Raw genomic sequence first — 144,179 nt, 5'->3', positions numbered from 1 at the left:
ACATATACAGTTCTCTTCCCTACAATATTGTAAAATACTCTGGAGCAGGGCCCATTTTTTTTTTTCATTCTTTTTACACGTAGTGAGTGCTCAAAAATGATTGTTGATTATTGCACCGAGAGTACCATATTAACAGTATATAGAGAACTGAATGTATATTCTATAATGCATTTATCTTCAGTAACAACTGACAAACTTTTTGTATATAGAAATGAACCTGGGGAAAACCTCTTCAGATATTACAGTTTTTGAAATTGCTTTTTGAAGTACGACCCGGCATGATGGCTCATGCCTGCAATCCCAGCAACTTTGGGAGGCCAAGGTGGGTGGATTGCTTGAGCTCAGGAGCTTAAGACCAGCCTGGCAAACATGTCAAAACTGTGTGTGTGTGTGTGTGTGTGTGTGTGTGTGTGTGTGTGTAAATTTAAAAAAGGAAAAATTAATATCAGGCTAAATTCAAATAAGTCATAGTATTTCAGTATTTCAAAGCCACTTTATTTCATTTATCTGCCTTAACTCTAGAAAAATACGTATATTCTGAATATATTCATGATAACCTTGAATGAACAATTATGAGTTGGAGAGTGAAGAAGACAGCTAATGTAAATAATTCGGAAATTCCAACTTTATTATTTTGAACATGACTAGCCAGTATTTTCATTGGAGAAAGTTTCAGACTGAATTGATACTGGGGATTTCTGTGTGCCCATTCAAGCAGATGAGAACCCAAAGCAAAGCTGCAGTTCACATGCAGGCAGGTGATGGCATATAAATATATAAATAGCACCAAGAGAGTACATAGGAAAAGGTTAATTCTTATACCATTATTACTGCATCTTGCTCCAAAGAGAACATTTCAAGGCCTTCATCTGGTTTCTGGGTCTTGCCCTTATGTTTGTTAAGATTACAAGACCCTGAGCTAACCCTGGGTTAGTGCCAGATAGTTTGGACTATATGCACAAGAAACTTGGTGTTTATGTTAATCTCATTCTGTCATTGAAGTGATGGCAAGGATGAACACTGCTATCATGTTGTCCTGGTCTTTTGTATATTCCTGAATGTATTTCCCATTAGAACTGACATGGATCATCGATTTCCTTAGATCTGGTCAGGCACTTTTTTCCTTTTTTAAAGTTTGTTCATATTTTGCTTTTAAATTAGCTATCATGGCCTTCACCATTCTGCTCTTTTACGTGATTCTTTTTTTGGATAATTATGGTGATAATAGCCACATATTTTAGAGTACTTACTGTATTCCAAGTTCTCCGTAAGATTTTTATGTGTAAGATATTATTAAATCTTTGAAAGGCAGGCATGAATGCTGGTTAGGAACACAAGCTCTAGAGTCAAACTGCTTGGGTCAGCATCCTAGATCCATCACTTGCAAGCTTTGTGGACTCTGTGCCTCAGTTTCCAAACACTGTAGAGGCACTGGGATTAACAAGATGCATAAAACATAATCATTGACCTTATGGTGTTCACAGACTCGTAGAAGTGCTCAGTCTAGTACAGGGATTGGCAGACTATGGGCACAGAGGCCAAGTCTCACCTATCACCTGTTTTTGTAAGTAAGTTTTTATTGGCATATGGCCATATACATTCATTTATGTATTGTTCATGTTTATTTTCAAGCAACAGAGAGAGAGTTGAGTAATTGTCAGACAATTGTGTGGCCTGAAAGGCTCAAAACATTTATTATATGACCCTTTATTGAAAATGCCAACACCTGCTCTAGTGCAGTGGCTTCAGGTAATTAAAACCCAATGCATACTGGTGAAGAGCACGGTCTTTAGTGTCAGATATGGATTCAAACACTAGCTCAGCAACTTACTGACCTGTGTGATCTTGAACTAGTTAGTCCCTATACTTCAATTTCCTCATCTACAAAATGAAGAGGACAGCAATGCCTATCTCTTTGGTCAGTGTAAGTTTGTGAGGATTAAATGAGGTAGTCCTTATAAGGAGTTCAGTACAATGTCAGACACATAGTAAGTGCTCATTTACTTTATCTGTTATTTTGTTGTTGTTTCAGTGATGGTGGTGCTAAGCCCCTTATTGAAACCTCACTGGCTTTACTAGAGCAGAAACCTGTATAAGGGGTATAATAGAGGATAAGAATGAAAAAGAAGGGGTCGTGGAATCCTGAGTGTGGGACAGATAACAGAAACCACTGACAGACTAAAAGGTTGCTTTTAAACATACGGAGAATAGGGAGGCATTGAAGGCTGATAAATAGGGGAAAGGAGAAAATAGCATGATGAAAAATGTTACTGAGGAAAGATCGTATGCATTTTCCTCTTCTTTTTTTCTTTATAGCACTTATAACACAGTATGATTTATTATTTATTATGTATATCTTTATTATCTATCTCCTACTCTTAGTATATCAGTTCCATGGGGTCAGGAATCTTTGTTTTGATCCCAAGAACATAGGATGCATGCAAGTTGCTCGATATCTACTAAATGTTTTTGGCCACAAATATGCATGATAGACTACATGCAGGAAAACTACTTTGGAGATCACCGTACTCACCAAGATGTGTAAGGGTGTGGGCGCTGGTTTACGGTGAAGGCAATGCTTATGGAAAGATAAGGAAAATAATGTTGCTTTGGTTTGTTTCAAAATAATTTTCAGGATTTAGTAACTAGTGAACAAGAAGAGTCAAGGAAGAGATTGTCAAAGTAAGGTGTTTTCTTTTGGAAAAATTATACACGTAAGTATTACACTTGGTTGGATCGTTAGACCAATTAACGGGTGTAATTTGGCCGTGAGAAGATGCATTCATGAGAGGAAATATTTGCAGCAAGTAACTCCTGTTTTTGACAAAATGAACCACTTGGTGTGTTGTCCTACCAATATTAGAGATGAACTATTTCTAGCCTCTTACCTCCATAATAAATGCTGGGATTTATGTTACAACCTGGACAGTTTTAATATCTCAACGTAACTTCACATGTGTGTTGCAGTCTTGATGCCTTGCCTTGTTTTAATATGACTCTCATTCTCTTTTTTTGAAGTCTAGACACCTCAATATTCATAAATATACATTAAATTGCTAATATAGAAAACTGCTAAAGGTGCACTTAATTGCTTAAAATTTGCTGATGGAGATGTTCCTTTTGAAAGAGATTTTTATTTCAGATCCTAGGGCAAATGAATGTGCTGTCTCGAATGGCCAATTTCTACATCAGTAATTGCTTTATGTCTTCTGCAACTGTAGTTCAGTTGTAGATCAACAACCCTGTCTGCTTCTTGTTACAAATGTGAAGTAGACTGTCCCTTAAGCTCATATTTAGTGACCCCCTTTAATCTTATGTCCCTGAGGAAAACAGTTGCATTCAATTCAGCACGTCGCAGGTTCCTGAATGACATTCCTGTCATTTTGAAAATACCATGGTCATTTTAAGGCATCTCTCTGTTGCCTTTACCTTGCTAGAGGACAAAGAACAAAAGTGATTTTGGTGTAAAAAGTAATACCTTGTTTTCAGAACCTCAATTGAGAACCAAGGGGAAATTAGGAAAAAACAATACAAAGAGGCAGAATAGTCAGAAGTCCTATAGTCAGGAGAGAAAACACCACGAGACACATTATTAAAAAAAAAAATAAAAGGTATTTGTTGATCTTTAGACAGATTTTCAACTAGTAGCACCAGGTACTCACTAAACTTAGATTTACCCTGATTCTGAAGAATTAGTTCACTGACATTCTTTTCACCAATCTGGTACCTAATTCACCTAGCATTACTTTCGAAGTGATATGGAAGAGTGGTTAAGTGTTAGGCTCTAGAATCAGGCACTCTTGGGTTCAAATCTCAGCTCCGTTCTGAACTAGTAAAGTGACCCTGAGAAAGTCCCTACACTTCTCCAAACCTCAGTTTTGTTTTGTTTTTTTTTAATTTTACTTTGAGTTCTGGGATACATGTGCACAACATGTAGGTTTGTTACATAGGTATATATGTATCATGGTGCAACCCTCAGCTTTTGTAAGTTGAATATAATATAAATTTCTCAAAGTTGTTGTGAAGATCATAATAGATAACCCATGTAAATGACCTTGCATCTGATACATTTATACATTTTAGTTATCATTAATGTTACACAAATTTTCTGCTCCTCCCTAAATCAGAAAGCTAATTTTTTTTTTCTGTCCACATGTAAGTGGCTTTTAAGGAGGGTTTCTATTACTGGCCACATAGTTTCCTATGCTTGGTGGACTTCTGACCATTTTTACCATTGAAGACCTATATTTTAGATCCAGTTAAATCTACATCCAATGAATTCCTTGATCTTCTTAGTCTTTAAGAATTATGCCTTCATCTGTTACCAGAAATTAATTTTTGATTATAATATTTGTCCAGTCCTTAACTGACAGCATCTGGCACCATAAATGACTAACTTACAATGCTTTCCTAGAACACTAACTATTAATAAAATGAAGGCTCTTGAAGGTGGGGACCACATATTTCATTTTTGCAGCCCAGATTTCTAGCATGGCACAAATCTGTCTAGATGTTCTATAATTTTTTAGGTGGTAGTAATTATGATATTAAAATCGCAAAGTCTAAATTTAGTAGTCTCACAAATCTGGCATTAGCCTATACATTCACAGTATTTCAGGGTAACAAGCATGTTATTAGCAGACCTCAGTTGAATTCAGGATCCTCTGCTTCCTAGCTGTATAACCTCTGACAAGACGTTTCACCTTTCTACATTTCAGTAAGGCTACTTAGCAAAATACCCAAAACATAGAAAAGAAAAAGCAACTGATAAAAAGATAGCAATGCCTCACTATCAATAAGCTAAAAAATGCTACTTATTTTTCTTAACTTCCTCCTTCCCTTCTATTCCTACTGTTGTTATTAACTTTTCATTGGTATTTTTACAGCACCTACTCTGACAGCTTCTTGCTTCTTTCAGGTCCTCTGAGTCTGATCTTTGACTTCACCAAGGGGCACTGGTACTTAATTTTTTCTATGGTCTACCCCACATTTCTTATCACATTTTCCTCCCTACTGAGCCTGAACCCCAAAGTCAATCAATTAACCTACTTTTTCCTTATTTTGACATTCCTTCGTTCCTATCCTGCCTACCCTCAACCCTGGGCCAAGCTCATAATATGACTTCATTTATTTCCACAGCTCTCAAATAGGTCTGGAAACAATCACCAGTACACTAATTGTGATCAGCACAAAGACAGTGGCAGCTTCCCACTGTGGATACCATTTGATGTTGTCTCAGTTGAATTTTTAATACCTCTGGAGAAAGTTTTCCTTGATTATTCTCCTGTTCACAGAATCTGAATTTATCCAAAGCTTTCCCATTCTCTCAAAACTCTTTCTCATATCCTGTCCCATTTACTGGAAGCCAGTGGTTCTAAAACTTGTGTTTGTATCAGAATCATTTGTCTGGATTGTGAAACAGATTGCTGGGCCTCAGCCTTGTAGTTTTTGATTCAGCTCTTGATAATTTGCATTTCTAACAAATTTTCATGTGATGCTGTGCTGCTATATATATTTGACATTAAGTTCCTCCACAAAATAGCTTGTATCCACTGTCTGTACCTTCCTGCTACCATCAACTCCTTACCTACTATGCTGTTTCCAAATCCATTAGTTCACAGAAGTAGCTATCTACAAGGGCAGTGATAATGCCCATGTTATGACACATCCAATAAATATATTTGGATTTTTGTCTTATTTGATAATATTCAACATTTATTATTTCATTCTTAAAATTATCTGCCATGGTTTCAGTGACACCATATTTACTTAAATGCCCTCTTCCCAATTTAATTATTTAGTCTTAATCTCACTTGCTCATTTCTTCTACTTGCTTGTTTCTTCTGTCTACCCGTCAGCCTTAGTAATCAGCCAGGTATTCATTTTTGTCACTTTACTCTTCTCTATGTATTGTCTTGGGATGATTTTGTCTACTAATACCATTACTTATGCATTGATGATTCTCAAATTGATATTTCAGCCCAGCTGTTGATTCAGCTTCCTTCTGCTAGGTATCTCACCAACTGCAGAAATTCAACATGAAAACAAATCCCATTTAATGTTTAAACCTGTTATTTTTCTTTGTTGATAAAACATTGTAAAGTTGATTATGTCTAGATAACCTTGGAAAACTAATAGTCATCCCTCCCTAATATAATTACCAGTAAATGAGAACAAGGATTTGGTCTTAAACTGCAGTGTGTGTGTAATAGTCATGCCGCATAGACCATTAGTTTAATTTGTTCATTTGTCCATTCAGCAAATATTTATTGAATACTTTCCCTGTGGAAGACACTGGGCTAAGTTTTGGGGGTGTATTGCTTAGCAAAACAGAATGATACTTTCCTGTAGAATTTAAAGTTTAATGCAGGAAACAAATATAAAGATTTCTTTAATACACAATTATAATAAATACTATAAAGGATGTGGACAGGATTCAGTGTGAGAGAACAATCTAAATTAGATTCAGGGACTGGTTTTGGGAGGACCCCTTAGAGAAAGTAATGTTTAAACTGAATCTGGAAGAAGGAATGGAAGTTTTCCAGGTGAACAGTAAGATAAGAGTGTTCTAAACAAAGAGAACAACATCGACTAATGCTTTGAGAAGGAAAGAGTTTGCTGTGCAAAATAATGGAAAAGCCTCTATGTTTGGAACAGAGGATAAAGGTTACCTGAGACTGTGGATGTCGGGGTCCACATCATATACAACTGTGTAGGCCATGTACGAAGGTTATGTTTTATTCTAAATTCAGTAGAAAGCCATGTTAATGACATAATATAATTTATAGTTACAGAGATCACTCTAGCTATATGGTGGAGAGTAAATTTTAGGGGAAAAATTGCAAGAAGACCAGTTATGACGCTGTCGAAATCGTCCAGCTGAGGTGTGGTGTTATCTTAGACTAGGGTGGTGGCAGTGGAGACAGAAAATACAGGTGGATTTGGGATGTGCTTTAGAGGAAGAATCAACAGTCGTTTTGTGGATTGCATGAGTAGCTTTCTGGCTTGATCAGTTAGTTGGATGGTAATCTATCCTTGTTGAGATCAAGAACTTGGAACAGGAACATATTTCAGAGCAAACATTAGTGATCAGTTTGGGATACTTTGGCATGGTATTTAATAATCTGGTCTACCTCCTTTCCTTCTTCTCCCTTCTAACGTCTTATTTCCTCATATCTTATATATATTTTTACCTTTACTACTTAATCATTCAAAAGATCTTAGAGGTTTGCAAACGTATAGTTCTGTTGCACAATTATTTGGCTAACTTCTATAAATTTGGCTCTGTGACTTCTTTGTCTTTGTACCTTCAATGTATTGTGAATTTCACTTTGATTATAATAAAATAACCCAGTATCAATAATTCGAGAGAAGAACTATCTTTATCTTCATTATATGAGTGATAAAGGGGAGGTTGAGAAAATCACTCAATGCAACTAGGATACAAAAAACTCAGTTTGTTCTGTATGACTCCAAAACACATTCTTTTAACCACTAGGGTTACAACCTGCCACGTATTGTACTGGCTATGTTATTTGGCATTTATCATAAGTTGGTCTTCTATAATAACTATGTATTCCTTAAAGACAGGGCTTGCATCTTGCTTATCTCTGACAGTGACATACATAAAGCAGGTAATAAAAATTATTTGTTAATTAACATTAAAATAATACTAATTTTAGGGACTCTTAGATTTGAAAGTAATCTAAAGTTACCATGTACTGAAGGCACATTATAAAAGCCTACATGTGATAGTTATTTGTAATTGAGAACAAACCTACATTACTGTAATCCCCCTATGATATAGGTCCTGGAACTCATGCGGTGTCCCAGTGTGAGAAATGCCTAATCTTTTGGTACCTTAACCTCTTCGTGGGATTCTCGGGTTCCTGTAAAGAAGCCAGCAACTACTTATCAAATATTATTTTTAAGACATTTTTTCTCCTGTAGGTCTTCCCATTTGGCCTGAGAATGAGACAAAGTTCCAGTCTAAGATTGACTCCATTATCAAATATTTCAAAAAGACCTTACAAATCCAATTTCCCAAGTCTTCTCCTAATTGCAATGGCAGGTCATGTAACACAATTGTAGCAGGAAAAAGCAATTTGGCAATATTTCTGAAAATTAAAAATGTTTATTTTCTAAGACCTTGAAATTCTAGTTCTAGAAATCTATCATAAAGGAATCTGGTTGTTTTTCCCCCCAGTATGGTGGGTTAGAGGCTTTCAGTTTGCCTCAGCCACTTTGAAATAGAAATATAGTGTATAAAGATCAACTCTGTGAGCTTTAATTCAAGAAGGAAAATGGGAATCCACCAGAAGTATGCAGGACACTTCAGATCCCAGGGAGGGGAATGCTGACAAACAGCCTCTGTGACAGTATCTGGCTGATAAAAGTGAGTGAAGCTCAAGTATGTGAGAGAAACAGGGAGCTTCCCTTTGTGACTCACCTTTCCACTGAATATTTGAGCAACCCAGGCTTAGGGAGAACACTTTGTTCCTCCCAAGCCGTGGAGCTAATTCGAGGACAGGTTTGGAAACATTGTAAGGGAAAGACAACAAGAAAAGTTGCAGTCATTTTTTTTCCAGAGCCAAGACTTAGAGGAAGACAATATTTTAATCCAAGTGCAAATACAAAGTCAGCCATCCTTTGGTACCTGGAAACATGGCCATCCAGGCATTTTGGTCTCAGACCAGAAACTGGAACACCTGCTCTGGAGCAGGGAGGGAGTCTCCACAGCCAAAACTTTGGAAAGCTCCTCAGCAGTAGGCACCAGAATTGTGCTCTTCCCCATTGCAGCCCTAGAGCAGGAGGAAAGCTGCTACAGCTGTCATCACACCTGGGCAATCACACATGGAACCAGCATCAGCTTGGTGACCTAGAATTGGTCTGTGTGTATCATGACTGAGTGCTCCCCAGCCAGCTTTCCTGAGTTCATGGTGCAGTAGAGTCCTCTCCACTCCACACTCAGGCAGAAATCCAGGCATTCAGAGCACCTATTTGCATGGACCATCAGCCTGAGCCACCCCATTGTTCATGGACATAGTTTGTGGTACAGTTGGGCCCTTTCTGTTCTATAGTCAGGCGGATCCCTAAGTAGTTGGAGGAGCCCCTCACCTGGATCAGCAGCTTGAGCTGTCCTACCCTTCCTGTGCATAGATCATGGTGCAGCAGGGCCTTTTCCATTCCACATGTAGGCATATCTTCAGGCATTTGATACACATGCTTGCATGGACTAGCAGCCTGAGTTTCCCCATTCTTCCTATGCTAAGATACTGGTGCAGGGAATCCCTCTCCAACTCATATCCAGGCATTTGGAGCACCTGTTCACTTGGTTCAGCAGCCTGAGCCACCCCACCCTTCCTGTTCAATACAGGCAATGAGGGAAGAGATAAACATCTTATAAAGAGATCAATAATAGCTTCTGGAATTGAAAAACTCACTTAAGAAATTTCAAAATACAATGGAAAGCTTTATCAATAGACTAAACCAAGTCAAAGAAAGAATTTCACAGCTCATAGACCAGTCTTTGGAAATAACCCAGTCAGATTCAAAATTGAGAATAAAATATTTATAAAAATGAACAGTCTTCAAGAAATATAAGATTATATAAAGTGACCAAACCTAAGAATTATTGGCATTCCTGAGAGAGGAGAAAAAATAAACAATCTGAAACACATGTTTGATGAAATAATTCAAAATAATTTCCCAATCTTGCTAGAGAAGTAGACATCAAAATAAAAGAAATCTAAAGAACCTTATGAAATACTATGCAAAATGACCATCATCAAGGTATGCAGTCATCAGATTGTTGAAGGTCAATACTAAAGAAAAATCTTAAAGACAGTTAGAGAAAAGGGCCAGATCACATACAAAGTAACACCCATCGAGCTAAGAATGGATTTCCAGACAGAGACCTTACAAGCAGGAGAGATTGGGGGCCTATTTTTAACATTCATAAAGACAAGGAATTCCATTTAAGAATATTGTATCCCAACAAATTAACTTTCATAAGCAAAGAAGAAATAAAATACTATTCAGTCTAGGAAGTGCTAAGGGACTTTGTCACCACTAGATCAGCCTTACACGGATTCTTAAGGGAGTTCTAAACATGGAAACAAAAGAATGATATCTGCTATCATGAAAACATACTTAAATACACAGTCTGTAGTTCCTAAAAAGCAACCAAATGATAGAAACTACAAAGCAACCAGCTACCAACTTCATAATCATGATAGGATCAAAACCTCATGTACAAATATTATCCTTGAATGTGTATATGGTCTAAATGCCCCACTTAAAAGGCACAGAGTGAGTAGTTGTATAAAAAACAACACCCATCTGTCTGCTATCTTTAAGAGATCCATCTCACATGTAATGATACATATAGGCACAAAGTAAATGGCTGAATAAATTTTTGCCACTCAAACAGCACATACACAAAAAATAAAAGAGCACAGGTCATGATTCTTATAAGAGACTCTAAACCAAAAACAGAAAAAAAAGACAAGAGCATTGCATAATAATAAAGAGTTTAATTTAACAGGAAAACTTAGCCTAAATATACCCACATCCAATATTACAGCACCTAGATTCATAAAACAAGTACTTTTAGACTCAATAAAAGACTTGATAATAGTGGGTAATTTCAAAACTCTACTGAAAATATTAGATCACTGAGGCAAAAAAAACCTCTCAAATTCTTGCTATAAATTTGACATTTGACCAATTGGACCTATTAGACATCTACAGAATACTCCAACATCAACCACAGAATATACATTGTTTTAATCTGCTCACAGAATGTACTCCAAGATCAACCACATGCTCAGCCATAAAAATGTCTGGAATCAACCAAAATGCCCATCGATGATAGAATGGATTGGGAAAATGTGGCACATATACACCATGGAATATTATGCAGCAATCAGAAATGATGAGTTTGTGTCATTTGTAGGGACATGGATGAATCTGGAGAACATCGTTCTCAGCAAACTGACACAAGAACAGAAAATGAAACACCGCATATTCTCACTCATAGGCGGGTTATGAAAAATGAGAGCACATGGACACAGGGAGGGGAGTACTAAACACTGGGGTCTATTGGGGGGAAAAGGGAGGGCTGGTGGGAGGGGGTGGTGGGGAGGGACAGCCTGGGAGAAATGCCAAATGTAGGTGAAGGGGAGAAAGGAAGCAAAACACACTGCCATGTGTGTACCTATGCAACTGTCTTGCATGTTCTGCACATGTACCCCCAAACCTAAAATGCAATAGAAAATTTTAAAAAAATGAATAAATTTTAAAAAGTCAAAATTATACCAACCATAGTCTTGAACCACATCAAAATATCCGTAGAAATCAATACCTAGATGTTCTCTCCAAATCATACAATTACATGAAAATTAAACAACTTCCTCCTGAATGACCTCTGGGTAAGCAATGAAGTTAATGACAGTATCAAAAAAGTCTTTGCAATAAATGAAAACAGAAACAAAACATATCAAATTTGAGATAAAAATCACTATAAAGGTGAAAGTGTATACTGCTAAATGGTCTACCACAACATTTTAGAAAGAAGCTAAATGAGTGATCTAAAATCATACCTAGAGGAACTAGAAAAATAAGAAAAAAACTAACCCTAATACTAGTAGAAGAAAAGAAGCAACTATAATCTGAGCATAACAACATAATTGAGAGCCACAAAACCATACAAACAAATCACCAAAATGAAAGTTGTCTCTTTGAAAGGACCAAAAAAAAAAAAAAAAAAAAGATCAATAGACTACTAGCTGGAGTAAGAAGGAAAAAGAGAATCAATAAGCACAATGAGAAACATCAGCAGTGACATTACAATCATCCCCACAGAAATACACTAGATCCTCAGAGACTATTATGTACACATTTGCGCACATACACTAGAAAATCTAGAGATAATGGATGGATTCCTGCAAACATTCTATGAAACACAGAAAAGACCAATATCAAGTTCTGAAATTGTCAGTAGTAAAGAAGCTTCCAACCAAAAAGCCCTGGACCATATGGATTCACAGCTGAATTCCACCAGATAGTCATTCAAAGAAGTGCTGGTACCAGTCCTATTGAAAAGACTTCAAAAACTCAAGGAGGAGTGAATCCTCCTTAACTCATTCTACGAAGCTAGCTCATCCTGATACCCAAACCTGGCAATGATAAAACATAAAACAGGTCAATATCCATGTTGAACACAGATGCAAATGTCTAGCATACTGAATCTAGCAGCACATCCAAAATGATAAAGTAGGCTTCATTTATGGGATGCAAGGATGGTTCAACATCCATGCATTTACAGCCAACTGACTTTCAACTGAGGTGCCAAGGACATATACTGAGGAAAATAAAATCTCTTCAGTATATGGGGCTGGGCAAACTAAATGTCCACATTCAGAAGAACAGAACTAAATCTGTATCTCTTCCCACATATCAATATCAACTCAAACTATGTTAAAGACTGAGTTATAAGACTCAAAACTATGAAACTACTAAGAAAAAACATGGGAGAAACACTTCATGACATTGGTTTGAGCAAGTTATTGTGCCTTTAAAATCTAGAATACCCACAGATTCTTTTTTTATAGTTTTTTTCTTCTGTTGTGAGTCCTAATTGTTAACTTATAGTTAGGACTTTACTCTCTAGATATTTTTTCAACATGTTTTTCTTCAGTTCTTAAACATATTCATGATGACTGTTTCAAAGTTATTGCTAAATTAAATAGGTACAGTTAATTAACATTGACCTTTTTTTCTCCTGAAGGCGTTGCACTTTCCTTTTTGTTTGCATGTTTAGCAATTTTTGGTTGAAGACAGGTTATTTTACATAATATAGGCAGCTTTTCTGGTTTCTGTTGTATATTTTTCCATTTTTAAAACAATTTGTTTTTAATTATTGTCTTAGTAACTAACTTGTGTGAACTATTGTAGAGTCTCTTTTGTGGGTCTGTGCAGCTCCTATTGTCTCAAGTAACTTTTTTTATTTTTTGAAGATATTATATAAATTTTTTAGTCTTAATTCCTAGAGATTGCACCTGTGTCTGCAGAGTCAGTCTCTGAATTGGAAACAGTTCGTGGTCATACACCTTGAGGCAATTAGGCCTCCACCCTTTTGCAGATTGAGATGTGTCATTCAGGAACATTCAAAGTTCCATCCAGTTCTCATCTCTTTTTGCTTTTGTTTTTTATAATTGTGTATATTTAAAGTATAGGACAGAATGCTTTCATACACATATAGGTAATAAAATGGTTACTACAGTTAAGCCAGTTAAATTGATCATCCTATATAGTTACCTTTTTTTGTGGTAAGAGCACTTAAAATATATACTTTTAGAAAACTTCCAGTATACAGTACAATATTATTAACTGTAGTCTTCATGTTGTACTTTAGATCTCTAGATTTTTTTGATGGACACTTCTGTGGCTCTCCAGTGCACATATGGGTTAGCAGTCATCCAGGGTTGTAGGAGTTGGTCCCAGCCCTTCCATGGCTCTCTAATTTTCAGGATTGCCCTCTTAATTTGTGTCTTGTCTCCTATTTACCCTGAATCATTTCAACATGGCTGTATATATTTGATTACCAGGCTGTTGTGCAATTGTTTTCAAAACGGTGTTATAACTGCAGCTTTAAGTAAATTCGTCTACAATAGAGTTACTTTGCCTCTTCTTGCATCAACGGTTTTAATTACACTTGTTGTTTTTAAGGGTAATTAAAGCTAGTACATTTTCACTTTACCTTACAAATACAAGTTTCAAATGATGGTAAGTGAGGGAAGATACAGAGAAATGGAATGGATGTTTTCTTTATGAAATACTAGAGCTAATTTAGTATCCTAAATTTCTCCAGCAGGCAATAAAATCCGACACTTAGCTTTGCCCCAGAGCAAAAGTTGCATCATTAATCAGAAAATATTCCATCACTTATGGTTCTCAGGTGTGTATTTCCAATACTATTGTTTGCATTTCTGAAATTGTATCATAATAATAGTTTTTCTCTGTCAAGTAAGACCTTATTAAAAAAATAATGTAATTTTTTTATTGAGGAGAAATGTATATTTAGACCATGCTTCAAAAACAGTGATAATGCATTTAGGATGAGGAGAAAACAAACTGTTCCAGTGAGGATCTTCTAGACTTTAATTATATTATTTTATAATTATTTATTTCATGATAACTTATTTTGGTATATCGTGTGAGTCAGGTTCATAATCTTATTTTTCAATTTTATTTAATTAATTTTCCAAGAACTATTTTATTGAATAAACAGTCTTTCCCTATGGATATGGAATGCTTAATTCATCATACCATAAGTGTTTGTATTTATTTTAGTGTGACTCTAAAATACCATAAGTGTTTAGTATTTATTTAGTGTTTTATATTCTATTGAAGTATTCTTTTTGATATCAAACTGTTCAATTGAGTTTTGAGTTCTATAATGAGTTTCATTCAATGTTTTTGTTATAACCTACTTTTTAAAATTTTCATATTCATATTTATTTTATTTTCAACTTATACTCGAGCTTTTAGTTTGCTGGATTAAAAGAGGTGACTTACTTTTAAAATCTAATTTATATTTATCTTACTACTAAAATGTTGTATGTTTTCTCGTATTTTGTTGTGCACTTAGAATTTAGTGATTGTGAATAGCCTATATTCCTGCCTTAATGTTTTTCCTACTGGACTTATGTCCTTTTTTCTTTGTCTTTTTTTGGGTAGTTAATTTTATTGAGGTATACCTTATTGTATTAAGGTTCTCCAGGTGGACAGAACCAATATGATACATTTACATATGAAAGTGAGTTTATCGGGGAGAATTCGCAAACAGGATTACAAAGCAAAGTACCAGGTTAGGCCTCCTGCAAGCTGGGGAAGAGAGAAGCTGGTAGAAGTCTGAGTCTGAAAGTTAAAACCAGGGAAGCTGAGAGAGTGCAGACTTCAGTCTGTGGCTGAAGGCCCAAGAGCCCCAAGCAAGCCACTGGTACAAGTTTGAGTCCAAAGGCCAAAGATGTCCAAGGGCAGGAGAAGCAGAAGCATCCAGTATGGGAAAAAGAAGGAAGAACACCCAGCAAACAAGGTTATCCTGCCTTATTCCTTCTGCTTTGTCCTAGTAAGTTGGTAGCTGGTTGCATGGTGCTCACCCACATGGAGGGTGGGGCTTCCTCTCCCAGTCCACTGACTCACAGTCCACTGTGAGGGGGTTGATCTCCTCTGGCAACCCCCTCACAGACATACCCAGAAACAATACTTTACCAGCCATCTAACATACTTCAGTCAAGTTAACACCTAATATTAACCATCAGACATGTTCACTGAAAGTTGGCCTCTTTGTGAACAGTACTATTTGTTTTGACAAATGCATGCAATCATGAAACTACTATGAAAACCAAGATATAGAACCATTATGTCACTCTCCAAATTTCCTGTTGTACCCACTTTATAGCTTAATTTCCCCCACCCCCATCCCAGCCATTGTTAATCACTGAGCTGTTCTCTATATCTACATTTTTGTTGTTTTGAGATGTTCTAGTATGAAACGCCACAGTGGTCTTTTGAATATGTCTTCCTTATTGCAGCATAATTTGAGATTTATTTATGTTGTTCTATGTATTTCTAAGTCTTCAGCAATACTTGGTGTTAGCTTTCTTTGGGTTATACCAACACCAGTAGGATAACATCTCGTCTTGATTTGCATTTCCCTAATGTAATAATGTCGAGTATCTTTTCATAAGCTTTTTGGCCATTTGTATATCTTTTCTTAGAGAAATGTCTATTTAAAGCCTTTGCTTATTTTTAAAATTATTTTTCTTGGCCCAACCTAGCATCACAAATATTTATTTCTGTTTCTTCTAGGAGTTTTTCTAGATTGTGCTCTTTAATTTAGGTGCATGATCCATATTGAGTTAATTTCTGTGTAAGATGTATGTTTTGAGTTCAAATTTGTCATTTTGCATATGGATAGCCAATTCTCCCAGCACCACTTTTTTTGAAAAGACTACCTGTTTTCCATTTAATTGCATTGGTGCCTTTGCATTACCATATGAATTTTAGAATCAGCTTTTTTATAAATTTCAGCAAAAAAAAAATGGAGTCGACATTTTTAATAGGGATATCATTAAACATGTAGATTGGTTTGGGGAATATTATAGTAACAATATTAAGCCATTTTTCTTCAGCTTTGATGAAATAAATTTTTTTGTTGTTGTTAAAAGGTTTTTGTTGTACATTTTTTCTTGAAGGACATTTTTGAGCTGTCTTCTTTCAGCACTTCAAAGATGTTTTTCACTCTCTTGTGGCCTCCAGGGTTTCTGACTTGAAGGTAACTATTAACTGGATCACTTGTTCTGCTCTAAGGAATGTGTCATTTTTCTGATGCTGTTTTCAGAATTTCACCTTTTCTTTGACTTTTAATAGTTTGAACATGATATGACTAAGCATGGTTTTCTTGTGAAATTAATTTGCTTGGTGTGCATTGAACACCTTTTAGTACATAATTTTCTGCCTTTCGTTGTATAGTTTGGAAGTTTTTCGCCACTATTTCTTCATTTTGTTTCTGATTCATTCTGTTTCTCCTCTCTTCCAGGGATTCCGATTACAAGTGTGTTAGGCTGTTTTATATTATCTAACAGATCCTTTGTAATCTGTTCTATTAGTCTGTCTGTCTGTGTGTGTGTGTGTGTGTGGTTATTAATCAATGGTATGAGAAACAAAATTACTATTTAATTAATAATTTCAATGATTCACTTTCAAAACACATGTCTGTATGTGCAAGTTGCTAGTACTTAATAGAAATTGCCCATTTATAACTTCCTGGTGCAAAATGTTTTAATATCTAAATAATTATGGGTTAGACATCTAATAAATATAAAATTCTTAACTTAGTGTCTGAAAAATAGCAAATACTCCATAGATAATATTAGGGCCATGACCACAACAATGCTACCTCAGTTAAAATTTTCAACAAGCCTAAGGTAAATTTTAACCCTATTTTATAGAAATAAGTTTCAAAGCTCAGAGATGTTATGGAATTTTATGGAATTATTTGGTAGGTTGCAGTCCTGGATTTTGAAACTAGGTTGTTTTTACCATAATTCTGTCCTGTTGGTGTGGTACAGTTGGTTTTATTATACCTCATTATTATGACTCCCTGTGCCTTGGTATATGTGCTAGGTTCTATCATGGGAAACCAAGAAGGTGACAAATTTTCAGGCTTTGGATTTTATAGGCCACAGAGTAGATAAACACATTCACAAATTTCTAAACCACAAGTGAGAATACAGTAAGAACTGAGAGAGTCCTAGAGAAAGTGGTGTGGATTTCAGAGAAGCAACAGAGTGTACTTCTCATAGCCAGAATCAAGGAAGATCTCATAAAGGAGGAGTATTTGAGTCAGGACCTAAAGGTTACTTTGAATTTAGACATTGAAAGAAGGGATGCAGGTAAAATTTCATGCAAATAAACAAAATGAACAACAGAACAGTGGCAGAAAAGGAGCTTGTGTCAAGAACAGTGAGTTTTGTTCCTCTATTTTACCAGACGCACAAACTGAAATAAGAAAGGAGAAGGCTTGGAAGAGATATTTAAAAATAAAATGCTAAAATACCTTATGTAACAGATGAATGAGTTTTGGTTTTATTTAGTAGAAAATGTGGAGACAGTTGTAGGTTTGGATCACAAGAGTGACATGATGATGTCATTTATCTTTTTGTGTTGTGTTGGTATTATATTTTATATTGATTTATAAGATCTGCTTGATTACAAATGTGTTAATATTATTTAATTTGTATTGCAAACATTTCCACAAGTGTTCCTATGTTCATTTGACATTATTTGCTTTTTAATACTTATTAGATGACTTCTAGTTTAATATTGTATTACATAAAAACCAATACTGGCATACCTCAGGAATGTTGAGGATTCGGTTCCAGATCACTGCAATAGGAGTGAGTATCACAATAAAGAAAGACAAATTTATGTGATTCACAGTGCCTTGAAAAGTCATGTTTACACTATACTGTAGTCTAATAAGTGTACAAATAGGTAATGTATAAGAAAAATTCATTCCTTAATTTAAAAATACTCTATTGCAAAAAAAAAATGCTAATGATCATTTGAGCCCTCAGCAAGTTACAGCATTTTTGCTGGTGGAAAGTTTTCCCTCAGTGTTTATGGCTGCTGACTGATCAAAGTGGTGGCTGCTGAAGGTTGGGATGACTGTGGAAATTTCTTAAACTATGACAACAATGAAGATTGCCACATCAATTGACTGTTTTTTTAAACAAAGAATTTCTGTTGATGTTGATATTTTAACCTCTTCCCATGTATCCTGAATGTTCCTAATGTCATCTAAAATACTGAACTTTTTTGAGAAAATTTTTAATTGTTTTTGCTGAGATCCATCAGAGGAATCACTCTCTATGGCAGCTATATCCTTACAAAATATATTTCTTAAATAAGACAACTTGAAAGTTGAAATTACCCTTTGATCTATGGGCTACAGAATGAATGTTGAGGTAGGAGGCATAAAAGCAACATTCATCTCTGTCAGAGCTCTTGGGTGCATTGTCAGTGGGCAGTAATATTTTAAAAGAAGTGCTTTTTTAAATTCTGAAATTGAAATAAATATATACAAATTAGTAAAAGAAAGAAAATGGTGTTTGAAAATACTAACAAAATGGACTAAACTTTAGTCTGATTAAGAACAAAAGAGAGAAGACCAAAATAAAATCAAAAATGAAAAAGGAGACATTAGAACTGACACTATAGAAAGTCAAAAAATCATTAGAGATTACAATGAGCAACTCTATGCCAGTGCATTGGAAAACCTGGAAGAAACTGATAAATTCCTACACACATAAAACCTGCCAAGATTGAACCAGGAAGAAATTCAAAATCTGAATACAGCAATAACAAGTAGTGAGATTGAAGCTGTAATAAAAGTCTCTGAGCAAAGAAAAGCCTAAAACCTAGTGACGTCACTGCTGAATTCTAGCAAACAGTTAAAGAAAAAATAGTACCAATCCAGCTCAAACTATTCTGAAAAATAGAGGAGGAGGGAATAGTTCCAAATTCATTATATGAGGCTAGTATTATTCAGATACCAAACCAGACAAAGACACATTTAAAAAACAAACAAACAAAAAACTACAGGCTAGTATCCCTGGTAAATATTTATGCAAAAATTCTCAACAAAACACTAGCAAACCAAATTCAACAATACATTAGAAACATCATTCATCATTATCAAGTGGGACTTATCCCAGTAACACAAAGATAGTCAACATACACAAACCAATCAATGTAATACGTCTTTTCAACAGAATAAAGGACAAGAGCCAAATGATCATTTCAATTGATGCTGAAAAAGAATTTGATAAAGTTTAACATCTCTTAATGATAAAACATCCCCCCCACAAAAAAACAAGGTGTAGAAGGAACATACCTCAACATAGTAAAAGCTATATAAGACAGATCCACAGCTAGTATCATACTAAATTTAGAAAAACTGAAAGCCTTTCCTCTAATATCTGGAACATAACAAGAATGCCCACTTTAATGACTGTTATTCAACACTGTACTGAAGTCCTAGCTAGAGCAATCAGGAAAGTGAAAGAATTAATGTCATCGACATTGGAAAGGAAAAAGCCAAACTATCCTTGTTTATACATTTATGATCTTATATTAGGAAAAACCTAAAGACTCCATTGAAAAACTATTAGAAATGATAAATTCAGTAAAGTCCAAGGATATAAATTCAACATGCAAAGATCACCAGCATTTCTATATGCCAACAGCAAGCATTCTGCAAAAGAAATTAAGTAATGACATTTACAAAAGCTGTAATAAAGTAAGGTACCTAGGAATAAACTTAACCAAAAAAGTAAGAAGTGTCTACAATGAAAACTACAAAACATTGACACATACAAATTGAAGAGGATGCAACAAAATAAAACATTATTCTATGCTTGAATTGGAACAATCAGTATTGTTAAAATGTCCATGCTACCTAAAGCAGTCTACAAATTCAATACAATTTCTGTCAATCAAAACAACCATGATATTTCTCACAGCAATAGAAATCCTAAAATGTATATGGAACCACAAAAGACCCAGAATAGGCAAAGCCACCCTAAGCAAAAAGAACAAAACTAGGCTCATGCCTGTAATCCCAGCAATCTGGGAGGCCAAGGCAGGCAGATCAGGAGTTTGAGACCAGCCTGGCCAATGATGAAACCCCGCCTCTACTAAAAATACAAAAATTAGCTGGGTGTGGTGATATGCACCTGTAATCCCAGATACTTGGGAGGCTGAGACAGGAGAATCATTGGAACCTGGGAGGCAGAGTTTGCAGTGAACCGAGATCACACCACTGTACTCCAGCTTGGGCAACAGAGTGAGACTCTATCTCAAAAAAAAAAAAAAAAGTACAAAACTGGAGGAGTCACATTATCTGACTTCATATTATACTACAGAGCTACAGTAACCAAACAGCACTGCACTAGCATAAAAACAGTCACATAGCGACAGAAAAGAGAACCCAGAACCATATCCACACACATATATAGTGAACTCATTCTCAACAAAGATGCCAAGAGCGTACATTGGCAAAAAGACCCTCTCTTCAATAAATGATGCTGGGAAAACTGGATATCCATAATCCATAGAATGAAGCTTATACTTGTTTGGGGTAAGTCCATAGAGTAAAATGAAAGCAAGTTTATTAGAGAAGTAAAGAAACGAAAGAATGGCTACTCCTTAGGCAGAGCAGCAGTGTGGGCTGCTTGAGTGAGTGTACTTAGTTATTTCTTGGTCATACACTAAACAAGGAGTGGATTGTTCATGACTTTTCTTGGAAAGAGGTAGGCAATTCCCAAAACTGAGGGTTTGTCCCCCTTTTAGAACATACTGAATAAGTTCCTGATGTTTCCATGGCATTTGTAAACTCTCCTGGTGCTGATGTGAGTGTCCTTTAGCTTGGAAATGCATTATAATTAACATATAATGAGCAATGAGAATGACCAGAGGTCATTTTCATTACTGTCTGGGATTTGGTGGGTTTTAACTGGCTTCTTTACTACATCCTGTTTTATCAGCAGGGTCTTTTTGACATGTATCTTGTGATACCAGTCCTTCCGACCTCTGTCTCATCCTGTGTCTGAGAATGTCTAACCTCCTGGGGATGTGGCCCAGAAAGTCTGAGTCTTATTTTACCCAGTCCCTTTCAAGATGTAGTCATTATGCTTCAAATGTCTCTGGCACTGTGGGTGTCAAAATAAAATCTTTAGACAAATTAAATAACGATTGAATTGCACGAAGAATGGTTAGTGAATCAGGCAGCCCTTGGACAAGAATAGATTCAGAGAGACTCAAGAGCTGCCATGTGGCCAGAGATGATTTATGGAGAGGAAAAGAAAAGTGAAGTACAGAAAATGGAAGCTAAGTACAGAAACAGCTGGATTGGTTCCAGCGTGGTGTTTGCCTTATTTGAACAGGGTTTGAACAGTTGGCCACCTTTGCTTGTCTTCAACTCAGTGATTAGCACAGCAGTAGGTTACAGTCTATATAGCCAGTTAGGTTACAGTTCACTTTGTACAGAGAAACCTTTGGGCTGAACTTAAAATATGTAAAAAGGCAGCTTTTCTATACCATCCTGTCATTAGCCTAGGGCTACATGTAAGGAATGTAAATTCCCAGGTACTGCTTGCTCTTCTTGGGTGTGGTCAGGGATTCCAGCAGCCTGAGAGTTTTCCTCCTACAAAGAACACCGATAGTAGTGCTGGCTTTTGGAAGGAGCCTGTGTGCCTGAGAATGGTAAAGGGATCCAAAGGAAGATGGGCAGAAGACTGACAGAGTCTAGGATAGGACTCCAAATACTAAGTTTATTTCCTGAATTAATTTTTAGCTTGAGATGAGATAATCATAGGTGAAGTTGTTGCCGGTGAAATGTATCTGCATTACTCGTGAGGAGTCTGCAGCAACCTCAATTCTTGCCTCCTTATGCCCCTCATTCGAGGGGCATAAGGAGGAAAAAGAGACTGAAACAAGTTGCAGAGTAGGAGGGGAAGTTTATTTTAAAAGGTTTTAGAACTGGAAAGAAAGGAAAGAAGGCTTAGAAGAGACCGACGTAGGCACCTGAAGGTAAGTGCAGTGTTTAACCTTGATCCTAGGACTTTATGGACCCCTCTCCCATGATTCTTTCCTTAGGGTGGGCTGGCTGCACGTGCTGTAACCCTGTTACCCTTGTGAAGTGAGCACATGCAGTGTGTTTAGGAAGTGGTATCCATGCCCATCTGAATCTTTCTTCCCTTTTCTGGTAGTGTGTTCCTAGAAGGGCCTACTCCACCATATTGTCTCTTAATGCACATGTCCAGGAATTTGTATCTCCCTGGCACCTGTGTTCCATTTACACGTTAGTGCAACAGGTGTGATCATCCGGAAATGGCCTTTCGCTGGCGATGGCTGCCAGTTTATAACTTGTAGAGCTGCAATGTGATAATTGCGGAACATTACCCAACATTCCTTGTGAGTGGGGGAAGGGCCCTCTCCTGCCCTGCTCACGCCTGTGTAACTATCTATAACAAAGTTATTATCTCTGAATCAAAATATTTTATTATGTTAAATGCTTTGTTGGGATTCACTCAGGGTGGTTGGCAAAAAAGAGTGTTTTTTTTTTTTTTTGAATAAAATGGTTTTATGAATAAAAGCTTTGGTTCTGGGGACAGAACAAATACCACTAATGGGTAATCCCCCTTTGACCTAATAAGGGAAATATTAGGGAAAGCTGTGAAATACAGTCTCAAACCTTTTGGAAGGCTGAAAGCTTTTCATTAACGTGTAATAATGGAACCTCCTTTTCTCAAGAGTGATTAACCCTAGGTAATAGAAAAAGCGGGCAGTAGTCTCCCTGGCTTCTACACTAGCCTGTGGTAGCTCCCAGCTGTGAGTCAGCCTTAACTCCCAGTCACAGTTCTTGATAGTGGAGCACATGCGCACCACTGCACACTTCTCTCTCAGCAGTAATTCTCACCTATTTAAGGATGTCACTATTGCTGTTATATTCTTTTACTTCTCATGTTTCAATGTAACAATTTGTACTGGATCATTTCTATCATGCCCACTTGAGGGCTTTTGAATTTATTATTACTTCTGCTTGTTATACTATTCCCGTTTGTGTGTGTGTGTATATATATATATATATATATACACACACACACACACACACACACACACAATTGTGACCTGTATCTTGTCCAGACCTCCTATCTTGTTCAGTGACTAAGAATGCCTAACTTCCTGGGAATGCAGCCCAGTAGGTCTAAGGCTTATTTTACCTAACCCTTATTCAAAATGAAGTCACTCTGGTTCAAATGCCTCTGATGGTGGTAGAGCACACCAGATTGCAGAATAAAAATACCTGCATTTGAATCCTATCTCTACCTCCTAACTTTGTCAGGTTACTTAATTTCTTGGTGCCTCAATTTCCTCATATATAATATATGGATAATGATAACCCTTTGTAGGGATGTTATAAGATTAAGTTACTGCATGTGAAGTGCTTAAAAATATGCCTAACACTAGTAGGTACTCAAAACATGTTAGGTAAAATTAACTCAGATATCATCTGCATAACCCTAGTACTCTCCTTAAATTACCATCCAGTCATTCTAAATCACACGATCCTGCATATTTCTTTCTTGCTTTTTTTTTTTTTAATAGAGACAGGGTTTCTCCATGTTGGTCAGGCTGGTCTCAAACTCCTGACCTCAGGTGATCTGCCTGCCTCAGCATCCCAAAGTGCTGGGATTACAGGTGTGAGGCACCATGCCCGGCCTATCCTGAATATTTCAATCAAAGTATTATGTATCATAATTTATAACTGACTTGCTTGTCAGTCTCTTCACCATCACATACCCTCTAAAAACATATACACAAAAATGACCTGCAAGAGCACAAGTACCTTGTCTACTTTAATCAGTGCTGTATCTGCTGGGTTTAGAACAGCACCTGGCACATAGCAGGTGTTAAACATTTGCTCAGCCAGTAAATGTTGTTAAAGAAATCACTGGTATTTTTTAAAGATAGCTGGGGCTAGGCATGGTAGCTCATGCCTGTAGTCTGAACACTTTGGGAGGCCAAGGTGGGTGTATCACCCAAGGTCAGGAGTTCGAGACCAGCCTGACCAATATAATGAAACCCTGTATCTACTAAAAATACAAAAATTAGCTGGGTGTGGTGGCACATGCCTGTAACCCCAGTTACTCAGGAGGCTGAGACAGGAGAATTGCTTGCTTGAACCAAGGAGGCAGAAGTTGCTGTGAGCTGAAATCGCACCTCTGCACTCTAGCCTGGGTGACAGAGCAAGACGCCGTCTCAAAAAAAAAAAAAAAAAAAAAAAAAAAAGCTGAGCCCCTAGTGGTGGCAACAATGAGGATGAACAGACCTTCTGAAATATATAGCTTCTTCAGTAAACTTAGTTAATTTCAGTGGTTGAACCTGGGAGGTGGAGGTTGTAGTGAGTTGGTTGTGTTTACCTACTTTCCAAAAGAATTTGGCCTTACAGAGAAAAACTCAGCTACATTTAAAATGGGGGAAAAATAAAGAATCAAAACAAATACAAATCACATAAAATTGAGGGCTACATTTATCTGTTAATGCACAAAAGTGGTGGTGACAGGAAAGAAGGGCACCATATAGGTGCTTTGGAAATGTTACACCATGTCATTGCCATAGTAAACCTGTTAAATAGATTATTATCCCCACTTTATACCGAGGATATTGACAGCTAGACAAAAAGTATTTTATAACCGTAAGTGATTAAAATGGACCATGCCCATGCCAATTGGTTATGGAACGTGAATTTTCATTGGTTTCTGTAAGAGACATTGGAGAAAAGAATACTTGTATAGAAGGCAGTGAACAGCAGTTGGGTAGTGTTTTCCATCAGTTTTACAGGACATTCTGAGATGTTCTTCAAATGATTGTTTCTGATATACTGGTCCTTGATTTAAAAAAATTAGGGCAAAATGGTTAGAAATAATATAATGAATATGTTTCTAAAAGGAAGTAAAATACAATAATTAAGACATAGAGCTCTTGATTACATGATTTTATTTAAGAATAGAGCCTGCTGGACTTCATGACTAAAACACCAAAAGCACTGGCAACAAAAGCCAAAATAGACAAATGGGACCTAATTGAACCAGCAACCAACAGAATGGGAAAAAAATTTTGCAATCTACCCATCTGATAAAGGGCTAATATCCAGAATCTACAAAGTACTAAAACAGATTTACAAGAAAAAAAAAAAAACACCCAGAAGTGGGTGAAGGATATGAACAGACACTTTTCAAATGAAGACATATGAGGCTAAGAGACATATGAAAAAATGCTCATCACTGATTATTAGAGAAATGCAAATCTAAATCACATTGAGATACCACCTCACGCCAGTTAGACTGGCGATCATTAAAAAATCTGGGTATATACCCAAAGGATTATAAATCATTCTATTATAAAGACACATGCACAATTATGTTCATAGCAGTACTGTTTACAATAGCAAAGACCTGGAACCAACCCAAATGCCCATTGATGATAGACTGGACAAGGAAAATGTGGCACATATTTCCTTAGTATTCCACATCATGGAATACTATGCAGCCATAAAAGATGATGAGTTTGTGTCCTTTGTAGGGACATGGATGAATCTGGAAACCATAATTCTCAGCAAGCTGACACAAGAACAGAAAATAAAACACTGCATATTCTCACTTATAGGTGGGTGGTGAACAATGAGAACACATGGACACCGGGAGGGGAGCATCGCACAATGGGGTCTGTTGAGGGGGGCCAAGGGAGGGACATGGAGAGAAATGCCAGTTGAAGGTGATGGGGAGTTGGAAGCAGCAAACCACATTGCCATGTGTGTACCTATTACAACAGTCCTGCATGATCTGCACATGTACCCTAGAACCTGAAGTACAATTTAAAAAAACAACAAAAACAGAATAGAGCTTGCTGATTCTCAACTCATGGAAGATTAGCTTATTTCTTAGATTGATTTCCTCAAATATCAATCATCTCAGCTTTTTTTCTCTTATGCAAAAGTAATACAACTCACTGTAAAGCATTGGGATATATAGAGAAATTTTGATGAAAAAAACATGTCATGCATATTTCTGCTTCCTATCAATTGTGACTCTTAACATTTAATATTTCTTTCCAGACTTTCTTTTGTTGTTTTTTTTTCAGACCGAGTTTCGCTCTTGTTACCCAGGCTGGAGTGCAATGGTGCAATCTCGGCTCACCGCAACCTCTGCCTCCTGGGTTCAAGCCAGTCCCCTGTCTCAGTCTCCTGAGTAGCTAGGTCTACAGGCTCGCACCACCATGTCCAGCTAATTTTTGTATTTTCAGTAGAGATGGGATTTCACCATGTTGACCAAGATGGTCTCAATCTCTTGATCTGGTGATCCACCCGCCTCAGTCTCCCAAAGTGCTGGGATTATAGGTGTGAGCCACCATGCCTGGCCCTCTTTCCAGACTTTTTAAAATTGCATTTCTCTTTATGTGTATGTTTGCATGTTTATACACATTAAAAGATGGCAATAAGGATCTCTATTTATAGCAGAGTGGGAAACTAGTTACCCTGAGCTATCCTCCCATGTAAAACAACTAAAAATGCTTGATAAACTATTTTTAAAAACATTTTAATTACATCATTGAACTCACTAGAAAACTAAGGGACATGTTTAGAAGAAAAAAAGGGAGTGAAACTGGGAATCCGGAAACATAAATGAACACTAAAACTGATTTTTGCCTGAGGGCATGTTTCAGACTCTGATTTTGTGCTTCTCTTTGATAGCTTCTTGAGACAGGGGTGGGATGACCAATGCATCCCAGTTTGCCTGGCGTACCTGGTCTTTATTCATATTGTCACTGCATAATTATGAATAGTACTCTTTTTCATTCAAAAGTATCCTCATTTGGCCAGTAATTTATGTCATCACCCAAGGCATGAACAGCTTGATATCATTGAGATAAAAGCCTAAAGAACTATTTTAATTTAGTCATTCTAAGTGTGTTTGGAGTCATTTGAGTGTATGAATTCCATTTTGTTCCTGATTTTTTATTAGATAATGGATATATTTTGTCTTAAGTTATTGGGAGCATTTTTAAAATTAAATATATTGACATAATTACCGTTTGAGGAAGTTTGTTATGTTTTGTTTTTACCAGTTTGTTATTTCCTTAAAAATTTTTTGGCATACAAAAGTATTACATGTTTAGGTCATCAAATCTTTCTTTTCCTTTGCAAATTCTTTGACTACTTTTATGTTTTAAAATTTGTTTAAAACTTATACCAAGAGATTAATAATTCATCTATATATTCATTTCTATGCTTGGAGGGGGTTTGTTTATCTAGAATGTATTTGGGTATATAGTTTGAATATCTATCTTGAGTCTTTTGCCATGTGAACGATTATCTCAAAATTATTTGAATTGTTCCTCCATTTTTTTTCTCGCTACATTATGCTGTTTTCTTTACCACCCACTCAATTTTTATTTAGACTTAATTCTGTGTCTGTGAAATGTAATCAGTTCTATCAGTGTCTGTCAATTCTTCTGCCAGTACCACTTAGTTGGGATTTTAGCAAGAACTAGACAGCAGTCAAGTCAAGACTGGGTTCCTTGAGTTTAGATGTTCAATGTAAATCAGTGAAAAATTGGATGATATGTTCTAGTCATCAAATGTCAGCATGAAAAAGGTATTACTTGTTAAGAAAAGGCAGAGACCTGATTTATGTATTGTTACATAGGAGGCTCTGATTATACTTCTAAAGAGGGTCTGCTCATGGCATTCTGTACCTTAAATTAGGTATCCAGGATGCTTTACAGTAATCCCCAGTTCTTTCTCAGACTCACTCCAAATAGCCCATGGTCATGAGGGAAGGGGTGCTCTTTTCGGGTCCACAAGGGGGCATAGTTTTAAAGGCAAAAACTTCCCAGCGCCATGCCACCCTCCCATGTCTCTACATCCGGGAGATTTAACAGTTTCTGTTTTAATTTTCGCGGGCGCGGGAAACAGTCAAAAGTCAATCATTCCAGCGGAAGTTTAAGGGAACGCTTTTCATTAGCCAGGGAACTTGGAGGAGGTGGGAATTCCACCCAGGTTAAAAGTCCCTGTTTCCCTCATCCGGGCGAATTTCCCCTCTGGGATCCCCTTCTACACAGTCTCTCTGGTGGAAGCTTTCTCTCTTCCTCTCCTTTTTCTCTTTCTCTACCTAAATAAATCACTTTCTGCAAACACTGTTTGGGGTCCAATATTTTACAAGGGCACCTGCATTGTCCCTTCTCTCATTCTTAAGAAAGCAAGAAACCAAGAGCCTGGAGCCCACTGGGGAGAGGTCTAAGTGTTCCCCTGAACCCCAAAACCCCATTTGGTGAGCCAGCCAGGAGAAGACGACTTCAAATCGTAAGTAAAACTAGCCCCATTCTGTCCTCTTTTTTTTTTTTTTAAAGAGATAGGCGTGATCTGTCCTATCTCTTTAAGAGTACTGGAGTAGCCCATCTTAAGTGGCGTGGGCCAGCCAGAATTAAAAGTGCAGTTTTGGGCCAGGCGCTGTGGCTCACCCCTGTAATCCCAGCACTTTGGGAGGCCGAGGTGGGTGGATCACAAGGTCACGATATCTAGACCATCCTGGTCAACATGGTGAAACCCCGTCTCTACTAAAAATACAAAAAAAATTAGCTGGGCATGGTGGCGCGTGCCTGTAATCCCAGCTACTCAGGAGGCTGAGGCAGGAGAATTGCCTGAACCCAGGAGGCGGAGGTTGCGGTGAGCCGAGATTTCGCCATTGCACTCCAGCCTGGGTAATAGCGAAACTCCGTCTCAGAGAAAAAAAAAAAAAAGTGCAGTTTTGGCCAGGCGCAGTGGCTCACGCCTGTAATCCTAACACTTTGGGAGGCTGAGGTGGGTGGATCACGAGGTCAAGAAATCGAGACCATCCTGGTCAACATGGTGAAACCCCGTCTCTACTAAAAATACAAAAAAAATTAGCTGGGCATGGTGGCGCGTGCCTGTGATCCCAGCTACTCAGGAGGCTGAGGCAGGAGAATTGCCTGAACCCAGGAGGCAGAGGTTGCGGTGAGCCGAGATTTCGCCATTGCACTCCAGCCTGGGTAATAGCGAAACTCCGTCTCAGAGAAAAAAAAAAAAAAGTGCAGTTTTGGCCAGGCGCAGTGGCTCACGCCTGTAATCCTAACACTTTGGGAGGCTGAGGTGGGTGGATCACGAGGTCAAGAAATCGAGACCATCCTGGTCAACATGGTGAAACCCCGTCTCTACTAAAAATACAAAAAAAATTAGCTGGGCATGGTGGCGCGTGCCTGTGATCCCAGCTACTCAGGAGGCTGAGGCAGGAGAATTGCCTGAACCCAGGAGGCAGAGGTTGCGGTGAGCCGAGATTTCGCCATTGCACTCCAGCCTGGGTAATAGCGAAACTCCGTCTCAGAGAAAAAAAAAAAAAAAGTGCAGTTTTGGCCAGGCGCAGTGGCTCACGCCTGTAATCCTAACACTTTGGGAGGCTGAGGTGGGTGGATCACGAGGTCAAGAAATCGAGACCATCCTGGTCAACATGGTGAAACCCCGTCTCTACTAAAAATACAAAAAAAATTAGCTGGGCATGGTGGCGCGTGCCTGTGATCCCAGCTACTCAGGAGGCTGAGGCAGGAGAATTGCCTGAACCCAGGAGGCAGAGGTTGCGGTGAGCCGAGATTGCACCATTGCACTCCAGCCTGGGTAATAAGAGCAAAACTCCGTCTCAAAAAAAAAAAAAAAAAAAAAGGGTGCAGTTTTGGCCGGGCGCAGTGGCTCACGCCTGTAATCCAAGCACTTTGGGAGGCTGAGGCGGGTGGATCACGAGGTCAAGAGATCAAGACCATCCTGGCCAACATGGTGAAACCCCGTCTTTACTAAAAATACAAAAAAATTAGCTGGGCATGGTGGCATGCGCCTGTAGTCCCAACTACTCGGGAGGCTGAAGCAGGAGAATTGCTTGAACCCAGGAGGCAGAGGTTGCAGTGAGCCAAGGTCGCACCACTGCACTACAGCCTGGCGCCTGGTGACGGAATGAGACTTTCTCAAAAAAAAAAAAAAAAAATGCGGTTTTTTCCTCCAAGCTCTCTATCTGCTTTCCCTCTCTTTCTCTATCCTTCAGCTATTATCTCTGGGACAAAAACCTGTGGAAGCCTGTGGAGCAGATTGGGCAAGCACTCCCCCTGGGCTTTTCCGCCCCTTGCTGGCTGGGAACTGGGACTGCCCGCAGCCCAGCCCTGGAGGCTAGGCCCAGGCTTGTGCAGCAAGCCGCAATTGGGCTGGAGAAAAACAGCAGGGGAGGGGCGGGGTGTAGCCCGAGCCTGTGTAAAACTGCAGCCAGCATGGGACTGGGAAGCACGGCGGCATGGCGCAGGGTTCTGGCAGGCCTCTCTGGCATCTCCGGTCATAGGCAGGACTTTAAAAAGGCTCCCCAGGGTGTTTGCCTGCCGGCCCCAGTTCCCTGTGTGGGCAGCGCCTCAAAGAGTGGCCCAAGTGCGCACATGGTTCTGGCGGTATCTACGTGTGGGAACAAAAGCCACGGGGGCGGGGCACAGTTCCTGGAACTCACAGCCCGCCCAACGGCAGCTGCAAATGCGGCTTTTAAACTCACAGCAGCAAGTGGTTTTTTTCTCTCAGCTTGCGTAGGCTGGGAAAGGAAAGGCTGCTGCTGGCTGTCAGCCCCGCCCATCTTTCAGGTGGCCACACCACCTAGGTGCAGCATTCTCATTTAGATATGGATTAAGAAAGCTTTCTGCAGGCCGGGAGGTGGCTCACGCCTGTAATCCCAGCACTTTGGGAGGCCGAGGCGGGTGGATCACGAGGTCAAGATATCGAGATCATCCTGGTCAACGTGGTGAAACCCCGTCTCTCCTAAAGATACAAAAAATCGGCTGGGCATGGTGGCGTGTGCCTGTAATCCCAGCTACGTAGGAGGCTGAGGCAGGTGAATTGCCTGAACCCAGGAGGCAGAGGTTGCGGTGAGCCGAGATCGCACCATTGCACTCCAGCCTCGGTAACAAGAGCGAAACTCCGTCCCCCCCCCCCAAAAAAAAAAAAAAAAACCTTTGCCTGAACACGAGTGGCCTATTAGCACATTTGGTTATCCTGTAGGCCCTGCAACTGCAAGGTTGCTGGTTCAGACCCTATGAAAGCTTTCTGAATTTTCCTAACAAGTGGCCTGTTAGCACAGTTGGTTAAGGTGAAGGCAACTGCAAAGTTGCTGGTTCAAATCCCTAGTGGAGCCAGTCTTAAATTGGGGAGACCTTTTGGAAAATTCAGAAGCTAAAGGCGATGGGACTTTCTGTTTGATGTATAATTTGTCTTGCTTAGGATTGGCTCTTTCTCTATGGCAGAATTTTCCCATCTAGAAGATCATAGTTAAACCTGTTGCTGTTCCCAGATAGTCAATGGCAGGCCTCACATCCCTAAGGGCATTTTCCTACAATAGAAAATGGGTTGAAAAAGGAGGCTGGGTCCTAAGTGTATTGTTCCAGCGTCAGCCATGTGACCTGCCTTCTTTAAATGGTGTGCTCTAATGGTCCCTGACTAGAAGTTTACCCTTCTGGGGCAATTTTATAATCTGGCCATGTAAATTGGGCTTTTGCTAGGAAATACTGGTACCCATCTCCTAAGCCTCACTGGCCTTGTCAAGGACTCGTTGGTACAAACCACTTAACCCAGCAGCCCTTCATGCCTCCATAGTGGTCACTGAAGGCATGCAAACAGTAAGCGACAGTGTCCTGTGATGTTGGTAGGCGTAATTCAAATCCACTACATGGGAGGCCCCCCGAAAAAAATGATCACGCATCTTGGGCACCAAAATTTCAAGATACTAACTGGAAAATGCTCCATTACCAGTATCTTACCTGAGGAATGCCTCAGGTCGAGTGGCTGTAATTATTAACCAGGAATGCTGGCATTCCTTGTGTTCAATTTCAGATGGGTGCCAATCTTCCCAAAATCAAATAAATCCCCATTAAAGTGTATACTGGAAAATTGGGACCAATTTAACACAAACCTTTAAAAAAGAAGCAGCTTATCTTCTGCTGCCAAACAGTGTGGCCAAATTACCCTCTACCAAGTGGAAAACTCTGGTCTCCAAAAGGAAGTATAAATTATGCCACTATTCTACAATTAGACCTGTATTGTAAAAGTAAGGGTAAACGGTGTGAAATTTTATTTTCCCTAAGGAATAAGCCTCAGCTCTGTCAGGCTTGTACCCTATACCCTACTCAGACCTCCTCAGAACTACGTCCATATGTGGAACTCCCTGTGGCAACTACCTCCACCAGTGCCAACCAGGGCTCCTCAGCTCCGTACCCCAGCAGGAGCCAGAAAGGGCCAAAACGGCCAGGGCTTCTCAGGCTACCAAAATGCCCCAACTCTGCCCCCTACAGGTAGTAGAAGGAGAAGTGGGCCTGACCAAAGTAAATCTCAAACTCCGATGATCCTTTTCATAGTGGAAAGGGAACCCGTCTTTTTCTAGGAAAAATGCTGCTGTTTTGTAAACTAGTTAAGTGTTATTTTAATCAAAGTTAAAGAACTCAGGAATCAATCAGACACAGGGCTAAAGACCTTCAAGAAACAGTGTTGTGAAGCTTGTTTAACATCTAACTGTCCTGGCTCTGTTCTCTCCTAGGCTCCTTTATAACCATTCTATATTTGTTGACCTGTGGGCATCTCATCTCTAACCACCTTGTCACATTCGTTTCTTCTAAAACCATAAGGTCGCAAATAATCCTGCCACTGGATCCCCGGATGTCCTTGGCTTGTGGACTCTGTCATGGACCTCAGGATCAACCTGCACCCTGAAAGGCTCCCCTCTGGGGGAAACCTCAACTGCAGGACCCCTTGTACACCCCCTTTCAGTAGGAAGTAGTTAAAAAGCAATAAACGCCCGTGTTCCAACAGAAGTTAAACTTTCCCGTTCAGAGGGGAGAATGAGGGAAGGTGTTCTCTTTCCACGTCCACAAGGGGGCATAGTTTTAAGGGCAAAAACTTCCCAGTGCCATACCCTCCTCCCATACCTCTGGATCTGGGAGATTTAATAGTTTCTGTTTTAATTTTCGTGGGCACGGGAAATGGTCAAAAGTCAATCACTCCAGTGGAAGTTTAAGGGAACGCTTTTCTTTAGCCAGGGAACTTGGAGAAGATGGGAATTCCCCCCAGGCTAAAAGTCTGTTTCCCTCATCCGGGCGAATTTCCCCTCTGGGGTCCCCTTCTACCCAGTGTGGAAGCTGTGTTTCTCTCTCCTGAATTTCCCCTCTGGGGTCCCCTTCCACACACACACTCTCTGGTGGCAGCTTTCTCTCTTCCTCTCCTTTTTCTTTGTCTACCTAAATAAATCACTTTCTGCAAACACTGGGGTCTGGTATTTTACTTTATAAGGGCATCTGCCATGGTCCCCTCTCTCATTCTTAAGAGGGTGAGAATCCAAGAGCCTGGAGCCCACTGGGGAGCAAGCTAAGCATTCCCCTGAACCGTAAAACCCCAACAGTCATACATGCCAATTAGAACAGGATTGTGTTCAGTAATTCTTCTCAATAGATCTCTATCTTCATTACTGATCCAAATTTATACTTCCACAGTGTTGCAACGTTTGTACAGGAGTCTTTTAAGGAAGCCAGTGATGTGAATGGAGTACATTCGGGTCCAGAGAACACTCGGGTTCAAAGAATATTCAGGTCCGTTTCTATAAGAAATGAAATCTGTCTTAGGCTTCTAAAATTGCATTCTGGGAAGCAGTTATGATCTGTCACTAACCAGCAGTTGAAGGAATAACTCGCCCAAGGGCAGAAGAAAGGACTGTAGTTTATTCCGGTGGTGAAATAAGATTTCAGAGACTATCCCATGGATTTGCAAGTAGTTATGAAAACTCTATTAATTTATTTTAGAAGAAATAGTGGCTTCTTTTAGAAGAAACTATAGATGTGTCACTCAGGAAAGAAATACGTCTCTAAGTACCAGTTTCAATTTCATTTCACAATTACCAGTGTATAAATGAGAATGTTTTCAGTTGCATACGACTCCTCACCTGACTCAAAATTGTTAAATTACAATGGTAATTTATAGACTTATATAACTGAATAATCCAGAGATACTGTGATTTTTACATGCTCTGGTTCAGTGACCAAATAGGATCACTAAGGACCTAGTTTATTTTTGTCTTTCATATCTGTTTCCGATGGTGTTGACATCATCCTAGTGCCAGTGACTCCTGAGGTCACAGATGGCTATGAACAACTCCCTATGAATATGTCTCCTTGTTCAGGAGACAAGTGGATGTTTCTTACTGTTCCCAGTAATGATAACGTGTTTAGGTTTTTGGAAAGTGTTGCAAATCATCTAATAGAGAAAGTTTAGGATTCTGTTGCCCTAAAGGAGAAGAAAATGGATCCTAAGCAGCAAACCAAAGCTGTCTGCTATACTCATTATTCAGCACTTTAGAGACAGTTCCTAAAAGAGCCTCTGAAGGATGGTTTGTATTAAAACAGCTGGCTGTTCCAGTTGAGCCCTGTAGAGACCCTAAATACTCCTGAATTGCAATCAGCAACTACATATTTACTGACTCTCTACTATATGCTAAGCAATTTCCTGTCATTGAACATATCCTAGGAAGAGTAAAAGGGAGATGTTTCTCATCAGAGAATACTGGGTTCATTAGAAGTAAAATTTGCAAAACTTGTGAAAAAACTACTCTGTATATACAAAGCGTTTGTTGGCTAGCCTGGCATTTGACCAGCACAGAGGCAGCTGAGCCACCACTGTTTTCTCAGTGTAGCTGCTTCAGTGTTCCCTGTCCACAGTCTGAATCTGTACCATATTCAGATATACACTGGTCATAGTTGAGGTTTTGGATAAATAGGCAGTGTATCTAGAGGTAGAGTCACTTCATTTCAGCATATGTGTAGTTGCATAAGTTTTAGGACTGGAAACAGCTGATATCAGTGGCCATAATGCATGAGGGTGGGATGCGCTCATGCTTCATATGTCACCCCATTTGGCACACTAAGCCTATATGAGGAGGAGAGCATTGCTTTTGAACAAGGGAGACAGTTTCCTTGTGTTTTGTGTGATGATGGCAAGTCAAATAATACTGTCCATGTATTTCTGTTATTGCACTCACCTCATCGGTTTGCTATATTTATTTTCCTGATTGTCACCCCAGCTAGTCTGTAAACTTTCAAGGTCAGATATATTGACTGATTAGTTTTACTTTGAAGTTCCAAACACAAAACTTGCATATAACAGGTGCTTAATATATTTGCTCAGTGAATGAATGTGTAAATGAACAAATGTTTACTATTAGGTTGGTGCAAAAGTAATTGCAATTACAACATAATAGGTTGCCTAGGTGCATATGTATTGAGTATTTTTTTTCTTTTTTGTTATACATTAAGTTCTGGGTACATGTGCAGATCTTGCAGGACTGTTACATAGGTATACACATGCCATGGTGGTTTGCGGCCTCCATCCCCCCATCACCTACATTAGGTATTTCTCCCAATGTTAGCTCTCCCCAATCTCCCCACTACCACCCCGCTATCCCTCCCCTAGCCGCCGACCCCGCAACAGACCCCAGTGTGTGATGTTCCCCTCCCTGTGTCCATGTGATCTCATTGTTCAACACCAACCTATGAGTGAGAACATGCGGTGTTTGGTTTTCTGTTCTTGTGTCAGTTTGCCGAGAATGATGGTTTCCAGATTCATCCATGTCCCTGCAAAGGACATGAACTCATGATGAGTATTGTAAGTATGTATGAGGCCTTTGTAGGTACTACAAGGAATGCTTGGTTAGACACAGACATTGCATCATATCTGAAGTGTGATGTATACTGTTGATATTCAGTCTAATAAAATTTAATACTCCTAAATTGAAATATAGAAGTGTAGTATGCAAAAAGAGATAGAGTCTGGTGATACATTTTTCAAACCTGATCTGGGTGAATTGGGGCAAATTCATTTTCCCTCTGGGTTTCAACATTACTATCTTTAATAAGCCTTAAAAAACAATATATTTTCTGGAGCTCTCCTCAGGTAATCTGTGGGAACTCCAAACACCTCAAATTTATCCTATAATGTTTTATCCTAATGGAGGAAGGGGGCTTGTGTATACTTATTGATTACTTCATTTAAATTCTATGTGGCATTTGTTGTTTTCCTCCTGTCCTCTGATGTTGAAGAGATATTGGCAGCTGCACCAGTATCTGTGTGTGTTTTTGTTTTGTTTTGTTTTTTGTTTACTTTTTAGCAATAACCATTCTGGTAGATTTGAGATGGTATTGCATTGTGGTTTTGCTTTGCATTTCTCTAATGATTAGTGGTGTTGAGCAGAACACTGTGTGCCATGTTCCAAAGGGCTCCTGATATGGTTGGGATTTGTGTCCCCACCCAAGCATCCTGTCGAATTGTGATACTCCATGTTGGAGCAGGGTCCTAGTGGGAGGTAATTGGATCATGGGAGCAGATTATCCCCTTGTTGTTCTCGTGACAGTGCATGCATTCTCAAGCAATCTGGTTGTTTAAAAGTGTGTAGCCTGGCCAGGCACGGTGCCTCACACTTGTCATACCAGCACTTTGGGAGGCTGAGATGGGAGAATCACAAGGTCAGAAGTTTGAGACCAGCTTGACCAACATGGTGAAACCCCACCTCTACTAGAAATACAAAAATTAGCCGGATCTGGTAGTGCAGACCTGTAATCCCAGCTACTCAGGAGACTGAGGCAGGAGAATGGCTTGGACCCAGGAGGCAGAGGTTGCAGTAAACCAAAACTGCGGCACTGTACTCCAGCCTGGGTGATAGAATGAGACTCTTGCCTGAAAAAAAAAAGTGTGTTGCACCCCGCCCCTTCACTCTCTTCCTCCCGCTCCAGCCATGTAGGACGTGCCTGCTTCCCCTTCACTTTTATCATGATTGTAAGTTTCCTGAGGCCTTCCCAGCCATGCTTCCTGTACAGCCTATGGAACTGTAAGTCAGTGAAACCTCTTTTCTTTATAAATCTCCCAGTTTCAGATAGTTCTTTATAGCAATACAAGAATGGACTAATACAGCTCTTTGCCACCTGCACTATCTCTGTTACCTAAGCTAATAATGATAAAAGAAACATCTACCATTTATTGAGTTTATGCTAGTGTGGAAGTCTATACTAAGCTCTTTAAATGGATTATCTCATTTATTCATGATGATCTTATGAGAAAGATACTAATCATAGCCATGTTTTATAGATGAGGAAAGTGAAGCATAGAGAGATTATATATATATAACTTGCCCAAATTCACATGGCTTGGAAGTGACAGAGCAAGAATATGTATCCATATCTGTCTCTATCCAGAGCTCAAAATCAACCCATAATAGGTACTATTCTAAAATAGTACTAACTTATGTTCCTACTATCATATGGGACGTGAGGGACATAGTGCTTAGACTTGTTCCTTCAGTGACTGGACCACTGCCTTTCAGCTGGATGTACGTCTCTTGCCTCATCTTCCCCTATAGTGTATTCTTTTTTAAGAAGTATCCCTTTCCTCCATTTAAAAAAAGCTCATTCTCCAGACAGGTTTGATCCTAAGCTGGTTTTTGTATATTTTTATATTTTGTGGTTTTGTCAGATTTTTATGAACTATTTCATTTTACCAGTTACTCTCTTTAGTATATCATTTTTGCTAATGGTACATTTTACCTAACTGGCTTGTCATTTAATGTTCTAGGTTCTATTGATTTTTTGTATATTGTAGTGTTTGTAGAATGCTTTATCATTTTTATTCAAGTGTTTAATTATCTTGGTTAATTTCTCTCCTTTACTTTTTTGTGTTTTTTTTTCTTCTTTACATTAATATATTGGTAGACCCTATAAGAATATGGTAAGTTTAAAACCATTATTTCCACTTAGTGCTTCATGTTTGAGATTGGTTTTAGATCATTTTACTGCTTTTAGATTTTATCTTATTTCCTTTGCTGTTTCATTTTATAAAAGCCCATTTTGTCTCATTTATAGTACAGTCTCTCTTTTATGCTTCAGGGAATGGGGGAGAGACTGGAGATTGACGGGGTGAGAGTATGAAGGAGATCTATGTGTGTGTTGTGCCCAACACATTCTGTTCCCCAAGAAGGAGAGATAGAACCTCTCAGTCAATCTGCTTCGTATGCTGGCCTCGTCAGTGTTCTCCCTTCAGAAAAGGACTGTTGGGCTCAAGATTGGTGCTAATGGTCCAGTAGTAGTACTAATAGTAATAGTAGCAGCAACCGTTTGATAGATCAAGTGTGGAACTAGGTGTTTATAGCATATCTTTATTGTGTCTTCCCAATATCCTACAAGTAGGCATTGGTAGTTTCACTTTATTCATGAGGTTTCCAAGGAGGTTGGAACTCTGTGAGATTAAATCATTTGTTAAGTCTGGATTTGAATCCAGATCTGTCTCAGTTGTAAAACTCCTGTGTTTTTATATTTATGTTTTATGCATAGGACTCCTGAACACACATACCTATTGAAAAACATTATTCCCTTAAGGAGAGAGGAGAGATTTTCCAAGGATTCTCCACTTCAACCTGAATTCATCTAGTTCTTATTGTAAAGGGAACCCTCCCTACTGCAACCGGGCGTCTGGGTCCATTGACTGTGCAGAACCAAAGTTTTTTGTCAGCTTAGCTGATACAAAGATCCAGTGTTCCTGGGGGCGTAACAGCCTCAGTATGAAATTTTGTCACCTTGGCTGACTTTCCTACTTCCAGCTTGGCTCAAATAAGCTGCTTTCAGTATTCAGAAACCCCTATAAGCAGGCCTGCATCCCAGCGGTTTTCTCAAGGCAATGTATCACTTTTGCCTCTCTGTTAATGAGCAGTAGAAGTAGCTTTCCTCAGCAAAATCTGTGTCTTTTTGTGAACAGACCTGCCGATGCACTGAATGTTTTCCTCTTTCCTTCTATTTTTTTTTCACATGGTTATTTAAACAGTTAACAACCCACCCAAGAAGAACGTGATGGCAAACACCCAACAACACCTATTCACCAACTAATATAAAGTTTACTTTTGCAACCATAGTTATCTACTGCTACCTGCTATGTAACTTACTCTTGAAGTTCATTGTGTATTGAAAATAATTTACATGAAACCACTTAAGACTACCTGTTAAGTAGACAGCAAGCCTAATCTGCCATCGAGTTTCACTTAGCAGAAGTTTTATTTTTTTCTTTCTACAGTTTATGTGTTTATGTATTTATTTTGAAATGGAATCTGGCTCTGTCACCCAGGCTGGAGTGCAGTGGCATGATCTCAGTTCACTGCAATCTCCATCTCCCAGGCTCAAGTGATTCTTCTGCCTCAGCCTCCGGAATAGCTGGGATTACAGGTGCCCACCGCCACGCCTGGCTAATTTTTGCATTTTTAGTAGAGAAGGGTTTCACCATGTTGGCCAGGTTGATCTCTAATTTCTGACCTCAGATGATCCTCCTGCCTCAGCCTCCCAAAGTGCCAGGATTACAAGCGTAAGCCACGATACCCAGCCCCTTCTGAAGCTTAAAAGCACATTTGGATGTAACGTAATAATTTTTCCTTTTCCTATTGGAAAGTTTCCAGAAAGAGGTATAAGAGTGTTTTCTACCTCCTTGTTTGTAAAAGTTCAATTTATTGTCCTAAGAAGGTAACTGAAAGAACTACTAAATATTGATAAGGAGTGTAAACCTATTATGTGCTAGTTTTATAATATTTACTTGCTAGGGGATCTCTGGAAAGACCGCAGTGCTGAGGATCAGGAACGTATGCTGTACTAACAATCAACCATAACATACTGGACATGTCACTTTGCCTAAATCTCAGTCTTCCATATATTTAAATGTGTGCAGGAGGGAAAAAGAGTGAGATCAGATGGTCCTTGTATCTTTAATAGAATCTTTGGTTTATATGTCATCTGTTAGGGGACAACCCCATCTCCAGCTCTCAAATGAGAAAGAACAGTATAGAATTATGGATTTGGAGCTGAGAGAACGTAGCTTCGGGCAATAATTCTCAATTTATTTTCTCTTGTCTCTGACTCCACACTTTGCCCTCCTTTGTCGTACTGAATTGGGACTGTGAGATGTTTCTCCTTTGCCAGCTGGCTTCTTGTTAGGCTTTGTCAACAGAGGACACTGGGGGGACATTGCAAGGCAAGACAAGGAAGAAGCTTCCCTTATTTCTGTGTTTTGTCCTCCAGTGGGATCAGTGTCCTGAGTTACAGTCGCTTTTAGCTTAGTAGCTTTCCCTCTTCAGCTGTAGTCCACATCTTCTGGCGTGATTTTTTCCCACCACAGAAGTCATCTTCACAGTTCAGCTGTGGTCTATGCTCTCCAGCAAGTTTCTCAGCTCCCCAGTAATGGATTGCTTCTGAGGTTCAGCCGTAGCTTTAAACTTCTGACAAGCCCCCCCTGGCATGCTGTGTGTCCCTGGTAGTCCTATCACTGCACTCAGAGGACTGCGTCTCAGCCTCGGGGAGGGCTTCTTCAGAGTTTCTATGCATCTGCTTTGTTGCTTCTGCCTCAACCCCGGAATCTTCCTAGTTAACTATGTAACAATTATTATTCTTTTTATTATTCAAAGTACAAATGGGGTTTCTGTATGTCTCCTGAATAGCTCCAGACTGATAAATTTAATAATTGTATATATATATATGTGAATATGGATGTATGTATATATGTGTGTGCATATTTTTAATGACATGTGATAGAGGTCTGAATGAACTAACCACAAATAAGATTTTTGAAGGTAAGATTAGAAAAGAACATATAAATGTCTGAAAAATATATCAGCAACGTTTATCCTCACATGTAGAATCTGCCCCATTTATATTTGGGCCAGCTCTGTTAGCAAAGGGGGCCTGAGTGTGGAGAAAAGTTTAGGAAAATGAAAATAATAAAAACACTTAATTATTGAGTTCCAAAACACTAACTTCAGAACAATTAATAAAGTAGTTTTACTATTGTTTTTGAACTCAATTAAAGTCTTTAAAAATTAAATTGTTTTTAACTCATGATTTGTTACCTCAATAAGTGTGTTTGCAATTTAACTGGTTTTGGAGTTGCTGTTTTTGAATGTAATAAAAGTTTTTAATTTTTTTCCTTTTATTACCTTACTTGTTTTAAAGCCTTTCAATCAAGCTTTTCTCTCTACTTATAGAGCCCCAAGGACCAATTTACAGAGTATCAGTGCCCTGCAGGGAAGCAGGTAGACAATGCCTATAAGTTAGCTGACGCTGTGGTGAAATAGATGTGAGGACAGTAAATTCCTTATATAGATAAGTATTTCAGGCTTCCAGGCACTGTTCTTTACTCCTCAAATCTCACCTATAGGATGCCCCCCCATCCCCAAATCTTGGCTGATGCTTTTTTGTGAAACTGAATCATCAGAGGCATTGCTCATTTTCCTACCACCAACCCTACAAAAATATAATCTGTAGTCACTTCCTTTTTCCTCCACATCTAATTACTACAGAAAGAAATGAGTTTCCCTTATCAAAAGCCAACTCCTCTGTTTATACTCTGGATCCCATCATCTCCTGCTTTCACAAGGCTAATTAAGTCCGTTATCAACACTCCCTCTTAAAATTTATTATTTTCATTAACATAAAAATGAACTATAATATTTTCTTTTTTGTTTTACTTCTGAGATACATGTGCAGAACATGCAGGTTTGTTGTATAGGTATACGTGTGCCATGGTGGTTTGCTGCACCCATCCAACCTGTCATGTAAGTATTAAGCCCTGCATGCATTAGGTATTTGTCCTAATGCTCTTCCTCCCCTTGCATCCCTCCCACCCTGGCAGGCACCAGTGTGTGATGTTCTCCTCCCTGTGTATGTGTTCTCAATGTTCAACTCCTACTTATGAGCAAGAACATATGCTGTTTGTTTTTCTGTTCCTTTGTTAGTTTGCTGAGAATTACGGTTTCCATTTTCATCCATGTCCCTGAAAAGGACATGAACTCATTATTTTTATGGCTGCATAGTATTCTATGGTGTATATGTGCCACATTTTCTTTATCTAGTCTATCACTGATGGACATTTGGGTTGGTTCCTGGTCTTTGCTATTGTAAATACTGCTGCAATGAACATGTGTGCCTGTGTCAGGATATGAACAGACACTTATCAAAAGAAGACATTTATGCAGCCAACAAACATATGAAAAAAAGTTCATCATCACTGGTCATTAGAAAAATGCAAATCAAACCACAAGGAGACACCCTCTCAAGCCAGTTAGAATGGCAATTATAAAAGTCAGGAAACAGCAGATACTGGCGAGGCTGTGAAGAAATCGTGACACTTTTACACTGTTGGTGGGAGTATAAATTAGTTCAACCATTGTGGAAGATAGTGTGGCTACTCCTCGAGGATCTAGAACCAGAAATACCATTTACCTGAGCTATAATATTTTCAAACCTCTTGTCTCCATTTTCAGCTCACATTTTCTCTTGAACCCAAAGCAGTCATCCTCTTGCCCATACCGCTTCGTTAAAGCAGGTTTAGCCAAAATCACAAACTCCTTCCTTGTAATCACACCTAAAGCAAATGTCCCAATCCTCATTTTACTCAATCTTTCTGTGAGTGTTGACCAATCCCTACTTGAAACAGTTCCCTCTTTTAGCTTCTTTAACACTATAGTCCCTTGATTGTCTTACCGGATATTTAATTTTAGTTGCTTTGATGGCACATTGTCTTCTAAATATTGGGGTTCTTCAAGAATACATTCAGCTCTTTTTTTCTTCTTTGCATTCTTTCCTCAAGGGATTTTCTCATTTCCACTGGAGGTAACGACTGTTGGTATGGCCTGAATTGTGACCTCAATAACAAGGGTGCTACCAGTCTGAAGTTAGGCGGTTGCTGAGCAGGTGTTCTCACAGAAGTATTTGTATCTGTGTGTAAGGTTGTAATGGCCAGATTCTTTTCTTTCTGTCAGACATTTACATTATCTGTATTTACTTACAAAATCATTCCCCATCTAATTAATCTATACTTTTTGTTACATGATCTGCTTAGAGGTTAGCATGAGAATGAACAGGGTCAAAGAATGCTTGTTTTACCTTTTTGCCAATTTGCTATCTCAGAAATATTTACTGGTTCATTAATGATCTAAGTCTTTCTAATATAAATAACTAAGATTCAGTATCTAATTTGTCTATTACATAAATGTTTCTTGAATACCAATCATACATCAGATAATGGGGATATAACAGTGAACACTGATGAGAACAACACTATTCCTGCCCTCAAATAATCTAGAGACCTGAGAGGCTTAGGTAGGTACAACCACACAGTGGATAAGTTAACAAAAAATAAAAGTGACACTCGCAAATTCCCATAGTAGTGCTATAATTAATCAAGTATACACAATTTACCGGCAGTTTGGAAGTTATTGCAATTTTCCCAGTTTGCAAGTTAGTAATGTGGGATTTAAAGAGAATAGATAATTATAGATATACTTTAACCCAGGAATCCCATTTTTGGAACCATATATCAAGAAAGTGACTAAAAAGGAAAAGCTATGCCTCTTTTGTACAATGATATTTATATCTGCATCATCTATAATAACAGTTTGGAAATAACAAAAATTCATATGTTTGGGGAATTGTTAAAATATTGATAGTATAATGTCTTAGGTTCAGTTTTCATAGGAAATAGATCCAGAGGCTAGGATTCGAGTAAAATTAGTTTATTTGTGAGGGAAACAATCATCAGCAGGATAGTACAGACATGAAACAGGGAAGGCAAAAGATGCATTCTGGTGTGTGAATAGCCTAATTGCTAGGAGTCATAGGTTGAGATCTTTTCCATGAGGTTGCACCTTCTTCAGCACTTCCTCCTAGCCATGGGCATAGCAGGAATGGCTTTTTGGGGTTGAAGATAGGGTGGCGAATATCTCTTATGCACAGATACTAAAACTGACAGTTTTAAGTAGTCTGGAGCATATTTAAAGGTCAGCTAATGTAACAGTGCAATGATATATTTCCATTAAATGTAAAAAGTTAGTAAACGATGTAGATATTTGTAAACAAGTAGAAGAAAAATTTTCCAAACAAATGAAGAGCACAATACCATCCATAGAGTGTGTATAAGCATGGAAAAAGTAGTTATGTCATTAGAACACATAGAATCTTATTTAAAAAATTGTTGAACAGATACCTTTTTAATATTATAAAGGTATCTAATAAATGAAAATGTTCCAGCAATGTTAATTGAAAGACTCTTCAATTAGACATCAATAAACTGATACCTTTTAAATGCTAACAGTGATGATTTTACAGAGGTAGAATCAGTGAAAGTTAGTGAAATCTTGGGTTTGGTAGAGGAAGAAGTGAAAGGCATCAGGATGCACTGAATGTTGTGACTGCTCAACTGGATGGACGGCAGCAGTGCTAGAGAAGTCAGAAAGATGATCTGATATTAAGGCAGCAAATTATTAGGTAAAGATGAAGGACTTTGATGTTGTTAGGAGTGTTTTTAAATGTGACATTAAGGCCTTGAGATATTCACCTAGGATACCAATCTCTGAAATGTAGAGAAATGAATACTGGAGAAAGTTTAGAAATCAAGGTGAAAATAATGTCACACATGTAGGTTACCACCCCAAAGTGCTGAAAAGGTACTTAATAAGGAAAAGTCCTTCCTTTTTAAAGGCAATGGTTTTCTTCTTAATTATTCTAATACATTTTCTTAACTTTCATCTTTCCAATAGAGATTAGGAAGACAATCTTTGCTAATTAATTTCCACAATGCAAGTTTTAATGAAAGGAGATAAAACACTTGAGGAGGCAAAATAATTAGTAGATACTGTTAGTTTATACATTTTATTCTTATCAGAACATGGACATTTGTTGCCTGGCGCCTTCGCTGGCATTAATCTCATCTTGTATCACTGGACCATTGCCATTGTTTGGTTTCAACATTGTCAAGATATCTGCTTGTTTTACTCCTAGATTGTCTCTGATGAAAGGATGAAAGCAGTTAAAATTATACAAGAAACTACTTTGTCGCTACTTTCATGGTTTTACTTAAGATGCTCTAGACATTGACATAAGTAGGCCACAGTGTTTTATTAACATCAATTAACAAGAAAGCAACATTTCTTTTATTTGTGCCATTAATATGGGCAAGGGATAAAGAAGGTGCAGTAAATTTCTAATTTAAATTTGGAACTCGGTTAAGGGAGAAAGTTTGAGTTGTGCATGTTTGTAGTTCTGAGTCATGGCCAATTTTTTTTTTGCATAAGCCATCTGCCAGTATAATACTTTTAATGATACATTTACTTGAAATTCTTTTCACATGCTCCCCTGAGTTCCTGTACTCAAACAGATCAGAAAGAATATTTGGCTTAGGCATTTGGGGCTTCTGTGATCTACTGTCTCTATTGATTTTAGTTGACAATAACTTTCATCATTCAGTGTGTCTTCTCAGGGGCGAATATTCCATTTATCTTGTCTTTTTATTCCTGAAGATCTTTGATATGGTTTAACAGCAGTACACAAGTTTTATAAGCTGATGTGTTTGGATTTTGCTAAAAAGTTGTGTTTCACAGGAGCTAACATGTGGCCATCTGATGTTTTAAATCTTATCAACATTAATTTTGGGGGGGGCAGTCTAAATAGAGTCAAAACTTGATTTTCACAGAAGGATTTTCAGAGCTTCACCGATTAGGCTATTTAAAGGAGTGACCTAGTGATTTCCTTTTGTTCTTACTTTTATTGGTTTGTCTTTCTGAATGTATTACTCTTGATTACTTTTAGAATCAGAACATCTACAGTGTATTTCACTACTTAGTTTGTTATATTTTTACTACTTATTGATAAATCTCACTTTGTCTCCAATATTTGCAGAACTATTTTATCAATTTTATTTTTAATTTTCAGTGTATTCAATACTTAACATCAGACTTACTCATTACTTATTTCCAGAATCCTTTCAGAGTTTCAGAAGACTATTTCAGTACAGTGTATTTATTTGTTGAACACAGTTACTAAGGACTTACTCTTCACTAGGTTCAACAGGAGGCACTGGAGATATGGAGATGACTGAGGCCCACCTTATCCTCATGAGAGCAGCATAATATACTGGGAAAGGGCGGAGATTTCTGAGTCAAACCTGGATTTGAGTCCCAAGTGTGAAGGAGAACTTTATGTGTCAACTTGGCTAGGCTTTGGTGCTCTGTTGTTTGGTCAAATGCCAGCCTAGATTTTGCTGTGAAGGTATTTTTTTTAGATGGAATTAACATTTAAATCAGTTGACTTTAGACCCTAAGAGCAAAGACTGAAGTTTCCCAAAGAAGAATAAATTCAGTCTCAAGAATATAACATAGAAGTCCTGCCTGAGTTTCCAGTCGGATTCCCTGTGGAATTCAGACTCAAAACTGCAACATAAACGCTTACTTGGATTTCCAGCTTCTGGCTTGCCATTTGGAATTTGAACTTGCCAACATCTCCCTCTTTCTTTCTCTCTCTCTCTTTTTCTCTCTGTCATATATATACATTTATATGTAATTAGATATAGATATGTAGCTATAGGAATATATATAATGACAGAGCTATCTATATCTAATTACATATATATTGTATATATAGACATAGCTACATATCTACATGCATATATGTGTGTACACATAGAGATATCTATATAAATATATGTATATATGTGTATAAATATATATTTAAGCATATATACATAGAGATATCTGTAAAAATATCTATACCTATATCTACGTTATAGACTATTGATTATATTTCTCTAAAGAACCCTGACTAACCAGCTCTTTTACACACCAGTTAGACTGGTTAATTTGCCTGTCTGAGCCTCAATTTCTTCTTTGGTAAATGGATCTTACTGAGGATTAAATGAATCAATGTATGTGAAAGAACGAACACTATACCTGGCACACATATTAAGTACTCAATGAATAGTAACTCTATCTTCATAAGTTATTTAGTGACTAAAGGGTTAGATGATACAGGCAGTACTAGAGATAGAAATTGCTAGCATGGAACAGAAGAGAGGAATTATCTAAGTCTTGGGATGGGGCAATCAGGAAAGACTTTCTGGAGAAATGGATACTAAAACAAAGTCTTAAAAATTGAGTAGAAAGATTCATTCATATAACTGAATTTGCTCACAAAAGGTGTTGTGCACTTACTCTATGCTGGACCCTCTGATGTGCATTGGGACAATAAAAATAAATAATATATAGACAATTTATTAGATCTAGAATGATGAAAAAGAGGAAGCTCAGAGAAAATGGATATTTAAGTACCCAAGTAGAACCATGGCTTGTGGAGACGAATTCAGATGTTGAAGCTGCCTCTGGAGAGGACATATAGCTTTTCAGCTGCCATGTTTTAGTAGCAGCCCTGTCTCAGTTGTGCCTGAGTCACAGGACCCGACCGGAAAGGAATGATTTAATTTTAATCCCAGAAAAAGGCAGGGGTGATGGAGGCTTGGATTCAGTTTCTCCCCACACTCCTGCCCCACTATTAAGGCAATTCTAACTGAAGCAGAATAGTTGAGAGAAAACCTCGATTGAGAGGTTTTCACCCAGATATAATAGGTCTCTAGAATGAAGTAAAAGAAAAAATAATGGTTAAAAATATTTAAAGATGTAATAGCTAAAATAAATTCACAACTAAAAGATTTGAGTTTATTACTGAACCACAACAATACTGTGCAGAATAAATATATTAATGTGTATACATAAAATTATATATATGTGTATATATGTGTGTGTATACACAGAATAAATATATTAATGTGTATATATACTCATGTGTGTATATATGTGTGTGTGTGTGTGTGTCTACACACACAGACACACAATTGCATTAAGCAGGATCTACTTATGGGATGAAATAACAAAATAACTTGACTTTTTTTACCCCTTACCGATTTTTAAAATTTAATGGGTGAGTTATTTCTCTTCAACTGGGAAAGAACTCTAGATAGTGCCATTACTTTTCTGATTATACTTAAGTAAATGAAAACTGATTATCACATTCATCACCAAGCGCTATATAAATCCAGAAATTATAATGTTAATATTCATATAATAATTGACATTGCAATGTTCAAATTTAGAACTTTCTTGTCTTCTTTTCTAGGACTTTGTAGTGGGAAGCCTAAAGTCAATCATAGAGAGTGGGTATACTAGGCCTCATTTCTCATTCTTTTCCACATCCTCTTCAAACTTGGAATACAATGAGGAGAGCATTAAGAAGAGAAAACTTTTGTTACGTGACAGGCTGCTTAGATTATTGGCCTGGAAATGTTTCAGAGCTCACTGTGTGTTCCATAGCACACATGGTACTTCAGACCTTGCTCCAGCTCACCCCTATCATTAAGGATGTATCATCTGACATTCTCTTGGTACAACTAAACAAATTTCTATTTCTGTTGGTCACTTACTCCTAGGAATCCGAAGCTCTATCCCCAATGTTTTCCTACTGAGGTCAATGTCAATTATAGTAAAATATAATTTATTTTATTATACACTGTATTTTCAAATATTTTTAGTTTTCAAAAAATGTTTACCTAGAAAAAATATGTGGGCATGTGAACACTCTGGATTATTGTTTAATGATATGTTAACATTGTTGTATATAAATGGCTTTTGAGTCAATTAGGTTTGAGAAATCTTGGACAAAATAGAGCAGGCTTATTTTCTTTACAGCTTCCCAGAGCTTTTAATGCACTTGGCTAAACATTAGCTATGTGACTTTAGGAAAATCACTTAATCTCTCTGTGCTGTTTCATTATTTGAAATAGGGATGAGAAAATACTTACCTCATAGCATTGCACAAATTAGATTACATGATGTATATCAAGTACTCAGCATAATGCCTGGCCGATAGTAAGTCCTTACAATTGGTAGTTACTGATACTTGTTATGATCATGGTTCCTGCTGCTGCCGCTAAAATATTCCAGAGACTTGGTCATAGAAACCTTCCCTCAGAGAATGTCCCTGGACTCGTTCTGCAGAACATACTTTGGGAAATATTGCACTCTCTCTCTTTACTTTTTTTCAACTCTGCTGTCTGTGCTTTGCATCTTCAAAAACTGAAATAGCACACAGAAAACTTTTTTAACCTGAAAATTGGGTGTTTTCAGTTATTTCCATTTAGCTGTTATTTAATGAAATATAGGATTATTGAAAATTACTTTTACCTATCTACAATATTATATTGAGCCTCTCCATAATCTTCACACAGCAACTGGCTATACCCATTGTGAATTCTAGAGTAGTTTATGAAAAAGGGTACTTGCTCATGGCCACTTCGGAGCTTCTAAGGCAGTTCCACAAAGTGCAATTGGTTTGCAAAGCATAGCAGCTTGTGTATATTTCACTCACCCTGGGAATTGCAAGATATTTTTCATAAATTGTCTCTTCAGGTCAGGGAGTGTTTAAGAATTAACAATCCTTTTCAGGCAAAGGTAACCTAGTTTTGTACCCCCAGGAGTCACCCCAGCTTGCCTAGATCCTTTTATCTAGCTAAAGTTATAATTGGTGTAAGATGAGAATTGCTTTCCCAGCCTTTGACAATTTTGAAGCCTACTTGGAGAAAATCAATTAAAAATTAAGAAAGCTCTTCAAGAGTTTTGAAAGAAAGGAGCAACATTAGAAGCTGCTCTACCACTGAAAGCATCTTGCACCTAACTCTTCTCTTGATGGTGGCTGTGGTTATGTTGAGGAGGAGAAAGAAAAAAAATGGGGCTGCGTGCTTTGTATCTATTTACTGATTAAAAACTCTGGCATCTAGGAAGCCAAGATGTGATATAACAGACATGCAGAGATCAGGAGATCTGGGTTTGAGGCGTGGCTCAATTCTGTCATTGAATATCTTGTGACTTCCTCTACGTTTATAAAGGAAGATTATTATGACTTGAATTTCATGTATTTTAGCCACTGCATCATCAAGGTGAATTGCTTTTGAGACGTAAGCAATATTTTAAAGTTAGCTTTCTTCTGTAAAATTTACACACTAAAATTTTGTACAGGAGAAAAAGGCAAATTAAACTAAACAGTAAAAATATATATTTGGTGTCCTTGAAGTCATAAGTTTAATAGTGACAAAGTAGCCATAATTTAACCTGAAAATTCTGTTATTATTAGAGGATATTGGCCCTTTGTACGTGACGTTTATGCAAGTGCTTTTCTCTTCTGCCCAACAGATTCCTTATCTAGAAAATGTTAGAGATATACTAAGATACTTTCCAAATCTAATGTCTTTCAATCTTGACGTTTTCAAACCATTGTGTGAATACTATATCCAGGATTTTGTTCTGACCAATGAAAAACTGTATAAATACAAAAATTAAGTGATTATCTCTATCACACCCCAATTTAACTACCTTCGTATTACTTACCTCAATTAATAGCATTTCCTTCCCCCACATAAGCCATTAGCATATAGTTATTCATGCTCTTCCTTCTCTCTCTTGCCCTAAATTCCAGTAGTTATCAAGTTCGGTAAAATTAACCACAGTAATGTTTGTCTAAACTCTCATCTCCCTAATATTTTCTATATTTAATAAATTTTCAAAAAAATCTTTTTGATCATGCCTTTCCTTTGCTTAAAATTCATTACTAAGTCCTCCTTGTTACTCAAACTTTATATACAAGAATAAATTAGCAATGTGATCTCTAATGAAGACTGTTGAATAGATAATTTCAGCAGCATAGTTTTGTTCTTAAATCCTAGAGCTAGCTATGGAATTAAAAGTGTTTATCCGAAGATAGCTTGAGCCTCATAAATACACGTAATTATTTATTTTTTTAAAAAATCAATCCACACCTATGGCAAGTTGGATAACATTAAGGGAACTTTCATCATCTTGATTTTATCCTGAAGTGTTAAATGATCTGACATTTCATTCTTGGCTTTTAAAGGACTTGAAATAGGGTGACCAGCAGAGTCTACTGCAATTTACATTTTAACTTTGGATATGTGTTATTATACTTGAAAAGAATCAATAAAAGGATACTTTTTGAAAACTAAAAACTAAAATTCTAATCAATCAACATTTAAATTGTGACCTCCTGTAAAGCACATGTTTCACACCTCTTTGCACCTTCACCAAAGTGTGAAAATTCAGTAAATGTATGTTGTGTTCTGAATCTTTTCCATAAGTATAGCATTATGCTAGCTGCTCTCTATCCTACCTAGTCGGAACATCCAATGATACCTATTTTGAAGAAGCACACAACATAGTTGTGGATAAAATAGGCTTTAGGCTTTACTTTATCAAATACCTAATATGCCCTAGTCATACTCTCGTGATGATAAGCATGTGAAATATGGGGTGGATAGGAGGACAAGAATAGACTAGAACATATCCACAGATGTTTGAATTAACAAAAAGTGAACACAAATTTGTGTCACATAAAATTATTTTATGTCAAAAAAAAAATATATATAGCACATTGGTAGTTGGCCTTATAAGCATTAAGTATTTTTTATTTAACTATTCAAGTTAATTTTACTGTCAAGTATATTTTGATGTTTGGAATATGCCATTTTAATACATAAAAAAGTGATACATGATATATGGAATTCCATTTTTAGAATATTTGAATATCTGAAATACTAAATATTCCAGATATTCAAATAGTCAATTTCACATAGACACAGTCAGAAAATTTTCAAAATGTATTTCATTTAATTTTTATTCATTTATTCAATAAATATTTATTGATAGCCTTTCCATAACTTTCATTTTGTTTTAGTATATTAACTGTCAGCAACAGCGATTTTACTTTATTTTGTTTTACTTTAAGTTCCAGGGTACATATACCGAACATGCAGGTTTGTTAAATAGGAATACATGCTGCAGCTATCAACCCATCATCTAGGTTAAGCCCCACATACAGTAGGTATTTGTCCCAATGCTTACCCTCCCTTTGTCCCCCATCCCCTGACAGGCCCCAGTGTGTGTTGTTCCCCTTTCTGTGTCCATGTGTTCTCACTGTTTAACTCCCACTTATGAGTGAGAACATGTGGTGTTTGGCTTTCTGTTCCTGTGTTAGTTTGCTGAGGATGATGGCTTCCAACTTGATCCATGTCTCTGCAAAGGACATGATCTCATTCTTTTTTCTGGCTGCATAGTATTCCATGGTGTATATGTTCCACATTTTCTTTATCTAGTCATTGATGGGTATTTGGGTTGGTTCCATGTGCTGCAGTAAACATATGTGTGCATGTGTCTTTATAGTGGAATGATTCATTCCTTTGGGTATGTACCCAATAATGGGATTGCTGGATCAAATGGTATTTTTGATTCTAGATCCTTGATGAATTGCCACACTGTCTTCCACAGTGGTTGAACTATTTACATTCCCACCAATGTTCAAAAAGCATTCTTATTTCTCCACGGCCTCTCCAGCATCTATTGTTTCTGACTTTTTAATAATCATCCTTCTAACTGGCATGAGATGGCATCTCATTGTGGTTTTGATTTGCATTTTTCTAATGACCAGTGATGATGAGCTTTTTTTGTGTGTTTCTTGGCCACGTAAATGTTTCTTTTGAGAAGTGTCTGTTCATATCCTTTGCCCAGTTTTTGATGGGGTTGGTTTTTTCTTGTAAATTTGTTTAAGTTCCTTGTAGATTCTGGATAAATGACCTTTGTCAGATGGGGAGATTGCAAAAATTTTCTCCCATTCTGTAGGTATCCTGTTCACATGGAGGCTAGTTTCTTTTGCTATGCAGAGGCACTTTAATTAGATCCCATTTGTCAATTTTGGCTTTTGTTGCTATTGCTTTTCGTCATGAAGTCCTTGTCCGTGCCTATGTCCTGAATGGTATTGCCTAGGTTTCCTTCTAGGGTTTTTATGGTTTGGGGTTATACATTTAAGTCTTTAATCCATCTTGAGTTAATTTTTGTAAAAGGTGTAGGAAAGGGGTTCAGTTTCAGTTTTCTGCATATGGCTAGCCAGTTTTCCCAGCACCATATATTAAATAGAGAATCCTTTCCTTATTGCTTGTTTTTGGCAGGTTTGTCAAAGATCAAATGGTTATAGATGTGTGGCATTATTTCTGAGGTCTCTGTTCTGTTCCATTGGTCTGTATGGTCTGTTTTTGTACCAGTATCAGGCTGTTTTGGTTACTATAGCCTTGTAGTATAGTTTGAAGTCAGGTAGCATGATGCCTCCAACTTTGTTCTTTATGCTTAGGATTGTCTTGATTATATGGGCTCATATTTGGTTTCATATAAAATTTAAAGAAGTTTTTTTCTAATTCTGTGAAGACTGTCAATGTTAGTTTGATGGGAATAGCATTGAATCTATAAATTACTTTGGGCAGTATGGCCATTTTCACAATATTGATTCTTCCTGTCTATGAAGATAGAATGTTTCTCCATTTGTTTATGTCCTCTCTTCTTTCCTCAAGCAATGGTTTGTAGTTCTTGAAGAGATTGTAAGCTGTATTCCTAGATATTTTATTCTCTTTGTAGCAGTCGTGAATGGGAGTTCATTTATGATTTGGCTATCTGCTTGTTTATTGTTGGTGTGTAGGAATGCTTGTGATGTTTGCACATTGATTTTGTATCCTGAGACTTTGCTGAAGTTGCTTATCAGCTTAATGAGTTTGTGGGCTGAGACAATAGGGTTTTCTAAATACATAATCATGTCACCTGCAAACAAAGACAATTTGACTTCCTCTTTTGCTATTTGAATATCCTTTATTTCTTTCTCTTGCCTGATTGCCCTGGCCAGAACTCCCAATACTATGTTGAATAGTAGTGTGAGAGAGGGCATCCTTGTCTTGTTACAGTTTTCAAAAGGAATACTTCCAGCTTTTGCCCATTCAGTATGATATTGGCTATGGGTTTGTCATAAATATTATTTTAAGATCTGTTCCATCAGTACCTAGTTTATTGAGAGTTTTAGCTTGAAGGATGCTGAATTTTATCAAAGGTCTTTTATGCATCTGTTGAGATAATAATCATGTGGTTTTTGTCATTGGTTCTGTTTATATGATGGATTACATTTATCGATTTGTGTGTGTTGAACCAGCCTTGCATCCCAGGGATGGAGACAACTTGATTGTGGTGGATAAGCTTTTTGATGTGTTGCTGAATTTGGTTTGCTAGTATTTTATTGAAGATTTTTGCATTGATGTTCATCAGGGATATTGGCCTGAAGTTTTATTTATTTATTTTTGTTTCTCTGACAGGTTTTGGTACCAGGATGATGCTGGCCTCATAAAATGAGTCAGGGAGGAGTCCCTCCTTTTCAATTGTTTGGAATCGTTTTAGAAGCAGTGGTACCAGCTCCTCTTTGTAACTCTGGTAGAATTCAGCTGTGAATCCGTCTGGTCCTGGGCCTTTTTTGGTTGGTAGGCTATTAATTACTGCCTTAATTTCAGAACTTGTTAGTGGTCTATTCAGGGATTCAACTTCTTTCTGGTTTAGTCTTGGAAGGGTGTATGTGTCCAGGAATTTATCCACTTCTAGATTTTGTAGTTTACTTGTATAGAGGTGTTTATAGTATTCTCTGATGATAGTTTGCATTTCTGTGGGATCAGTGGTGATATTCCGTTTGTAACCTTTTCTTGTGTCTATTTGATTATTCTCTCTTTGCTTCTTTATTAGTCTAGCTACTGATCTATCTAATTTGTTAATGTTTTCAAATTACCGGTTCCTGGATTTAGGATGTTTAGAGGGTTTTGTGGGTCTCTATCTCCTTCTTTTCTGCTCTGATCTTAGTTATTTTTTGTCTTCAGTTAGCTTTTGGTTTGAATATGCTCCATTAGCTCAGCAAAATTTGTTATTACCCGCCTACTGAAGCCTACTTCTGTTAATTCATCCATCTCGTTCTCCATCCAGTTTTGTGCCCTTGCTGGAGATAGTGCAATCAGTTGAGGGAGAAGAGACATTCTCACGTTTGGAAACTTCAGCATTTTGTGCTGGTTTTTCCTCATCTTTGTGGATTAATCTACTTTTCATCTTTGAGGCTGATGATCTTTAGATGAGGTTTCTGTGGGGAGGGGTCTTTTTTGTTAATGTTGTTGTTGTTGCTATTTGTTAGTTTTTCTTCTAAGTCAGGCCCCCTTCTGCAGGTCTGCTGTAGTTTGCTAGAGGTTCACTCCTGACCCTGTTCACCTGGGTGTTGCCAGTGGAGGCTGCAGAATATCAAAGATTGCTGCCTGCTCCTTTCTCTGGAAGCTTCATTCCAGAGGGGTACTGGCCTGATGCCAGCCAGAACTCTCCTGTGTGAGGTGTCTGTTGACTCCTGTTGGGAGGTCTTTTCTAGTCAGGAGGCACAGGGGTCAGAGACCTGCTTGAGGTTACAGTCTGTCCTTTAGCAGAACTATTGCTCTGTGCTGAGATAACCCCTCTTGTCAGGATCAGTGCTCCTCTTCTGAGCCAGCAGGCAGGAAAGATTAAGTCCGCTCAGTCCTGGACCTTGTAGCACTCCCTAAGCCCAGGTGCTCTCTTCCAGGGAGATGAGAGTTTTGTCCGTAAGCCCCTGTTTGGAGCTTCTGGATTTCCTGCAGAGATGCCCTGCACAGTGAGGAGGAATCTGGAGAAGCAGTCTGGCCACAGACACTTTGGGGAGCTATGGTGAATTCCTTCCAGTCTACTTAGCTCTGTCAGGGGAAAACTGACTACTAAAGCCACAGTAATGGTGGTTACTCCTCCCCGGACCAAACTCGATTGGCCCAGGCTGACTCCAGACTGCAGTACTGGCAGTGTGAATTTCAAGCCAGTGGTTCTTAGCTTGCTGGGCTCCCTGGGAATGGGACTTGCTGAACGAGACTCTTAGCTCCCTGGCTTCAGCCTCCTTTACAGGGGAATACACAGTTCTCCTGTCTCAGTGGAGTCCAGGTGCCACTGGAGTATGAAAAAACTCCTGTAGCTTAGTGCCTGACCAAATGCCAGCCCAGTTTTGTACTTGAAACCCAGGGCCCTGATGGTGTCAGCTCATGAGGGAATCTCCTGATCCCCAGATTGCAAAAATATATGGGAAATGTGTAGTACCCTGGGTGGGTAGCGCAGTCACTCGCCACTTCCCTTGGCTGGGAGAGGTACCTCCCCTGGCTCTGTGCATTTCCCAGGTGAAGCCATGCCCTACCCTGCTTCTGCTCATAGGTCACATCCACTGCCTAACCAGTCCCAATGAGATGAACTGGGTACCTCTCAGGTGGAAATGCGAAAATCACCCCCTTCTGCATTGGTCTTACTGGGAGCTGCAGACCAGAGCTGTTTCTATTTGGCCACCTCGACCCCTCCTATCAGCAACAGCTATTTAATAGGTACATAATTAAATCTCATTACTTTAATGTAGAAAATATTAAAACATCAGTATATACAATACCAATGAACTGATTTGATTTACTGGTAGGAGAATAGAATGTGATGGCACAAAGTAACCTTAGAAACTATCTAGTCTAAACTTCTTCCATATTCCCGTTTTACAGATGAGGAACATGAGGGCCAGAGAGAAGTAATTTAGCCAAAATTATGCAAGAAAGTAGTGTCAGCGTCAGAGTTAGATCCCTGATTTCCTGACTTCCGAATCATGATGTTTTAAACTGTGTTGAGCTGCCTTCATATAGATATGTTTTTCCCCATTGCCTGAATTAACCTTTTTTTGTTTTGATATTTTATATACACACCCAAGAAAAGGAGCTAAAATGAAAGTGTGCTCTTTTGAGACTGAACATTTGAACTCTCTTTGGATACCATAGTGGATGGGTGGAAGAGAGTGTTTGGAAGAAATTACCTGTGAATATCTCACTTCTGCATAATTCAAGTCCTTTGAGTATTTGCAGTCACATTAAGAATGTTGGTATAAGGAGAAATTCTAGGATAGTAAAGCATAGAGACATCTCCCGCTCTGGAGGCAGTTGAAGGTAGTACAGATGAAGACCTCATCTTCTTCTCCACATAAATATTTGCTTACCCAGAGAAAAGATAAAGTTTCTCTCTTTCTAGAACCATGTAAGACCAGACTTGCCTAAGTTTGGAGTTTCTTTCCTATGATGTAACCTATTGCATGTGCAGGTAGCATTTGACTCTCAGTGTCACCCCATGAAGATTGGGAATCAAGAATTTAGTGCTAAGATACTGTTATGACTACTATTTCTGCTGTAAGTAAAAAGTGGTGTTTGTCTCTGATCCAGTGGTCTAGTATCAAATACATAGGCAACTTAATTAGTTTCACAGGTACAGTCTTAGCTCTTTTAGTTTCTAACTTAGGCAGATGAAGCTGAATTGTTGCCATAAGATTCAAATTAGCTCCTACTAGTAATGAAATACACTGTAAATACCCAGGAGAATGCAAATGTCTCTAAGTTACAGAACTGTTACTTCTTTCCCAATCAGTCACTTACAGAAATATTTTCAATTACATTACATAGTTGTCTGTATCTAATTGTACAGCTCAGATGGCCGAAGTGTTCTTTGGGGATAAATGAAACAAAGTGGTATTCTTTGAATTTATGCCCCTGACATTAAATAACTGCAATCATGTATACCAGTGGTGAAACTGCTTTCTATAAATATGAACCTTAGAGATCACTAGCCCAACCTATTTTGAAATTTATAGTTGGTGAAGGTCTAAATTTTCCAACTTTTGTAAGGACCAAATGGTTGGAATGAAAGTAAAGTTTAGAGTCAGGCTGATCTACAAACACGTTAAAAATATTTAAAGTACTTCTGGAGACACTGTTGAGTTTGAGTTAGTACTTACACACAATTGCATTAGCATGACGCTGCCAAAGTCCGGGTGAGAGATAATCTATACATACCCAGATGTACCAGAGTGTGGAATCTCCAACAGGGAACATGATCTTCCTGCTTCCCCCCCTCCACAACCCCACTGGCCAAATTACATCTGGTGTGTTTAGCTCAGTTCTGGTATGATATCTTAAAAACCACATTGATACAGGAAGCGTGCCTACAGCATGAATAGCAATCAGCCAGGATGAACCACTGTTAATTCTCAAAACCACCCTGTGATATAAGTGACATTCTTACCATTTAGCAAATAAGAAAATCAGGACTCAGAGTACTGACCAGAAAGTTAGTGAATGAAAAAGATGGATTGAAGCTCAACTATTCTAGGTCTAAGTCATCATAGGTTGCTTCTATTATTTTTGGTCTCAACGCTGTCTTTTGTCGTAAATATCTAAAGAAAAAATTAACCTACATAGGAATTATGATATAATGGTAATGATTATTTACAGTCTGAATGCTTGTTTTTGAGTTTTGGTTTTTCTGCACATACATATATATTTTTAATTTGTGGAAGTTATTTGAAAAACATGGTGTTTAAAGAGTTTGCCGTAGTGGTAGTAAGTGAGAGCAATGAGAAAAGAATCCACGTCCTGACTCTTAGTCCATGCTTCTTGCTACTACAGCGTGCCGATTCTGTTTAAATTATTTTAGTCATGGTATATGCTGTTTTACATCTTCAAACTCCATGTGCTTATATTTTCATGAATGCACAAAGTAGAAGAAAAATTCCAACCCAAGAATGAAATTCTCCTAATAGGGTTGATAAAAAACCTAAAATTTTAGTCAAAAAAGGCCCGAAGTTTATTACTTGTAGATTAACAAGTGATTTTTAAAGAATGATGTATGCACGTGGGAACTTATCATTTGGCTTGGGGAGTGCTGGCTGAATTATATTACATATCCAGAATTGGCTAATATTTCAAATTTATTCATAATTGTTTTTATGCCTTTTTGTAGTTCATTTAATTTGCAGATAATTTCTTTCCTGAGATATTTTCCAATAGCTTAATTTAAATATAATTGTTTTTCATTAAGGACAAATGCACTTTGATCTCAGGAGAAAAGGATATTGTTTTCATATAATTTGTTCCATTTGAATTTGAGATGCAACCATCGCTAAAATAATAAATATTCAGATATGAGTTGTAAAACATTTCTTATTTAAAACTCCACGTATAATACAGTCATGCATAGGATGTTTAGTTCCTTTCCATGGAGATTTGTATTGCAAACAATAATAATAGACTTTATATACATAAGACACAGTTCTGGGTAGATACAAATAGGTGTTTTGGGAACAAAGGGAATTTAGATACAACTGGAAATAAGATCCATTTGTTGTCCTCACAAATATGACAGATAGTCAGGGAAACAGGCCTGTAAACAATTAATGCAAATTTTAAAACATAAAGAGCCTTGAATGGCAAGCTGGAGAGCAATCCAACATTTACAAACAGCAGAATAATGTGAACACAGTTTATTTTTGAAAGCACAAAAATATCTGGTGGCTGATTGTGAGGTAGAGCGAGATCAGAAAATTGCATTAGCATGACACTTCCAAAGTCCATGTAAGAGATAATCTATACACGTGCAGATGTACCAGAGTGTAGAATCTCCAGTAAGTCAGGCGATCTTCCTGCCCCCCACCCCCTGCTTTTTTTTTGCTGGCCAAATTACATCTGAAGTTTTTACCTCAGTTCTGGCATGACATCTTAAAAATGACACTGATACAAGAAGTGTGCTTACAGCATGGGTAGCCAACTCATATGCTTTCAGGAGCCAAGCAAGTAACAGATGAGAGGAGCATTTTGGGTATAAAGGCACATGTGCACACTCGAGCAGTTGGAAATTGATGGACTGGGGTCACAGGGATGTAGGCTTAATCGTCTACCTTTTTATAGTAATATGAAAAGTTCAATTTTTGTGTGTGTTTGACTGATTTTTAAATGCTGGGTCACTTTTATTTTTAACACAGTACAGGTAAAACACAATTTTTTCTGTGGGCCACAATTTGCGATATCTGCTTTAAAGATACTGGAACCTGTAATCAAAAATGTTTAGAAGAAAGAAAACTTAAACAATATGGACAAGAAACCTGATTTGAGACAGTGCTAAAAGGGTGGTAGAATTTGAGATCTACCTTCAAACACCCAAGGATTATCACAGGTGAAAGAGTGATAGGTTCTGTGTGCCTTTTTAAGGCACAAGGGTGGCTATTTCAGGAAGATAGATTTTAACTACGTATAGAAAATGCTTTTGAATGTCCAGAGTTCTGAAAAATTGAAAACAGTCTGCTTCGGAAAGTAGTAAGCCCACTGTTACTGGAGGTGCTTAAGCAGAGAAAAGATGACCATTTGATGAGTATTCCATTGATAGAGTTTATTCTATAAGGATTTATTTCTATTTCTGTGGTAACTTTAAATTCGGAATGTTTATGATTTGTTGGTAAATTTCTAGCTCAACATGAAGAAGATGGGTCAAAAAGACCATAAAAAAGATTAGAGGAAATATGGACTTCATTAATAGAAATCAGTACCCAAAACAATGTGAGCAGGGCAGTGGAGTGTTACTCAGCATAACCCTGAAGTAGTGAATAGGAGACCTGGGAATGGACCATGGTTCTGCTACTTGCTTGTTGTGTAACCTTAGGTTAAGTCACTGAAATTTTCTGTATCTTAAGTGTCTTATTAGAAGAATGAATGATTCAGACTAGGCAGTTCTCATATTTTAGTGTGCCTGAGAATCACATGAGGTGTTTGTTGAAAATGCAGATTCATTGACCCCAATCCCATAGTTTTTATTTAGTGAAGTTATAGAAAACTATCAAAGCTCTATGGATTTATGAACTTCATTGCATTTAGATGGCTGCACTTTTTAAAATTACTTTGATTCTTCAATAATTAGATATTTTAACTTCCAACAATATTGCTCTTCATCTGTATACACTGTTTTAAATGATCTAGTTCTAGCTTCTCATCTTTTTTCTTTTGTTCTTTTACTTCATCTTAGAAATGATGGAATGAGAAGACTTTTAGAGTTAAACTAAAAGGAAAAGTACAATTTTCTTATAGGCTCTGGCTACATTGCTCTGCCTGTCCCCAATCCAGAATTTTAGAAAATTAAACTGTGAGAAGAACTTTCTCATCCAAATCATTCACCTGGATTGGTCTACTCTCCATAAATTCAATTTTTGACGTAGATCTTATCACCCAAATAAAGAAAAGCCAATAAGCGTACTCATCAATGCCAAGAGCAAAGCAATGAAAATCAGAGCAACGGAAAATTTTTGGGTCTTCCAGGAGCTGCCTACAAACTTGTTTACTTAGTAGCAAGAAATCATGTGTGTGTTCAAAGCATGAAGTATTGGTCACTGGTAATCCAATTCAAGTTAACGGATTAATAAGTTTTGGTGTAGATAATTATGTCGATTTAGTCATGGTTGTATTAACACAAGTATTGGAAGCTTTATTTTATACTCACCTTTATGACATAATAAAAGCACATGAAAATAAAATATTTAGATAATTCAATCAATAATTATTGCTATATAATATATAAAATATTTCTGGCTCCTTATGCATCATTTTATCAAGCTAAAATGTTCTCTATTTCTATTATCGAGCTCTGTTCATTAGAAATATAATCTGAACTAACATGCAAACTACACGTCTAATTTTAAATTTTCCTGTAGCCACATTAAACAAGTAAAAAGAAATGGCCAAAATTCATTTAGAAAATAATATTGTATTTACCATGGTATACTGAAAACATTTTACATGCTCAGTAGCCACGTATGGTGGACAGCTGCAGTATTGCACAGCATAATTTGAATCAGTTACTTAGGAGCTTTTAATAATTTTCCCAATTCACTGAAAGCTTGGCAGCAGCCAAGAGTCCCTACTTTAATCATAGTCCTAGATGGCTTCATTGTTCATACGCCCCTTGGTCTATCTCTTCATCCTGAAGAATCTGTTGTCCTTCCCTTCCATCTTAATCTCCCACGCCTATTGCCTCACCCTGATCTTTTTTCACCTATAACTTATCAACCTCTGATATCAATTCTATCATTCCATTCTCTGACTAAAACATCTTATTCTTCCAACTCTCTCACTCATCCACTTGCTATACTTGCCCTTTGTCTTCATTGGAGCATGTAATAAAATTTTACCTGTTTTCAGCCCACTGGGTGATCTATATTCAACCCAAATTATATGAAAAGTCCGTGGACTTTCAGTTCAAGCACTTTCTCACCAGGATCGTCATATCCTTTCCACAGCTTCATCCATTTCTTCAATTATTTTAAAATTCTGTTTGTATCAAACTTTGTTTAGTTTCTTAAATGCACCAGGTCCTCTGGCCTCACAGTGTTTGTACACATATTTTCCTATACCTAGAGTGCTTCTGTAACTCTTCTCCAACTGGTTATGGTTAAACATCATTGTGAAATTTCCTGCCTAATCTCCAACTTTTCTACAACTTAGTTAAGTTTCTGCTATCCTCTGCCGAGAGCATTTTATCCATCTCCTATCATAGCACTTATGACAAGGTATTTTAACTGCTGCTTAAATTTATGTATTCTCTGCTAGACCATTATCTCCATGAAGGAAAGAACTGTCTATAATATTATCTATTATGTGCATGTAATTTTACTTTGTATTATCAATACTTTCTAGTATTATACATTTTTCTGGGTTTACTATTTGGGGTCTGTTTCTTTACTTCTTCTAACAGATTTTACATTCTTAAAGGCAGGCACCAGGTCTATTTGTTCACTGCTGCATTTCCAATGCACAGGATACCTGGTACATAATAGATGCCTTGTGTATATCTTTTAAAGGGATCAGTAAATGGATGGATGGATGGATAGTTGGACGAATGGACTGATGGATGGATGGACTGATGGATGGATGGATGGATGGACAGACAATATAGATAACTCAATAGGGTGATTATAGTTAATAAAAACTTAATTGTACATTTTGAAATAACTTAGAGTGTAATTGGATTATTTGTAACTCAAGTATAAATGCTTGAGGGGATGGATACCCCGTTCTCCATGATGTGCTTATTTCACATTTTATGCCTGTATCAAAATATCAAATATACTCCCAAAATATACACACCTACTATGTATGCAGAAAAATAAATACATAAAAACAAAAAAAGTAAAATGTGGCTAAAAAAGAAAGCAGTCTGCTTTTATTCGTTTGCAGATGTACTACCATATCCTTGAAATACGTTTTTACCAGTTAATATAGGGAGTTTAGACTAAGGATCTTAATGCTTACGTTATGTGGAATTACAACATATGAAGACCAAAAACATTAATTGTAGGATTTCTTTTTTTAGTGGTCATCATACATCTAACATTAACATTACTAGGCTCTATTTATTTAATTAATTAATTAATTTATTTTTGAGGCACATTCTGTCTCTGTTGCCCAAGCTGGAGTGCAGTGGTGGGGTCTTGGCTCATGACAACCTTCACCTCCCGGGTTAAAGCAATCTTGTCTCAGCCGTCCAAGTAGCTGGGATTACAGGCAACTGCCACCATGTCTAGCTGATGTTTGTATTTTGAGTATTGACAGGGTTTCACCATGTTGGCCAGGCAGGTCCTAACCTTCTGACCTCAAGTGATCTGCCTGCCTCAGCCTCTCAAAGTGCTGGGATTACAGGCATGAGCCACCATGCCCAGCTGCTAGGCTCTTTTTATACATTGTTTCAATCTTTACAACAATCTCAGAAATAAATATCATATACTGCTTTTTGTAGATGTGGACATAGTCTTAGAGAACTACAGATGTCATATTGTCCCCACTTTATATCTCAGAGATGTTAAGCACCCTAAGAAGGTCACCTGTTTAGTAAGGGCTAGAGCTGGGACTGGAAATTGAGTCAGGTTACCTCTAAAGCTTGGATGTTCACAGTGAAGTCCTCAGTACCAACCTTCAGTGAGGTCTGCAGTGGTCCTTATGGCTATGGCTTATTTGGCTATGTATTAACCTCTGACCAAATCAGAGAGAGGAAAAAGTACTTCATTGTATTAAAGTTTCTTGGCACTTCTTACTGGAAGTTCAATTTCAAGGGCCTCCCCTTTCTTATAACATGGAGCCATGTAGTACTCCTTGATTCTTGTGTCACCATTACTTATTATCTTAGACTTTAAAGAGTATGGATTATTAATTCAAATGGACTGTGTAAAATTTCTTATCCTCTCAAATACTCAGCTTTCTTATACGTTACATGACGGGTAAAATTAATAGTAATAATTTTAGGAATGTTGCTGAATATTAAGTAGAATAATGTATTTTTAAATACAAAGTCCTGACAACAAATAGAATTCACTGCATGTTGTTACCTATAAGTGGGAGATAAATAACCTATACACATGGTTGTAAAGAGTGGAATAATAAACATTGGGGACTCGTAAGGGTGAGAGAGCAAGATGGTGTGAGGTTTGGAGTGGGTCATGGGATGAAAAATCAGTTAATGGGTACAATGTACACAATTCAGGTGATAGTAACACTAAAAGTGAGGACTTCACTGCTACACACTATATACATGTGCATTAGTCTGTTCTCACACTGCTAATAAAGACATACTAGAGACTGAATAATTTATAAAGGAAAGAGGTTTAATTGAGTCTCAGTTCAGCATGACTGGCCAGGTCTTTGGAAACTTACAATCATAGCAGAAGGGGAAGAAACATGTCCTCCTTCACATGGCAGCAGCAAGAAGTGCCAAGCAAATATGGGGAAAGCCCCTTATAAAACCATCAGATGTTGTGAGAACTCACTTGCTATCATAAGAAAAGCAGCATGGGGGTAACTGCCCCCATGAGTCAGTTACCTCCCACTGGATCCCTCCCATGACATGTGGGGATTATGACTACAATTCAACATGAGATCTGGGTGAGGACACAGTCAAACCACATAATTTCACTCCTGGCAACTCCCAAATCTCATGTCCTCACCTTTCAAAACACAGTCATGACTGTCCAACAGTCCCGCAAAGTCTTAACTCATTCCACCATTAACCCAAAAGTCCAAGTCCAAATCTCATCTGAGACAAGGCAAATCCCTTCCACCTAGGAGCCTATAAAATCAAGAGCAAGTTAGTTGCTTTCTAGTTTCAATGAGGTAGAGGCATTGGGTAAATAAACCCATTCCAATTGGGGGAAATTGATCAAAACAAAGACGCTACAGGGCCCATGCAAGTCCGAATTCCAACAGGGTAGTCGTTAAGACTTAAAGTTCCAAAATGATCTCCTTTAACTCCATGTCTCACATCCAGATCATACCGATTCAAGAGGTAGATTTCCACAACCTTGGGAAGCTCCACCACTATGTATTTGCAGGGCATAACATCCCTACAGGTAGCCTTCATGACTGGTGTTTAGTTTCTGCAGCTTTTCTAGGTACACAGTGCAAGCTGTCAGTGGATCTATATCATTCTGGGATCTGGAGAGTGTTGGCCCTCTTCTCACAGCTCTGGTAGGCAGTGCCTCAGTGAGGACTCTGTGTGGAGGCTCTGACCCCACATTTCCCTTCCACATTGCCCTAGCAGAGGTTCTCCACGAGGACTCTACCCCTGCAACAGATTTCTGCCTGGACATCCAGGCATCTTCATACATTCTCTGAAATCTGGGTGGAGGTTCTCAAACCTCAAGTCTTGACTTCCATGCACCTGCAGGCACAACATTGCATGTAAATTTCTGAGACTTCAGGCTTGCACCTTCTGAAGGAACAGCCTGAGGTGTGCATTGGCCCCTTTTAGCCATGGCTAAGATGCACAGCACCAAGTCCTAAGACTACACAAAGCAGCAAGGCCCTGGGACCAGCCCAGGAAACCATTTTTTTCTCCTAGACCTTCAGACCTGTGATGGGAGGGGCTGCTGCAGAGATCTCTGACACGCTCTGGAGACATCCTCCCCATTGTCTTGGCAATTAACATTTGGCTTCTTGGTACTTATGCAAATTTCTGCAGCCAGCTTGAATTTCTCCTTAGAAAATAGGTTTTTCTTTTCTATTGGATCATCAGCCTGCAAATTTTCCAAACTTTATGCTCTGTTTCCCTTTTAAACATAAGTTCCAATTCCAATCCATCTCTTTAAAGTTCAAAGTTCCACAGGTCTATAGGGTAGGGGCAAAATGCTGTCAGTCTCTTTATTAAAGCATAGCAAGAGTGACCTTTGCTCCAGTTCTCAAGAAGTTCCCCGTCTCCATCTGAAACCACCTAGCCTGGACGTTATTGTTCATATCACTGTTAGCATTTCTGTCAAAGCCATTCACCAACTCTCTTGCAGTTTCCAGATGTGCCCACATTTTCCTGTCTTCTTCTGAGCCCTTCAAACTGTTCGAACCTCTGCCTTTTACCCAGTTTGAAAGTCACTTTCAGATTTTTGGATATCTTTTCAGTACTGCTCCACTCTACTGCTACCAATTTACTATCTTAGTCTATTTTCACACTGCCGACAAAGACATACTCTGAGACTGGGAAGAAAAAGAAGTTTAATGGACTTACAGTTCCATGTGGCTGGGGAGGCCTCATATCATGGGAGGAGGCAAGGAGGAGCAAGTCACGTCTTACATGGATAGCAGCAGGCAGAGAGAGAGCCCATGCAGGGCAACTCTCATTTTTAAAACCATCAGATCTCATAAGGCTCATTCCTTATCATGAGGACAGTGCAGAAAGACCTGCCCCCATAATTCAATCACCTCCCACTGGGTTCCTTCCAGAACATGTAGAAATTGTGTGAGTTACAATTCAAGGTAAGATTTGAGTTGCATACAGCCAAGCCATATCAGGTAGTATGGACATTTTAACAATATCATGTCTTCCTATCTATGAACATGGATTTTTTCCCCATTTTTTTGTGTCATCTCTGATTTTTTTGAGCAACGTTTTGTAATTCTAATTGTATAGATCGTTCACCTCCGTGGTTAGCTGTATTCCTAAGTATTTTATTCTTTTTGTGGCTACTATGAATGGGATTGCATTACTGATTGGACTTTCAGCTTGAATGTTGTTGGTGTATAGGAATGCTACTAATTTTTTGTACATTAATTTTGTATCCAAAAACATTGCTGAAGTTGTTTATGATATTAAGAAGCTTTGGGGCAGAGACTATCAGGTTTTGTAGGTATAGAATTGTATCACCTGCAAACCTGAATAGTTTCTTAAAGTCTTCCTGTTTAGATTCCTTTTCTGTCTGTCTCTTGCGTTATTGCTCTAGCTAAGACTTCCATTACTAGGTTGAATAACAATGATGAGCAAGGGCATTCTTATGCCAGGTTTCAAGGGGAATGCTTCCAGCATTAAATTTGCCCATTCAATATTATGTTGGCTGTGTGTTTGTCATAGATGGCTCTTACTACTTTGAAGTACAGTCCTTCAGTGCTTAGTTTGTTGAGGAACTTTAACATGAAGGAAGGCTGACTTTTATTTGAAAGCCTTTTCTCCATTGAGATAATCATGTGGTTTAAATTTTTAATTTGGTTTATGTGATAAACTATATTTATTGATTTCTGTATGTTGAACCAACCTTAAATGGCAGGAAGAAAGCCTACTTGATCATGATAGATTAGGATTTTTATGTGCTGCTGGATTCAGTTTTCCAGTATTTTGTAGATGATTTTTGCATTGATGTTCATCAAGGATAGTGGCCTTAAGATTTCTTTTTTATGGTGTCTCTGCCAAGTTTTGGAATCAGGATGATGCTGGCCTCATAAAATCAGTCAGGGAGGAGTACCTCCTCCTCAATTTTTTGAAATAGTTTTATTTCTTTCTGATATATCTCATAGAATTTGGTTGTGAGGCCGGACATGGCAGCTCACACCTGTAAACTCAGTACTTTGGGAGGCGGAGGCTGGTGGATCACTTGAGGACAGGAGTTCAATGCCAGCCTGACCAACAGAGTGAAACTCTGTCTCTACTGAAAATACAATAAATTAGCTGGGATTGGTGGCATATACCTCTAATCCCAGCTCCTCAGAAGGCTGAATCATGAAACTTTTTAAACCCAAAAGGTAAAAGTTGCAGCGAGCTGAGATCACACCACTGCACTCCAACCTGTGTGACAGAATGAGAATCTGTTTCAAAAAAAAAAGAAGAAAAAAGAAGTTGACTGTGAATCCACCTGGCCTGGGCTTTTTCTGGTTGGTAAGTTTTTCATTAGTGATTCAATTTCAAAACAAATTATGGCTCTGTTCAGCAATACAATTTCTTTCTGGTTAAATCTTGGGAGGTGGTGTATCTCCAGGAATTTATCCGTTTCTTCTAAATTTTATAGCTTGTGTGCATAGAGGTGTTCATGGTAGTCTCTGATGGTTATTTGTATTTCTGTGGGTTCAGTGACAACATCTTCTTTGTCATTTCTGATTGTGTTTATTTGGGTCTTCTATTTCTTTCTTGATTTAGCTAATAGTCTATCTTATTAATGTTTTCAGAAAGCTAACTCCTAAATATTTTCATTTTTTATGGTTTTCTCCATCTCAATTAACTTCAGTTCAGATTTAATTTTAGTTGTATTTTGTCTTCTTCCTTTGGGATTGATTTGCCTTTGTTTCTCTAGTTCTTCTAGTTGTGATGTTAAGTTGTTACTCTGAGATCTTTCTAAGTTTTTGATGTGGGCATTTAGTGCTATACATTTCTCTCTTAACACTGCCTTAGCTGCGTCCCAGAGATTCTAGTATGTTGTATTTATTCTCATTAGTTTCAACAAACTTCTTGATTTTTGCCATAATTTCATTACTTATCCAGAAATCATTCAGAAGCATTTATTTCCATGTAATGCTATCATTTTGAGTTATTTTCTTAGTATTTATTTGTTTTTATTATGCTGTTGTCCACGAGTGTGGTTGGTATTATTTTTTCACATTTGCTGAGGATTGCTTTCTGTCCAGTTGTGTTGTGTTGTTAATTTTAGAATATGTACCATATGGCTATGAGGAGAAAATGTACATTCTGTTGTTTTTAGGGTGGAGTGTTCTTTCCGTGTCTATTAGGTCCATTTAGTTAAGTTTCTGGTTCAGATCCTGAATATCCTTGTTAGTTTTCCATTTTGATAATCTTTCTAATGCTGTCAGTGGGATGTTGAAATCTTCTATTACTGTGTGATTATTTAAGTTATTTTGTAGGTGTCTAAGAACTTACTTTATAAATCTGGGTGTCCCTGTGTTGGGTATGTATATATTTAGGATATATATGTCTTCTTGTTGAATTGAACCCTTTACCATTACATGATACTCTTTGCCTTTTTAAAAATCTTTTTTTGTTTATAGTCTGTTTTCTCAGAACCTATGATTGCAACCCCTGCTTTTTTCTGTTTTCCATTTGCTTGGTAGATTTTTCTCCATCCCTTTGCTTTGAGCCTATGTGTGTCATTGCATGTAAGATAGGTCTCTTGAAGTGGCATAAATTGGGTCTTGCTTTGTTATCCAACTTGCCACTCTGTACCTTCTAATTGTTGTATGTAGGCCATTTACATTCAATGTTAGGTTTGATATGTGCAGATTTGTTCATGTCATCATATTGTTAGCTTGTTATCATGTAGACTTGATTGTGTGGTTGCTTTATAGTGTCACTGGTCTATGTACTTATTTGGGCTTTTGTAGTGGCCAGTAATGATCTTTCTTTCCACGCTTAGCCTTCCCTTTAGGACCTATTATAAGGCAGGTCTGATAATGAATTCCCTCAGCATTTGCTTTTCTGAAAACAATCTTATTTCTCATTTGATTATGAAGGTTAGTTTGAAATGAAATTATTGACTGGAAATTCTTTTCTTTAAAAATGCTAAATATTGACCCTCATTCTTTTCTTGCTTGTAGGGCTTCTGTTGAAAAGTCTACTGTTATCCTGATAAGGTTCCCTTTGTAGGTGACCTATTGCTTTTCTCTAGTTGCATTTAACATTATTTCTTTCATTTTTACCTTGAAGTATCTGATAATTATGTGTCTTGGGTAAGGTCTTGTTGTGTAGCATTTTGCAGGATGTCTCTGAATTTCTTGAACTTGAATGTTGTACTCTTTCCTGAGGTTTGGAAAATTTTCATGGATGATATCCTGAAATATATTTTCCAAGCTGCTAGCTTTCTCTCCCAGTCTTTCAGGGACACCAATGAGTCAGAGATGTTGTGTTTTTACATAACCCCATATTTCTCAGAGGTGTTAATCATTCTTTTCTGTTTGTTTTTCTTCATTTTTGTCTGACGGAGTTATTTTGAAAAGCTGGTCTTCAAGCTCTGAGATTCATTCCTTGGCTCGGTTGATTCTGGTATTAATACTTGTAAATGTATTCTGAAATTATGGAAGGGGGTTTTCAGCTCTATTAGCTCAGTTTGGTTTTTTTGTTTGTTTGTTTTTCTTTTTAACAAAATGGCCATTTTACATTTCATCTCCTTTATCGTTTTCTTGTATTCCTTAGAATCTTTGGATTGGCTTTCAACTTTCTCCTGAATGTTGATTATCTTTATTTCTATCCATATTTTGAATTTTATTTCTGTAATTTCAACCATTGCAGCCTGGTTAAGAAACATTGCTGGGGAACTTGTATGGTAGTTTGGAGGACAGAAGACACTCTGGGTTTTTAGTTGCCAGAGTTCCTGCACTGTTTTTTTCTCATCTGTGTGGACTGATGTTCCTTCAGTCATTGAAGTGGCTTTCTTTTTGTTCGTTGCTTTTAATCTCTTCTTTCATGTCCTTGAGAGGTTGACTATGGTATAAGATGGGGTCAGTTGACTGGCTTCATTTCCATTAGATTTCTGGGGGGCCAAGGCTCTGATAAACCCTCCTGGGCTCTGTGCTCTAACACTAGGGGGCTGTTATTAGCCCTGGCTTTGTTCTCTGGCCTCCTGAGGATCGGACCTGTTGTGCTGGAAGGGACAATGTATTCCTATACAACTGGCCACAACACTAGGAAGAGTGGTGCCAAGTGCTTCATTGGGCAGTGGAAGCAGGATCTGTGCCCATTCACATGTGCCAGCAGTAGCAGCAGCAACAGCACAGCAAGGTGCACTCTTGTCAGTTGGGGCAAGGGGTTGGCAAGCTTGGGGCTATTGGCCTCCATTTGGGCATTGGAAACAGAAGACTCAGTGCCAAGCTGGGAGGAAGATGGGGCAAAAGTCCACCTGTATTCATGTGTCCTTACACACCCACAGCAGTGTTGGGATGGGGGCAAAGTACTGGTTGTTCCTTTCCATATTTAGTGCTTCTTTTTTTTTTTTTCAATTTTTTATTGCATTTTAGGTTTTGGGGTACATGTGCAGAACATGCAAGATAGTTGCATAGGTACACACATGGCAGTGTGTTTTGCTTCCTTTCTCCCCTTCACCCACATTTGGCATTTCTCCCCAAGCTATCCCTCCCCAGTTCCCCCCTCCGCTGACCCTCCCCTTTTCCTCCCAGTAGACCCCAGTGTTTAGTACTCCCCTCCCTGTGTCCATGTGTTCTCATTTTTCATCACCTGCCTATCAGTGAGAATATGTGGTATTTCATTTTCTGTTCTTGTGTCAGTTTGCTGAGAATGATGTTCTCCAGATTCATCCATGTCCCTACAAACGACGCGAACTCATCATTTCTGATTGCTACATAATATTCCATGGTGTATATGTGCCACATTTTCCCAATCCAGTCTATCATCGATGGGCATTTGGGTTGGTTCCAAGTCTTTGTTATTGTAAACAGTGCTGCAATGAACATTCGTGTGCATGTGTCCTTATAGTAGAAGGATTTATAGTCCTTTGGATATATACCCAGGAATGGGATTGCTGGGTCAAATGGAATTTCTATTTCTAAGGCCTTGAGGAATCGCCACACTGTCTTCCACAATGGTTGAACTAATTTACACTCCCACCAACAGTGTAGAAGTGTTCCTTTTTCTCCACATCTTCTCCAGCATCTGTTGTCTCCAGATTTTTTAATGATCGCCATTCTAACTGGCGTGAGATGGTATCTCAATGTGATTTTGATTTGCATCTCTCTGATGACCAGTGAAGATGAGCATTTTTTCATATGATTGTTGACCTCATATATGTCTTCTTTCATAAAGTGTCTGTTCATATCCTTTGCCCACTTTTGAATAGGCTTGTTTTTTTCCTGTAAATCTGTTTGAGTTATTTGTAAATTCTGGATATCAGCCCTTTGTCAGATGGATAAACTGCAAAAATTTTTTCCCATTCTGTTGGTTGCCGATTCACTCTAGTGACTGTTTCTTTTGCCATGCAGAAGTTGTGGAGTTTCATTAGGTCCCATTTGACTATTTTGGCTTTTGTTGCCAATGCTTTTGGTGTTTTGTTCATGAAGTCCTTGCCTACTCCTATGTCCTGAATGGTTTTGCCTAGATTTCCTTCTAGGGTTTTTATGGTGCCAGGTCTTATGTTTAAGTCTTTAATCCATCTGGAGTTAATTTTAGTGTAAGGTGTCAGGAAGGGGTCCAGTTTCTGCTTTCTGCACATGGCTAGCCAGTTTTCCCAACACCATTTATTAAACAGGGAATCCTTTCCCCATTGCTTGTTTTTGTCAGGTTTATCAAAGATTGTATGGTTGTAGATATGTTGTGTTGCCTCCGGTGCCTCTGTTTTGTTCCATTGGTCTATATCTCTGTTTTGGTACCAGTACCATGCTGTTTTGATTACTGTAGCCTTGTAGTATAGTTCTTTCAGGAACTCTTGTAAGGCAGGACTGGTAGTGATGAAATCTCTCAGAAATTGCTTGTCCATAAAGGATTTTATTTCTTTTTCACTTATAAAGTTTAGTTTGACTGGATATGAAATTCTGGGTTGAAAGTCCTTTTCTCTAAGGAGGTTGAATATTGGGACCCACTGTCTTCTGACTTGTAGGGTTTTGGTGAGAGATCCGTTGTGAGTCTGATGGGCTTCCCTTTGTGCGTAACCTGACCTTTCTCTCTGGCTGCCCTTAGCATTTTTTCCTTCATTTTGACCCTGATGAATCTGACGATTATGTGCCTTGGGGTTGCTCTTCTTGAGGAATATCTTTGTATTGTTTTCTGTATTTGAATATCAATGTAGGCCTGCCTTGCTAGGTTGGGAAAGTTCTCCTGGATAATATCCTGATGCACTCTTCCAGCTTGCATTCATTCTCCACATCACATTCAGGTACACCAATCAAACATACATTAGGTCTTCTCACATAATCCCATATTTCTTGAAGACTTTGTTCATTAATTTTCATTCTTTTTTCTCTAATCTTGCTGTCTCATTTCATTGAGTTAATCTTCAATCTCTGATATCCTTTCTTCTGCTTGATTGATTTGGCTATTAAAAAAAAAGCATACTATGTATGCTTTGTGAAGTTCTCATGCTGTGTTTTTTAGTTCCATGAAGTCATTTATGTTCTTCTCTAAGGTGGTTATTCTAGTTAGCATTTTGTCTAACCTTTTTTCAAGGTTCTTAGTTTCTTTACATTGGGTTAGAACATGTTCCTTTAGCTCAGGGAAGTTTGTGATAATCTACCTTCTGAAGCCTGCTTCTGTCAATTCTTCATCCAGCCTTGTTCCCTTGCTGGTGAGGAGTTGTGGTCCCTTGGAGGAGGCGAGGTGTTGTAGTTTTTGGTGTTTTCATCCCTTTTGCACTGGTTGCTTCCCATCTTCGTGTATTTATCTACCTTTGGTCTTTGAAGTTGCTCACTTTCTGATGGGTTCTCTGAGTGGACATCCTTTTTGTTGCTATTAAGGCTATTTATTTCTGCTTCTTAGTTTTCCTTCTAAGAGTGAGGCCTCTCTGCTACAGGACTGCTGGAGGTTCACTCCAGACCCTGCTTGCCTAGAAATCACCCACGGGGGCTGCAGAACAGCAAGGATTGCTTCCTGTTCCTTCCTCTGGTAGCTTTGTTCTGGAAGGGTACCCACCAGATGTCAGCCAGAGCGCTCCTGTATGAGGTGCCTCTTTGGATATACGGGGGTCAGGGAGCCACTGAGGAGGCAGTCTGTCCCTTGTTAGAGCTCAAGTGCCATGCTTGGAGCTCTGTTCCTCCCTTCAGAGCTGCTGTGCAGGGACGTTTAAATCTGCTGCAGTGGAACTCACAACCACTCCTTTTCCCAAGTGCTCTGTTCTGGGAAGGTGTAGCTTTATTTATAAGTCCTTGATGTGCTTCTGCCTTTTTTCAGAGATGCTCTGCCCAGCAAGGAGGGAGTCTAGTCACAGTCTGCCTGCAGAGGTGCAGCTGAGCTGCGATGGGTGCCCCCAAGATACTGTGTAAACTTCTTTGTACATTTATTTACATAGGTAAAGTTAGAGCTGCCTTGGTAATGGTGGACGTCCCTCCCCTCATGGAGCTTGACTATCCAGGGTCAGCTCAAACTGCTGTGCTGGCTGCAAAAATCCCACACTAGTGGGATCCAGTTTGCTGGTCTCCATGGGGGTGGGACTCACAGAGCCAGATCTCCTGGCTCCCCACCTTCAGCCCCCTTTCTCTCAGGGGTATGGGCAACTCTGTCTTGCAGGCTCTCTTGGTGCCAGTCAAAATGGCTGCTTAGATTTGTTCTGGGAACTTGGGGTGCCAGCTGAATCAGCAGCCCAGATTTGCCCTGGAAACCTGTGGCACCTGTTGGCAGGCAGGGATCTCCTGGTCTGTGGGCTACAAAGCCCAGGGGAGAAGCACAGCATCCGAACCCAAGTTCCGGAGTGGCCGGAAAATTCCCAATGGCCTCCGTTGGGTAGGAGGGAGGGCCCTTCAGCCTGTTGCACTTCCCGGGTGAGGCAGCACCCCACTCTGCCTCAGTTTGCCCTCCTTGGGCTATACCCACTGTCCAGCCAGTCCCATTGAGATTAACCTGATACCTACGTTGGAAATGCAGAGATCACTCGCTTTTTGCATCATTCTCTCAGAGAAGTGCGCTCTGGAGCTGTTCCTATTTGGTCATCCTGAGAGAAGTCAAAGTACTCATCTTTATAAATTAAATTTATATTTAATTATAGGTTTTGATTTTTTAAAAAGTCACAGATTTTACAAACGTTACTTGTTATGGAAGGTTTTAGTTTCTCTGTGTCAAATTTGCTTTTGTAGGTCATATCAGTGTTGTCCTAATGTAAATAGTCTTGCTTCAGGGAAAATGAGCTCTTCATCTTTGAGATATTTAAACTTATATTTTATTGACCACTTGGTAAAAATTTTGCAGGGCACTCAAGGGTGATGCCCAAGACTTAGGATCAGTAAATTATGATCCATGGACTGACCACTTGCTTTTGTAAATAAAATTATATTAGAATGCAACCATGCTCATTTGTTTAGGTATTATTTATGGCTACTTTCATGCTACAATGGTAAGTAGTAGCAGCAAAGACTAAAATGTATACTGTTGAGCCCTCTATGTAAAGAGTTTCCTGACCTGTGGTTCAGCATGTAGTATCTAGATATTCTTTAAAGCCTGTCAGAACCTAGACATTTTATAATTGTTGGTAATGTCATTTTTCTCATGTTGTCTATATAAAGTAAGTGATTGATGTAAGACAATGTCCCATGAAGGTAAGCCCCTTAACATAAACCTTCATTAATCATAGAAAATGTCTGTTCTATGAAGTGCTTTGGTATATGGTCTAAAGCAGTAGTTTTTAATCGAAGGTATAGTTGGCCTTCAGGATCTATTGATTCCACTTCTGCTGATTCAACCAACTGCAGATAGAAAATATTCTTTAAAAAAATATAACAATGCAAAATAATACAAATACAAATATAGTATAACAACAATATAATATTTACATTGTATTAAGCATTGTAAGTAATGTAGAAATGATTTAAAGTATACAAGAGAATATGCATAGGTTTTATGTAAATACTCTGCCATTTTATATCAGGGACTAGAGCATCCACAGATTTTGGTATATATGAACCAGTCCCCCATGGAATCAGAGTATGATTGTATGCTAATCTCTTAAAATTATTTTCTTTGTGTGTGTGTGTGTGTGTGTGTGTGTGTGTGTATGCATTTTGGGGAAGAGGTTCTACAGTTATCAAATTCTGCATGCAATCTGTGTATGACTTAAAAAACATGCTGCTCTGTGTGGTTTTGGCAAAACCAAAAACTTAGTACAATTTCAGTAAAACCAGTGTTGATTTTTTTTCATTTGGTTCCTATAACTTCTGGCTTGTTTATCCTAAATGCTTCATTCTACCAGATTATCTAACAGCCAAGTGCAAATTTACATACAGCATGGCATTGTCAATTTCTAAAGGGAAAAATTAATATTGTTAATATGTCTATACTATCTAAACCATCTACAGAGTCAAGACAATCCCTATCAAAATTTTAATGGGATTTTGTACAGAAATAAAAAAAAGAAAACTATCCTAAAATTCATATGGAGCAATGAAAGACCCCAAATAGCCAAAGAAATCTTGAGAAAGAAGAACAAAGCGAGAAGCATCACACTTTCCAATGTAAAAATCTATCACACAACTACAGTAATTAACACAGTGTACAATATTGGTATACAAACAATAATAATGACCAGTGGAACAAAATAGAGAGTGCAGAAGTAAACCTACATACATACGTCAAATTATTTTTGACAAAGATGCAAATAATACATGGGGGAAGGACAATCTCTTCAACAATGGTGCTGGTAAAAACTGAATATCCGTATACAAAAGAATGAAATCGGACCTTTACACCATACACAAAACAAGTCAAAATGCATTAAAAATGTACATATAAGACCGGAAACTGTCAAATTTTTAAGAGAAAACATAAAAGCCTATTGGTATTGAGCTTGGCAATGATTTCTTAGATATGACACCAAAAGCACAAGCAATAAAAGCAAAATTAGACAAGTGGGGCTCCATCAAATAATAAGCTTATGTGCAGCAAAGGAAACAATCAACAGAGTGCAAAGGCAATCTACAGAATGCGATAAAATATTTGCAGACCATGTATCTGATAAGGAGTTAATGTCCAAAATACATAAGGAATTCCTACAACTCAATATTTAAAGACCCAAATAATCTGATTAAAATTTTTTCAAAGAGTTTACATAGATATTTATCCAAAGAAGACATATAAATTAACAATTGTATGAAAAGATGTTAATTAGCACTAATCATGGAAATGCAAATGAAAAACACAATGTGATTTCACTTCACATCTATTCAGATGTCTGTTGTCAAAAAGACAATAAAAAGCAGGTGTTTGAGATGATGGAGATTAATTGGAACCCTTGTACATTATTGATAAAAAGGTAAATGATTGCACCTGCTGTGGAAAACAGTATAAAAGTTCCTCAAAGTTAAACGTACGACTACCATCTGATCCAGCAAAGCCATCTCTTGATAGAAACCCAAAAGAATTGAAATTGCTAACTGTGCTATCATATTCATTGCAGCATAATTCACCGTAGCCAAGAGGTAGAAACCACCCATATGTCTATGGACAGATGAATTCATAAAGAAAATGTGATATTTACATATGATGGAATATTATTCAGACTTGAAAGAGAAGAAACTCCTGCCATTTGTGACAACATAGACGAACCTGGAGGATATTATGCTAAGTGAAACAAGTCAGGCACAGAAGAATATATAAGTGATTCTACTTAAATATATGAGGTATACATATAATAGTCAAACTCATAGAAGCAGAGAATAGAATGGTAGTTAACAAGTGCTGGGGAGAGCAGAAAATGGCAAGTTGTTCAGTCGACACAAAAGTTTGGTCATACAAAACTACATGGTATGCTTCATGCAGTCAATAAAGACTGCATTCAGTAGAAAAACTTGGTTATACAAGATAAATAGTAACTAGGGATGCGCAATTTAGCACCTATTCTTAGTACTGTGTTGTGCACTTGAAAACTCGTGAATAGAGTAGACTTCATATTAAGTGTTATTACCACAGAGAGACAAAAGGGACACAAGGAGATTTGGAGGTGACAGATGTGTCTATTACTTGGATTGTGGTGATGATCTCGTAGATGTACACATTTGTTCAAACTCATCAAATGTTGTACATTAAATATGTGGAATTTTTTATACCAATTATACCTTAATAAAGCTGTTGCAACAATGAAATTTATCACTTGAAAGTATAAACTAGTTAAAATTAGGGTGGCTACATCTCACCATTTTTATTCCGTGGTAGTGCTTAACTTTTCTATTATTAAGTGAATGTATTACTTTTGTGACAAAGCAATGATATATGATGCTGGCAAGAATAGAAATAGGCACTTTTATACCTAATTCTTTGAGACTATTAAATGTTGGCATGTTTCTATAATAAAAGAGTAAATTATATGTTGTTAGAATACCCAGAAGAGTTCAGTAAACATTTTATTTTAGTGTCTGATAATCTACCCCCAAAGCAAAGCAGCTGCTAGATTAGTAAGGGAAAATAATATGTATTTATCAAACGCTGTTTCGTTTTCCTTATGGGCCCACAGCTAGACTATATTTCCCATCATGCCCACAATCAGTGGGAAGCATTTAGTTGAATAGTGGAAAATGAATTGTGGAGTCAAGTGATGGACCTAAACTTCAGGCCCAGCACTGAAAACGTCTCGTGATTTTTTACACGTTTTTCTATTTAGAAACCATTTGATAAAGTGGATTTATTTTAGGACTTAATGGACACTTGAGTCATTCAGTAGAAAAAGTCCCGATTCTTTATTGAGGGCATGAAGCATACCGTAGTACTTTATGAAGTTGCTCTTATTTCAGAATTGTTTATTACAACAGCCAAACTATATTGACTACTCTAGGGATGGACCAATATACCAATCAAACTGTGCTGCATTATGTCATCACAATAGAAAAAAAAAGATTAGGGGGCCTTGAAGGCCTAGTAAGGCACTCACCTGTTAAAAGTACTGAATCACTTTTTTCTAATCATTTGATGATGGAATTGCCAGAATTTAAAATGGTCTTTACAAATACAGTTATTAGCTTCTATATTTTTTTAAGCCAGATACTATCTTTTCTTTAGGATCTGTTGAGCTTGTTCTATTTACTCTGGTTAACATCCTGGTCATGTAAAGACAAAAAGTTTGTTTGTAAACAGGTGAGGGTAAATCCACACCCATGAAAATACACACATATGAGTCTTTCTAGGCCAATGTAAATAACAAATAAAAATAAATAGAAACCACTACCCCTCAACTGGTAGTCCTGTAGACACACCTGAGTTCATTTTCTCCAAGGAAAAATTCTAGTTGACCATGCTTAACTATGTGAGAGCAGATGTAAACATTTTCCCCATTATATAATTATGGCAACTCCTTCACTAGGCTGAAAGAGAAGTATGCAAAGTTCGATTCAAGATCTCTTATGCATGTGGCAATCTTTTCATTTTTCTTTAGAGGAGAAAATAAACTAGAAATGTTGGGGTCAGTTTCAGTGTGCCCTTCTTTTCCGAAGAACAAGTGTGTGCATGCCCACTCACACCTGTGAGCATGCATGTGTATTTTGTGTCTAAATGTGTAAAATACAGACTTGTATTTTGTGTTTTAATCCTAAATAGAAAAAAAAAATTCTAAAGAGTTTGGAGCTAACGATTCCAAGACTTTACCTTGCTATCCTGAGTGGATGGATTATTATATAAACTATAAATATAACAAGCATTCTTTCAGCCTGCAAAATAGCAACTTACTTCAACTGCCATAGAGCTTTTCCTTATCTCTAAGTGCTCTCTCCTATGCAGTGCAGGCTGCTACTGATTCTCTGTTCATGTAAGTAGTAAATGCTGAGGTGTCACCTTGGAGTTGGCAGTGTGATCAATCACAGCCTCACCTTGGAGAGGGTCTTTCCCTGCTTGATGACAGGACACATATCTTTGAAGGCGTATTATTTTGAAAACCTTAGAGGATGATCTCTAGAATGCGATAAACGTGATAATGGTGATTCTCACATTTTGCTCTAATTTCTTTCACTTCTCCTTCCCCAAAGAAAACACAGGGAGTTCACAAAGCAAATGGAGCCTTAATACTCAGTTTTGAAGCAGGAGAAAAATCATGACTGACTTTCTACTCAAGTTACAGACAGCACAGTTTCCCTATTTCAAGAAATGTTCATTGCATTGTATACCTTTCCCAAATTTTTAGGCTTACCTTCAAATATTAGGCTTTTGGTGATTAAATCTCACTGAATTGTTTTAGATTCCTTGAACAAAAGAAATACTTTTACATTTGGTGTATGCTCTGCCTAAAGTGTACCCACCCTACCACCATTCCTTCAGTATTCTGTTATCCTCTAGTTGTTGGACAAACGTTCTTTCTTCAAGTCAGTGTTCAAATGTCACTCTCCTATGTGAGGTCTTTCTCCAGCCACCAAGCACAGTTAGTTGTTTTCATGTTATTTTTTTCCACAGTACATACCCTGTTCCTGTTATGGTTAGCTCACTTTATAGTCATTAGTTAATATATTAGTCTTTTGCATAGGATCTTGGACTCCTCGAGGGCACAGAACAAATACTATCAGTTTCTGTAACACTCAGTCCAGTGCCTGGTATGTAATAGTAGTTAACAAATAGATATTGAAGAAATTTGGATATTCCCCATTTTTTCAATTAATCAACCTGGCATAGTAGTTTAGAGAATGGGCTCAGATTTTGACTGTCCTGGATTCAAGTCCTAGCCCTTTCAATTAACAGCCCTGTATTCCTGGGCAAGTTACCTCTGTATTACGGCCTACTCATCTGAAAAGCATGAATAGCAATAATACCTGCCTAATGGAATTGTTAAGAGGATCTAATCGGAAAGTAGATGTAAGCTGTACCATAAAGTACCTGAGATACACTAAATGTTCATCAAATGACTCTTTTCTTTTTTCTATCCGCTCATTACCAGCTCTCTCTTAACAGACCCGATCTACTAGGTAAACGTTATTGGTAGGGAGGGGTTTTTTTCGTCAAGCTAAAAGCCCCAGTGTAAAATTGGAAACAAATTTACATTGAATGAGGATTCAGTGGTACATATATTCTTATATTCCTCTTCATCAATGAAAAGATGCATTTATGTTCAAGTACAAATAAAACTGAAATTCATCAGATTTGCCCTTTCTCTGTAATTACAGAGCAAAGGGAGGTGTGAGTTACATATTAAAACTTCACATAAAATCTTTAACTCTTTTTCTTGGTCAATTTCAAGATAAATTGCTACACATTATGCATGGGAGTATTTCGTTTTCAATAATTCTTTTGCAGTATTTTTCTTTAGATATGCATATACTCATAGACAATTGCAGGTTAACAGCTTGTATTGGAGAGCACTGTGAATCAAAAAGCCAAGTAAAATCCTGTTGTTACTTTCAAAAATTATTTGAAAACTAACTTGCCTTGCTGATAAAACTATAATTACATTTCACATTCTTCACAATATTACTCAGCAAATTGTATTTTTTTGTATAAACTCTTTGTCCTTGAAAATAGGTTATTACAGCAAAGCAGCTTTCCAAGACTGATAACTTTCCTAAGATAAACCTTTAGATCTTCACAAGCTGTCTTTGTTCTGTTCTTGTCTATACTTTTCAAAGAGTTAGAACTATCTGCAGTGTATTTGACACAGCTACAGCTGCCTTTAAAAAATGTTGCCTATCTGGTTGATGTAAAACAATATTACAAACTCTTGGATGGGCTATAGGCAAGGATCAGACTGTCTACTTAATATTTAAGAATCCCCAGAATATTTATCTGTTAATATAGTTTAATATATACTTCATTCTTTCCATCACAATGCAAACCATAATTTAAATCAATAGAAGTTCAACTTAAAGTTCATATATATATATATTTTTTAAAGTTCAACTTAACCAAGGCTATAATATAATTTGAATGAACTTGAATAGTGCTTCTACAAATAAATATTATAGTTTTATTTTTATGTATGTACTTATTTATTTTCTTTCAATCATTTTGTTTTAAAAAGATTTTATAACATTTTGGTATAAATTTTGGTTTCATTTATTATTTTTACTAATAACTCAATGTTAAGGTTCATGCACATACATAAACCTCTTACAAGCTTGCCAAACCAAAGAAATCATTTGAAGTCATTTGCTTTCTCTGGAAAGCAGAAATAAAATAATGTGGTAAATCATGAACTCTAACATGATTTGTAGGAGAGCAGGGACCTTATCCACTTTTTCACAGCTATATATTTCAAGGCTAGGACAGTGCTTGCCACATAGTAGGAGTCCAATGAACATTTATTGAATGAATGAATAAACACTTATCTAATTTAGGAGCCTTACAGGATCATTGCATAAAATTTGGAAAATGTAGAAATTATATTGAAGAAGATAAAAATCACCCATAATTCAACAACTCAAGAGGGCTAACATATTTCTTTTATTTCCTTTGCTTTAGTTATATTTTTTGGTTTCAAGAAAAATAAACTCATCTAGCACATATTAAGTAAAAGTTTTGAAAGAATTTTCCCCCGATATATCTGGGTGGGGTTTTGGAGTCTTTTATTTATTCCTTTTTTTTCATTCTCTTGATTCTTTCTGTAGACTCATTTTCTGTGCTTCTTCATCATCATATTTATTGCCAAAATGCTCCCTACCCCTGGTTCAGATACTTTAAGCTGCCGCCTTCATTTGATGCCCTTTCCAGTGCCTCACAGAAGAGACACTGGGAGACTTGTCAGAGAGTAACTTTGTTACTTGGCCACTTACCTCCCTTTGAGTCAGAGAAACATATGTTCTTTCCGACTCATATCAACTGGAGGATTGTGGGTATTTTGTGGTGGTGTGGGATACCTAGTCTTACCTATTCAGAACAGGTTACGGGGCTGTTCTAATGGGACACCTCCCATAAATACAGTAAGATCTGTGCATTTAAGAACCATATCTTTTACCATTGCTGAAACATAGTAGGTACTCAATATATGAGTGAAGGATGAAGAAGCCAAATAAAGGGCATATAGATGGGAATCTTTGAAAACCACTTTTTGAAATATGAACAAATTTGATGCTTCTATGTATGTGTGTGTTGGGGAGGTGAGGGAGTGTGGTACAGATGTACGCATCAGTATTTGTGTGTGTATATGAAAATGTTACTTTTGTTGGGCTGCTTTTTCTACATGAAGGGTGATAGGTCAGTACCCAGTGCAGCTGATGGTGCGTGTGGCCTGGCACTTATGGAATGCTGGCTTGAATTTGGTGCTCTCTCTTAAAGCTGCAATAACCATAGTTCAAAGAACTGCAGGTGGCATCCACACAGATTGCTAGATTTTTTAAGTGGGAAAGAATGGTTCAGGAATTTGTTTTGTTTAGTTTAATAACTTTGTTTTCAATTAAAATAAAGGACTTGCAGAGAACTCAAGGGGCACAGAAGGGACCTTCGATAAAATTGTTCTACTTTTGTCATTATTAAATATTAGATGACATTCTATTTTCTACCACTTTTTGAAGTTTGAATGAAAGTGGACTTAACGATCTGTAGAGCCTTGCCTAATTCTGGTACTTGGTAACTATTAGATAATTAGATCTATAATTATTCATATAATCATTAGAATTATCAATATTATAAATATCTACCCCATTCAGACACGTATACACACAAAATTAATGGGTTGAATTATCCAGATTACACTCTTACCTCATCCTGGAAATGTGGAAATAGTTTTGTATTGCAAATGGGTAAACAAGATCTTAGATATTATATTTCAAGTGACTATAATGGACAGTAGAGAGTAGGAATTAAGACTCTCAAAACGACATTTACTACATATTGAAAATTATTTGTACACAATTTTTCAGTCATTTTCTGTCAGCATTTTGAAATCAGTTTTCTCTGTAATAATCTAGATAGCATTTAAAAAATAAATCCTTTTCTGTGACTTTGCAGTAGATAATTCCCTTTTATTTTCTCCATAAACAGTGTCAGTTCAAGAAAAGGCCACTCTTCACTTAGGCTTTATAATAGTAAAGGTTGAAATATTAGTTATACATATTGAAATATAAAGTTGAAATAGAAAGGTTGAAATATTTGTTAACTGCTCCTCTATCTTTTCTAACTCTATATAGTTTTCAATGTGTGTGTGAATGATTAAAATTATCCATTCAGTATCCACTGTTTATCTTTCTTAAATCCTATTTTGAGTGATCCTTTATATAGGCAACACTACTTTATTCCATGGGTAAAGTTAACCATTTAAACTTGTCATTGACATGACATTTTCCCCAATTTAGATTTTGCTCAGATATTACAGAGAGGAAACTCTTTGTAATTTTGAAATAATCTAATCTTATGGTGCTTCTTTAATACAAAGCTTTAATAACCGCTGTTACTTTTTTGCGTTTTCAGACTAGTGAATCTTTCAAATCGTGTAAAAAATTTGAGCTGCATTTATATTTAAACTGATTTTGTTGAGGGGGGGCATGTTCAATCAAGTGTACGTCACAGAAGTTTTACAACTAGACCTTTCATATAGAAAACAGAAGGAAAAAGTTCATATAGTTTTCAAATAAGTTATAGAACTTTGAGAGTTAACTACATACAAATACCTTTATAATGCAAAATGCATGCTCACACAATGAGTGCAAATATTAGAATATTTTCATCTATTTGAAAACCTATCCTTTCTACAAATGATCATGTGACAGTAAAAGTTGAGTGATAATATCTGGGAAGTAATCAGCAAGGTAAATGTTACTTTTTCTCTAAAGTGTTAGACATTGGATGAGGTAGAGACGTATGTGGATGACTAATAACATTTTAAAAACTTGTATTTACTTGTTTTGATAATGTAGGCATTATTTCAGTACATGCCCTACTGGTAAAGTAGGCAACATTCCCACTTTAAAATCAATAACAAAGTTAAAGTCTATTATTCAAATAAAAGGCTGAGGTTTCAGTATATGAACTGAAGCAATTTTTCCACACAGCAGGAGACAGTGATATAAAAATGAAATAAACAAGAACTAAAAAAAATTTTTCAAAAATGTTTATGCCTTTTATTGTTGACTGTCAACTTAAGATCATCTTAAAACTTTCAGTTAAGAAAATTGCTTGGAATACACTGAATCACTACGAAGAGTGACATGGAAAATACCAACTTCAGATGTTTTCTTGGGTTGATTTTAGGCCTCTTCCATTAACATGGAGACACACTAAATTGCTGAAATTCACTTTATTTGCATTTTTAGTTATTGACTAATACAACTACAGTGCTAAAAGGACCTTTTTATGTTTCTACAAAACATTGATAATATTGTTTCAATTTGTTGTTGTTTTTTTTTCTTTGAGACGGAGTTTCGCTCGTTACCCAGGCTGGAGTGCAATGGCACAATCTTGGCTCACCGCAACCTCCTCCTCCTAGGTTCAGGCAATTCTCCTGCCTCAGCCTCCTGAGTAGCTGGGATTACAGGCATACGCCAACATGCTCAGCTAATTTTTTGTATTTTTAGTAGAGACGGGGTTTCACCAATTTTTTGTATTTTTAGTAGAGACGGGGTTTCACCAGGATGGTCTCGATCTCTTGACCTCATGATCCACCCGCCTCGGCCTCCCAAAGTGCTGGGATTACAGGCTTGAGCCACCGTGCCCGGCCCTCAATTTGTTAAATAAAGTATTTGTTAAGTTTGGTGTAGTCAGATACAACACAGTAAGGGAAACTCATACCAGAAAGGCAAAAGGAATTAGTTGATCACTCACAAACTCCAAAGAGAAGAGGGCAGCATGCCTTGCAGGGCCAGTGGGAATGAGTATGGGACATTTAGGACATGTACTCAGCCAGCACGTAGAAAGTAAGAGCGAGAGGGAGGGACCTGTGGGCCCACGCCTTTTTTGATGTCTGGGTCCTTATCTCTGTAGATCTTTTGTGACACGTTGTATTGGTTAATTTGAAAGGAGCAAGGGACTGAGCATGGGAATTTGGGCTTACATTGTCAATTTCAGCAGGCGTACAAGCAGAAATAAAATGGTCAGGCACTTCAGTGTATGGAGCCTTGTCTACCTAGAACACAAAAGCAGGAACTGAGAGGACTGTCTTAAAATATGTAGGTCAAGGGTGACAAGCTAGGGACAAGTCAGTAAGATAGATGCCAAGACAGCATTCATATTAATGAGATTTTTAATGATCACTATTTGTCATCAAATGCATAGTATCACACTAACGAATTGGTTCATTTTGTTTTTGTTTTCTATTTTAAATTTGTTTTTATATTATAATGTCTTGATTTTTGTCTTTAATAATATATATTTGAATCAAATATTCTGTTGTTTCCTAGCTTTAGGAACATGAAGGAAAATTTTATGTTCAGGAAAGAAATTCTTAAAAAAATTCTTACTAATGATTTTAGTGTCTTTTTGCCGAAAAAGAACTTGATATTTAATGAAATATTTAATTTTTAGAAACTCACATATGAGACAGGTTCAAGATGACTGACTAGAAGCAGTGTGCACCACTCTCACAGAGGAGACAGACTGGTGAATATACACTAGCTCTTAAAGTGGATTGTTCAAGAGACCACACTGGGATTCATTACGGAATCAGTGACAACCCATAGAGAGTAGGGAAGAGTAAGGCACCCACCCAGGATTGCCATGGAGCCAGGAGAGGCCTCCTATCCCTATAAAATGGTGAGTGAGTGACAGTCCCTGGGGACTTCACTTCTACTATGGACCTATGGACCAGCACTGAGTCCACATTGAGCCCTCTGGGCCTTGGATCCCTGAGCACCTTGGCATCAGCTTCTGTAGCCCTGCTAAAAAGGGAAGCCTGACTCTTTCACATGCCCCTAAGATAGGGGCTGCATCCACAATGCTAAGGAGTGGACAGACTTTAGGCCCCACATCTGCTGCACATTGCCAGGCAAGGGTCACTGGCCTGGGACCCCAGCATAGCCACCCTACCACAGCTGAGGCCTCCAGCTGGTCACAACTCTCCATTTCTCTGAGCCAGAACTCCCACTGTGATTGCCACTGTCAAGGTCCTTGCCTCTGCTTATCTCGGGCTGGGGAGGGAGCAAACAGCCTGAAAACTGTCACAAGGCCTCTAGCATGCTGCAGCTGCTATATTGAAAGGAAGCCAGACTATTTTCCATGTGGGTCCTTGCCCCTGCTGTTCCTCACTGTACAGGGCCTTCCAGTCTGGGACCCCAGCACAGATACCCTACCCCCACCTAATCACTTTAGTTAGTGTCCCTGCTTTCTCTTTGGTAGCGCTCCCAAAGACAACTGACAGGTCTTAGCAGATACCTGTCCTTGCTGCCCTGGGGCTAAGGAGGAAGCAAATAGGCTCATTTCTTTGCTCACACCTCACAGCTGCCCTATGGAGAGGAGGCCAGACTGTTTTCTCTGTTTGATCCCCAGCCCTGCTCTTCCTACAACCAGGGTCCTCTGGCTTGGGCCTGTAGCACAGCCACCCCACCCCTGTCTGATCATTCTAATTATCAGTGGTTCTGTGTTTCTGTTGGAACATCTAACAAAAGAAATGCAGGCATAGTGCCAGCGATCAGAGGGTGCTTACCCAAAGCCCAGGAGTGGACCTGATGAGGGAGTCACCTCTCTCCCCACCACGCCACAGAGCATGGCTGCAAATGCGAGGAAATACAAAGGAGCCACAAAGCTGAGTGAAAGCCTACTTACTGGTCATTACTCTTTTTTATTTTTTATTTTTTATTGCATTTTAGGTTTTGAGGTACATGTGCAGAACATGCAAGACAGTTGCATAGGTACACACATGGCAGTGTGTTTTGGTGCCTTCCTCCCCTTCACCCACATTTGGCATTTCTCCCCAGGCTATCCCTCCCCAGCTCCCCCCCCGCACTGTCCCTCTCCTATTCCCCCCAATAGACCCCAGTGTTTAGTACTCCCTTCCCTGTGTCCATGTGTTCTCATTTTTCATCACCCGCCTATGAGTGAGAATATGTGGTATTTCATTTTCTCTTCTTGTGTCAGTTTGCTGGTCATTACTCTTAAGCACAGTCTACTGTATCGCAGCCCAAACTACAATACCAAAAATGTTTGAAAGTTTATATCCCTCTGAGAGCAAGGGCAATAATTCAGCCAGAAATAAAGACCCTGCACAGCGATTTGGCCCTCTGAAAACATTCGCAAATGAAGCCAACTGACTATAATGAACTTACATCATAATTATAGGAACACCAACGTTCCCAGATAAGAAAGAATCAACACAAGAACTCTGGCAATTAAAAAACCCAGAGTGTTCCCATACCTCCAAAGGAGTCCATTAGCTCACCAAAAATGGTTCTTACCCAATCAGAAATGACTGAAATGACAGGCAGAATTCAGATTCTGGATGGCAAGGAAGCTCACTGAAATTTAGGAGAAAGGTGAATCTTAGTCAAAGAAATCCAGTAAAATAATTCAAGAGCTGAAAGGCAAAATGGCCATTTTAATTAAGAACCAAAATGAACTTCTAGAGCTAAAAAATTAACAACAATAATTTCATAATAAAAATAGAAGTATTAACAGCAGAATAGACCAAGCTGAGGAAAGAAACTCTGACCTCGAAAATGTGTTATTTGAATCAATTACATCAGATTAAAAATAAAGATAAAAGATTTTTTAGAAACGAACAAAACCTCTGAGAAATACGGAATTATTTAAAGAGACCTAATCTGTGACCCAGTGGCATTCTTAGAGAAAAAGGGAGAATAAACAACATGGCAAATGTATTTGAGTACACAGTACATGAAAATTTTCATAAACTTGCTATAGAGATTGACATGCAGAACCAAGAGATACAGAGACACTGACTATATACTATACAAGACAACTATCACCAATGCACACAGTCATTAGATTCACCCAGGTCAATGCAAAAAAAAAAAAAAATTAATGGCAGCTAGGGAGAAGTGACAGGTCACATACAGAAGGATCCTGATCAGGCTAGCAGCAGAACTTCCTACAGAAACCTTACAGGCCAGAAGAGATTGAAGGCCTATTTTCAGTATTTTTAAAGAAAAAACACTTAATATGTTTTTCATATTTTTAGGATTTTATATACTGCCAAACTAAACTTCATAAGTGAAAGAGAAATAAAAATCTTTCTCAAAAAAGCAAGTGCTGAGGGAATTTATTTCAACCAGAACAACCTTCCAAGAGGTCCTCAATGGAGTGCTAGACATAGAATGAGAAGAATGACACTGCTACCAGAAAAAACACACTTAAGCATGTTGCCCACAGGTACAATAAAGAAAATCAAACAATCAAGTCTGCATAACAGCCAGCTAGCAACATGATAACAGCATCAAAATCTCACATATTAACACTAATCCTGAATGTAAATTAGCTAAACCTCCACTTAAAAGGCATAGAGTGGCAAGCTGGATAAAAAGCCAGGACTCAATCATCTGTCTTCAAGTGATCCATCTCACATGCAATGGCACACACAAACTCAAAGTAAAGAGAAAGGGTAAGATCTACAATGCAAATGGAAAACACAAATGAACAGGAGTTGCTATTCTTTTATCAGATAAAATGGATTTTAAACCAATAGTAATTGAGAAGGAAAAAGAAGGGCATTACATAATGATACAGGGTACAATAGAAAAGGAAGATGTAATTATCCTAAATATATTTGCACACAACATTAGAGCACCCAGATTCATCAAACAAGTTCTTCTTGGCCAATGAAAAGACGTAGACAACCACAGAATAATAGTGAGTAAGAGACTTCAACACCCCACTGACAGTATTAGATCATCAGGGAAGAACACTAACAAGGAAACTCTGGTCTTAAACTTGACGCTTGACCAATTTGACCTAATGCTCTACAAAGCATTTAACAACCACAGAAATACAGTCTTTTCATGTGCACATGGAACATAGTCTAAGATCTACCCCATTCTCAGTCAAAACAAGTCTCGATAAATTTTTAAAAACCTGACACTATACCAAGCATACTCTTGGACAACAGTATAATCAGAATAGGAATTAACATAAACACAACTGCTTAAAACTGTACAAATACATGGACATTAAACAACTTGCTCCTAAATAAATCCTGGAGGAACATCAAAATTAAGGCAGAAATTTTTTAAAACGTCTTTTAAATTAATGACAATAGGAATACACCTTACCAAAATCTCTGGGAGGCAGCTAAAGTAATGTTAACAGGAAACTTTATAGTCCTAAATACCTTCATAAAGAATGTAGAAAAACCTCAAATTAACAATCTAGCTTTGAACCTACAGGAACTAGAAAATAAATTACAAACCAATTCCAAAGCTAGCAGAGGAAAATAAATAATTAAGTTAGAGAATAACTGAATGAAAGTGAGATGGAAAAATCCATACAAAAGATAAATGAAACCAAATGTTGGTTCTTTGAAAAATAAACAAGATTGATAGACCAGTAGCTAGATTCACAAAGTAAACATTGTCAAGATATAAATAAGTATAATCAAAAATGACAAGGATGACATTACAGTTGATCTCTCAGAATTACAAATGATCCTCAGAGAATACTAAGAAGAACTTTATGCATATGAATTAGAAATTCTAGAGGCACTGGATAAATTCCTGGAAAGATACAATCTCCCAGGGTTGAATTATGAAGAGATTGAAATCCTGAGTAGATTAATATTGAGCTCTGAAATTGAATCAGTAATAAAAATCCTACCAACCAGAGGAAAAAAAGCATAGACCACTTGGATTCACAGCTAAATTCTATCCAACATACAAATAAGATCTGGTAGCAGTCCTATGAAAATGATTCCAAAAACTTGAATAGGAGGGGCTCCTCCCTAATTTACACTATGAATCCAGCATCACCCTAATATCAAAATCTGGCACAGACACAAGGAAAAAAGAAAACTTTAGGCCAATATTGCTGATGAATATAGACATAAAAATCCTCAACAAAGTCCTAGCAAACCAAATGCTGTACTGCATGAAAAATTAATACAGCACAATCAAGTAGACTATATTCCTGGAATTCAAGGTTGGTTCAAAGTACGTAAATTAGTAAATTGAGCTCATCACATAAACAGAATTCAAAGCAAAAACCATATGGTCATCTCAATAGATGTAGCAAAAGCTTTTGATAAAATCCAACAATCTTTCATGATAATAACCCTCAATAGACTAGGCATCAAAAGAACATATCTCAAAATTATAAGAGCCATCTATGAAAAAATCCACAGCCAACATGATACTGAATGGCAAAAAGCTGGAACCTTTTTCATTGCAAAGTAGAACAAGGCTAGGATGCCATCTCCTACTGCTCCTATTCAACATAGTACTGAAAGACCTAGCAGGAACAAAATCAGGCGAGAGAAAGAAAGAAAAGGCATCCAAATAGGAAATGAAGAAGCCAAAATATCTCTCTTCACTGATTATACAATTCTTACCTAGAAAATGCCAGACTCTGCCAAAGGGCTCCTAGAGCTGATAAACTATTTTAGTAAGGTTTCAGGATACAAAAATCAATGTACAAAAGTCATTAGCATTTTTATACACCAGTAATATCCAGGCTGATAGTCAAATCAAGAACATAATCCCATTTACAACAGTGACAAAGCAAATGAAATTCTGGAATTATATTTCACCAAGGAGGTGAAAGATCTCTACAAGGAGAACTACAAAACACTGCTAAAAGAAATCAGAGATTGCATAAACAAATGTAAAACATTCCTTGCTCGTGGAATAAGTATATAAGAATAAATATCATTAAAATGGCCATACTGCCCAAAGCAATCTATGGATTCAAATCTATTCCTGTCAAACTATGAGCATCTATTTTTACAAAATTAGGAAAAAGAAAACTATTTAAAATTGTATGTGGAATCAAAAAAGAGCCCAAATAGCCAAAGCAACCCTAAGCAAAAAGAAAAAAAGCTGGAGGCATCACACTACTCGATTTCAAACTATACCATAAGATTATAGTTACCAAAATAGCATGGGACTGTGTGCAGAGACAGACACGTACACCACTGGAACAAAATAGCTTAGACATAAACCCACACATCTATAACCATCTGATATTTGAAAAGGCCAGCAAAATCATTTTCCCAGCAATGCGGAAATGATACCATATTCAATAAATGGTGCTGGGATAACTGGCTAGCCATATTCAGAAAAATAAAACTAGACCCTTGCCTTTGGCCATATACAAAAATGAACTCGAAGTGAATTAAAAGTTTCAATACAAGACCTCAAAGTACAACAATCCTAGAAAAAAGCCTAGGAAATACCTTTCTAGTTGTTGGCCTTGGCAAAAAATTTTTGCCTGAGTCCCTAAAAGCAATTGTAACCAAAACTAAAGTTGACAAGTGGTACCTAATTAAACTAGACAGGTTCTGCACAGCAAAATAATGTATCAACAGAGTAAAGGAATAACCTAAGGAATGGGAGAAAATTTTCGTAAACTCTGTATCTGACAAAGGGCTAATATCCAGAATCTATAAGAAAATTAAATTAAGAAGCAAAAACTAAAAATCCATTTAAAAAATAGGCAAAAGACACGAACATTACTTCTCAACAGAAGACACACAAGTGTCCAACAAACATGAAAAAATGGTTCACATCAATAATCATTAGAGAAATGCAAATCAAAACCTGGGTGTAATATACCCATTTAACGAATCTGCACGTACAGCCTCTGTATATAAAATAAAAGTTGACGTTAAAATGTATAAAAAATTTAAGAGCACAAAAACAACCTCACATATAATTTCTTTTCAGTTAAGTTCCACATTTGTTCATGTCTGTTTTTCTTTCGATGCCTCTCGAATTCATCCCATGCCTTGTAGTTCAGTGGCTCCCAGTCCACTGCCTTTCTATGCAGACAATTTTGTCTCGAAAGTATTGCTTTTGTTCTGTTCTTCTCTGGATATAGTTTTCACTATCTTCTGTTACTTAAAAAAATGTGGACAATGTCTTTCTTTTCTTGTTTCTTTATACTTTGAATCTTTTTTATGGAACTAAGTTTCACAGAATTGATTACATCATAATACTTTATTGTTCCTGATGCACCGCTATTTTTCTGTGTGTCTGTTTTCTTCTATTCAACATTTTATTGTTTTATTCATTTATCTATTTATTTAAAAATTCGGTTACTCAGTGTCTTCTATGTGTCAGCCTGTTAAGGTCATTATTAACAAGGACCAATAGCGCATCTTTAAGGTTAATAGTTCCTGAGCCTTGGATGTTAGGTCAGTAACTCCCATTGAGAGAAATCTGGTTGGGGGTGGGGACAAGTATACTGAGTAAAGGAAATGGAGTCAGGAAAGGAGGCATGGCATGTACATAGAAAATGGGTAGTTTGTTTTGACTAAAACATAAAATGGGTGAAGGGAAGTAGGAAGAGGTCAGATTGTTAATGGCTTTGAATTCCAACCCAAGGAGTTTGTCGTTTATTACATGGGCAGAACTTTAGTGCAAATAAATAACTTTTGTCACTTTTGAAATTTAGAAAAGTCTCATATCTGAGGCCACACCATGGTAGATATATGAGAGAGAAAAAAGTAGGGATGGAGAACGTGGAGGTGATAAGATCTTCACTGTTCAGAATTTTAGACACACATCTTTTTATGTTAGCTTCTGTTAAGGTTTATGCCATTGCCTATAGAATACTTTTTTTTTTTATCATGGTTATCCTAACACTTTCTTTTTTGATCTTTGTAAGTTCATATTTACTTAGGTAAAAATAAACTTATTCCCCAGTGTATGCTGATTATAAACATGTATCAGGAAGGGCAAGGACATTCTGCATCTACATAAATCTGCTGCAGCATCAGCAAGCTATTCGTATTCAGAATACTCACTTTGCTAGAACATTTAAAATGAAGTTAAAATTATTTGTCTGTTGATGCATTTAAATGCTTGAATTGTCTTCAAATGCTTAATAGTCTGAATATGAAAATGCCTGGAGAGCACTGGCAAGGATTGGTAAAAAACACATATCCCTACCATGATTTATGGGAGTCAGGGCAAGGTTTTTGTTTGTTTATGTATTATCAGAAAAACTGGAAGTTATCCAAAGATGGATGCTATCAAGTAGCATCTGAAGACTATTATTTTGGTAAATCTAGCATGGAAAGGTAGTTATCAATCTTTTCATTAATAAAATTCTTTTTTGTAAAACATATATATATATATATATATGAACATCACATTGTACACAAAAATATATACAATTATTATTTGTCCATTAAAAATAAATACCTAAATACTTGATTGACAGTTTAATGTTGGATGTTGGCAACTTAAAAATCTTTTGTATTTCTCACACTCTTAAATGTCCAATTCTTTATTGTATTCTCTTCATTACTTAGACAATATAATTCAGTTAATTAAACAAGGAAGAAGAATGTTATATTGGTCATGATGGGGTAGGTCCTGTGGTAAGAAACAACTTTAAGATCTCAGTGAGAGATCCTTGAAGTAGAGTTGAAGTAGAGTTACAGGTGGTAAATGAGAATTGAAGTAGAATAAATGAGAGTTACAGGTGGTAAATGAGTGAGGATGATGGGAAGCTGAACACACAATAAGATGTATGTGACACACACAATAAGGATATCTGTGATACAATAAAGTCAAGGTGTCTGTGTATCACAGGTATCTTTATTGTGTGTTCAGCTTCCCATCATCCTCGCTTGGGAATCCTAGATGATGGGCTCTTCCTTCTTTGAAACATCACTTCTTCTTCTGGCCAGCAAGAAAGGAACATGGCAATCTGTTCATATCTTTAAGCAGGTGTTGGCACCTATGGCCTGTGGACCAAATCAAGTTCATCATCTGCTTTATTAAAACACAGCCACACTCATTCACTTATGTCTTGTCTGTGGCTGTATTTTAACTAGAAGGGCAGAATGGAATTTTTGTGACAGAGACTATATGTGGCTCAGAAAGCCTTAAATAGTTAGTCTGGCCCGTCACAGAAAAATGTTTGCTAATTCCTTTCTTAAATGGTTCTTTCTAGAAGTAAACACACCATATGTAATCACGTTCTCATATTCCACTGACCAAATTAAGCCATGTGGCTAGGTCTCACTTCAATGAGGAAGGGAAGAACAATCATATTATGTGCCCTGCAAAATGTAGACAGAACTTCTGACTACTATGGGTACTTGCTTTCTATATTTCATGCTCTCATTTTCTAACCTTCACGCACTCTCTCACCTTATTTAACTGGCCGTTAATTCTTGTGTTCCCCTACTTTAGAATTTATTATGCAGCATTACAATGATCTATTTGCTTTCCTGTATTCCTTCACTGTATCACTCTATAAACCCCATGAAAGCAAGACTCCTGTTTGTTTCATTTACCACCTGCGTTATTTCTTAGCACCTATAGAAGAGCATTGCATTAGGCCCTCTATCAGAGCACCATATTCTTCAGTTTACCTACAATTATTATCAATGAAATACTTTTGCATTTAGTATGTGAGAGAAAAATAAAATTCAGGACCCCCAAATCACTAAGTCAAAGGGAAAGTCAAGCTGGGAACTGGCTCAGGCAAACCTGCCTCCCACCTTATTCCTAAATAAGATCGCTACAAAGATTAAAAAAAAAAGCTACGTACCTTCCTCACAATTTGCCCATGAGGAAATTCCTTGTGGTACTCAAGATCTTTACACCAAAACAATTCAATTTAACTTTACATTGGCCATGTAAATTAATAGCTTATCTTCACAGGTGTGGGATGAAAGAACTTAAAACCATCCCTCTCCTCACCTGAAACAAATGCATATCTGAACACTTCCTCTGCCCTGCTGTTGATATAAAAATGCAGATTCATTGAGCTGGACAAAGGCATAAGTGACTATTCCTCTGTCTCTGACTCACATGCAAATTGTATATTTAGTGAAAAGCTGATAAGGACCCAAAAGAATGCCACTTTTTGTCTCTTATCTACCCATGACCTGGAACCCCTCCCCCAACTTTGAGTTGTCCTGCCTATCCAGACCAAATCAATGTATATCTTACACATGTTGATTGATATCTCATATCTCCCTAAAGTATATAAAACCAAGCTGTACCCCAACCACCTTGGGCACATGTTGTCAGGACTTCCTCGGGCTATATCATAACATGTCCTCAACCTTGGCAAAATAAATTTTCTGAATTGATTGAGACCTGTCTCAGATACTTCTGGGTTCATGACTAATTGATATTTGTAGCCCCACTAAACTCTAAGCTTTATATGGATGGGAACCATATTTATCTTGCTTGCTATGCATACCCAGTACCCTGCGTAGTGTCTGGCATATAATAGGCACTAGATATTTTTTAAATTAATGAACAAATTGCTCTATAAATGAATATCCTATGCTGCTTTTTATTTAAATACACAATGTTTAATGAACTATTGAGGCAGGAGAATAGGGTCAGGAGGCAGACAACCTAAACACTTCCTAGAACTCAATCAAATGTAAAAACCCTAACTTTCTAAGACCAAGTAAATAACTTTGTAACTCTACTTCAAGTGTGATAGGAAACACCCTCTTCATTTGCATAGGGTGTATACCAAGTTAATAACTTCGAACTTTATTTTATCCTTGATATGGTTTGGCTCTGTGTCCCCACCCAAATCTCATCTTGTAGCTCAAATCATTTCCATGTGTTGTGGGAGGGACCTGGTGGGAGATGATTGAGTCCTTGTAGCAGGTCTTTCCAATGCTGTTCTTTTGATAGTGAATGGGTCTCATATGATCCGATGGTTTTAAAAATGGGAATTTTTCTGCACAAGCTCTCTCTTTGCCTGCAGCTATCCATGTAAGATATGACTTGCTCCTCCTTGCCTTCCGCCATGATTGCGAGGCCTCCTAGCCATGTGGAACTAAGTGCAGTAAACCTCTTTCTTTTGTAAATTACCCAGTCTTGGGTATGTTTTTATCAGCAGCATGAAAATTGACTAATACAATCCTCTTCACTTGCATAGGGTATACACCAAGTAAACAACTTTGTAACTTCACTTCAGCCCCTTCATTTACATAAGACATGCTGTGTTACCAATGGAAAACATCTAGAGGATATTTAAACCCAAGAAAATTCTGTAACATGTGTGCTTCCATTTTCAATAATTTCTGCTTTTGTTGCCTCATTCTTTCCTTGCTTTGTGTGTTTTGTCTAATTCTTTCTTCAAAATGCCAAGGACCTGGACACCCTCCACCAGTAACACTTATGAGGCCCTGTGTCATGTGGTTCCTACCTACTTCTCAAGATCTGTTCAGCACCATACTCTCCATTTCCAGCCTACTTTTACTTTCCTGCCAAATGGTCTTTACAAATGATTTCCCTTTTGCTTAGAATGCCACCACTTCAGATAGATATATTCTACCTATCCTTCTTTACTCAGTTGCCGTATCACTTCCTCATGGAAGCCTACGCAGTCATTGCTGATTAGGCGAAGTGTCTCTAGGGGCTTCCACAACATAATATATTTCTCCTATGCAAGGACTTATCACAGTTGTGTATTTTCTTCAAGCATTTTTTTCACATAATAATTTCTTCTTTGGTTAATGCTTGTGTCCCTCCACTAAATTGTACTATGTATTATTTTGCTAATCATTGCATCTATAGTATCTAGCATAGAATTTTGCACATAGCACTTTTTCAATAGTTTTCCTTAAATAAGCACATGCATGCAAATTTATGAAAGAGCCTTACATGATTTAAAAAACAGGAAGTTTTAGTATTTCCCTCAGTGGAATAGTTGTGAGGATTATGAACAACCTTTGTTAGATGTCTGGCACACAGTATGCATTCAGTTAATGATAGCTGCTTTGCTATTATTTTTTCATTGTTCCTTCTACATATGTGTTCAGTCATCTTAGTTGGATATGAAACTCTGTCGAGTATGAATAAAGAGGAGGAGGAGGATGAATGGAAGAAGGGAGAGGAGGAAGAAGAAACAGTGAAATTTTCTGCAAAATAAAAGTGAGAAAGCCTGGTCTTGATCACTCACAGAACACATTGAAACCTTCCAGTTCAACTGAAGGGTATAGTTACCTGTATTTTGCTCTCTTCAGACTTAGGATAAACCTGAGAGACTTGCCTATAGAATGAGGTGTATTATAATAAAATCTATCTATTCATTGGGTGCAATTGATAGAAGAAATTCAACTTTTCTATTGTAAGTAGGCATGTGGGGAAAGTGTGTCACATTTGGGAGCAGTGGGTTTAAACTGCAAATGTATGACTTTCTGTTCTTGCTTTAACTCCAGTACTGATTAAGCTGTGTGTGGCACACACTGTTGATTGCCAACTCGTGACCGTTTCACCTACTCCCTTGCTAGTAGAAATCTGACTTTGTTATGACAGCACCTTTTCTCTTTCCCTGCGCTATTATTGCCTTACTGGTTTGATCATTTTCCTGTGATGATGTGATATTTGGAGATGCAACAGCTATGTTGTGACATTCAGTGACAAGCTTGAGGACAAAAAGCTCATACACTAAGGACAATATGACAGAATCATGGAAATAAGATGGGTTCCTAATGACATTGAACTGCCATACTGACCCTGGAATCACCAACCTTCAGCCCTCTTGGTGAGAAAATTAAATGCTTCCCACGTTTATACTTTCTTAAATTGGGTGGTCTATTCATTGTGGCCACTCAAATATAAATTTACAAATCCTGCTCTTGGCACATACAAGTATTAATCATTTTCTCTTTCAGGTCTTCTCTTGGTAAAATAGAGATAATACGAGTATCTTTTTCTGAAGATTACTTTATATAATGTTTTTGTGGAGGAATGGCTCCACCATGACATGCTAGTGACCTTGCATTCTTCTACGTAGCTCACGTAGGCAAAGCCAACTGCAGTTTAACCTGAATCTTGGCAGAACCCTCTGTAATCCTCCCAAGAACATGGAGAGCTGGGCAGTCCTGTGAATGCTGTCCTAAGTTCATTTCTCATCCTCCTCTGTTCTCGTGGGGGGCTGCAATAAGATAGCTTGTCATCCATCTCTGATTCCAAGGAGGCGTGGGACTTTCCACCTTGCTCCGTCCTCTTAGGGCACAGCTGCAGACTTCTGTGCAAGGTTAGATAATTGTTTGCTTCCTTGATGATAGAGTAAACCACCCTTTCAGTCATCTGTCATCTGGCCCTTCAGATTCAGTGTCATCTCATGGGTACGGAAATGTATGACAGTGGCCTCATGCTGATTTTGCTTTTGCTCTTTATGTAAGTAATGCACTGAATCTATTTAGGCCTGTTGTCTTCTTACTGTTCAGATCTATGGAAGGGTGGCAAGCCAACTAGCAGCAGCCATTTTGCTACTGTTTACGGATGCTTGCCTGGCACAGAGTAAGAACTCAATAAGGGTTGGCTCAGTTTTAGAGCAGTACTAATAGTATTATTATAGCTATGTTACCGAACCTGTTTCTCATCTGTAAATGAGGATTACATGGAAAGTATTCTAAGCTCTTAAGAGCCATCTGCATTTGAGAGAGTAATATTTAACTATTTTCTTAGGTCACTGGAGGCATAGTTTTTATTCAGTTTGATTTGTGACTTAAGGAAATGCTATATAATTTAAATATGAAACTTATCTGATTTTATCACAGAAGAGAACTTTATACCATTCCATAGAGCCCCACATCATGTGCCTTAGGATTGTTGTCACATTGAAAGCTTTTGTCATAACTATTGACCTTTCTTCTGACATCAGCAATATGTGGGTGTTCTGGTTTGTTGAAATTGACTCAAGTTAAAAAACAAAAGTATATATGAGAAAACAGCTGACCCTTCTAACATGCGTTTCTAGTTCTAACATTGAATCCAAGTTTCAGGAAAAAAATATTGTAGACAGTCTGCACCCAGGCTATGTACAGAGCAGAAATTTTAAACTTCTTTCAAAGTAAATGATTATTATGACAAAACTACCAGGGAACATCTTTTAGATGAAAGTTCAGCATCTTTTGAAACAAAACCTTGGTTTGAAAGATGATATTACCTACCAGAATATTGAGTTAAAAGCATTTACTTTTTTCTTATTTGAATGGAGAATCTATAATTCTACTTAAAAGGAAATATCTATATTTTTCTGATATTCAGAATGATACCTAATGATACTTAGACAGGATAAACCTAAGAGACTTTGCATATTTATAATTTTATGTAACATGGAAAGCTAACCTTCTAGGCAAAAATTAAGAGAGCAATGGATAAAAATAGAATAACAGGTGGCTGCTTTTCTGAACCCTGCTCTGTGTTTTCTGGGAAATTTGGGATAATCAGTTATTTCAACAATGTGGTATCTTTATCAAATGTATTTTACTTGGAGACAAATGTTTATATCTTTAAGGATGTTTCTTTTCCTTGATTAAAAATCCATTTCACTCCAAGAGTGAAAAAAAATATTTTTATCACTAGGAATTTGATGTTCTGCAAAGAATACAGTTTTGTCAGCAATAAAGTGGTGCATTTCATATAATTGTGTGCTTTTGCAGCTCACAAAGCAAGCACAGTGGTTTTGTCAGTGAGACCCAAGGTGAGTTCTGTTCATAAATTTTTAATTCATGAATTCATTAACTATTATTTTTATACCACCAAGTGACTGACATTAGCAGTTAGTTCAAATTTAATATTAATGGTGGGGCCAGATGTGAATACGGACAATAAAGACCTTCTATGAAGGTAGAATCATATCTTTTTATTTTGTGTGATTACTATTTGAGTTTTCTCTATTTCTTCATTAATGTGGAGTCTAATATTAGTGATTTTCATAAGTTGCAACTATCCTTGTACTCTCTAGATATGTACAGCGTGTGTGTATGTGTGTATAATTTAGTTTAGAATTTGAATTTTAAAAGTTAATTTTCATTTAATATATTTAACAAGTTATGTTTAGATAAGAATTTTGCTTCTATGTTTGAAAGATTGACATGGGATCCTGTGATTTTTCTTCTGCTGTCTTGTCAGGTTTTGGTATGAAGTTTGTTTTACCCTCATTAAATTGTTCCCTGTTTTTGAATTCTCTATAAAAGTCATATGGGAACCAAATGTCCCATATATGTAATTTATACCTGTGTCTTTATGTGAGTGTGTATGTGAAAGAGAAAGAGAGAAAAAAAGAAAGAACATGATTTTTCAGGACTGATTCAATTTAATGCTTATAGGTATATTTAAGTTTCTGTCTTTTCTTGTCAGTGTTGCATTATATTGTTCAAGGAAATGGCCTATTTATATAAAGTTTTGACAGTTACAGGCCTACAGTTGATTATAATAGCTGATCATTATTTTTTAAATAACTGTTCTATTTGTAGTCATGTCTCCTTTCCATGTTTAATACTGTTTTGTTCTTCATGGCAGAGATTTTTCTAGTTCATTCGTCTTTCCAAATAATTACTTGTTGCCCTTGTTGATCCCATTTTATCACTTTTTCCTATTTCATTATTTCTGTCCTTTTTGTTTCATTCCACCCTTTGGGGGTTGATTTGATTGATATTTAATATATCTTAAGTAAGATAAAAGGCTTGTGAGTCTTTAGCAATTCTTTCCTTTCACATAATTAGTGAAATTAATATTTTCTCCTGGATATTGCTTTAGCTTCATTGCATTTCACAAATTTTGAAATGTGGTATTTTCATTTGATTGTGTACTATTTTCATTTAGCTCTAATAATTTTATGATTTCCATTTTGATTTTTTTTGCACAGGAGGCATTTAGTAGCATATTTAAAAATTACCTAATGTCTTGAGTGTTTTATTAACCCTTTTTTATTGGGACTTAGTTTATTCCCTCTTGCCTGGTCAATTGTTATATATGCTCTGTATGTACAAGAGAACAATGTGTTTTGTATATATAATTGGGGCACAGTTTTATGTATGTTCTTTAGTTTAACCTTTTAAACTTTTATTTCAAATCTGTACTCTTAATAAATATCAGACAATATCTAGTGTTAGTGCAAATTTGTGCTGATGGGGATTCTCATAGCCCATGTGATTGTATAAATTGGTAAATTCATCTTCAAAAACAGTTTATGTATTATTCTGTCAAGTTGAAAAGATATATATAAAGTTTAGAAATTTTAGTCTAGATAAATTTCACTCTACATAAATACGTAATGCATGTATTTATGGTTTATGTGAGTTTTGTTAAATGTAAGAATGTGTAATGATCAAGCCAGGGTATTTAGGGTGTCTATCACCTTCAGTATTTATCATTTTTATGTGTTGGTATCATTTCAAGTCCTTCCTTCTAGTTATTTTGAAATCTACATGATATTGTGGCTCAGAGAGGACATGGTATGCAGTGTGCGCTCTCTCCCTGGAGCAATGCCTTTTTGTGGTGTCCAGACAGCTTTTTATGTTAGTCGTCTGAGAACCTCTATGGGTCTACAACCTTTCTTGTGGCTAGAATGCAGGAGTCTGCAGTGGGAATGTAGATGACTGAAAGTTGCTCACTTACCGTTTTCTCACCATGAGGAGCCTCTCCAGGATCCCAGCTGATTCTAGCTAAGAAGACAGTCAGGTGGTCTCACTTCCCCACTTCCCTTTTCTTCCTTGTTTAAGTGCTCCCTTTCATTTCTCTGTTGAACTCCAGTGTTCTCTCTTAGATGATCTATTTAAAATGTGATTATCTACTCACTATTTTGATTTTTCTTTGTGGAGGAGGCAAGTACCAGATGCCTCTATTCAGCCATCCTGAAGCCCCTCCAATTTGGATACTTCTTAAACACAATATTGAAAGAGAGAAACCAGATATAATACAAACATAGAATGTGATTAGGTTTATAAAAGATAGTATATGCAAAACTAAACGATTGCTAATAGAAATGTATTTATGTTAAAAAGCTAAATAAAAGCAATAAATAAGTTTTTATAAGCATTGACATAGTTGTTAGGGAAGAGAAATTTGGAGAAATTTGAAAGGATTGTGATTTTTAAGGAATAGATGGAGTCTTCTTCTGGGTTACCAGTAAGATTCTATGTATTGATTTGGGTGGTATAAACATTGATGTATAAACATCGATGTTTATACTATTTGCTTAATATCGCATAGCATCATTAGTATTTTGTTACATGTCACAGTAAAATAAAGTTAAATATATAATGAGACAGAATGAGATATATGACAAAATTAAAGCAGTATGTGATTTTGTGGTTATTAATATAACCACAGTCTTAGTAATCGTTCCACTGTTTTGCCATAGCTTAAGAAATAACTGTTGTTCATCTTATAGATCAAGACAAAGGGGGTATCCATTTGTCTTTCCCTCCTAAGAAGCAACATTTATAGCAAGGTAAATGTTTTTGCCTTTGAGACAATCAGAAAGTATATCAATAACTTCAAATGGGCTTGTGTCTAATGGTAAGATTACAAATAAAATCATCGTTTTGTTGAACAGAATATGCTAGTATTAAGCATTATGCAGTGAAGCAGTTTTAAATGTATCAGTATCTACATTCTTCTCTTCCTTTCCTAAAGGTATCTGAGTTTCTTAAGACCAACTTCCTACATAATATTGTTTTCTGTGGAAATGGGAAGTTACCAAAAGGAGTCCACCCTTTCTGATCTAAAGAATGCATATTGATTTAAATAAATTAAACAAATTCTGTGTATTATATATCAAACACTAAGTACCTAGGTTTGCGCTTAATAGACTCAACTGTCTAAGACAAATTATCGATTTGTTCTTTTAAAACCAATTATATTTGATAACAATGACAGAGGATATAAACACTATATATTATAAGAGCAAATTTCTACCTAGGGCTAAACAATTTTCCCCGCATTGTTATCTACAGGGATGTTCTAGTGGTAAACCATTTTTGCTACCCAAGAGCCATGTAGTTATCAACATGCTGGGTCTGAAATGTCGTATAAAGACACTATATGATAAAGCCTATGACTTTCCAACACTGAAAGTATATTAATATATATTATACTCATTCATTCATTTATTTATTTGTTTGTAAACTATTGCATGTCTGCCAACTCTATGCTATAGTTTGTTAGTTTCTGAGGACATAATGGTGAGGTAAAGCAGGCATGGTCCCGGCCTTCATGTAACTTACTATTTAGTGTTAGAAACAGACTTTAAGGAAATAATGAAACAAACATATCTGAAATTGCAATGAGTAATATACAAGACTGAAAAGTGTATTATAAGGGATTAACGTTTACATGAAAGTCAGTGAACCGCTTCCTAAGGAAGGCACATGTAGTCTGAAGTTTGAAGGCATATGTTGTCTGAAGTTTGAAGACACATAAGAAATAGCTATGTTAAGACATGAATAAAAACATTTCTAAGCAGAGAGAACAATATCGACAAATATCAGTGTGGTCTTAGTAAAAATTGTTGAAATGGAATAGACAATAGAATAACAAAAAGCTTTGGAGATTTGGAGAACAAATTTTACAACTACATTGTGTATACAAATGTATTCCATGAGTAAAGTTTATAGCCATGTAAAACCATGGTATAACTAGCATTATATATTTCTCTGGATTTGCAGGAAAAATGGAAGTATCCATACATTTAACACAATATTTAGTACAACATGCCTAGAAATTGAGTGCAGTTGTTAAAACTCTGGACCAAACAAATATGAACCAAAAACAAATTCTAATGAAGAGTTAAATAAAGAACCACAGTTTATAAAATCAAAATTGAGTGTAAGTTGACATATCTAGACTTAATGACTCACTTAACCAATATTTATTTTGATTTTTTAAGTATTGTATTGATACATAGTATTTGTACATGCTTCTGTAGTACATGTGATATTTTGATACATACATAGTGTAATGATCAAGTCAGAATATTTATCACTTCCATATATTTTAGAAATTTTCTATCTAGTATAGAAAAGATTCTTTATTTTTTCTTTAAATACAACGTTAACTGTTGCTTGCAATTCTCGAGTTTTTCTTTCCCTCCTGTTTTTGGAAGGTTATATGGCAACAGCAAATCATGTTACATATGAGAAATTCTAAGGAGTAGGTGTTTAGGCAATAGAATAGATAATAGGTAAGTGAAACACTATATCTATTTAACTGTCTTTTTGCTGTTCTCAATCTATAATTTACTTGAACATGGCTATTCATCATATTGAACACAAATGTGGGTGTTCCTTCATAGTAATGACATTAATTTATATTGGAATGGTATTTTTATAGCTATCATAAATACTTTAATACTCATCATGTGACTAATTACAGATCAGGCAACTGAGGACAGCATTAGAGACAGATTTCAAAGGAAATCACTAGTCAAAATTATCACATGCACTGAGTTTCCTTTGGTTTATTAGGTGTGGTATGGTTGTGATTTTAAACAAATATTTGCTTTCATTTTGTGATTGTTTTATTGGAAGTTTAAAAAACTTTCTGTTTTAGGTGACTTATATCTTTCCTTTAAAATCAAGGAATTAGGGAAATAAGTAATATTTGGTAAATTAATACAATGTAAAATTTAATAGCTATTGTAAAGAATTTTGATGTCATGGCAAAATTAAGGAAGAAGCAGAATACAAAGTGGTATCTGCATGTTGATCTCAACCTGCAGAGGTGTGTGTGTGTGTGTGTGTGTATGTAGTATTGTATTAGTCCATTTTTATGTAGCTGATAAAGACATACCCGAGACTGGGAAGAAAAAGGTTTAATTGAACTTACAGTTCCACATGGCTGGAGAGGCCTCAGAATCATGGCAGGAGGTGAAAGGCAATTTTTATATAGCAGCAGCAAGAGAAAATGAGTAAGAAGCTAAAGTAGAAACCCCTGATAAAGCCATCAGATCTCATGGGACTCAATCATTATCATGAGAATAGCATGGGAAAGATGGGCACCTATGATTCAATTACCTCCTCCTGGGCCCCTCCCACAACACATGGGAATTCGGGAGATACAATCGAAGTTGAAATTTTGGTGGGGACACAGCCAAACCATGTTAGTCTGCCCCTGGCCCCTTCAAATCTTATGTCCTCAAATTTCAAAACCAATCCTACCTTCCCAACAGTGCATCAAAGTCTTAACTAATGTCAGCATTAACCTAAAAGTCCACAGTCGAAAGTCTCATCTGAGACAAGAGAAGTCCCTTCTACCTGTGAGCCTATAAAATCGAAAGCAAGCTAGTTCCTTCATAGATAAAATAGGGATACAGGTATTGGGTAAATATAGTTGTTCCAAATGTGAGAAATTGGCCAAAACAAAGGGGTTACAGGGCCCAGGCAAGTCTGAAATCCAGTGAGTCAGTCAAATTTTAAAGCTCCAGTGATCTCCTTTGACTCCAGATCTCACACATCCAGGTCACACTGATGCAAGAGGTGTGCTCCCATGGTCTTGGGAAGCTTCAGAGCTATGTATTTGCAGGGTACAGCCTCCCTCTTGGCTGCTTTCATGGGTTGCCATTGAGTATCTGCGGTTTTTACAGTACAAGCTGCCAGTGGATCTACCGTTTAGGATCTGGAGGACAGTTGCCCACTTCTCACAGCTCCACTAGCCAGTGTCCCAGTAGGGACTTTGTATGGGGGTCCAGCCCCACATTTTCCTTCTGCATTACCTTAGCAGAGGTTCTCCATGAGGGTACCGCTCCTGCAGCAAACTTTTATGTGGGCATCCAGGCATTTCCATACATGGTCTGAAATCTAGGCGGAGGTTCCCAAACTTCAGTTCTTGACTTCTGTGCACCCAGAACAGCTTCCACAGGCTCAACACTATGTGGAAGCTGCCAAGGCTTGGGGCTTCCACCCTGTGAAGCCACAGCCCATGCTGTACGTTGGCCCCTTTTAGTCATGGCTGGAGCATCTGGGACACAGGGCACCATGTCCCTAGGCTGCATACCACACAGGGACTCTGGGCCCGCCTATGAAACCACTTTTTCCTCCTGGGCCCCTGGGCCTGTGATGGGAGGGGCTGCCATGAAGGTCCCTGACATGGCCTGGTGATATTTTCCCCGCGGTCTTGCGGATTAGCATTAGGCTCCTTGCTACTTATGCAAATTTCTGTAGCCATCTTGAATTTCTCCCGAGAAAATGGTTTTTTCTTTTCTATCACATAGTCAGGCTGCAAATTATCCAAACTTTTATGCTCTGTTTCCCTTATAGAACTGAATGCCTTTACCAGAACCCAAGTTATGTCTTGAATGCTTTGCTGATTAGAAATTTCTTCTGCCAGATACCCTAAATCATCTTTCTCAAGTTCATAGTTCCACAAATCTCTATGGCAGGGGAAAGACACCACTAATCCCTTTGCTTAAACATAACAAGAGTCACTTTACTCCAGTTCCAAACAAGTTCCTCATCTCCATCTGAGACCACCTCAGCCTGGACCTTATCATCCATATTGCTATGAGCATTTTGGGCAAAGCCATTCAACAAGTCTCTAGGAAGTTCCAAACTTTCCAACATTTTCTTTCCTGTCTTCTGAACCTTCCAAACTGTTCCAACCTCTGCCTATTACCCAGTTCCAAAGTGACTTCCATATTTTTGGGTATCTTTTCAGCAATGCCCCACTCTACTGGTACCAATTTACTATATTAGTCTGTTTTCACACAGGAAAGAGAAAGAAGTTTAATTGGACTTACAGTTCCACATAGCTGGAGAGGTCTCAGAATCATGGCAGGAGGTTAAAAACGGCACTTCTTATGTGGAGGCAGCAAGAGAAAATGAGGAAGAAGCAAAAGGAGAAACCCCTGATAAACCCATCATAGAAATAGATGGACACTTTCTAACATGCTGAATTGTGCATTGTGAAATACTAGAAACAGTCTCATTAAAATCAGAAATTAGACAATGATGACAGCTAGCATGTTTTTGAAATAGCAAATAGAGGAAAGAATAAAATAAGTAAACTTATTTGAAAAGAGAGCAGAAAATAGTCATCATATACAGATGATAGAAATATATACCATGTAGGCTGGGCACAGTGGCTTATGGCTATAATCCTAGTTCTTTGGGAGGCCAAGGCAGGTGGATCACCTGAGGTCAGGAGTTTGAGACCAGCCTGACCAACATGGAGAAACCCTGTCTCTATAAAAATACAAAATGAGCCAGAGGTGGTAGCACATGCCTATAATCCCAGCTATTCAGGAGGCTGAGAAAGGAGAATCCCTTGAACCTGGGAGGCAGAGGTTGTGGTGAGCCGAGATTGATCCATTGCACTCCAGCCTGGGCCACAAGAGTGAAAACTCCATCTCAAAAAAAAAAAAAAGAAAAGAAAAGGAAAGGAAAGGAAATAAATATATATATCCAAAATAGGAACCAACTGGAAAACTGCTAGAGACAGAGAGAATTTTGTACGTTCATTGATTACAAAGTTAATATATAAAAATCTGGCTTTCCTACATATAAATGGTAACTATTTAGAAAATAGAATGGATTGAAAGATGCTCTTTCCCATAGCAGCAAAATGAGAAAATCAAAAGGAATAAGCCCCAGAATAAACACAAAGTATACAGAACATATAGAGAAAATGCAAGTGGCAATGTATTTTCTAATAAGAAATCAGCAAAATTAATATCGTTTGGAAATTTTCAATTTTATGTATTTCCTAGAATAAAGCAGTAATGCAAACTTTACTCTTTGATTTAATAAGATATCACAAGAATTAACTACACTTCAGTTTAAAACATAAACCGTTTGATATATTCTGTAGTTAGAGAAAAATCAATAGCTTTAAATGTTCATATTTTAGTACAAGGAGACTTGAAAATAAATTAAACATCCAATTCAGGAAGCTAAACAAAAAATTAAGGATAGCAGGAAGCAAGATTTGAAAAAACAGAGCAATCCATTAAATGGAATGAGCAATAGAATAAAACTGTGGGATCAGTAAATGATAGGATTTGAATTTTGCAAGGAGCAATAAAAACGAGTTAATAAATACTAACAAGCCGGGCGCGGTGGCTCACGCCTGTAATCTCAGCACTTTGGGAGGCCAAGGCAGGTGGATCACAAGGTCAAGAGATCGAGACTATCCTGGCCAACATGGTGAAACCTGGTCTCTACTAAAAATACAAAAACATTAGCTGGGCGTGGTGGCGTGCACCCGTAGTCCCAGCTACTTGGGAGACTGAGGCAAGAGAATTGCTTGAATCCAGGAAGTGGAGGTTACAGTGAGCTGAGGTCGCGCCACTGCACTCCAGCCTGGTGCCTGGTGACTGAGTGAGACTTTGTCTCAAAAAAAAAAAAAAAAAAAAACTAACAGTGCAAGAACAGAGATGTATAAGATGATGCATTTTTAAAGTTTGATTCTATAGCCATAAATAAAATACAATAATAATTATACATAAGTTGTTCATCCCTTTTTAAAGTGACATAATGGAAATTGGACATATAAACAGTTTAATAGAAGATTACTCGTGTTTGTTTGCATTAAAATATCTACTGGTGTTTACTTGCATTAAATATTTTGATTTAAGAATAGAGAAAAAGTGAAATGTTTGCCTTTCTGTAATTGGCTTATTTCATATCATGTAATAAGTATGTATATATGTATATATGTGTGTATATGTGCGTGTGTGTGCATATATATATATATATATATCCCAATTTCTTTATTCATGTAGGCTGTTAACATATTTTGGCTATTTTGAAAAAGTGCTGCAATGAAGACAAGAGAGCAGACATCTCTTTAAGACTCTGATTTCAAGTATTTTGGATATATACTGATAAATGAAATTGCTATATCATATGTGATATGGTTTGGCTATGTCCCCATCCACATCTCATCTTGAATTCCCATGTGTTGTGGGAGGGACCCTGTGGGAGGTAATTGAATCATGGGGGCAGGTCTTTCTTGTGCTGTTCTCATGATAGTGAATAAATCTCACAAGATCTGATGGTTTTAAAAATGAGAAATCCCTACACAAGCTCTCTTCTCTTGACCACCAGAATGTGAGACGTGTCTTTCACCTTCCATAATGATTGTGAGGCCTCCCCAGCCACGTGGAACTATAAGTCCATTAAATCTCTTTCTTTTATAAATTGCCCAGTCTCGGGTATGTCTTTATCAGCAGCATGAGTATGGACTAATACAATATGACAATTCTATTTTTAATGTTTTGAGGAACCTCCACACTGTTTTCTATGGAGGACTAGTAATTCGTTATGCTCTGACTCACTCCTTCTTTCTTTTCTCAAACTCCCCCCTTCCCCTCCACAGAGACATAAAGACCATTTGTGGTCTTAATAAAGGAAAGAATCGGACTGTTTGTTGGAATAGTCATCCATACCATATTGACATATCCATTCAAATATATAGATAATCTTACTTTAAATAATGTCTCATTTGTTGGAAAAATTCATAAACATATAATACAGAGACTATGTGGTAGCCAGAATAATGGCTTCTCAAAGATGTCCACACTGTAATACATAGAACCTATAAATATGTTAATCTGTATAGCAGAAGGGACTTCAGAGATGTAATTAAGTTTACAAACATTAAAATAGAAAGGTTAGATAATCCTGTTGGGTCTACTCTACTCAAAGAGCCCTTAAAAGTAGACAACATTCTTCCACTGGTGGCAGAAGAGATGAGGCTAAAGAAGTCAGAGAGATTCTTTTTTTTTTTTTTTGAGACGGAGTTTCGCTCTTGTTACCCAGGCTGCAGTGCAATGGCGCAATCTCGGCTCACCGCAACCTCCGCCTCCTGGGTTCAAGGCAGTTCTCCTGCCTCAGCCTCCTGAGTAGCTGGGATTACAGGCACGCACCACCATGCCCAGCTAATTTTTTGTATTTTTAGTAGAGATGGGGTTTCATCACGTTGACCAGGATGAAGAAGTCAGAGAGATTCTAAGCATAGAAGGACTTGATCTACTTAAAAGATAGTGGAAAAGGGTCACAGCCAAGATGTATGGTTGACCTTTTGAAGCTGAAAGCCACTCCCAGCAAAGAGATAGCATTGAATTGGGGATTCAGTCCTATAAGCACAAATAACTAAATTCTTTGTACAGCCTTAAGGAATTTGGAAGCAGAATTTTCTCCCTAGCCTCAAGAAATGAACAGGGTTCTGTTGACGTCTTAATTGTTTTTTTCTTTTGAGACAGAGTCACTCTCTGTCCCCCAGGCTGGAGGGCGGTGGTGCCATCCCAGCTTACGGCAACCTCTGCCTCCTGAGTTCAGGCAACTCTCATGCCTCAGCCTCCTGAGTAGCTTGGATTACAGTTGCGTGTCACCACACTCGGCTAATTTTTTGTATTTTGAGTGGAAACGGTGATTTACCATGTTAGCCAGGCTGATCTCAAACTCCTGGCCTCAAGTGATCGGCCCACCTCGCCCTCTGAAAGCACTGAGATTACAGGTGTGAGCCTCTGCACTTGGTGGACATTTTGATTTTAGCACAGTGAGATTCCTGTCAAACTTCTGTCCATAGAATTGTGATTTAATAACTGGACGTTCTTTGAAGCTAATTTGTTACAGCAATAGAAAACTAATCTACACTGCATCCTATTACAATTCTATGAATAACAACCACAAAAAATACCACAGTGAACCTATTTCTGCACTAGATAAGGAAGGCAGAACTTTACTCTTTCTTCTTTTCCCAGAGTAATTAGTGATGTTCATATGCTAGCAATTGCACGAGTAGGAAAGCCAGGAAGTGGGAGCAGGCTCTTAGCACAAGGGTAGAGGTGGGAGAGGCAGTTTAGAGTTTATCAAATGCCCTTTTATCAAATGTACTCAGAATAATAGTGTATCTAGTGATGTTCTTGCCCCTGAGCCAGATATTTAGAATATCTAATGTTCTTTTAATTAAGATGCCCTTGTCTTGAGTCACTGGATTAATTGACAATTTGCTACAATTTACAATTAGTAACAGGTTTATATTTAAGATCTTTTTGGTTCTCATAATAACTTTGGAAGATAGGTCACACATACAGCAAACTTCTTTTAGAGATAAAGTAACGTGCAGATAGTTTAAATGTTTTTTTAAATTTTTATCCTATTTTTATTTTTTATGGCATGATATTTGAACACATTGATGGGGTACATGTGTTTTTTGATATATGCATACAATCTGTAATGTTTTATAGCCGGTCACATAAATAGTGTCAGAGACAGGATTTAAACTGCCTTCTGACTCTATTCAGTGGTCTTTATTTCCCTTAGAAAAGATTTGACAAGCACTAAAAAAGGCTGCTTGAATTTCTCAGTAATCTCGTTTGAAGCTGTCCTCTTTTTCCCTCGTTTTCAGTTTTGTACTTTATCCATTATTATTTAATCAATCCATGTAATAGCAAATTTAATCCCTTCCCAAATGCATAACTTCACATTTTCTGAAGGAGAAACAATTGAAGTTCCAAAGAAATTAAAGTCTTATTTTCCAAATTTTCTAAAAATAGAAATAAAAGTGTATTAAATTTCTTGTCCCTTGGGCTGGGCATTGTGGCTCATGCCTGTAATCCCAGCATTTTGGGAGGCTGAGGTGGGCGGATCACTTGAAGTCAAGCGGTCAAGACCAGCCTAACTAACATGGTGAAACCTCATCTCTACTAAAAATGCAAAAATTAGCAGGGCATGGGGGCACACTACTGTAATCCCAGCTACTTGGGAGGCTAAGGCCAGACAATCACTTGAACACAGGAGACAGAAGCCACAGTGAGCCAAGATCACACAAGTGCACTCCAGCCTAGGCAATAGAGCAAGACTCCATCTCAAAAGTTATTTTTTTCGTCACTGAAAAGGTTCTCTAGTGAAAAGTGCTCCTCTTCAAACACTACTATAAATATTTTTGGTGTCCTAATGTTTGTAAGTATTGTTTGCTATTAGATACATGTGCTTTCTAGGTGAAAACATTACACAGTATATCAATATTGCGGGTCCTAATTTATATTGGCAGGCCAGGGAAAGTCTTTTGAGGAAGTGACCATTAGGGTGAGATATGAAAGATGAATAGGGGCCAGCTAAATGAGGAGCAAAAGAAAAGAGTCAGTGGTCTTCAACATAATAACTGAAAGGCAATGGGATTTGAGAGAAACGTTGTCATTAAAACATCTAGGGTCTTATTGGCCCTCCTAAGGACTTTTGATTTTATCCTGAGCATAATGGAATCTCATTGAAGTGTTGTAAGCCAGAGAATGATAGAATTTTTTGTTTCAAAAAGCTTACCCTGGCTACTATGTGTATAAGGGTTTGAAAGATAACTTCAGCAGTCAGTGATGTCACCTAGGTTTTAGGACTGGACCAGTAGGGAAATCAAGGAAGGCACTAGATTTTGGCTTGAACAGCTGGAGGATAGAGGTCTCAATGGGAAGAGGAACAGGATGGACAGAAATCAAGAGTTTAGTTTTGAATGTGAAAAGTTTGAGATAACTTTGAGACTTCTATGGAGAAATGCTGAGTAAACACTTGCAAATAAGTAAACAGTAGAGAGTAGAATTCTAGATAAGAGATGATAACTTAGGCTCATTTGTGTGGAAGTTGTGCTCAACAATTTGGGCATGGATGAGAGGGACCAGGCAGAGAAGAGGAAGTAAGGAGAGAAAGCCTAAGGCAGAATGATGGGGTAATGGGAGAGTAGTTCCACAGAAGGGAAGACGGGTTGACAATCCCTAACTGGCAATGCTGAAATTACCCAAACCATCACAATGTAATTTTAAAATACAGTTGTCTGTAGAACTTGACCTAATCCTAGCTTATTTGGTAGCAAAATCTAATGGATATTTAGGTGAGGCTTTTTGTGTTCTATTTGTCTAACATGTTAAATATAAATTTGGTTATAGTTTTAAATCTACTTATTGTGTTCAATTACAGATTGCTGCTCCAGACTCAAGTAGGATGTTAGAAAATCTGTAGTGTATGTTTTAAGTTACTTTCTAAAATCTAATAGTGGGATTTGTGCACCACATCTAGTTTCAAGTGTTTTAAGTATGGCACCTATAACATGGGCTGATTAAAGCACACATTGACAAGTGAACATGGCATGTACCTGGGGTGAAATGTGAAGTGGTGATGGATGAGGCTGACAAGATAGGATGAGCAAAGGCTATGCAGGTTTTGTGAGTCATATTAAGGAATGCAGTGTTCAGATAAAATTCAGTGAACTACTGACTTAATATTTGCAGGTGTATTGGTCCGTTCTCACACTGCTGTAAAGATACTACCTGAGACTGCATAATTTATAAAGGAAAGACCTCTAATGGACTCACAGTTCCACATGGTTGGGGAGGTCTCAGGACACTTAGAGTCATGGCAGAAGACAAAGCAGGTACCTTCTTCACAGGTGACCAGAGGGTGTGAGGACAAGCAGGGGAAAATCTCCTTTATGATCCAATCATCTCCACCTGGTCCCTCCGTTGACATTTAGGGACTATGGGCATTACAATTCAAGATGAGATGTGAGTGGGGAAACAAATCATATCATTCTGCCCTTGGGCCCTCCCAGATCTCATGTTCTCACATGTCAAAACACAATCAGGCCTTCCCAACAGTCCCCCAAAGTCTTAACTCATTCCAGCATTAACCCAAAAGTCCAAATCCAAAGTCTCATCTGAGACAAGGCAAGTGCCTTCCACCTAGTAGCCTGTAAAATCAAAAGCAAGTTAGTTCCAAGATGCAGTGGCAGTACAGGCATTAAATAAATGCTCCCATTCCCAAAGGGAGAAATTGGCAAAAACAAAGAGACTACAGGCCCCATGCAAGTTCAGAATCCAACAGGGCAGTCATTAAATCGTAAAGCTCCAAAATGATCTCCTTTGACTCTATGCCTCACATCCAGGTCACACTGATGCAAGAGGTGGGCTCCCACAGCTTCACTCCTGTGCCTTTGCAACATACAGCCCACTTCCCAGATGCTTTCATGGGCTGATGTTGAGTGTCTCTGGCTTTCCCAAGTACATAGTACAAGCTGTCAGTGGATCTACCATTCTGGGATCTGGAGGACTGTGGCCCTCTTCTCATAGCTCCACTAGGCATTGCCGCAGTGCAGACTCTATGTGGGGCCTCTGACCCTACATTTCCCTTCTGCATGGCCCTAGCAGAGGTTCTTCATGAGGACAAACCCCTGGACATCCAGGCATTTCCATACGCCCTGTGAAATCTAGGTGGAGGTTGCCAAACCTCAATTCTTGACTCGTGTACACCTGGTCCTGAGACTGCCCAAAGCAACAAGGCCCTGGGCCTGGACCACAAGCCAATTTTTTCCTTCTAGGCCACCAGGCCTGTGATGAGAGGAGCTGCAGTGAAGACCTCTGACATGCCCTGGAGTTACTTTCCCCTTGGTCTTAGTGAATAACATTTGATTCTTCATCACTTATGTAAATTTCTGCAACCTGCTTGAATTTCTCCTCAGAAAATGGGTTTTGCTTTTCTAGTGTATTGTCAGGCTGCAAATTTTCCAAACTTTTGTGCTCTTCTTCCCTTTTATACATAAGTTCCAATTCTAAACTGTCTTTTTGTGAATGCATAAAACTGAGTGCCTTCCCCACTCCTCCCCTTTGCCCCCTCCCCTCCTTCCCCCTTGTCCAATATGGAGTCTAGCTCTTTTACCCAGGCTGGAGTGCAGTGGCACCATCTCTGCTCATGGCAGTCTCCACCTCCCAGATTCATGTGATTCTCCTGCCTTAGCCCCCCAAGTAGCTGGAATTACAGGAGCCTGCCAAAGGGTATTTCACTGTGTTGGCGAGGCTGGTCTCGAATTACTGACCTGTGATCTGCCCGCCTCAGTCTCCCAAAATGCTGGGATTACAAGCGTGAGCCACCATACCTGGTCAAAACTGAATGCTTTTAAGAGTGCCCAAGTCACCTCATGAATGTTTTACTTCTTAAAAATTTCTTCTGCTCGATACCCTAAATCACCTCTCTCAAGTTCAAAGTTCTATAGCTATCTAGGGTAGGGGCAAAATGTTGTTAGTCTCATTACTAAAGTCTAGCAAGAGGGACATTTATCCCAGTTCCCAACAAGTTCCAACTCCATCTGAGACCACCTCAGCCCGGGCTTCATTGTTCATATCACTATCAGCATTTTGGTCAAAGCTATTTAACAAGTCTCTAGGAAGTTCCAAATTGTCCCTCATCTTCCTGTCTTCTTCTGAGCCCTCCGAAATGTTCCAACATCTGCCTGTTACCCAGTTCCAAAGTCACTTTCACGTTTTCGGATATCTTTATTGCAGTAAAGATTTGATTTCTATCACTGTAGATTAGTTTGTACATTCTACACTATTTTGTAAATATAATAATAAAATACATACACCCTTTTGATGTGATTTCTATCCACCAATATATTAATTCTGAGATTCATTCAAGTTTTTGTGTTTATTATTATTTCTTTTTATGGTAGAGTAATATTTCACTGTCTGAATATACCACAATTTATCTAATCAACTGCTGAGGACTTGGTCGGTTTTCTTTTCCTGTTTATGGCCCTAAAGAATTCCGCTGCTGTGAATATTCATGTATAGTCTTTGTATGGTCATGTATTTTCAATTTTTTTTGTTACATACCTTAAATTGGAATAGCTAGATTGCATGGTAGGTATATGTTTAACTCTCTAAAACACTGTTTATTAGTTTTGCAAAGTGATTTCCATCAGGAATGTGTGAGAGTTCCTATTTCTCCACTTTTAGCAAAACTTGCTATTGTCAGTTTTTTCAGTTGTAGCCATTGTGAAGTGGTATATTACTGTGGTTTACTTTGTATTTCCCTGAAAACAAATAATGTTTAGCATCTTTTCATGTGTTTATTGGCCATTTGGATATCTTCTTTTGTGAAGCATTTGTTCCCATTTTTTTGCCTGTTTTTACTCAGTTGCTTGTTTTTCCTTTATTGAGTTGTAAAAATCTATATTATATTTCTGATGTTTGCTTCAGGAATTAGGGTGAGACTTTTATGAGTGGTTCAGGTATTATTTCAGTTCTCTTTGCTTTCGCTTCATTGCTTTGGATTTATATTACACATACATAATTTAGGGTTAATCATGACACTTGTGTGATTTCATGCACACAATAAGGGTTCCCATTATTCTGGCCCTCTCTCCCATATGTCTCCTTTGTGGCGCTTCTGCTCCTGGTTTCTCTATAAAGTTAGTTTATTTTGAAGTTACAGTTACCAGCCCTGAATTACCCCATGAATGAGGCCCACATTTGACACAGTTTCCAAATAGAGAGAGATGTAAATAATACTTAGGAAATAAAATCAAACACCAGATGCCTGTTTCTAAAGTCATATATCTAACTGGTAAATTTTACTGGAATAGAAAACACTGGATGATTTCCAGTTCTAAGAGGGGGGCAAATCAAGAGTTCTATTTTCAGTATTTTTTAAAAATTTATTTTAATTAATTTTTCTTTTTTGAGGTGGAGTCTCCCTCTGTTGCCAGGCTGGAGTGCAGTGGTGCGATCTTAGCTCACTGCAACCTCTGCCTCCTGAGTTCAAGCTATTCTTCTGCCTCAGCCTCCCAATTAGCTGGGTCTACAGGCGTGCACCACCATGCCTAGCTAATTTTTGTATTTTTAGTAGAGACAGGTTTTCACCATGTTGGCCAGGTTGATCTCAAACTTCTGACCTCAAGTGATCCACTCACCTTGGCCTCCCAAAGTGCTGGGATTACAGGCGTGAGCCACCACACCTGGCCCAGTATTTTAAATATAGAATGTGTATGAGACATTTGGCTGGGCGTGGTGGCTCATGCTTGTAATCCCAGTACTTTGGGATACTGAGGCAGTTGGATCACTTGAGGTCAGAAGTTTGAGACCAGCCTGGCCAACGTGGTGAAAACCCATCTCTACTAAAAATGCAAAAAATTAGCCAGACGTGGTAGTGTGCACCGGTGGTTCCAGCTACTCAGGAGGCTGAGGCAGGAGAATCACTTGAACCTAGGAGGAGGAGGCTGCAGGGAACTGAGATCACACCACTGCACAATGTACTGGACAATGTGCCAAGTGCTGACTGTCTCAAAAACAAAAAGAATGTTTATGAGACATTTATGGTGGAAAAATGTTTTGAAGCATAACCACAAGTTTTCTTTTTTTAACTTTTATTTTAAGTTCAGGGGTACATGCGCAGGTTTGTTACATAGATAAATTTGTGTCATGAGAGATCTCCTGCCCCAAGTGTTGAAAAGATTCATGGGAGAAGCGTCGGTTCCCAGAGTTGCACATTCATTAACCACTTCCCTGGATGGAGGAAGTTTCTTGGCTCCATGTGATTCCCAAGTGTGCCATCCTGCCTTGCTTTTCTCTGTTCTCCATGGCTCAAGTTGTTTTTTTGATTAGTCCCAATGTGAGTACCCGGATGTTTCAGTTGACGGTGCTGTATTTAATTGCCCCTTCTGCTCCTCTCTTTTTGGGACACAGACACTGGCTGCTATCTTGGCCACGTCCCTCCACAAGTTTTTTTCACACATACTTTCTTTACCTGTTGCCCACCTACAACCCAGTAACCTCATAATTCTGGTTTCCTGCACTCATAATATGGGTGGAGCTGAAGAAATAACATTTTATTATGTGCACACTAAAGTCTGAGTGGTAAGATTATGTTTTGTTATGAAAATAAACGAGCTTGGATTGTATTTTTATATTGTATGAGATCTACCCAAGATTTTTACAATATTGAGCAAGACTTTTACTTTACCAATTACCTTGTAGACTTGTTGTGTGGCAAGTTGTGAATTACGACACTGCTCAGGATATTAGACCCACCTGCCAGTTCTGTGAAGCAATGGTTTGTGCAGTGATTTGCCTATCTATTTGGATACTGATGTATTTTAATGTGTAAGACTATACCAGCTGGTTCTGATTAGGAATTATCACATCAAATGCTTTGTGTATAAATGTCATTATATTAATGAATTTTAGTTGTGTTTATTAGCATTTCATATTTTGCATGTGAGTATGTTCTGTAGGATCACTGATACCTCAAACACTTCAAATATAAATTGAATGCCTTATTAATTTAAAATATGACACTTTGAATTGGGGAAATTTGCTTTTTTTCTCTGAGGACTGAGGCAAATAGTGACTTTTATCTTGATCTATTAATCATTCATTCCATGAAGTTTTACTAAGCAAATATGAGAGTCATGTGGATTAAAAAATAGAACAAATATAAATTATATCCTCAAGGAAAATCATGTCCACCCCCCACCACACACTAGCTTTTAATATCTCCAGGAGGACAGGAACTGTGTTGTTCACCATCTCCAGCACTTGGCACACTGCCAGGTACATTGTGCATGATAAATGTTGCAAAAATGTATGAACAGTAGTGAAAATAATATGTAGGTATGTGGACTAGTGATTATTTCCTGAATAATGTGGATTTCCTGAATAATGTGGTCCGTGACTTAACGTAGGTACAAATAATTACCAATGAAGGTTTAGAGAGGCTCAAAATTATTTCAGAGTAGTGGAGTCAAAACATAGAGATAGCATATAACCTTACACTCGAAGGAAAAGGGACATCTTCTCATCCATTTATTCACTCTCCCTTAAGGAAGATAGGTGACTTATTCATGAGTTTTAGAATAAGAACAGGGTATGTATAGATTTTTCCCTCTCTTCTTGCTCTTCTTTGGAGTCAGGCTGATTATAGAGAAGGCAATTTGTCCCATTTTCTTCCATGATATATTTTTTAAATTGTACCTCTTATAGGAAGAAGCCTCCAGTTGTCAGTGCTACTGAGGACTAGTTAAGTAAGTCTGCCTAAATCCACAGTAAAGTATTAGAAAGCTCACTGTTGTCAAACATTTGAGCCACATTCTTCAATATTAGTATTATCAGTAATAAGGGGTTTTTTGATGCCCATCTTTTGACTCCTTAGTTTCTTTCAATTATCGGTTGAGTAGTTGCATATGAAAATAAGTAGTGCATGTCCTGGCACCCTATGACGCCAACCATTACAATTTATTAGACATCTATTATATGTGAGATACTATGTTATGTGATTAATGTATAGTCTTGCTAAGTCTTCACACCAATACTAGAGAGGGGTACCAATAACAATTTTCATTTTACATGTGAAGATATCAAAGGCAGGCATGGTGTCTTATGCCTATAATCCCAGCAGTTTGAGAGGCCAAGGCAAGAAGATTGCATGAGGTCTCGGGTTCAAGGCCATTCTGAGCAACATAGTAAGACTCTGTCTTTAGAAAAAATAAAAGAAATTTTTTAAAAAATTAACCAGGCATCGCAGCTTGAGTCTGTAGTCCCAGCTACTTGGGGGGTTGAGACGAGAGAATTGCATCAGCCCAAAAGGTCAAGGCTTCAGTGAGCCATGATTGCACCACTGCACGCCATCCTGGGCAAGAGAGTGAGACCATGTCTCAAAAAGAAAATAAAATGGGCCGGGTGCAGTGGCTCATGCCTGTAATTCCAACACTTTGGGAGGTCAAGGTGGGCAGATCACAAGGTCAAGGAGTCCAAGACCAGCTTGGCCCACATAATGAAACCCGTCTCTAATGAAAATACAAAAATTAGCTGGGCACAGTAGCACATGCCTGTAATTCCAGCTACTCGGGAAGCTGAGGAAGGAGAATTGCTTGAACTTGGACCAGAATTGCTTAAACCAGTCGTAGTGAGCCAGGAATATGCCACTGTATTCCAGCCTGGGCTACAGAGCGAGACTCAGTTTTCAAAGAAAATGAAAAGAAAATCAAGAGAGAGAAAGGGAAGGAGGAAGGAAAGAAGGAGGAAAGGAAAGAAGGAAGGAAGGGAGGGAGGGAAAAGGAAAGGAAGAAGAAATAAAAAGAGAAAAGAAAGGGGGAGGGAGCCAGGTAGGGAGGGAGGGAGGAAAGAAGGAAGGGAAAGAAAGGAAGAAAGCATTAGAGTTTACAGGAGAAAGGCTACTTGTTCAAGGTTACACATCTATATAAGTGATAAAGCTGGGACTCAAATCTGTCCAGCTCCATTATATTATTCAGAACAGGAGTAAAGGTAAATGGCATAGGTGTTAGTCAGAAAGAGTCAGAAAGATGGACAGGGGATAGAATATACGGTAAGTCCTTCAATTTTATTGGTGTGCAGTATCTGAAAAGGTAGTCTGTGGACACATGGTTGAGTTCTCAGTGTAACGTGCATATATAGTTGATGATAAAAGGATGGAATTACAAAAAAAATGAAAATGATTAGTGCTATACTTCGAACAGTTTGAGAGAGAGTTACTACTATTTGGTGAGGTGTGGCTTAAATGTCATAGGGAGTAATTATAATGTAAGTTATTTCAGGATAGAGACTAATTATTCAATTTATCATTACAATTAGGAAATGTTAAATGTTATCTTTGCTGATAAAGAAACAGAGGTCTGTGAAATCTCTTCCACCATAGCAGTAGCAAAGAGAAGGTGATTTATAGTAAGGCAATTCTAGATAGTTAGAGGTGGCTTCTGCACTTTTTTACAGAATTAGAAAATAATTCATTTGTACATTGGGATGATAGTGAGGAATTCCATATAATTTTGAAATAAATTTTCCTGTAGAAGTTAAATTAGTCAAATTTTATGTGATAAGAAATGAAAATTGTTTCTTGGATTACTCAGTAAGAATGACATATCAGAATACAATATACTTAAATATGATAAAATGCATAGGAATTAAACTAGGATGAGCAAGGAAACATTTCCTATGACTGTTCTGGTGAAGGATTTTGTCCACACTGGGGAATGGAGAGCCTGGTGTTGAAAAACATAAATTATACCTTCATCCTGATCATGTTTATTCTCATGCTTGAATGTGGATTCAATTATGTTCAATTAATCTTTGATATCTTAATGAATGCAACAATAGAAACAAATATCAACAACAAGAACAGTAAACTGCTAATACTAAAGGAAAACTGAATTCAATGAGTCTAGAAATCACTCGGAATTAGTATCTTGCTACCCAAGCATGGACAAAGCAGATGAGCTGAACCATTCCAGAGTGGCAACATAATAGGACTTCTTCATGTCAACTAAGCACAAAATGTCTTATAACATTTTCAGTTTTACAGAAAATAATCATCATTATAATGATAAGTTATCAAGTAAAAAACTTCAGTATTTTTAAAGCATCATGTGCATTATCTCATAATGAAGATTGCTTGTTCTTAAATATTTAATATGGTAAATAATGTGGACAATAATGCAATTTGTACATAGCAGTTTCAATTTTAACTTAATTATTCTTGAGTTTAGTGAAGCTTCAGGCTATTTCCACTGTAAAAGTGGGTCAAGAAGAGACATTGTATCCTTTTAGAGGAGTGTGAACAAATTCAATCCTCTTTTTGTTAATTACTTCATTCATTGAATAAAATAAATACAAAATACATCCAATTACAGTACAATGGGATTAAATTCAGAAAGTTGCTATGGTGTAGGATTTTCAATAATCCTTTTAACTTTCAGTTTTCAAAACCATAATCCATATTACCTGAAAGAACTGTATGCAATATTATGTGGTCAAATATGAAGGGATTCAATTTTTATGAGTATATTATAAGATTCTGGTATTTAAATCCAGTACCAAAAAAATCTAATTCTTAAGAAAAACATATTTACTAAAAAAATAACTGGAACTGTGTGAAATAACAAATGAAAATGCAATTGAGAGGTCCAGACCCTATTACATTTCTACAGTTTCTGTTGACTTTAACATGGAGGCAACCAGTGAATTTAGCAGGAGCCATTTTAGTGGAGTGATTGGGCAGAAACCATACTGAGTGGTTTTAAGAATGAAGAAAAAGTCAAGAAGAAGGAGCAGCCATTGTAGATAGATCTAGAAAAGTAGTGAGCAAAGAAGAAGAGAGGGATAGGATACTAGCTAGACACAGCAAGTCAATAAGAGAGTTTTGTCTAAATTTTTATTTTTAATTTATCAAAGACTGAACTATGTTTCAATGTATATGAGAAGATGATGGTAAAGAGAGAAGGGATGGTTCTGTAAGGGTGTTTTTTAAGGGGGTTACATTGAATGCAGCACAGAGAACAGGCATGGAGATGAATCTTGGACAAGAAAAGAGACAGTACGGGTACAGTCAGTTAGCACATCGAGTGGCAAAAGTTGAGAATGCTTTATTTGATGACTTCTGTTTTTTCAGGTAGGATGGGAGATTTAAAGATATGTCAAAGTTCTAATATTCAGAAGAATTGATAAAGAGAGATCAAGAGCTTAGTTAAGGTAACATAGGAACATTAGTAGCGATCACTGAAGGTCAATTTTTTGATAGAGAACATGTATTTGTAACAGGAACAATTTGTGAGGTCGTGTGATTTTCTTTAGCCTTGGCACAGAAAATGTTGGCAGTTGAATTAATAGAAGGCTGTAATATTACTATAAGGGTGAAAAAAAGAATAGGACAAAGGAGTTAAAGGTTAATATGAAAAGTGTGTGTTATGAGACTTTGGTTGATAGATTTTGCATTTAGACTACAATTTGAGTTTAAAATTCTTGAGCCACACTTTCATTCCCTAGAACTTTGTAGCTATTGCTTCATTGTCTTCTGTCACTGCGTGATGTTGTGGAAAATTCTGGGACCTGCATGCTTTCTTGTTGAGATTCACTTGAGGTGCCTGGCAAAATATTAGGGAAAGTTATAGATTGTAGCCTCAAACCTTTTGGAAGGCTGAAAGGTTTTATTGGGACAGGCTAAAGGCAGCCAGTTCATTACATTAGCATAGGGAAAAGATAGGGACAATAAAAGGCTTTCTCAGTTAGGTCTGTTTACCCCACATTCCTTTGTCTCTACTCTAACTTGTTTGATCATGTAAACTGTGTGCTGATGGTCCTCTCAGGGGAAGGTCAAAGGGGAATTACCCATTAATGGTGTTTACTCTGGGCCCCAGAACCTAAAGCGTTTATCATTTGTAAAACCACTCTTTTAACCATGTTGATTATTCACAAGCATGTTGACTTAGAACCTCTGTTACTAAATCTATCCTGAATAAATGTGAGCAGTGAGAGGGAGTTATGGTCATTTGGCTGCACTCACCCTCTAAAAGCAGCCGACAACCATCCCTAGCCCACTTGAATCACTGTAATGGGTATAAGAGTGCATTCATTCATCCATCATTGAGTCAGGGTCTGCAGGACAGACCTTGGCAGATGGTGATCAGTGTCTCAGGTGGTGACCCCAATGCAACTGAGGTCACACTTTCTTTGTTTTGTAACTTCTTAGTGGTTGCTATAAGATTTTAAAATATGCATCTTTACAGACTACCTTGAATAATATTATGACATTTCACATATAATATAAGAACCTTACAATTCTATGCTGTTATGTTCCGATTCTGTTTCTGTACTAGTATTTTTCATCTGGTTTACTTCAGTATGCTTTATAAACCTCACTATAAGGTTTTTTTATTTATACTGTGAATTATTTTTTGCTTGTGATCAGGTTTCACATGCTTATTTGCCACCTCTATACTTTCTTTGGTAAAGTGTTCAAATCTGTTGTTCACTTCAATTTATTGCTTATAAAAATAACAGCCATTACTGAGATGTAATTTACATAACAAAAAAGCAACCAGCTTAAAGTTGGTTGTTAATATGTTCACAAAGGTAAACAAACAACACCACTAATTTCAAAACATTTTCATCACCTCAAAAGGAAACCCTCCAAAAAACTTTATACCCATTATTAATCACTCCCCATTCTAACCAGCTCCGAGCCTCCATTGTTTACTTATCTACTTGCTGTCTATGTAGATTTTTCTATCTTGAACATATCATATAAATGAATTTTTTAAAATTGTTTTTTGTGACTGGTTTCTTTCACTTGGCATGGTGCTTTCAGGGTTCATTCATGTTGTGATATGAATCTGTAGTTCATTCCTTTTTATGGCTGCGTAATATTCCATTGTATGAGTAGACCACATTTTACTAATACATTCATTGGTTGATGAAAATGTGAATTGTTTCCACTTTTTGGCTAATCTTGTTAGTACTTTCATTAACATTCACATAAAACTTTTTGTTCAGACGCATTTTCAAATATCTTCATTAAATGCTTATGAGTAGAATTGCTTGGACGTGTAGTATAACATTGGTGAAAAAGTAATTGTGGTTTTCACCATTAAAAGTGATGGCAAACATGGTTGTTAATATGTTCACAAAGGTATACAACCTTTAAACCTTTTTGCCATTAAAAGTAATAGCAAAAACTACAGTGATTTTTCCACTAGCTAATACTTCTATATATAACATTTTGAAGAACTCCAAAACTGCATTCCATACTGATCATGGCTCAATCTTGGCTCACTGCAACCTCCGCCTGCCAGGTTCAAGTGGTTCTTGTGCCTCAGCCTCCTGAGTAGCTGGGATTACAGGTACATGCTACCAGGCTGAGTGAATTTTTGTAGAGACAGGGTTTTACCATGTTGGCCAGGCTGGTCTCAAACTCCTGGCCTCAAGTGATCCATCTACTCTGGCCTCCCAAAGTGCTGCGATTACAGGAGTGAGCCACTACACCTGGCCTGTTGCTGGTTTATATCAGTTTGACTGGGATGTGCCAAGTTGTGAATTTCTTTGAGTTGATTTTCTTAGACATATTTTAGTTTCTTTAATGTGCAGATGCTTCATATATTCTGGACTAATTTTCTCTCTTTCTCTTCTCCTGACATTCTCGTACACATATATGTGTATGATTGATGGTGTCTCAGAGCTCTCTGAGACTATGTTTTGTTTTCTCCAGATTGTCTTCTGTCTCTTAGACTGGCTAATTGCAGTTGATCCATCTTCAAGGTCACTGATTTATTATTTTGTCAGTTGAAATTTACTGTTGTGCCCATCTAGCATATTTTTATCTTAGTTATTGTATTTATCAAGCCTATAATTTCTATCTTTTTAGAAATAAATCCTATCTTTTTATAATCTCTTTTTGGTGTCACATTGATTGTATACTTTAATGATTTATTCCTGGTTTTATTTAATTACATTATCATATAATAGGTAATTTTAAGTCTGTCTAGTAGGTTTAATATCTTGGCTTTCTCTGGGAAATTTTCTATTCACTGATTTCATTTTCATATATTTGGACTATATTTTCTTTTTCTTTGGGAATCTTCATAGTTTTTGGTTAAAACAGATATTTAAATATTATAATATGTCAAACCTGCAAATCATTTTTTCTCTCTTTGCTTTCTGTTTGTTGTTATGTGTTGTTTTGTTGTTGCTGTTTATTTAGCGAGTGTCCTTGACTAATTTTATAAAATCAGTATTCTTTGTCATATTCAGGCACTGAAATCTCGGCTTGAATTGTTAGTGGTCAACTAATGATTGTGCAAAAATTTTATTTTTTATTTATTTTGAGACAGGATCTCCCTCTGTTGCCCAGGCTGGAGTGCAATGGTGTGATCTGCCTCCGGGGCTCAAGTGATCCTCCCACCTCAGCCTCCCAAATACCTGGGACTATAGGTACAAGCCACCATGCCCAGCTAATTTTTTTTTTTGTGTGGAAATGGGGTTTTGCCATGCTTCCCAGCCTGATCTAGAAGTCTTGAGCTCAAGCAATCTGCCCACCTCATCCTCCCAAAATGTGGGGATTACAGGCATGAACCAATGATTGGGCAAAAGTTTTAAATGATATGAACCAATAAGTCTCACTGCCCCTTCCTTAGGGATCACTATGGGTACTGGAGCATGCGTTCAGTGCTCTGATTTTTCCAGTTCTCCCTATGCAAAACCACAATGTCAGCCACAGGTAAAAGACTAAGCCTTTCTCTTGTCTTTACTGAGCATTTACACGTCTCTGCACCTGTACACAGCCTTCAAAATTCCCAGTAATATACTGGAGCTTTTCAATGACCCCATATGGAGTTTTTACTTTTATTTTTGTCAGTCTTTTGTTATCCCTAACTTGTATAGACATCCCAGCCCCTTGCAATGCCAAACAATTACTTAGATCTTTTTTTAACACCTAAAGGTTACTGGTATTTACACAGAATGAGTTCTAAAACAGGCCAAATAAGAATATACCCTGAAAATGGAGTTATTCAAGGAGCTGACAGACATGTCAAAAAGTAAAAATTATCTGAGAACAGGGCTTTCTTACAGCTCCAAGTTCATTCAGTTCCCTCTGCTGGCCTCTAGACTGCTGGTTCTCACAAAGACTGCTTGTTCTCATAGAGATATTTTCAAGGCTACCACATAGTTGGGATAAATGCCGTGGGAATAGAACAAGTATAAATGCTAAAGATTGCTTATCTTACCAATATTATACTATGTTTCTTGAAGAATTCTCCTCAGTTTTGCAAGCCTTTGATTAATTTCCAGACTTATTCCCAGTTGAATTTGTCCCCTTTTTTGCCCATTTTTTTGGCCAGTGTCTGTATTGCCTTTATGAAGTAGTAGTCTTACAGAGTTTCAGAAACATTTCTGGAATAAATGCTCCTCAGATTGCTGCAACCCTTTTATTAGTTTCCAGAGTTTGGAAAATGTTTATTCTGACATGACTGTTTTGCTATTTTTCTTACTCATTTTATGGAGAAGAACATTTTGCCAGGTTCTAATTCTACTTTCTTGCTGACATCCTAGCCTTGACTTCTTTAAATACATTTTCTGCCTCTAACCCTTCTCGATTTACAATTATGCATGTGAGAAATATGTATTTTTCTTTTTCTTTTTTTTTTTTTTTTTAATTTTTCCTGGACATTTTAATCTTTCATCCACAAATGCTGGAAGACATTTTGTTCCTCTCAAGGACCCAACATCTGCAATTTGCCAATCACTGTGCTGGGCCCAAGAAATACATATTTTTCTATACGTTGTTGATATTTTCAGAGTATTAATATTATTGCAATCTGTAGTTTCAGATTTAATAATTTTTTATTGCCACTATATTGTTACTTTTTCTGCAATGTGTTGTACTTAAGACCTTATATGAGATTTTCATTTGAAGAATTGTAGTTATTGGGCTCTAGAAATCTAATTTTGTTTATATTAATATATTTCTTCATTTGTTATATTTGTGCTTTTCCCTAAATACTTAGAGCTTCTTGCAAGTGTTTTAATCAATTTTTCCAGTGTTTTCATTTCTGTGTGAATCGTCTTTTTTTTATTCTGGTCTTGGGTATATATTTTTGCTTCTTAGCATGTACAGAAACATTCTTGTATACTAGACTTTGCCATTTTGCATTGTTGTGTGTCTGGGTTTTAATGTCTGCCTAAAGGAGTGTTGATGTTAATGTGTTTAAGACAGTAATTTATACTTGATAACTTGCTCAATGTGTCAGAGATTGCTGTTTAGGCTTTCTTACGTGATATTTAGAGTTAACTTGAGAGCTATTCTATACCTATTCAAAGCACAATCCTTCTGGGGTTGCTACTTAATGCTGTGAGTGTTTATCATAGTCTCTCCACTCTGGCAGGTTGGAATTCAAAAGTGTCCATGTCTTCTGTAAACTCTAGAAGTTGTTAACCTTATCAATCTCCTGAATTTGTTATTTATCTATTATCTTAAAGTTTCATGCAACACAGGTACAGTGTAATATTCAACCAAAAACTCAGGGGGATCCCTATGAGGAAATCTGCAGTTCTTGTTCTGCATATCTCCTGTCTCTGTAGTTGTCTGCTCTGTTATTTCTAGATGCTTCATCTTTCCCAAACTCTGGTGTTTGTTTTCTTAACTCAGCAAGACCACTACACAAGTTGCTTTTCTCCCTCCCTGTTCTGTGGTCCAGAAATGCCTCCAGGTGTACTGCAGTGGTCTTTAGTGCTCCACTTAATTTTCTTTTTTTTTGGGTGGATCACAGTACTGAACTGTTTGTTGCCCATTGTCTGAAAATAATTATTTCTTATATTTTTTGCAGTTTTCTACTTTTTGTTTCTATTTTGTTTTGTTTTTGCAACAGGAGACGAAACCTGGTATCAGTGAATCTGTTCTGGCAAGTAGAGAATAGAACCCTCTTTGTAAATGACTTGTTCTTTCTTCCTGACTCCCCACATGTATCTTTATTTATCCTTGAAATTCAGCAACTTTTTCCAGATAGGTCCTCATGCTGAATGTTCTGTACCATCTTTTTTTCTAAGATACAATATATCTTTTTGTCCCTTTATTAAAGACTTAACCTTCATGTATTTTGCTTCATTCTTCAGGAGCAGCAGCTCTGTGTAAGCTGAACATCCTTTGTCTAGGTTTCAGGTATTGCTTTTAATATTTTAATGTCTTTTTCTTCTTTTGCTTTTATTTTGTGTAATTTCTTCATGCCTTTCCATCAGGCCTTACTGTTTTCAGTAATGCTTATGTATAATTTTGTTCTAATATGATCTTAAATCTCTACAGTTCAGTTTTCTCTTTTCCACTTATTTTCTGAATTCCGTTAGCTTTTTACTCCCTCTATCACCATGTAATATAAGTTTTGAACCTCTTTTTTATTGCAGCTGTTTTCCATGTCATCCAACTCATGCCATTTGTAATTTTTTTTGAGACTATGGAGAAATAATTACCTGCTCTTTATCTCCTTGGACAATTCTTGTGATATGTGCTGTTAATTGATCTTTTGCTCCTTTACAAGTTTTTTAATCAAAAATACTGTTTTAAATTTATTCATATAATTTAATATTTAATGTTCTGAGATAATTACTCATATTTTAATGAGGTCAACCATATTTGGGGGTTGGGAAGAGATAATGATATGAGGATGTCAATATCTTTAATTTGCATTTATTTCTTGGGGCAACTTCTCGAAAAAAAAGTCTGTCCTTTTCACCTAGTACGCATCTTCTCTCAGTTATTGACACTCAAGTTCTTGATCTTTCCAAGTGAATCCTTTAAGCTCCAGGGTATCTGTTTTATACTGTAATAGAGTTTCCCCTTTGTCATTTATTGCATTTCACCTCTGGCAGTTCCAGCTGGATAGGAGGTTAGATAATAGATAAACATGTTATATTAGTATGGTTCCTGCTTCAACACTGTCTCTCAGAACACTCTGTAGTGGCAATCTGGGTTTCTGCACAGGTATTCTCTCCTCTGGTTGTCTGCCTATTCCTCTGAATCTAATTATTCAAAATGATTGTTGAATTCAACACTAAACAGTGTAATAGTGATTTTGAAGAATCTGAATACTACTTGCGGTATAAAGTATGTGCTTTGTCTCTGAGTCTTCTGCCTTATTTTGTTTTATGTTTCATAGTGAGGGACTAAACTTCTCTTCCTGGGTCCACAAGGGGCGTGGTTTCAAAGGCAAGAACTTCCCAGCGCCGTATCTCTATCCACCCCCTCACCCCCTTCCGGGAGCCTAGAGTTCTTTGTCTAACTTTCGTGCGCAGGCTAGGTAGACTGTCCAGGTGAGCTTCCTTTGTTTAGAAAGCCCACCAAAAGCCTTGGAAGGAGGGGATCTATTGCGAGCCAGGCAAGGAGTGGCTCTATTGTGAGCCAGGCAACCAATCCAATATGAGAGTCGAAGATCAATCACTCCAGAGGAAGTTTGGAAAAGCTCCTCTCAATGGACAAGAACTTGAATTGGTCAGGAGTAACTATGGGGTTAAATCCCCCCGACTCCCTTATCTATACGGATTTCTGTCTCTGGGATCCCCTCCAAAGGCAGCATGGGAGCCTCTCTCTCTGTCTCTCTCTCTTCCTTCCTCTCCCTCTCTTTCTCTCTCCCTCTATCTCTCCCTCCCTCTCCCTCCCTCCCTGTGCAAGCTCCATCTCTGGATCCCCTCCAAGGACAGCGTGGGAGCTCACTCTCTCTCTCTTTCTTTCTCTCTCTCTGCCTAATGAATTGCTTTTCTGCAAAGCTCTTTGGAACAACATTACCGTGCTGCCTGGGTCTCCTCCCCATTCTTGGGGGAGTGAGAGCCCAAGGACCTGAAAAAAACACGTCTGATCAGGGAACAGTGAGCGTCTTTGGAACACCTCCACAGCCCTGCTCCTGTCCCCTGGTTACAATAGTGTTTTGTAGACATGTCTCAAAAATTTTTTATTGTGCTTATGATCATTTTATTGTGGGTTTGAAGACATATCCACTTCCCACCCCCACAACAAAACACACCACATACTCTACTTTGCTTGTTCTATGATATTTATGAGTTTTGAGAGTGAGCATAGTATAAAATACTTAATTTTAGTAGAATAATTAGGTTATTACTTAGGGACAATAAATTGTTGCCTATTTTGTTCAAGAAATAGAATATACTTTGGCACTATTCTACTCCTAAAGCAATGACCACAAATCATTTATGTAGAGGGTTTTTTTCTTACCACCAATAACTAAGAAATTTTAACAGTAAAAAAAAAAAAGCAGCGCCCCTGCCCCAAGAGGGCCTTGTTCAGCTGAAGGAAATTAATTAGGTGTACTATAGCTCTTGATACTCACATGATACTCAGGCCAGCATAGGTGTTACTGGGGACAGTATAAAAAACAAATAAACTTAGGTCCCCATCTATGTTTATTGAGTCAGGAATTACATTTCAGTGGATCCTCTGGTTATTTTTATCCACATTAAGGTGTAAGAAGCACTACCATTAGCAAAAGTGTTCCTAGATTTTAAAGAAAGCTTTGCCTATTGTCTCAATCCCAATAAGGATGTATATCTCCACATTTCTTCTTCCTATAGCCATAATGTAAGAAACTGTGGTGAAGAACTAATGATATGCTGATGACTCTTTGGCCTCTGGAAATAAAAATCATAATTCCTATAATTTTCCAATTTCCTTGGTATGAATACTTCACCATGAATAATTTCAAGCTAACTGTATGAGGTCACTGGATGTGGAATTGGGAAAAGATTTGCATAGTCTGTTCTCACATGACTATGCAATCTGGCTCCTGCACATCACTGCTCAGAATCTACCTATTGTTGTTGCCATGGTACAAGCACAAGTTATCTTACTGACTTCCATGATACTTTGGGGCTTTCTGGATGTGACTATTTTTTTTTTTTTATTAACAAGGACCTTTGTAAAATGAAATAAAATGCAATATGAAGATAAACTTGAAACTTATAAAACTCTTCTTTATCTCTTATCCTTTTAACATATACTAGTTATAATTTCTTAAAATTTTGTAAACCAAACTCTCCATATAACTAGATTTTTGCATCAGTTATATAATATATCTCATTTTGGTCTTCAAAATAAACCTTTCTTACAACAATTTTATTATTTTATTGTCTTAAATAATAATTTGAGTACACTTGTGGTACAGGGTGGTCATTTTGTAAAGAAAGTAGTTGACTTGGACAAGGTCATAAAACAAATCCAGAGATAAAACATAATGAGACACTAGGTTTCCTGCATCCCAGTCTCAGTGTTTGTGTCTAAGGTGTTTTATGGGGAGAATGGAATAAGGGGATTCCCAGTCCCAGAAACTGTATTTGACCTTCTCCTGGGTCTAAAATTTCTAGGCCATTTGAAAGAGATTGAATGGCAAGTAAGGCTGTGCAATCCTGATTGAAAAGATTTGGATGACCAAGCTTATCACTGACTTACCTGCTTTTCTTGTTAGACTAATTGATTCATGAAGATGACTTTGGTTATTTTCTCTTTTACAGTCATCAGCAACTTCATTCATTATGCGGCTGGTGAAAGAGACATTCAAAGAGGTGAAACAATTTGCCCATGTACACACAACCAGCAAATTGCAGAGCCAGGTAAAATCTCGTTCCATGTGAATTTCCAAAGCCTCATTTTTGTTTATTCCATTACACTTGATATATTTAATTTTTCTTTGTTTCTTGTGTTATATTGAGCCCGAATTTGTTATTCTAGTAATATGATAGTATTAATATCCACATTCAGTTGAAACTGTTGGGCGAATAGCAACAATGGATAATTAGTATTCAGAGCTGTATCAATAAGTCTGTTTCAATCTTTATTTGTAAATTCTCAGATAACTAAGATTGCAAAAACATTTCATACATAGAATAGATGCATTCATAAAAGTAAAGGCGATTAGAGGTTATCAGAGGCTGGAGGAAGGGAGAAATGGTAAGTTATTGCTTCATTATTACGTATTTTGTTTAGGGTGATGAAAAAGTTTTGAAAAGTAATGGTAGTGGTTGCATATCATTGTGCATATAGTTAAAATGTCACTCAATTGTACACTAAAAATTGTTAAAATGAAAAATGTTAACTTCTGTTTATTTTACCAAAATGTACTAAAAACAGTCATGAGGCCTCAAAAAAACAAAAATTCACATGATGGCCATAGGTTTTTCATTTGTAGGAAGTAATATTTTTGGGAAAAGCTCCAAATGACTTATTCATAGCCTAGAGATTCTAAGAGAAAGGTTTTCACAAACACAGCCAATCATAATTAAAATTTCTATATTTCAATGGACTGTTTTAACCATAGAAAAATTATATTAATTTTCAATGGGAATTTTAACCAGATAAGGAGCCTTCTGACTGACGTCAGCCAATGTATTCTTTGTCTGAGAAGCTAGAATGACTATTATCAAAAACACAAAAAGTAACAGATGCTGGCAAGGGAACAGATGCAGAGAAAAGGGAACATTTATACACTGTTGGTGGGAATGTAAATTAGCACAACCTCTATGGAGAAGAGTATGATATTTCTCACAAAACTTAAAATAGGACTACCATATGATCTAGCATCTCACTATTGAGTATATATCAAAACGAAAGGAAATCAGTATGTCAAATAGATACCGGTACTTGCGTGTTTACTGCCAAGATATGAAATCCACCTAAGTGTTCATTAGTGAATAAATGAATAAAGAAAGCATGGTGTATATACACAGTAGAATATTATACAGCACCAAGCCTAGAACTAAGCACACAGTTGACACAATAAACATATTGTGTCTGTTTGTCTAGTTAGGATTATTTTTAGAAGAAAATGTGGATATAAGTCTTAAATGAAAGGGAATAACATAATATAGAAAGTCCATTTGGATAATGATGACGTGTGTGTGTGTGTGTGTATTTTATATATATTTTTTCTAAATGCCATTCTGTATACATAGACTGATAATAATTCCTATTTAAGTTTAAAGTGAACTACAGCACATGGTCAAAGAAATTGTTCTCTAGTGAGAAAATTTACTATATACACCTTCCCAAAATAGTGCTTTAAAAGTATTAAAATATAGATATCAACATCATATTGCATTTTCTAAAGACTGAGGGCTCATGAAGTTATTGGAGCAACAACTGGATACTCCTCTATTAGTCAATAAAATATTCTGGATATATGTGTATGCAGTAACTAATATTTTTTATTTTATTGCTTTACATGTTCAGAGCCAATATGTTTTGCTCAAAATATTGATTTTTGATTATGTGTATATTACAAAAGGTTTACTTCTGACCTTGAGGTTTTCTACTTAAAGCATTCATCCATATCTCTAAGAGCTAAATAATACTTCAGAGTTTTTCCTGTAAGTGGCAATAAATGCACTTACTAAATGGAATCTTTTGTCTCCATGGAGTAGAGATTAAGTTTCAGAAAGCAGAGACACAGCTGCAGTGTGCTGAGCTCAGAGCTCATTTTTCTAAGTCTTTGTCTTATAAATTTGGTCTGTTAAAATGTTTGATCTGAATAAACTGAAAATGGAAAAAAAGGTATATACATGCATTTAGAGATTCCTTTTTCTGTAACAAGCCCCTGCAGTTTCTAAGAAAGATATACCATCTTAGAATCCTTAAAAGTTTAATATAATAGGAATGTGAACAGAATAATTCTCTTTGAGATGCTGTAAATGGAAGATCAACACAATGAAATGATAAGTGTTTGAAGTGATGAATACCCAGTTACCCAGATTTGATCATTATATATTTATGCTTATATCAAAATATCAAATATACTCCATAAATATGCACAATAATTTTATATTCATAAAAATGTTTTTATAAGATGTTCAAATATACCCATAATAGTATTTAGAGCTTAAAAAATTCACAGCGCTCAATTTGTAAAACCTTTCAGTATACACAGAAGGGCAAGTAATTGGATAAAACCACAGTGAGGGAACCAGCAGAGTCAGTCCTTGAGTCCATTAAACCTGATCGCCTCCATAGGTTCTCCCATTAAAAACTCACATATAGCAAAAGTCCTCATTATAGTTGTTCTGTTTGAAATGGTAATATGTAATATAGGTCTGGGTAAAACATTTACAATTAAGTAGTATGCTTTCAGCAAATAGAATCCATAGCTGAGGTCCCAAGGTCATTTTAATCTTGAATATTTTTTCTTTCATTATCTATTCTTTGTTGATTAAAAGGTTCAAAAATAATGATGAGGACAAACATGTATACTTACTTTATCACATATTGAATACACGTTATTATGGGTTTTTTAAAACTTAAAAATATTTTCACATGCTATAGATGATAGGTTGCTCATGTTTCCATGGCATTTTAGGTTTCCAAAGTGCTTTCATGTTCATCATGTCTGTGCTATCTGCAAGATATAATAACTATCTCCTTCTAGACATGATGGACTTGAAATTCCGTAAGGGTGTGATTTGTATAAATTACTCAGCTTGGTGATGACAGAGTCGAGATTAAAACCTTTGTTCTCAAATTTTAATGTATATCAGAATCCCCTTTTTAAAGTACATCCTTCTGGGTCAGAATTTCTGATCCAGTATGTCTAGGTGAACACCTAAGAGTTTGCATTTCTAACAAGTTCTCCTGTGATACTGACTTTGCCAATCCAAAGACCCAAACACTGATGTAGATAATGCTTGAGCAGCCTATCTGTATTCTCATGTAGCCTCTCTTATAGAATTGGAAATATTTAAAAAACAAGTGGTTTGCCTAGCCTCTTCTTTCAAATGTATTAGTAAGTCCTCTTTATATTTAGCAAGTTATTAAAGTAATATCTTATGTTTTTGGTTTGCCCATATCAATGACATTTTAAAATAAGAAATATATTCCAACATACATCTATCAAGTACATTGAAAGAATGTGTGAATTTATTACTAATTTTTTGAGGTTGCAGTTATTCTTAATACTTGAATACTTGTATTAGGGTTATTGGTAATTTGCATAACACTATTGTAATGTTACATTGTTCTGTATTATTTGACAATATATTTACCTTTGCCTGTGAGATTTATATTTAGTTATGCTTTCATATTGCTTTTGAGTGTGTTTTTGAATGTGGAACCTTTGTGTCCTAAATTAGGAGCTTTGTGCTCAATGTGATTATAAAATCATTAGACACTGAATTTACAATACAAGTCCATAAATAAAATTCTTATTTTTATTATAGACTGCAAGATGAATATTAAAAGATAACATCTAAGAATATAAAAAAGAAGAAAAAAAGATAACATCTAATCAGTATTGTAACCATTAGTTAGGTTTATTATTATTTTTACTTTTTTCCTTTCTATTTTAAAGACTTTTGCATTTAAAATATATGCAAAACTGTTGACTTTGGCAACAGTTTCAATTTACAGGATAAAATATAATATTTCCAGTTACATTTGTATTTCAAAGAAACAATAGCTGGTTTTGTTTTAGTTTTCATTTTTTTTTACTATAAATATGCCCCAAATATTTCACAGAGCATATTTATACTACTAATAATTATTTGTTGTTCATTTAAAATTAATATATAATTCATAGTCTTTTCTTTTCCTTTTGCTGCTGAATCTGACAATTCTAGACTAATGTCAAAAGTAGAAGATCACTGACTGCTGGGTGAAAATATACAAGGTAAGTGTGAATAAATCTACTTAATACTTAGCAGTATGAAAAGTAAAATTTAGAGTTTCAGAATAAATGCATTATGTTAACATCATATACTTAGAACTCATTAGTATCTACCAATACATATTGTATACATGATATGTAAAAACATATGTATATATGTAATATATGCTATTTTATCAGTCATGGTTTCAGGATAGTATATTTAATTATATATTAAACTTACAGCACCCTCAATATGGTAAGATCCTCAAATACACTCATGCATTAAATACTTTTTGAGCATGGCATGTGAGACAGAATTCATTGTGTTCAGTGGAAAATGAGTTAAATAGGTTAGCAGATAGTTGTCCTCTATTCTCCTCTGATCTTAAGTGCAAAGAAAATGGCCTGAAAAGGCACTGAAGCCAAAACAGTGATTCTCGACCTGGGCTTCCCATCAGAATTACCTAGAGTACATTAAATTCTTTGCTTGTGTCCTACCCTCATATATTTTTAATTAATTGGTTTGAAATCTGCCTTTGAGGAGATTGAAGACAATTATTTGTCCTAAAAGCTTTCTCAATTATTTCTAATTTACAGCCAAGATTTCTTAAATTAATGGTTCTCAAACTTGTTTGCATATTTTAATGTCACAGGGAACCTTTACATAAATATGTGCATGACCAGACCATGTCCCAGATAAAAGGGGTTGGGTGTGGGGGTGAGGTTGAGACAGTCTTAAAGCTTCTCAACTGTTACTGGAAAGGGGTCCCAATCCAGACCCTAGGAGAGAGATTTCTTGGACCTCACAAAGAAAGAATTCACGGTGAGTCCTTAGAGTAACATGAAAACAAATTTATTTAGAACGTAAAGGAATAAGGAATGGCTAAGCCATAGACAGGCCCGCAGCATGGGCTGCTTGACTGATTATATTTATAGTTATTTCTTGATTATATGCTAAACAGGGGGTGACTTATTCATGAGTTTTCTGGGAAAGGGACAGGCAATTCCCTGAACTGAGGGTTCCTCCCTCTTTTAGACCATATAGGGTAACTTCTGACAGTTGCCATGGCATTTGTAAACTATCATGGCGTTGGTGGAAGAGCCTTTTAACATGCTAATGTATTATAATTAATGTATAATGAGCAGTGAGGACAACCAGGGGTCACTTGTGTCACCATCTTGATTTTGCTGGGTTTTGGCTAGCTTCTTTACTGAATCCTGTTTTATCGCCAGGGTCTTTGTGACCTGTATTTTGTGCCAACCTCCTATCTTGTCCCATGACTAAGCATGTGTAGGGCTGGGTGCTCACGCCTGTAGTTCCAGCACTTTGGGAGGCTGCAAGGTGAGTGTATCAGCTGAGGTTAGGAGTTCAGGATCAGCCTGGCCAACATAGTGAAAACCCATCTCTACTAAAAATACAAAAAAATTAGCTGGGCATGGTGGTGGATGCCCGTAATCCCATCTACTCGGGAGGCTGAGGCAGGAGAATTGCTTGAACCTGGGAGGTAGAGGTTGCAGTGAGCAGAGATTGCACCACTGCATTCCAGCCTGGGCAACTAGAGCAAAACTCCATCTCAACAACAACAACAACAAGAAAAAGAAAAAGAATGTATAACTTACCGGGCATGCGGCCCATCAGGTCTCATCCTTATTTCACCCACCCCTACTCAAGATGAAGTTGTGGTGGTTTAAATGCCTCTGATAAAACTTATTTCAATATGCAGGTAAGTTAGAAAATCATTATTCTGCAGAATTTGTATGCTCTTTACCCAGTTCTCCATTCAGATATGAACTAGACTTTGAGTATTTGCCTTATTAGAACTTAAGAGAAATTAAAGAAAAAAAAAAAGAGCTTTGGGAAGGTATTGACAATATTGGTTTTTCTAAGGTGTGAGGAGGTATTTTTCATGAGATCATATGAATATCACGTGTACTCCATAAGTATGTATAATTATTATATATTCATAATTAAAATTTTTAAAGAAAAACTTAAAAAATAATAAAGACAATGACAATAAATCAAGCATGTTCTTGAGAATTTCCTGTAGAACACTCCACCATAGCTTGAAATCCATATGGCTTTTAGTTTCTTTTTTTTATGCACAAGGATGACTAAAAATTCCAAACTGAGCAAACAACAACCGAAAAAGTTCTGGCAGCACAAATATAACAACTTTTTACTATGCCAAGTACTGAAAATCCTGCTGTTAGTTGTTTTTATTTCTGCATGTGTGGATGAACTTGCCATATGAACAAGTCAGGTATGCTTAATGAATCATGGACAAGCATGGATGCCCTCCAGTGGAGCTTCGCAGTCTTCAAGATGCAGCAATTGGAATGAATGGAATTGTTTTACCTTTAGCCATTATATCAGATGTCATCAATTTCTTGATCCAATTAGTTCTCATTTATACATAGTAATGCCTATTGACTTCTCAATTCACTTCTACCAGTGTGAGCAGATAACAACTTTCGTTTCTTCCCTTCCTTCTGGTGGTGGCTGTGATCAGGGTATCAGGGTTTGGGTTGGGAACATGTGTAGCAGAGAATGAGCCCTGGATAAGGGTTCAAGAAAAGGTATTTAGTTCTTGTTCAGCCCCATATTGCCTATGTCACTTAATTTCGAGAGTTTTAGCTTCTTTATTGGTTCAGTCAGCATAGTTTTAACACCTGCCTGAAGGTCTCACAGTATGGCTGTGAGGAACAAAATTAGTTTAGTATGTCATCATAATGTGAGGCAGCCAAAAAATGAAAGATGCATGGTACTAGTAGGGGCAAATGAGGATCTCTGGAAATCAGACATGCCTATGGAGGTGGTATAAGTGCTGTGGGTGTTGACCTAGGCTAAGGAACATTTTTTCCCTGAAGTGGAAGAAGAGATTATCCCGTTGCAAGAGTTAGGGGCCAGGGGTTGCAGAAGGAAAGTGGAAATATTGGGTCATTTCTAGGAATGTAAGTTTCTTTGATAGAGTTACCAGATAAATCACTGGACATAGGGTTAACTTTGAATTCGAGATAAACCGTGAATAGAATGTTCACTATATGTATTTCCCAACTATTGCATGGAAAATACACTAAAAATTATTCATTGTCCATCTGAAATTCATGTTTGTTTGTGCATTCTATATTTTGATTTGCTTAATCTGCCAACACTAATCTTGGGATAGTTGGGGCTGGCCATTTTGCTCCTTTCAGTTATTTTTTGGAGGAGAAAGTTTCAGGTATTTCTAACTTGCTATGTGCCTTGATACATTGTTGATTGACACATGATACTTAAATATTGATAGCATTTTATGGTTTCTGAAGCAGATTTATATATATATATATATATATATATATATATATATATATATATATATATATATATTGTTTATGAAGTACATTTATAGAAATTATTTGCAAAATTCTTATAAGTTAGGCATTATCATTCCCACTTTATAGATAAGAAAACTGAAAATCAGAGTTTTCAGGTTACGATGCTTGTTCAAGTTTCTATGGCTGTTTAATGAAATATTTAGCAATTAGAAACAGTTCTTTGATTATATGTGCAATGTTATTTCAACTATGCCCAAGCTGTCTCTTAAACTGATTAGATCTCAGCGTTTTATGTTTTACCAGAAGCAGATTTTCTTTTTTGTTTTCCATTATCTAAAACTAGTCCCAGCAGGCATTACTTCTAATCCAGTTGTTTTGCTTGTATGATTCTATTGAAGATTTAGTATTAATGAGATCGCTGTGAGTAAAATATACAGCACTTTGAATTTGTCACTGTAGCTTCTCTTAACAAATGAATTGAACAAATGTAGTGTTACAAGAATTTACATTTTCTGCCCAGTTGGAAACCCAACGATTTATTTGCTCCACAATTTTAAATAGCGACTTTTTATAAACAGTGTCCCAAATTGACTTCAAATAACATAATTATAGTACAATATGTTCTCCTAAAACCTTCTCTAGATTTGTATGCATGGTCATTGCATGGCAAATTGTAACTAAATTTCTCCGGTGCAGCACGTTTTCAAAGAGGACATCAGCAAGAAGTGTTTAATAGCAATAATACACATGTAGTGACGCTGTGGAATAGTGATTCTCAGAGTGTGGTCTTCTCAACTAGCAGCACCAACATCCCCTGGGGCCTTGTTACCGAGCTAGAAATCCCTCGATCTCAACCTAGACCAGAAGCAGAAACTCTGAGGCAGGGTTCAGCAGTTTGTGTTTAACAAGCCCTTCAGGAGATTCTGATGCATGCAAATGTGTGAGAACCATTACAGGACTAGCATCCTGCAGTACCTCCTGAGGGTGAAGAGTGAATCCTGGCTTTGAAAAGCTAATTGAGACACAGTTCTCTTCCAAGGATACTTCTGTGGACATCATTGGTAAGTCCACCCCTTGGTTCCCTAAAATCTTTACATGTCCCAACTTTCTCAGCAGGTGGGGGAGTGAAAACAGTCAAAATAATGGAGAAATAGTTATGAAATTCAGTGAACTGAATTAATTGTTAAATGCAAGTATAAGCATTCATCCATTGTTAGGAGAAAACGTACATTTACAAACTCTTGTTACATATATAAGGTACTATCATCAGCATTTTGCACACGTCTCATTTAGTTCTCATAACCATCCTACCATAGAGCCATTATCATGACCACTTCATAGATGACAGAAATGTTAAGTACCTTGCTCAAAGTTACACTGCTGGTGAGTGACCTTTGTTTGGTTTATAATTTAATTATAGTTCATCTCTTTAATGAGCGTCCCTGGCCTCTCCACAGTATAACAGACATCTCCTATTGCCACCTACCTTGAAATTGGCTCTCATCATCTTACAGTGCAGTTTCCTATTCATTTGACAGATATCTTGAAACCAGGGGGTGAATATCAAAAGGCTAATCTAGAGGAGTATGTGGAAGCATTTCAGTTTCTCACTCTTGGCCCACACAGACAAACCTTTTAAGAACTCCCTATAATAAAGCACATCAATATGTTAATGTCACAGTTTTATACTTTACAAAGTAAATTCATCAATAACACATATAAGGAAATTTAATGTGTATCAGAGTTAGTATTAGAGATTAGTAGGGAAAAAAATGACTATTTAACATGTGGTGATTTTGGACAATTGGTTACCAGAGAAGTGAAAAACAAAACCCTAAATTCAATCCCTACTTTACAGCCACCATATATATTTTTAAAAATCTCAAGTGCATTAAAATCTAAATGTGAACTACAAAAGATTAAATACGTTTAGAATATCTATATATATGAAAACGTTATGATCTTCTGGGTTAAGAGTTTATTTTAAAAGATTTCTTTTAAAAAAGACTGACTATATCACAATTTAAAACATTCTTATGACAAAAAGAAAATACCATGAGAAAGTTAAAAGACATATGACAGATTAGAAGATATTTACAATATATACAATGAAGAAAGGGCTAGAAACCAAAATAGATGAAAACATTCTACAAGTGAATAAGAAGAGTATGAACAATTCAGGAGAAAAATCGACACTAAATACAAATAGGTAATTTACATTAGACAAAACTGAATGCAGAATAAATACATGAAAAGATGCTATAGCTTTATATTAACCAGGGAAATAAAAATATCAACAGTGAAATACCATTTTATAGTTTTCATGTTGGCAAAACTATAAAATCTGTCAATAATCAGTATACTTCATAGATTAGGCCAATCATTTTGCAGAGGACAATTTGGAAAGAATAGAAAATCTAAATATGTACAAACACTAAAATCCAGCAATTCTACTTCTAGATATGATTTCTATGGAAGTTTTCCTATTTGAGTGCAAAGAGGTATATGTCATAAGTTCACTGCAGTGCAGTATATAATAGTTAAAGATTGGATATAATTTTAATGTCCATCAATAGGAAAATGGACAGAGAGTTTGGTATATTTATGAGGTATGATGTTATGTAGCAGTTAAAAATAATGAAATAGATCTGTGCATCAATAACGATAGACTGCTAAAATCTAACTTTGATGAAAATAGCTAATGTCTAGGAAGATATACATAGTATGGATATCATGTGTGTAATTTAAAAATATATATAATATTAATATAGATATATATTTGTGTGTCTGTACATATATGTATGGGATTGGCAGAATAAACATAAAATTCAGTGGTTCCCTCCAGGGAGAAGCGACGCAGGAGAATGGGAATGAGGAGGGAATTCTAGAGACAAATTTTATGATGTAAGTATGTAAGTACGGAAAAATATTAACCTAAGTCTTTGCTGTTATAGTCTCTGCATTTTTTGTGTTATTAATCTTTTTTTTTCCTAACAGAGAAAAAAATGCCCTGAAGCTCAGAGAGGTATGTAAATTGCATGAGAGAGCCAAGGTAAAGAAATACATCACTGTGTAAAGGCCAATTCAAATGCAATAGAAAGGCTAATTACATCAACAGAAAAGTGAAATATTTCAAATGGGTTCAGAGATTTTCAAGTCCTTTTTTAGTAAAACATTGCTGACTAATCCCTGCCCCATTGGGAAGTGTTTCAGTAGACACAATTGTTTTCATGAACTTTGTTATTTTTCTTATTTTTTTATTTTTATTTTTTTTGCGACAGAGTCTTGCTCTGTCACTTAGGCTGCAGTGCAGTGGCGCAAACTCAGCTCACTGCAACCTTTGCCTCCCAGGTTCAAGTGGTTCTCCTGCCTCAACCTCCCCAGTAGCTGGGATTTCAGGTGCACACCACCATGCCTAATTTTTCTATTTTTAGTAGAGACGGAGTTTCACCATGTTGGCCAGGCTGGCCTCCAACTCCTGACCTCAAGTGATCCACCCATTTTGGCCTCCCAAAGTGCTGGGATTATAGGCGTGAGTCACCATGCCAGGTCAACTTTGTTAATTTTTATGTTGGAGTTACAAAATCTATGTTGGTGCACTACCCCCTTTGTGGCTATAGGTTGATAACTGTGTTAGAACTGACACTAACACCTACTTTCACGGTCTTTGCATTATCACCAGATGACACTCCCTGCTCAAAAAAAAATGTAATGTGATTAATTAATGTTTCTCTTCTTTTTAGAATTGCTTATTGTAATCCACTGCACCCTGACTATCTGGTGGTATGAGATTTCAGATGACCTAGTAAGTATCCTTCTACTTGACTTCTTAAGGAGGGCTTTTTATGAGAGCCCTCTCTAGATTTAAATGAACAGTGTTAAAAGTAGACATAATCATTAATATTGACTAAAGATTTTTATAGTTTTGGATATATCAGCTTGTTAATATATAATTTAAAACTTCTTAGGGTGGAAAACTGGTTGATTGAATACTGAAGATTAGTGAGGAACAACAACAGCGTGAATTAAGGGATAAGGGTTAAGGTGACACTAGAGCTGCCTTTATCTAGCTCTGAGACGTTGAAACAATTTCTTGCACTCTCTGGGATTCAGCTTCTCCATCTGTACGTTGGTGAGATGGACTAGTACATTTCATTTGATGTCGGTATCAGTAGCATTTGTCATAGGTGGTGATTACTTCCTTGTCCTGGAACCATTTTCTTCCATTAACTTCTAAGGCATTTCTAAGGCATCTCTTAATTTCCCCTTGTTTCACTAGCCCTCTTTCTTAGTTTCTTTATTTGGAGTGACTCAAGCTTACTCCTTAGATCTCTTACTTATTTACTTAATACACATTCCTTTTATCCTCTGGGCGATTTCATCTAGCATCATGATTTTAAAGCCATATATTTATTTACATTGCCCAAATATAGGTATATCTGCAGCTTTGATTTTGTCTCTGAATTTCATAACAATTTTTAACTTGACATCTCGACTTTTATGCCTAATGTATTGCTTGGAATTAACATGCCTAAATTTTCACTTTCAATTGCTGCCCCTCCTCTGCTCTAAATTGCTCTAAATTCATCTTCCTCACACTCATTAAAGGAAACAGTCTTTCCACTGCTCAGGACAAATCCATTGGCATCATAATTAATCTTCTCTTTCTTTTGTA

At 37.2% G+C, this 144,179-nt stretch overlaps 1 long non-coding RNA gene across 2 annotated transcripts; it reads left to right on the top strand.

Annotated features, from left to right (window-relative positions):
- The first annotated feature begins 28,216 nt into the window (after positions 1-28,216).
- On the top strand, positions 28,217-139,526 carry LOC118150528 (uncharacterized). 2 transcript variants are annotated; one of them, XR_004738631.3, is made up of 3 exons: positions 28,217-28,495; positions 132,072-132,170; positions 136,161-139,526. It is a non-coding gene; the product is annotated as an uncharacterized LOC118150528 (long non-coding RNA). The 2 variants fall into 2 exon arrangements; XR_004738630.3 differs by lacking the exon at positions 28,217-28,495 and adding an exon at positions 128,674-128,718.
- The last annotated feature ends 4,653 nt before the right edge of the window (positions 139,527-144,179 follow it).

This window comes from Callithrix jacchus, chromosome X (assembly GCF_049354715.1).
Source record: "Callithrix jacchus isolate 240 chromosome X, calJac240_pri, whole genome shotgun sequence".
Taxonomy (NCBI): Eukaryota; Metazoa; Chordata; class Mammalia; order Primates; family Cebidae; genus Callithrix; species Callithrix jacchus.
The sequence above is the reverse complement of the archived record's forward strand: the minus strand, read 5'-3'. Positions and strand labels throughout refer to the sequence as shown.